At 35.6% G+C, this 125,227-nt stretch overlaps 2 protein-coding genes across 2 annotated transcripts; one reads left to right on the top strand and one right to left on the bottom strand.

The window, feature by feature from the left end:
• Window positions 1-30,658: 30,658 nt before the first annotated feature.
• LOC121729638 (putative lipoyltransferase 2, mitochondrial) lies at window positions 30,659-32,023 on the top strand. The gene is made up of 3 exons (XM_042118210.1): window positions 30,659-30,899; window positions 31,215-31,427; window positions 31,610-32,023. Exons 1-3 carry the CDS (start codon window positions 30,743-30,745, stop codon window positions 31,957-31,959), a joined length of 720 nt encoding a protein of 239 aa, XP_041974144.1. The 5' UTR covers window positions 30,659-30,742; the 3' UTR covers window positions 31,960-32,023.
• Window positions 32,024-33,381: 1,358 nt separating this feature from the next.
• On the bottom strand, window positions 33,382-120,908 carry LOC121729636. Its single transcript, XM_042118208.1, has 16 exons — window positions 120,802-120,908; window positions 85,828-85,908; window positions 84,095-84,227; window positions 73,295-73,385; window positions 68,034-68,201; window positions 65,721-65,849; window positions 62,132-62,260; window positions 60,747-60,972; window positions 46,092-46,220; window positions 44,385-44,560; window positions 43,295-43,428; window positions 39,290-39,429; window positions 38,318-38,399; window positions 36,705-36,849; window positions 34,753-34,960; window positions 33,382-33,663 (listed from the first exon to the last, which is right to left on the bottom strand). Exons 2-16 carry the CDS (start codon window positions 85,892-85,894, stop codon window positions 33,515-33,517), a joined length of 2,106 nt encoding a protein of 701 aa, XP_041974142.1. The 5' UTR covers window positions 85,895-85,908; window positions 120,802-120,908; the 3' UTR covers window positions 33,382-33,514.
• Between the last annotated feature and the right edge of the window lie 4,319 nt (window positions 120,909-125,227).

Here is a 125,227-nt window from a genome sequence, read left to right as displayed (position 1 = left end):
GTTAAAACAGATATTAAATAAAATAATAATGTATAACATTAGCAAATAATAATAATATTATCTATTCTTATTAATAATAATATTTATATAGGAATTATTTGATATATTATACAACTACGTCCGTTGCGCCAAAATATGTTTATCGCGCGGGAACCAAACATTTTTCCGGGATAAAAAGTATCCTATGTCCGTTCCCAGGACTCGAAGTATTTCCTTACCAAATTTCAGCAAAATCGGTTCAATGGTTTGGGCATGAAGAGGTAACAGAAAGATACACTTTCGGATTTATAATATTAAGTAAAGATATGACAAACGGGTATAGTATACGGGTATTTCTAAAATAAATATCGGAAAATGGAATCAATACTCTTATTTTGTATCGGTATGAAACCAATATGACACAAAGATATGAAATATATAAGAGGAAAGTGGCGGCGTACTCCAGGGGCCCATAAACACTCCGGACAATTTGTTTAATCAGAAAGGAAGCGCCTCGCACCCCTATCTCCCATTGTTTATACCTGATTATATTTTTATCTCCATGCCCTTGATACTAATGTTCTTAATGCATACTAATATAATCTATATATATGTCGTAGGATGATTTGATAAATCCGTGTTTTCGCGAAATCCCTAGAATTTTCGCGATAATTCGATTTATCAAATCATCCTACGATGTCGTAGGATGATTTGATAAATCGAATTTTCGCGAAAATTCTAGCGATTTCGCGAAAACACGGATTTATCAAATCATCCTACGACATATATAAAACTCAAAGGTGACTGACTGACATGGTGATCTATCAACGCACAGCCCAAACCACTGGACCGATCGGGCTGAAATTTGGCATGCAGGTAGATATTATGACGTAAGCATCCGCTAAGAAAGGATTTTGATCAATTCTTCCTCCAAGGGGTTAAAATAGGGGATGAAAGTTTGTACATAATAATACTTCTTAACACGAGCGAAAGTAGGTATGTCTGTCTGTTACCTCTTGAACAACCGAAACAATTTTAGTGAAATTTAGTATGGATATCGATACTTAAGCCATAGGGTAGTTTTATCCCAAAAAATTCCATTGAGTTTTTTCTCGTTTTGGTGTGAACTGACCCTTACGCTCTCAATAAGAACGGGGTCAAATGAAGAGTAAACTAATATAGCTCGTTCACACACAATGGACGTCAAAAATGTTCCTTTTGTCGCGAGGGGACGTCCGCCGTGTGATGGCTTCACAATAGGTTACCTTACTGGATTAGTAAGGTGGAAAAAGACATATTTTCTAGCTATTTTTAGTTAATAAGTAAGTGTAGTATATTAAATGTGAAAAATTTCTATTTATAGTAAAGTAGTTGAACTACTGAGTAAATAAATAACGTTCTATTATAAGTGAGCTATTTTTAAGGACATTAAAATTATGGAATTATTAAAAACATATACATTAGATATTACATATTTATCATGGTATGTCGTCGACGTGGTAGTAGTTTTTGGGAATTTAGACATTTAAGGTAATAAAAATAAAATACTGCGTTAATTCCTAAAGTATTTTCTTAACAATAAAATATTTGTTTCATTCAAATACATATATTCTATCAACAAGCAAAGTTTCTAAATCTTTGTATAAAATGACATAGGTTCGTGCTACGAAATTGGTTACGACGTAGACTCGTAGCGGATGGCTACGCGGCCCGTAGAGGCGTCTTCAGACATAGCCGATAGCTTTGTCCACACTGTTCCTTTTTCTGTTCGTCAAGGGCATGCGTTATAGCGCAGTCAACAGCGAACGTGAGGCATGCCCGCGACGCATGCCCTCTGACCGTATCCAAAACTTCAAAAATGACAATATTGGCGTTGCGTTCCTTGATGCATTCAATTATTGAATGCGCCAATATGATAGTTGATGACGAAAATTGAAGATGAAAGTGTACAGTGTGGAAATATTAACACATATTAACATAACTAAAGTACTATTAGGACATATTAACATAACTAAAGTACTAATTTCTTTTCAATTTTGAAGATATTTTACTAGAATTTGCATTCGTTTTTTTAGTTACCCTTTTTAATAAAATATCAGCGCAATCGAACTAAATTCTGAAATTTTAATTACATTATGTGTGTCGGTTCGTAAACCCTGACAAGCTCGTACATACAAATAGGGGAAATTGGCAAATGAATCGTAATTGCCGGTTCGTTTTGATCGACGTTCGGTCGAACACAATCGTACTGAACCCGATACAATCAGCGCCCGTCAGCTGTTACACTGTCAATTACTGGTAACGAAAAAGAGCAATGTATTGGCGAAACAGGCTTGTACAGTCCAAACGGTGAATGGAGCCATAAAACATTTAAATATGTAATATAATAACTACATCAAAATTGATGTGTATGGCAGTCTGTGCCACATTATTTAGATCATGATATTTAGTCTGGTTGCAAGTGTTAATTTCGATCGAAAGTTAAGTTAGGAATTAGAACTGTTTGGGATTGGAGAATCAGACGACAGAAAATCAGCCTGCATTATCCTAAACAATTTTAATACGGGAATTGAACCCACGAACTCATTTTTACAGAACTACAGGTGTTATGAGATTTTTTTATATGTGGATGGACGAATGGATTTCATTAGTTATTCACTTCAACGAATATTGTTAATAATTATTATATTTGGATTCAAAATATAAACATTTTCTTGAACATTGAATATTCGTAAAATACCAACCAGGAAAACCCATCATTCTCTATGCACACGTTGTATGACAGAGTTACCATCGAGGAAGTTGATTCCTATGCAATTGACAGACCAACTTTATTTGGTCGAATATGTCAATTCAATGTTAATTGTGATCTGTCAGCTGGGTTTGACGTAACGCAACCAAACTACTTAGGTCCCCGATTTGCATAGGAATCAACTTTTCTGATAGTTCATAGATAATAATATTATAATCCTTATTGACTAATGATTATTAATATTCAACAAGTATAGTATACAGTATAATCACTAATCCGCTGTCAAACACACAACAATGTAGCGGGGCTTATCTCGCCACAATTATCCCGCAGACATTAACACTACGGTCGATACAACGCTCAAACGATCCATTAATAGTCACATAATAGATAAAATCCATTTTAGGTAACCTAGGTTTTGCCTTTATTTAATTTTAGGTCTAACAAAAATTTAAAGATAGAGCACGGTCTTTGTTATTACTGGATCATCAAACGCTACATTTCGTTATATTTTTAGTGCAGTTAATAGCTAAGTTTTAGGTGAACCAGATTATATAGTTTTTCGTCTTGCAGCAGATTTTTAGTATAGTTTTTTTTATCCATTAAAGTAACTACCGTTTTCTTGAAATCCATTTCGTGACAATTTTTCTGACATAGATCTCTAAGGTTATCGGAAATGCTAATATGACCGTGCCGAAGATACTGTATAATATTTATCCCGTTGCTTAAATGGAGACATTAGGAAGTGTGCACACGTGCTAACATATCATGAAAATCTCGACGAGCAATTTTCTTCGAACAATTTTCAAAACTTAAGTGGGTGAAGACGTGACTGGGCGAGGCAGCGCCGCATTAAAGTATGAACTTAATGCGCCGAACTGTCAACATGTTTACTGGGATAAACTTTAATGTCATATTAGTTATTATATTAAGCCCAAACTAAGGGAGGAATAAGATTTTATCAACAAGTGTTATTAAATATTATTATAGTAGAGTTAAGTGTATTGAGTTGATTTTCAAGACATTCACGTTGACTGGTTTTGCTTAAAAAAATATTTAAAACCTACACTCGAACTAGGAATCACATATACATGGAATACTTAATATTATAAATGCGAAAGTGTGTCTGCCTGAATACGAATCTATTAAAGTAGGAGATCAATAGACAAGGACCAGTAGTGAACAGTTAGACTACTATATAAAAAACATGTTGAAAATAACAAGTATGCTGCCAAAAGCAATACTCATTTTTATTTTGCTGTAGTAGGGTATATAATTTTATCAAAAACCTGGCAGTTAATCCGTCTAATTAGTCGTTATGTGATAGACGTTACTTGTTATTCCGCGGCGGGATGAGCCCGAGTTATTGGCCACGTGGCCGCCGTGATCAGAATACTAACTCCGCCAGACGCGGCCAAAAAACGCTCCCATATTGATTTACTGGCTCCATCTCACCTGGTATACATTCACGTTTTATTCAAAGATGTGATACAACAAAGATATAATCTTAGGTTATCTAATCAGGGTGAGCGAAGCCCTATAAGTATATCCGACAACCTGTACATTTTGTCGTAAACTTTACGGAAAAACTGTCACGCCTATTGATTTGTGTGTTTATTTATTCGTGTGTTATCATCAGTCAGTCGAGGTTTTTTTATGTGTAGATGTGTTATTATCAGTCAGTCAACGTGTGACGACGCGAGCCCTCACAAAGCCGGATATTAGCTAGTATGTAATTGAATTATAGTCAGAGAGGTAGAGGTATCATACGCAACAAATATCTGTAAAGTGTAAACAATTTGATGACGTCATTAAGGCATCATTGTCTAGCCAAAAATACAAATGTAGGCTCATTATATCGCTTCGTCACGAAGAAATAAAACGGCCGCACTGGAGAATATAATAATTACTTAACTTTAATACAATGATTAAGTATAGAAAATGTATAGAACTTAATTTGTTAAAATCTTCATTAAGTTTAGTTAAATTAAACATTAAAAATTTGCAACCGTAAGAAATAGAAGTTAAGTATAAAAATATACAATGCCACATTTAATTATTGCAAAGATAAAATATTTTTACAGTATCTTGTGCTCTCTATCTTAAATATCTTTATCTTAAATTTTAAATGCAAATGTTCATTTAGTATCTGGAAACTGCAGCTCTACTTACCAAACAGTGTTTTCCGTAGATAACATCATTGGAAGTGTAATGAGAAAATCGGAAGTGGAACCTTAAAAGGAAAGAAAATAACTGGAAATCAGCTACGACTTCCTCCAACAAAGCTCAGCTTATCAGCACCTCGATCTTATTGTTAAGTACATAACAGAAGAATCCCCTACATTTTTTGTTTAGAATTTAGAGTTAAAATGGCGTCAGAGAGAATGTTGTGCTTATTAAGATGATAATTTCCGTATGCGTAGATGCATTATTACTTTTTACTTACTAAATGTGTTTTATGCGAAATTATGTTAAGGCTACTTAACTCGTTTACCTATTTTTGTATATTATTGATATTTTATATAAAAGTTTCATATATTATAGAGGCTTCATTTGTTATACAGGTACTAAACTTAGTCTAAATCTATATATTAACTAGCTGCTTAAAATTATCAAAATATTATTTAATATTTCATTGTATTACGTTGTTTGTTGACTCAAGATAATTAATTCATGCAAAAAGGTGCGGGGTTTTTAGATTTGGAATAGATAGCGTCTAATACTATGACTCTCTATGACTCACAATCGAAAGCCTTATCAATCATATTATGGCCGACAATTTGTATTTGTTTCGTAGTGGAAAAAAGTTTTTTAAGCAAATATAGGCTTTATGATTTAGTTACTTAAGAAAATAATTGTTACGTTAAAAAGCTAGTAGTATATTTAACAAATATTTTTTTTAAAGTTATTTATTCCGCCCAGAATATATTTTTAGGGTTCCGTAGTCAACAAGGAACCCTTACTTTAAGTTCATTCCTGAACACTTCCTAAAGTCTAGGAAAAATACACTGTATAATTATTTAAAAACAATTTACAATAGTAAATTCATATTTGCAGAAAATAAAGAATATAATCATTTTTCAAAAAAAAAAAACTGGATACCATGTAACTGTCACTCGTAATTAAAAATACCAAAAACAAACCATTACTCTATTCCATACGGCAATCCATAAATACTGCACTACACAACACTTTCCCGCGTCAATTAAGCCGAGTACACACGGTGTCACGGCGTGCGACGTGTCACGGCGCGCGTGGCGCACTGCCGTGCCGTTCAGCCTCCGCCCCTGCCGCGGATGCGCATTTGCACTTCCAGCCCCGAAGACTTTATTACCTGTGTACTATTACCCAGTTTATTCTTTTTTCACTTTAACTCGCTTCATTTATTCTTCGGAACTTTCGAGTTTTTTACTCTTTCTGGACTGTAGAGTGTAGACGCAATTTGAATGTATAATTGCATGCACTGTGCTCTGATAAAGTATTCTCTTGAAGGTTCTAATTCTATGTTCAAATTATTTTTATTTATTTAAAAACTCTTTTCAAGTCTCTTGAAATTTGGCAAACTTTAGTAGAATTGACATTCCTAGATGGGATTAGGGCATTTTTGGCAACGGACGCAAAATAAATAGACATGAAAACAAATACACTACAAAACGACGCAGTCTGGCGCTATACAGTAACTCAACTTGACAACTCGAAGCGGAAAGAAATAGCTTTTTGATCCCAAACCAAAACTTTCAACCTTCTTTTGCAGCATCATATATTATGTCCACAGAAGGGTTCAAAGGAATGTACAAAACGTAAAAACAAAATTACAGAAAAGGCAGCATCCCGTGTAATTTAATTTTGCACAATTCCATTATGCCAGAGGTTTGTATGAAATAGTTTCAATATTGTTTTCGTCTACAGCTTTTGTATTTTCTACAGGTTTTTGAATTATTTAACAAATAATACTTTTTTTCTACAATTTCATAGAAACAATGTATTAACGCTTGAAAAGCACTTTTTAGTTTTAAGGTGGACTATTATAAATTTTATTAGTAACACAAATTATAAAGTGGATTATCTACTTGGAAGCCTGTTAAATAAGCTACTTAACTTTTAATTTTTGCTTACTCAATAGTGATATAATGTTCCTAATTGTGTACTTGAAACAGGGACTGTTTATATAGCCTTCCCCTTAAGCCTAATTGGGTTTTCTAGATAAATGGCGGGGCTATTCCAGTGAATTGATTTGATACATTCATCCATTATACGCATCGGCGCTTGTATAAATTGCTGCGGGCCCCCGCCGATGACTTGCAGTCGATGCACATTTTAATGCTCTCGTCTCGACGGACTGTAAGTGCTTTTTGCACTTTCAGTGAAATTGCACACTTGTGCCCTGTAATTAAATTTGACGTGGAAATTGTTGAATATTTCTGGCGCTTTTTGTAATGTTCGTCACGTTGTTATATTAGTAGCATGTCACGCTATAATTTTGATGTGCACTAAGCTTAAATTATAAAACTATAAAGTATAACAATGTATTTTAATATAACATCGAGTACGTATCATCCTAATACTGTCTTACTAAAAGAGAACTAATAAATTGCCTATTAACTATAAGGAAGTAAATGAAATGCATTTTTCGCGTAAACCTAATACGTCCATTCAGAGTAACTTTACCGGACGGTATTGTCCCTTATGACGTTGGCATACAGGGTGTGTCAGAGGTAAAATAATCCTAAACTGTCTTGTAGTTAAGGAAGTAGGCACGTCTCAGCAGGACAGATGTTCCCACTGCCCTACTGCTATAATCGAATCATCCCGAAAGTTACACGTTATTGCCTTTATATTGGCTATGAAGACGTTGGCTGCTGTTGTTCCATTTTCTTAAAAGGCGAGTAAAATAATATTTTCTATTTCTTAGTAATAAAGCATTACTAAGAAATAGAAAATAAAATAATTTGAGATAAAAAGTCCTAAGGGCCAGCGCAGACAGAACGGAGCGCAGCGGAGAGGATTTTATTAACGCACTTGAAAATAAACTTTAAAATTATTATACTAAAGTTCGATAAGGGATACCCGCGTATCCTCGAGGACGCGCGAGCATTTCTTGTAAGGTTCAAGCGTTTATGCACCTTAGTGTAATAATTTTAAAGTTTATTTTCAAGTGTGTTAATAAAATCCTCTCCGCTGCGCTCCTTTCTGTCTGCGCTGACCCTAATGCGTTATTGACCTGGGATTTATTTTCCGTGATTCAAAGTATTGATAAAGGACTAAAGGCGTTATAACTATATAGTTATTTTCAACGGCTTTGGAATCGTACATTACTCATTAGTATGACATCACCAATAACAATTCCATTAAAGAAACAAACAAACAACCCCAAATTGGATCTATCCACGCACTTTGCCTCGACATATCTATTATACATCTAATGATAGACATGAACACAGGATCTTACTAGGAAATACATTTAGGATTTAGTATATCCCATTGATTATTATCTAACAAAGCCTTACGTATTCAGCTCACGACTAATGAACTAGAACCCATGGGATGTCTAGACTTCACGCGTCTAGATAAAGTTACCGCCTAGTGCCTACCAAACTCCACCTATCACCTGACTTGAATCTCAAGTAGAAGTAAACAACGCTGTAGTTAATAGGATGCATTATTATTTAAAATAGAGGTTTGAAGGTGTACTAGATAATTCATTTATCACGTGAAAACCGTTTTTTTTTTAATTCTAATATTATGTCCTTAATCCCGGGACTCGAAGTATGAGGTGACAGACTACCTGTCTGTCTATAAGTGCCTCTGTCTGTCTACTGACAGACAGAGGCACTTATAGACAGACAGGTAGTCTGTCATTTATAATTTTAATATGGATAATATTTTGTAATTTTTATCTCATAACAACGTATAGACTAGAACTACAATAACAATTTTGATAGAACATGACATAAACTACGGTAAAGAACGTAGGCTACGTTTTATTATATAAAAGTGTAGCTACGGTACATTTTGTGCCTTCAAAATCGTAGGAAACTTGTAGTCTAAAAATATATCAAAAGCAAACCAGCAAAAGTTGTAAGTATTAAGAATTTTGTGCGCTTGCATTAAAGTGATATCTTCCGTCAAACTTGTATTGTGATTGTACTGTTTCGTAAATTAGAGAATTTAATAAGAATTCATAAAACCTATTTTTTGCGATTGTCAGGATTTCATAAATGATGTGTAAAAAGATTTGTTTTTTCACGCCGCATTAATCAAATCCTATACCTATATAATATATACCTATCCTATATCTAGAAGTTATTAAGTATCTTCTTTTTAAAAGTAGCTAAGTAACAAAACAATCTTGTAAATACTTTACATTGAAGAGTGAAGTTTGGCGTTGAACGGAATAGTTAGCAGCTTGTTTATAGCTGCACCTGTCTTATTTAAGTACTCAAACTAATATGGTATAGTTCGTACTGCTGCTTAGTGTTTACTTAAACTTACAGTTTGTAGTAGATTTACAGCTACGGTAATTAGTTTGTGTACTTTATTGTCTAGATTGTAGCTGTTGTTATAATGTTTAGACGTGGGAGAGCCATGCTTCGGCACGAATGGGCCGGCTCGACCAGAGAAATACCACGTTCTCACAGAAAACCGGCTCTACCCTCCCCTATTACCCTATTCCCCCTTAAAAGGCCGGCAACGCACCTGCAGCTCTTCTGATGCTGCGAGTGTCCATGGGCGACGGAAGTTGCTTTCCATCAGGTGACCCGTTTGCTCGTTTGCCCCCTTATTTCATAAAAAAAGGAGTTTGCGGGCGTCGTCTAGTTGATAATAATTTAATCTTTTAATGTAATAATAATTTATTTTTTTCGGTCAATAAAAATATTCTAGACTTCTTTACTATTTACATATTATGTATATACGTAAAATATTTCTGCGTAACCCATAATTTTTAGGAATTTTGTAATAATTTATTTTTTTTAAGCGCAGGTAAAGTGTGTTGAATACAACTTAAAGTCTGAATTTAACGTTTATTAAGAGTCATTTAACGATTTTACTCAATAATTTGATAATAGAATGTCTATAGAATAGCAGACATAGCAGAAAGTCTGAATATCGATTGTATAGTTTCAAATTATCCGGAGTCGTAGGAAGACGCGTAAGTTGTAATGTGCAGGGCCAGCTGCCCTCGCTAACTCAAGATATTGCACCCTTGCCAGTTGGAGGGCACAGTACAGCCACAATATAAATATTATACAGTAGACCGTATTCATACGAGACAAAAATCGGATGTAAATGTGTGATTTTATATAAGAGCAAAAAATGTAATTGCGCGTGTATAACTTGTTTATGTATGTGCATGTGTAGCGCGAATTTAATTTCAAGCAAACAAAAAACATAAAAGTAAGTTAGAATATTATTATTACTAAGATTAATATAGTGATCTTAAAAAGTCACTCGTATTTATTTTTAATCGACTTCCAAAAAGTAGGAGGTAATACGTTCGGCTGTATATATTTTTATTTTTGTTGTAGAAACACTATACAAAACGAAACCCCATTTTTTGTGCCCCAGTAATTTTAACATACTGTACTGTATGATAAAATTACTGTGGCACAACTTCTTTACATCTGAGAGGACCCTATGCTAAAGTAATAATGGTCACTTTGACATAAACCCTGTACAAAATAACTTTGTACGATAGTAACGAGTTACGAGACAGTTTACGCGCTTTTAGCGAATTATAGTTTCAAACTTTATTAAAATAAATACGATATATTATTATGACTAGCTATTTGACCGAGCTTTGCTCGGTATTCGATAAAACACGAATAAAATGACATTTTCTAAAAATGATTCCTAGCTAGATCGATTTATCGCCCTCGAAACCCCCTATATACTGAATTTCATGAAAATCGTTGGAGCCGATTCCGAGATTCCAAATATATATATATTAATATATATATATATATATATATATATATATATACAAGAATTGCTCGTTTAAAGATATAAGATAAAAGTAGGTAAAGAGAAAAAGGTTGTATGTTTTTTCTAAAAACTAACGTAACAACAACATTGTACATAATTTAATTAAATGGAAAATGTTTGTTTACAATTAAAACAATTACCTACTTTTCTTGAATCATATTATATATAATAACAATATAAAACGTCATATGAAAATAAGATTTCTTTTAAAATATCATCACACTACAATATAAAAGACGAGTCGTATTTCTACGAGACTTTTCGTATGAGATCTAAACTTCTAGATATAAAAGTTAAGATCTAATAAAGAGCGGGGAGTTCTAATAAAGAACGTTTAAGAGTAAAGTTGTATAAAACTTGAAAGAGCTGCGTGTAGCTGGGTGGTAAGGGTCAATTCAGACCGATACGCTACGCCAGGCCTGTCCCACTCGCGCGTTTAGGTTTCGAACTGTAAGTACCCCTTTAAAGGGGCAGATCACAAGGGACTCACAAGCGAGCGGTGACGTGCGCGCAAGATTTTTGCGTCGCATATATTTATGTACTGATTTAACCGCTGTGACAGAATCGTTATTAATCAGTAATTTCAATAAAGTAATTTAAGATTTTAAAATACAAAAAAAGGTAAAAAAATACACAAACATAGCAAATAAACCAATTTGTTACAAATAAACCGCATGCTACACATAATTCATAAATAAACACAAGTTACTGTGTTTAAGTTGTAAAAAATTCCTGACCAACTCTTACACTATAATCGAATATAAAACTATTATAAAATATACGTTGGGTTACTAAAATTTGATTATTACTATAAAAAAGTTTGCTATTAGTAGCTATAGTAATTAAAAGATTATTTTCTAAAAGGTGACAATCTTGATTTCGTTAGAAAGGGTACCTCTTACGCGATAGAAAGAGAGCGCACAATATGTAGACAAATATAATAATTGTAGGCATCTAGCACTGCGCGGTCGGAATTTGAACTTTATATTATCGTAGTATGAGTTGTTATTTTTTTAAACGGGTTTTAAAATATATTCTGTGGCGACGCGTAGATGCATTTCTAAAGTACTGAATTGACAGACTTCAATTGCGTGAGACGTCGTACAAATCTGTCAAGTCCATACAATATTAGAAACTAGCTAAAATCCGAGCTTGGTGAGGGCTCGCGTCAATGATATTCTATGTTACTAACGTAACTCGCGTCGTCACACCTTCACTGACTGATGATAACTAGATATGATAACTAATCTACATATAAATAAAAATTACTATGCTATAGCTCAAATCAATAGGCATGGTAGATTTTCCGTATAGTGTACTTACCACAAAATGTAAATATTGTGGGATATCATATAATTTTTTTTTTCTTTTTACTTTTAGTGGTTCTTACTTTATTGTTACTGTTATATTTTATTTTGTAACTAGTTATTAATGTAGTGCTAGCGATGTCTGGTGCATGATTAGTAGCCATCTTAGCCTTTGTTATGTAAAATGTAATATAAGAAATCTGTGGACAGTGCTGTGGGCTACACTATTATTATTATTGTACTTTGTATAAGCTGTAAATCTATGTACATAGTGTAGCTGTTTACTGTTCCTTTTCTAATAAAATAAAATAAAATATACTAGGGCTCGCTTCGCTTGCCCTGATTCGCTCATCTACGCGTCGCGTTGCGGTCTGAATTGACCCTAAGAGTAAAGTTGTATGAAACTGGAAAGAAATGCGTGTTGGGCGGCGAGGACGGGGTAGGGCGGGCGGGGGCGGTGTAGAGCGGCGAGGGCGGGCGGGGTGCGATCATAAATTGTCCGGGTTTGATTAAGGCGCTTGCACTGGGCTTTATTCCCCCAGTGCATAGGTGCATCGCTGTGTACAGGGTGATTCAAAAATATTGTTGCAATTGCACCGAAAACGTACGTACTGATAATTATTGAACCTCTAAGTTAAATTCAATTCTTTGTAGGCCCTCCAGCACCAAGATAATTATTAATTATGAAAATATAATTAATTAGGTGCTTGAGTAATTAATGCTTGTGACATTAATTTATCTTACAAAAGTACCTACTGACGCTCAAAATTTTGCGCTTAAGCTTACAGATCATTAAGTTCTGCAAACAAGCAATCAATTATATAATACAAATCAAAAGCTCTCCGAGTAGTTTTAAATATAACTAGCTGTTGCCCGCAACTTCGTCCACGTGAGTGTATGTTATTAACCCCTTTTACTGCTGCTTAATTACTTGCTAATGTTATACACACAAATGGGAAAAAGTTGCTTAACATACAAGGAGAAAACATTGCTCAATTATAACTTCTGTAACATTACATAGCATGAATACTTTTATTAGCAAAATAGTAAGTATAAGCCAACAAATAATAATATTCAAAACTGTTACACTTCATATTTATTGAAATAAAAAAAAATGTTTCATCATAATATTTGTTAGTATTTCTAGAACAGCCTGTACATTCATATCGCCACATTGCCATCTACTTTCGGGATTACTATTGTAAGAAGGGGATCGTTTATTTCCTTTCCATCTATAGAAAAACTTTCTCAAACTTTCACATTTCAAACCGTGGAAATTAAGATAATATTTTCTGATAATGCCTCGTATCCGACAGAAATAGTCTTGGTTAGCATACAAAGTGGTTTTATGAAAGTTTTAGTTTCAACTAATTCTAGTTTTTGTTTTAAGCTGTTGTACGCTTTTATTATTTAAATATTTATGATTATAATACCTCAATAGGTATTTATGAAAAATATTTACACAAAAAACTAAGTCGAACAAACTTGTAAGAAAATATTTTGTTACTACGTTTTTATAAAAAAAGTAACAGAAGAAATATCAAATTTAAATCAAGCTACAAGCATTCATGGGCGAAATAACAAGGAGAGCTCAATGACAGGGACAGCACGATACTTTAACTTATAATGTTTTTTGTATTCTTCTTTTTATCTATATTTGAGTAGCACTGACCGATCGTGTGAATAATCGCAATAAGCAAACTAAGATTCGGTGAGTGTTCGGGCGTGGGGTAGTGACGTCATCAATCTTGCCGCGTCTTGAACTGCGCCAATGCGTCTGCTGAGGTTTCCTATCATTCTTATAAGTGTTTTGTGAGTTGACAGTTTATTTTTCACATTGTAGATTGGTTATTTTGATCTTAGCCAATTAAAAGCGCTATATATCAAAATATTAGATCCATTCTTTCAGTCTCTATTTTTTAAATATAGTTCTAATTTTTAAATTGGCAAATTCCCATACGTATTAACTTGTCACTGCGAATCTGCTGCGAATAATGAAAACTAAGGAAAAGTAACTCCGTCAAAAAACATGCTTCACAATACTTGTTTTATTATTCGCAGACTTGTCATTAAAATTCTGCATATGAAATCGATAGGTAATATTTTAAATCTTGTGACGTTAAAAATTTTATATTAATGGTAGGCTTATTATTATAATACTCATCTTCTTAGCACAGTAGCAGGTGTTACTGTACAAAATATTACGTCCCCGGAGGTCGGACGCATTACTTAGTAGGCACAACTCACAGAGCAATAACTGTATTGTTATTTTGTTGATTATTACTAGTTTTCCACTGCTTCGCTCAAATTAAATCTAAAAATACACTTATAAGGTTTTCGTAGACACCTACACTGTTTTTGTAGACATCTACAAGGTTTTCGTAGACACCTTCAAGGTTCTCGTAGACACGTATACAATTTTCATAGACACCTGTACGGTTTCCGTAGACACCTACAAGGTTTTCGTAGAATCTTATTCGGCTTTCATAGACACCTACGCGGTTTTTGTAGTCACATATTCGGTTTTCGTAGACAACTACACGGTTTTCGTAGACAATCGTATGGCTTTCGTAGACACCTATAAGTACAGTTTTTGTTGACACCTACACGGTTTTCGTAGACACCTGCACGGTTTTATAGACACATCCGCACATTTTTCGTAGACACCCGCACGGTTCTCGTAGAAACCTGCACGGTTTTCGTAGACGCCTAAACGGTTTCCGTAGACACCGATACGGTTTTCGTAGACACCTACACCGTTTTCGTAGACTCTTGTACGGTTTTCGTAGACGCAAGAGTTTTCGTAGACAACTACAAAGGTTTCGTAGACAGCTGTTTGGTTTTCTAGTGTAAAAGATAACAAAAATATTTTTGTTAGGTTGCAACATGCCGTTATCTATACAATATTATACGATACTAGATGACGCCCGCAACTTGCGCCAAAATTCGTTAATCACGCGGGAACCGTACATTTTCCAGGATAAAAAGTATCCTATGTCCTTTCCCGGGACTCAATATCTCAAAACCAAATTTCAGCAAAATCGGTTCAGCGGATTGGCCGTGAAGAGGTAACAGATAGTAAGACAGACAGACAGACACACTTTCGCATTTATTATATTAGTATGGATATGGAAGTATGGATCTACATAATGTTATAATATCGTTTTGGGAACAATTATTATTTTATTTATAGATTTTGCTATCAAATATTTACGCGCAAAAATTCTTGAGTATTTATCTTAAGTATATCTATTTAAGTATTAGTCCGGGTTCCGTAGAACAATTTTTTTTATTACTATCAAGCTCATTTTTTGTGAGTATCTTCATTTTGATAAGACGAACAACAATTTTATTTATGAAAAATCTTGAAAGTGGTAGCTAACAGAGATAGAAAGGATTTAATAGTTTGATTTGATGATCCTAAAATTATATAGATTGTTTTATTTGTAGAACAATGTCACTCTTAAATAATCTTATATCTTTAAACGAGCAATTCTATATATATATATATATATATATATATATATATATATATATATATATATATATATATATATATATATATATATTCGCGGGATTCGCGTTCGCTGGCGGCTCTAGAAATGTAATGTTAAATTAGAAAATTTAAAAACAACCCTCGATTCAAAAGTCTAATATCAGAATCAGAATGCTAAAATTGAGGCCATTGAGTCACTGAAAGTTGCTTACAACTTTAAAGTAAATAAACCCACGTCTTCAGCACTAAGCGGGCTAATGACTCTAAAATAATGCTAAGAACACTCCCGATCATAACACCCTTCAAACAATAATCTTATATCTTTAAACGAGCAAATGGAATCGGCTCCAACGATTTTCATGAAACTTAGTATATAGGGGGTTTCGGGGGCGATAAATCGATCTAGCTAGGAATCATTTTTAGAAAATGTCATTTAATTCGTGTTTTTTCGAATACCGAGCAAAGTATTCGGTCAAACAGCTAGTGTAACTATTAACCTACCAATATACAAAAAATCTGCTGGTTAGGGTTCCGTAGCTAACCAAGTTTTGTTGATTCATAATTCATAATAAATAATTTTTTTCATCATAGGCCGCTGAACTGTATGCAGTACAAGTTTTTAAGTTTTCCTAGGACTTAACAGTTCAGCGGCCTAAGCTTGTAGTAAAAGAGACACACAAAAGTATGGAAGTCCTGACGCAATGCGACTATGCAACAAACGCACTGTCACACTGCAGCCTGTTGTGATTTAGGGCGTCGCGCCGCCCTAGCCGCCCTGGCCGCCCGCCGGATTAACTTTCGCCCGGTTAATTACAAGTTACTGCCCATTGATGATTCGTTACGTCTTTATTGACTGGATTTATTTTACCAATTTTAAATAGCGAAGGGTGAAACTGTGAAAATAAAACACCAGACTGTTTGACGTGTTTTCTAATTAAATTCTACTGGTGCGTAATTTCTAGGGTTATTTTAATTTTTTTAGTCTCTAGTTTAGCCTAGTCTCACATTTGGTTATAACCATAAAGTTAATATACCTAGCGGAATAGAGCAACAATCTGTCTGTCAAACGAAATGTAAATTGGTTTCATCTGTGTTTAAAAATATGTGTACGTTATACTTACACAAGCATGATTGAACACGAATTCTATGAGATTAAATTGTTAACGTGCGGCATGTACCGACTGGACGTCAAAAAAAGAGTGCTGCTGTCACGTATCACATGTCTCTTTTTACCACTCAGTATTACTGATAGTGACATCTCTCTTGCTCAGGCCTTTGTTTCTCTATTCCGCTAGGTATATTAACTTTATGGCTATAACATAAAGTTAGTGAAAGTATTCAGTCTACTACATGTAGAGTCTGTAATGAAGCTGATACTATTCGCCGCATGCTCGTTTCATCGTTGTTATATCTTTGCTTGACGACCTCTGTGGCTCAGTTGGTTGAGTGTGTGGCAGCTCAAGCCGGGAGTCGCGGGTTCGAATCCCGCCGACGCGCGACGGAACAAAAAGTTTTCAATGTTCCCGGGTCTGGATGTGTATTAAATATGTGTATGATTAGATATAAGTAATAATAAATAATCCTTCAGGTACTTAGCACGGGCCCAGACTGGCGTGGTGTGAAGCGTCCATAGATATTATTATAGATATTATATTATTATTATATTATCTCTCTTACACATTCCTGACCGTATTTAGTTGGATAAGGAACCCTCTATCCATTTCTCTATGTTTAAAGTTTCAACCATAAAGTTAATATACCTAGCGGAATAGAGCAACAATCTCGAGCTGTCAAGCGAAACCGAAATTGGTTTCGTTTGAGAAAACCAATTTCTGTGAAAAAAATCTGTGTGTAAAAATATGTGTACGTATACACTTACACAAGTATGATTGAACATGATTTCTATGAGATTAAATTGTCAACGTGCGGCATGCCGCATGTGCCGACTGGACGTCAAAAAAAGAGTGTTGCTGTCATGTATCACACGTCTCTTTTTACCACGCAGTCTTACTGATAATGACATCTCTCTTGCTCAGGCCCTTGTTTCTTTATTCCGCTAGGTTTATTAACTTTATGGTTTCAAGTTCAACACTGTTTGGCACACCACGTCACGGGCGAGCCCTCTAGTTGATTAGTTTACAATCAATTGAACCCTAATGCCGCTACTCGATACTAGATGGCAGATATGCGATTTAATCTTAAATTATTTAATTGTAATTCCATATTAATGTAATTATTATCCAATAAAAAGTTTTCGTCATAATTGATAATAAAGAAAATACTGAGTTCCTTTATTCATGCTTAAAATAATTACATGTTATCTATACATCTACATAAATGTAACATTAAAATAAAATTAGAGTGTCTGTTTGTAATATTGAAAAAACCGTTTTTTACTACATGCATATGAATATTTAGACGGTACAAACACCAAATTATCAATTTTTTGAATTTTTGTCTGTCTGTATGTCTGTCTGTTTGTTCCGGCTAATCTCCGAAATGGCTGGACCGATTTTGACAGGACTTTTATTGTCAGATAGCTGAGGAGCTAATAAGAAGTAACTTAGGCTACTTTTTAACCGACTTCCAAAAAGGAGTAGGATATTTTTTACTTTTTTATGTTTTACCTATGTATTTTACTCCGCCGTTTGTGGACCGATTTTCAAAATTATTTTGTTGTTGTATAAGATAATATGGTCCAAATTAGATAGGTACCATGTTCATAATGTTCATTCTTTGTTATCAACTTATCACATTTTTTGACGCGGTCGAAGTCGCGGGTAACAGCTAGTTTTTAAATAAAAATCCATACCAATACCTGATAATATAATAGTGCGAAAATGTTTGTTTGTCTGAAACGATTCTGCTGAAATTTTGTATGGAGATACTTTGAGTCGTTATATAATTACGGTTCCCGTGCGATAAACAAAATATTTTGGCGCAACAAATTGGTCGTGCTTGTTCTACAACTGTCGAATATTCCGTGTCAGCTGCAGGAAGTGGACACGTGTTTTCGTAACTATAGAACACGCGGTAATTTCCAGCTGCACGCTACATAGTTAACTTGTTGGAATGCGCAACTGCTATCATCTGCGTCCTTTCTAACTTACTAGATGACACCCGCAACTCCGTTAAGCCAAAATTCGTTTATCGCGCGGGAACCGTACATTTTTCCGGGATAAAAACTATCCTATGTCCTTTCTCGGGACTCACAGTTTTTCCATGCCAAATTTCAGCAAAATCGGTTCAGCGGTTCGCGCGTGAAGAGGTAACAGACAGACAGACAGACAGACACACTTTCGCATTTATAATATATAAGTATGGATATCTAGAGAGATAGAGAGACGGACAGGTATAGAGATAATATCTTTCCGTCTATGGTAAGATATAAGTAGTGAATAGAGAGAAACTTTCAGTCCCTGTCGGTGTCTTCTGATCCACTTAAGATGATTTATTATTATTCAATCGAAATAAAATCACAATCTTTCATATTATAATTTCTCAGATATTTTTTTTTCATACTTGGTGGCAATCCGTGTTGCAAGACTTAAGCGGCCATATTATACAAACTTTACCTACCACACGAGATCATTTTTATTGTTAAAAATTATCTCTTGCATCTCTGGTAAAGTATGGCACTGATTCCACAGTATAAAGATTTTGTTTTACTTGAGTATAACAATTATTTTTTGCCTAAACGTCTATACATATGACGTAGTAGAGCATATTCGAAAAATATCTGCAATTTACCACACATAATACACAAAGAAGATAGCTAAGGCGCAAGGAACTTAGGTGCCAAATGAGCCGTGTAGTACAGGAAAATGGATTCCTAACGAGAAACTAATTAAACCCCGATCCACGATCAATGTGTTCTTTATTTCCAAATTAAAACGGATCCCGTGACGCAAACGAAAATTTATCTTTTGGAAAATTTAAGCGCGGATTATGGACCCTCTGCAATGTGATGCGAAGAAATTGTACCGTCCTTTCGTGTTTATTTACAAAATAACTTAAAATGTACGTTTTCATGTAAATTTAAATTTATTTTGTTTTGACGTGGAAGGGAGATATTTAAATTATAAGATAATAGCAATTAGCAAAAGCTCTATTTATGTTGTTAATGTATCTGCTAAAATAGAATTAGTGATGAGTTTAAGAAAGTATAACCTGACTAAAAAAAATGTTTTATTTCTGAGTAAATTTGAATCAAATTTTTTCAGAATGTCTACCTGATACCTACCACCGGTGCGGGAACTATACCCCGGCGAGAAGAACTGGCGTAAGAAACTCGCACGGGTCCCACTTTTTACCAAAAAAGTGAGAGAAAAATTGTTCTTTTAAAATAAAGTTCACAATTTTGTAACTTAATAATATTATATACAATGTCAACATAAATAATTGTAAGTCATAATATATGTAGAAGTAGCCTTGCAAGAAGCCATCCTACTCCCAAGATGTGCCATGTTCTATGAAATCATTGACCTTATAATAAGCTTTGGCACACAAACGCTTTTTGACTACTTTTTTAAATTTATTAATGGAAAGATTTTGAACGTTTTCTGGGATTTTATTGTAAAGGCGTATACATTGACCTTTAAAAGATTTACTGGCTTTACTCAGCCTGATCACTGGCATATCTAGCTTGTGCTTATTTCTAGTATTTCTACAGTGAATGTCACTTTTAACTTTAAATTTATTTACATTTTTTCTAACATAATATATTACATTATCCAAAATGTATTGAGAAGCAACAGTTAGAATACTTTCTGTAAGTTCTTTAAATTTATCTCTCAGTCTAAGTAAAAATACAAAATAAAATATAAAGTAGTCTATAACATCCGCGGCCTAGTGCCTACGATGTAAGGTGATCCGTGATAGTGCCTACATTCATAGACTACAAAAATCATTAGTCATTTCATTCATCATTACCTTAAGGTAAATATTTTTCGCTTCGCCGTAATCGGGCAATATAATATGTATGTAGGTATGTATAATAATGCTCTGTGTAAAAACCTTGCTTGGATTTGTGGAATAATGTAAGTAATTGTGTTCCTACCATAAAGTTAATATACCTAGCGGAATAGAGCAACAATCTCGAGCTGTCAAACGAAACCTAAATTGATTTACGTCTGTGTGTAAAAATTTGTTTACGTTTACACTTACACAAGCATCTTTCTAAGAGATTAAATTGTCAACGTGCCAATAAGTGCCGATTGGACGTCAAACAGATGAAAAAATTGGTTCTGCTGTCATGTATCACACGTCTCTTTTTACCACACAGTGTTACTGATAGTAACATCTCTCTTGCTCAGGCCTTTGTTTCTCTATTCCGCTACGTATATTAACTTTATGGTTCCTAAATACTGAAATAATAGCGACACGGCACTTCTCAACATTGTTTATAGCTCATTAGTTCATTACAATATGTTTCAAGGGACCGGGTGCCATCGAAATTCTCATACATACGTAATAGCAAAATATTTTGTAAAAAAAATTGTGTAGGAACCTAGGTAATTACTATTTTAAGCTGAAAAATAACTCAAACGTGTTAAATATTTTCGTACGAGAAAATGATTTTGGTATTACGTAAGTATGAGAATTTCGATGGCACCCGGCCTCTTAAGATAAAAACCCAAACTTTAAACGAGCAGTGACGTCACAAACTACCCTCATTTCCTCCAGAAGTCATTACATGTAGGTAATGTTGGGACACGCTCTGAAAAACCCAACAAAAGCCTCCGCGAGGCATAGAGCGGAAAATTCGATTTTCTGGCCCGCGCCTTCCTAATGTGGGCCACACTCGGCCCCAAATGCGGGCCACATTCGGCCCCCAATGTGCCACATTAGGCCCAACCCTTACAGAAATAGTTCGTTAATCAAATTCACTAAGCCAATTTCCTAGTATAGACAAAATCACAATAAATTGGCCAGCCGATAACGTGCACGAAATATCGGGATTCGCCAAGTCTATTTATTTGTAGAAAAGGGTTTATATAATATATTAAGGTTGGTCGTTTTCAGTTTTCTATATAAGTGATTGGGATATCTTTAGATGCTTTAGCTACGTTTCGAAAAATAATGCTAATTTAATACTGCTCTTAAAGAAATTATAAAAAGTTTTATAATTTCTTTACGAGAAAACTTGTAATTTTCACTACCTACATAAGTACCTACCTACCGAGCTGTTTTTACTTTTTACTATATTGTTTGTGAATGTTAAATAATCTTATTGCAGCGTAATTATTACACTTCAAAACACAAATAACTTCTTCACATCTTAGTATAAACCATGCCAAAAGAAGACAAACATAATAAACAAAATTTTTATGAAACTCCGCTACTTTCAGGGGCGTAGTTACACTTAGTTATGTAGGGAGTAGGGCTGTAGGGGCGGCAGATGTCAGGCCAATGTGGGTCGCGCCTGATAAATGGTCCAGGCCCGAGGGATCTCGCCAGATAAGGACAGGGCTACCATAGTATGTGTATTGTGTATACTCCATAATATGCATATTGCATACCCATATTATGGAATATGGATCAAGGACAGAACACGTGTATTATTCTTATACGCAACATTACGCATAGTCAATCGACAGCATTTAAGATATTGATATTCTGAGAAACACATGCAGAATTGAGAAAAAGTCGTAGACAGAAATAATTATGTAGTTTATTTTAAATTATTATTTTAATTCCAGCTCAGAAAAGAGACTACTTGCAGGTAAATCTGATTAAACGAAAATATATAGATGAAATCTTAATGTAATTTTCAGTTTCCCGAAAGAACAAATGCAAATATGTAACAAAACACCCTAAAATAAAGCTTATTTTCGAATGAACTTCTGATTGGAAAGTGGAAACCGTTGAATCTGCCGACAATACTACCGCGTATTATAATCTCGATCAGCCAGACGAATACTTATTTTAAATTCTATCTCTTTAGCTGTAAGGGCTATTATCGTAGCGCAATATATTATGACATGGGGTGGAAAGTTTTTTCAGTCTGGCCATAAAAACACATTAACCCTGCGGTGCACCTTTATTAATACGCCTCTGATTTTTGCTGAGAGATAATGAAGTTAGCTGAACTCAAACGTTTTCTTAGTTAATATTAAAAAAGTTTATTTTTACCTTAGAATCATGCATGTAAACAATCACACTTACCTATAAAAGAAAAAATGTAACATATTGGACAAAATATACACGTGTAAAAACAAAAAATAAATATATTTTTAGTTCAGCCCTTTTTAAGCGTAAAGAGGTTAGTTAAAGAGGACAGACAGACAAACAGACACACTGTTTTGGTTTATGAAAACCACGCTCTTCTTTACTTTCCTCTGTGGCTCTTTATGTATCTATTTTCAAATTCATTCTCAATAATTCTCGTTAAGGCTCCTTCACATTGTAGTGTATAAATATTATCGAACCAACCTGTATAGTTTCATCGTATGTGTATGTGGTGGCCGCGCTCATCTCACTGGACGCACGCTTGCGGCGACCGCGTCTGGAACAGATTAAAATTAATTAAACAGACAGACAATAATTATAATATTACAGCTGCAATATTCATATCAAATTATTATAATATTCTAGTACTACTGATGTTATTGCTTCTGATTCTTCTAATTGATCAAAAAGAAAAGTTTTATAGAGGAAAAGAAACTACGGGGATATTTACATTTTTACACAGCTTTTCAGGGCTCCGTACCCAAAGGGTGAAAACGGGACCCAATTCATGAGACTTCGATGTCTGTCTGTTCGTCTCTCTGTCCGTCTGTCTATCTCCAGGCTGTATCTCAAGAACCGCTTTAGCTAGAGTTCTGAAATGTTCACAGATTGTGTATATTTGTTGCCGCTATAACAACAAATACTAAAAATAAAATAAAATTAATATTTAACTATTAAAATTAAACTAGAACTACCCATTTTGTAGCAATTTCCTGGTCCTCATGTAACATCAAATTTAAAATTAATATCATAGTAATAAGTAGTGTATGTCTATGTGATTTTGAGCCCGAATTTTTGTCTGTATTCCTATCGTGTATGCAATGTTGGATAGTGTAAAAACATCTTAAAATTTTTCTTCCTTCCCACTATAGCCCAAATATAAATACAGAAATCTAAATATTTCGCCTCATCATTGACAACACAACATTATCGAATCCTTTGAGAGAAATTACACAACAGACGAAACTAATAACATCTAAAACAGAAACTACATTCTACTTTAGGTTTTCATCCCGCATAATATGGCCCTTGAGTCGTTGACATAAAGTCCTATTAGGGATAAAATAATTCCGAACGATCTACACTAGTGCGGAAGCGAGTTAACGGTTAGCGTTTGATGTTTAGAACACAAATAAATCTTACAATTAGAGCAGATCTTTTATGGACTTTTCTTAGACGGAAATAGTTAATTTCGATGAATTTTGGCTTGTGACTTGTTATCTTGTTATGGTAGATAGGTAGGTAGACTTTAAGGAACTTGGCTTTTAAAATTTAATATTCTCCGCCACACTCAGAGAGAGAAATGTTTAATTAACTTTAATTTAATGAAGATTTAGACAAACATTATCTGGCTTCTGCCAAACCCAATATCAGTCGCTTCCGTAGATAATTTTACAGTTAACTTTAGTAACCGGATTATAAAGTGAAGGAAGTGCGATTATGCACATAATTACCAATTAGTCAAATGCTTACCAAATAAGCGATTAGTTTCGAGGCTAAATAGACTATTGTTAGCAAATTCAAACAACATAAAATTAACTATCAATAATTATTGTTAGCGAATTCAAACATCATTTTATTATTTAATTATTCAAGCCCCATAAGAGCACCGGTGATCGTGACAACAATAGAATACAATAGCATTTCCTGGAATCCGCGATCGAAGTATAGTATTTCTTGAAGAAATATAAACAACCGCCTGCTACCTGCCTAACTTCAATTATTTTTGTTTCCTCATACTTAAATATATTTAGCGAGATATCGCAGCCTTGATGAAACTTGGTGCTTGCCATGCTCAAGCCAGGTTTCTTCGAGTCCTTGATATAATTCCACTGTTTTTACATTTGTACGTGGGAGAGCCATGCTTCGGCACGAATGGGCCGGCTCGACCGGAGAAATACCACGTCCTCACAGAAAACCGGCGTGAAACAGCGCTTGCGCTGTGTTTCGCCGAGTGAGTGAGTTTACCGGATGCCCAATCCCCTACCCTATTCCCTTCCATACCCTCCCCTATTCCCTTCCCTTCTCTTTCCTACCCTCTCATATTTCCCTATTCCCTATTAAAAGGCCGACAACGCACCTGCAGCTCTTCTGATGCTGCGAGTGTCTGGGGGCGACGGAAGTTGCTTTCCATCAGGTGACCCGTTTGCTCGTTTGCCCCCTTATATCATTAAAAAAAAAAACTGTATTGTAACAGAAAGTACAAAGTCTAAAGGAATGACGAAGTCCCAAAAGATGCGTATCTTCTGGGATTTCGTGTGACTCATCGAAGGCTTTAAGATCAGGCTCACACGAAAAAACCTCATCGATCCGCGCGTTGTCATTCCCGTCACGGCTGCAGCCTACTGCGCCGTCGTTATGGCAACCGACCTTAAGATAAAACCGACATCATTTACGGGAACACCGAGTTAAAGTTTAACCTCGTTTGGGGGTTTAACTAGACAAGTTTATCCGATTTTAGAGTTAGGATTCTCGTCGAGTTTTGAGTCTTATGTTGATTAGAAGTTTATTACTGATTAGCTTTGTCCACACTGTGCCTTTTTTATATTCGTCAAGGGCATGCGTTATAGCGCAGTCAACAGCGAACGTGAGGCATGCCCGCGACGCATCTGATCGTATCCAAATCTTCAAAAATGACAATATTGGCGTTGCGTTCCTTGGCGCATTCAATTATTGAATGCGTCAAAATGAAAGTGCACAGTGTGGACATAGCTATTATGCTATTAATCTCGATAATGATAAGTCATACTCGTATTTACAGCAGGGCAAACGGGCCAGTTGCCTAGGGGGCAGACAGTCCTAAAAAAGAGGCGTAGCTCATTTCCTTCCCCTTGAGATTAAAAAAAAGCGTGTGCGAATTATAATTATTGCATAAAAACTAGGCCTTTTCATCCCTTATGGATTACTTATGCAATTATTTAATTATTATAAATCATTCATAAATAATTGCATATTGATAAAAATGCTATGCAATAGCTTTACCGCGGCAGTGCCCGAGTGCCACACGTATTTTGGTTTACCTTCCAAAATTTTTCTGCTAAAAGCCGAGCTTTGTGCGGGCTCGCGTCATCACACCTTGACTGACTGATGATAACACGTCTACATGTAATAAATAATAATCGGCCAAGTGCGAGTTGGACTCGCGCACGAAGGATTCCGTACTATTACAGAGCAATACAGGTAAAAAATGTGTTTTTTGTATGGGAGCCCCCCTTAATTATTTATTTTATAAAAATGTTATTATTTATTAATAAATTACAAATATAATTAAGAATATTGTGAGTATTTCAAGTGCCTACCTGCTACCATTATTGATTACAAGCAAAAAAGGCAAAAAAAAAATACGTTTGTTGTATGAGAGACCCACTTAATTATTTATTTTATTTTGTTTTTGGTATTTGTTGTTATAGCGGCAACAGGTATACACAATCTGTGAGATTTTCAGAAGTCTAGCTATAGCGGTTCTTGAGATACAGCCTGAAGACAGACAGAGGGACAGACAGACATCGAAGTCTTAGTAATAGGGTCCTGTCCCTTTGGGTACGGAACCCTAAAAATTACAACATACATCTGATTTTTACAGTTGATTGACACCCGCAACTGCGATGCCCCAAAATTCGTTTCAATGGTTTTCCTCTGCGCAAACTAAGTCCGAGACCTGTATTATTTGTAGAGATAGGGTATCATGTCGAGTGCCAACATCTACACTCTACCACAGAATAGATAATAGTTGACTCTACGTACATTACCTATATTATCATGCTCTATTATTAGGTCTTTTGGCGAAGTTTATAACGGCTGGACTATCACCTAAGTCAATCTGATTTTTTGAGAAAAAATAAACTTATACTGTATATTATAATTATACAGTGTGTAACAAAAATAAGTTTTTTTGACGTGGGAGAGCCATGCTTCGGCACGAATGGGCCGGCTCGACCGGAGAAATACCACGTCCTCACAGAAAACCGGCGTGAAACAGCGCTTGCGCTGTGTTTCGCCGAGTGAGTGAGTTTACCGGAGGCCCAATCCCCTACCCTATTCCCTTCCCTATCCTCCCTTATTCCGTTCCCTTTCCATCCCTACCTTCCCCTATTACCCTATTCCCTCTTAAAAGGCTGGCAACGGACCTGCAGCTCTTCTGATGCTGCGAGTGTCCATGGGCGACGGAAGTTGCTTTCCATCAGGTGACCCATTTGCTCGTTTGCCTCCTTATTTTATAATAAAAAAAAGTGATAATACTTTAGGGTGTGTACGTGTTCCTTGTAGAAAGTTCACTGTGAATGTAGCAGCGCTGAAAGACGATTTTTTTCTCGCTTTTGTATGGGCAAGGGCCCGAGCGTCACGAGTTTCCCCATACAAAAGTAAAAAAAAAATTTGGTCTTTCAGCGCTGCTACTTTCACAGTTAACTCTTTACAAGGAACACGTACACACCCTAAAGTATTATCACTTATTTTTGTTACACCCTGTATATACTATGCCAAGGGTCACCAAATGGCGGACCACGGTCCGCATCCGGACCGCCGACCCATTGTGTGCGGACCAAGCATGTTCGAAGATCATCTTCGTTCATATTAGTACTTCAACATCTCTAGGAGTTAATGTCAATATCTATAGATTGCACCAATATTTCACTCCAAACTTCAGAGAGATAATTAGCTACAAAAATGATTACTTTTCTCTTTGATATCTAAAAATTACCTTTGTAATTTACGTAATTACCTATATTTAATCTTATATCTTTAAACGAACAATTCTTGTATATCTATACTAATATTATAAATGCGAAAGTATCTCTGTCTGTCTGTCTGTCTGTCTGTCTCGCTTTCACGCCAAAACTACCGAACCGATTGTAATGAAATGTTGTAGACAGATAGTCTAAAGCCCGAGAAAGGACATAGGCTACTTTTTTACTGGAAAAAAGGGTTGTAAGGGGGTGAAATGCGTAAATTTTTTCAAATTAAGTTAGTTCACACTGCACAGCTGTTTTGATTTAAGGGGTACCAGGGTTTTTTTATAAAAGCTTTTGACACAAATTTTGTTGACATCGCGCGCTATATACTGAAGTCCACGCGGACGAAGTCGCGGGCAACAGCTAGTAAATATATAATTGGAATATCGGAATCGGTTTCAACGAATTTCATGAAATTTAGTATATAGGGGGTTTCGGGGGCGATAAATCGATCTAGCTAGGAATCATTTTTAGAAAATGTCATTTTATTCGTGTTTTAACGAATACCGAGCAAAGCTCGGTCAAATAGCTAGTAATTTTTTATATGAAATGTGTGGACCGCGAAGGTCATTTCATGTCTTAAAACGGACCCCGAGCGAAACTAATTGGTGAGCCCTGTACTATACCATAGTATAAAATATCTACTCTATTTCATGTACAATATATCTAACTTTTGTCTGAAAGTTTAACTAACATACTTTGCATTTTTATAGATGGGACTTTTTAATTTTAATATCGTAAATTTTTCACAGCTATTGAAGTATAAAATGAGTCGGGGTGACCTGCGCGTGAGCACCCCTGACTCCGACACAAAAGTACAATCAGCAAAAATGTCAACTATCCACATTTCAAAGTTATTATTTTTTGTTTATTTTTTGTTTATATTGTTAAGTTATTATTTCAAAAGTCATTGTAACAAAATTAATGCAATAATAACTTTATGTTGTTATTGCATTAATTTTGTTACAATGTTACGTTTACGTACGTTTGAACTCTATATTAAATTAGCTCACAATTAATTATAATAATTATTATTATTCAAACTATACATTCGCGCAGGAACAGTATTTTTATCGCAATAAAATTTTTATTACCTTACGTCCTAAAATCTATTTAAGGATTTAAAGTACCATCTCCATGATTGTCATGAAAATGGTTAAGAGACAGACTGACAGATACATTACCAGGTTATTAATATTAGTATGACTTTGAATATTTTGCTATCCGTACTTATAGCCCCATCCCCAGCCTATAAATAGCCCGGAAGTATTGTTCCTGGCATGTCCCCGACGCGGACGCCTCCGTTTAAAAAACAATAAAGTTTTAACTTCGTATGGTTTGGGAAAGGGTTGTGAATTACCCAATACTAATTAATTGGTGGATTTTAATAATTAACGATACTGATGAGAGACAGTAAGTATGCCTGTAGTGATGTGGAGTACTATTATATTTTATACTGGTATATATTCATTATTCGCAGATAGAGACGTACTTATTAAAAAACCAATGATCGGAATAATTAAACTAACATAATATTAGCATAATGTGGTGTTACTCCTTGTTCGTAATTTGGAGCCATTCTTTCTGATGAATTTTGACCAATGACCATTGACCATGCTTTTCGGCTTGACATGCCATGTCTAAAAACCTCTATGGCTATCTGTTTGTGTTTAGGCTACCCCATAATCTCAAAAGCTATACCACTTCCCATTAAATTATATGAGCATTTATAGTTTCTGGTCGATACAAGGTAACGTTAGCATCAACATCAACTCTCATAAATATTTACGAAGCGCACTTTGCATCAGGAAAACTGCATGCTCCTTTGTATCGTTTACACTTATGCAATTTTTTACTTTATTTCTAGGTAATAACGTTGAAAACTGCTAAACCTGTCTTCGACTGTACGGCTACTGCTACAGCTACTTGCATGGATCTGGGTTAAAGTTAACCATGGACTTAATGGTTACCACTGTTGATCCTGGCGACACAGGAGTTGCAGTGGTGGGAATGTGTGGTGGGCCTTTTGCCCGTAAAAAAAAAAAAAATGGACTTAATATTATAGTATATCCTTCATAGATCCCGATGACAAAACATTATAATATTTTGATCGGAGTTAACATAGTAGATCAGCCTGTGGATAAGCTTGAGAAAGCTTTCAATAGTTGTCCTTTCCCGCCATCTGATAGGTATATAGGAAATAGCTCAGGTAGTAACTTAGTAAGTAATATGAATAATAAATACAAAACTTTATTAAGAATTATCAAAATTTAGAGAAATATCAATAGCAGTTTACGAGAAAACAGCCGTGCAAAATTTTTATCTAACTACCTCACTCACGTGTATAAACAAGATGTAGATTAACTTACAAAAGTTTAAAATGAAATACACTCACCCCAGTTGTCATCGTTTTATGGAAGTCCACATCTCTGTCCCCAAGAAAACCTTTTCTAAACACGACATAAAAGTATTGCGGCACTGTGAGCATAAGACTTATTACATAAAAGTAAGCCCGGCTTAACAAAACATGTTACTAGATTATGTCACTCGAATTATGGAGATACTTAAAATAAAAATCTTTGCTAAGATATAACTAGACTACTAGATCCTAAATAATTCAGTTTTATTTGCGTTTACATTAAGAATTCAGTGTTTATGTTAACATCGCCGGCATACGGCGCAAGCGAAACACCGCTCTACGGACAGAACACGAGGGAAACTGAAGCCTGAAAGATGTAAATAGGCAGCGAAAATATATTTGAGCGTAAACTCAAATATGTACTAAAGTGACATCTGTCGGCGAGTAGCCATAAATTTGAACACATTCACAGTGGCTTACGACCGAGTACGGAAGACGATGTACTCACTAATAAGTTTCAAACATCTCCGAAAGATGGCAGGAATCGGGCTAAAATCTTCGAGACATAACATTTTGAGCAATACCTCCTTTTGCAGTAATTTTTAGATTATTATGTAGTGAAATACGATTACAATTTACAACACAGTAAAAATAACAATGAGATCAAAGAAAATTTTAAGCATATTATTATAATGGCAATGCTTTAAAGTCATGTCGCCGTAATAAAAAAATCAATCATATGTTTTTGACATTGACACATAACCTATAAAAATAGTCAAAATTAATGCAAAATTATTTATATAAAAACCAAAAAAAGTTTTATTGATTTTGCAAATTAATCTAAATATTAAAAGAAATTATGTATAATAGGTAGTGCTCTCAAAATAATATTCTGTTGAAGTAAAAATGATGAAGATATGGAATTTAGGTCTAATAAGTTACGACACCGCTTTAAGTGTACAAAAATGTATCGCTAGGAAACATTTAGATGCTCTGAAGAAGGGTATTAATGCAAATTATGATACCCTTCTGCTAGTCGAACACAAACCAGTGTACACAGTCGGTTAGTGTTAGTTTTCTACTACTTGAGGTTCACCTATATATATACCATCGAGGAAATTGATTCCTAGGCAGTTGACCTGCCTAAGCTACGTCATGTGGTCGGCTTATGTCAATTCAATGTTAGCTGTGATCGGTTGGATGGGTTTGACTTAACACGACTTACTTAGGTCTGCAATCTGCCTAGGTATCAATCTCTGATATTACATTAACTTAAGAAAGAAGTAAGGATGTGCTATACATTCATTTGACTAAACAAAAATCTATAACGTAGCTCTAAGCTGTAGGAGTATTAAAGTGAGTTTCTTGTATGATTTAGGCATCAGAGAAGCTACATCCAAAGAAGAAATATTAAGACTTCGCAGTCTTGGTGCTGAATTCCGTAACACGAATCGAGGTGGCCTTATAACATTTCATGGGCCAGGCCAGCTTGTTGCATACCCTGTGATAAACCTGAAACGATTTAAGCCAAGTGTAAAATGGTACGTGGACAGTTTAGAAGAAACTGTTATCAGAATGTGTGCAGAATTAGGTATGTTAATCTATTAAAATTATTTATAAAAGGAAGAGGAAACTAATCATAATAATTTAAAACTTTGGTTAATTATGACTAGTTATAATTATTTTAAAATTGTGGCTTTCTTTTTTTTCTATCTTTATATTTATCTTAACATTAATGTTTATAATATGACATCAGCAAATTTGTCATTTCAGGTATTGAAGCTCAAAGATCTCCGCATACTGGTGTATGGGTAGGGGATAACAAATTAGCCGCAATTGGAGTTCACGCCTCTCGGTACATAACTACACACGGGATTGCTTTAAACTGTGATATAGATTTGAACTGGTTCAAACATATAGACCCATGTGGTATAAAAGATAAGGGTGTGACCTCGCTTACCCAAGAAATCGGAAAATTATGTACCATAGTTGACATGACCCCAAAGTTTCTACAAAATTTTGAAAAAGTATTTGACTGTTCCTGTGAAGAACTAGATAGTAGTCAACAAAAAGAAATTCTTAAGGGTGTTTATGATAACTTATTAGTGGAGGAAAATTTATAGCCAACTCCTGTGTTAGATAGATCCAAGACATCCCTCCATATACGGCTGAAGGCAAACCGCAGCTGGTTTTAGTGGGTAAGAGTCCCACATACCCCCGGGGTGCTTCAGCTAACTGAGGCACATCCCCAACCCGGGGCACCCATGAACATGATGGGTTTCGCCTGCGCATAAAAAAAAGCTAAATATAATATAAGGCTAAAAACTTACCAGGATAAATGAAGTTTGCCTTGAGGCAAAATATGTAAGTACTTAATAAATTGTGATATTGAATGTACTTTCACTTCTTGATAGAAATTCATGCTTCACAATATACTATTCCTCTTTGCTATAAATTTTTACAATTTCAATGTTTTTCATGACCAGTGAAGGTAGATTTAAATTATTAAAATGTTTGTACCTATACAATGTTAAGATTGTCAGATGGTATCATTAAACTTTCCACAATATGGTACAAGTTTTGACTTTTGTACCAAAACTAAACAGTTTTTTTATCATAACATATCACAAAGTAATGTTTAGGTTTATTAAAATCCTTATATTATAACTAAACTTTGTCTCGAGGAAACACCAGGATTTATAAATTGTAGTTAGTCCAATATAGAAATTAAATAATAAAGAACAATATAATTTGTACAAAATATTTTATTTATGAAATAGCAGTATAAAATAAATAGAATAAAATTAGCTACAAAATCTAAATAAATAAGATCGAAGTCTCAAGTTGAGTTAAGAGAAAACTTTAACCGATAGATGGCGCTAGTAACTAGCTAGTGTGACGCAGTTTCCTCAGAACCCAACTGAAAGTTCTATAAAAATAGAGCTAAGAACTGTCGTGCCGATGAGACATAAAACAGTATATTTACAAGTGATGTTTGCAGTTCGACATACAAATCAGACTTCAAATACATTTAGGCAGAAAACTGATAGAACTTAACTAGTACAAAATACTGTTCAGAATAACCCCGTCAAATCGGTTGCCTATTCAAGGGGACTATTCCAAAAGAAATTATTTTTTTTTTTATCGTAAGTTATTACCTAGAATTGACTTAACTATTTTATTTTATAAATGCAATTTCTGTATTACACTAGCAGTTAAAATTATGAGCAGCTATGAAAATCGTATAAACGCGTGTATATAATATACGCGGTTTGTCTGTCTGACAAGTTGTACATCTATTTTATACCTACTTACAGCTAGTAAATGCTTTCAAATGCGCTGGATTATAGCCAGATACGGTGGATATACACAAAATATCTGTTCAGTCATTATCCCTTATCTAAAATTGAATAAAAAGATATGACACTTCATCACTCCTCGTCAGTTCTGTTAAAGAAGAAAGGCATTTAAAAAAACATTTTGTTTCTTTCTAGGCGAATGACAGAATATTTTTAGAGCGCCCATTTTGTCAGGTAGTCAAAATATTTTTGAGGCGCCCTCTATTGGAATTATTTAAACTATGAAATGTCAAATCTGTTTACCTGCTTACAAATCTCATTGCTAAGCTATCGGACGGAATGTTACCTAGTTTTATCACATATGAATATTCTCATAAAGTTATATGTGCTTGGGCGGAGTAAGCCACTTGCGCATGTAGTAACAGAAGATTGTCGCAATGTAAAGAAGAACCAGCATCGCGCAGGCTACTCCGAGAAGCAACACGGACGCTTTGCTTGGACATGGCTCTACGATGGTCACCGTTTTTTCTGAAAAAAAAAAGATAAGTCATCTTTAGTTTACTAAATAGTACCATGGATTTAACCTTTATAATTTAACTTAGGTAGGTAAAATGTTTTTAGATTTGAAATCTTTGAAACATGACACAGGCAAATTGTCCATTGTTCATATGTTCGAAGTTACCTTTACTCAGCCTCAATATATTATAGGCTCAATATAATGATTAATAATTGCAAGAATTAATCATTTGTCAAAATATAGTGCCTTTTCTTTCCATAATATAGAGAGCGAAAGAGACAAGCGGCCTTCATCTTAAGCAGACTGATAAAATTGGCACTAAAGCTAAACGATGAGTAATTCGTCTTACCGCGAGGTGTAATAAGACATAATTTTGTTTTGGTCCGGTTTTTAGGACCGTTTGGTCACAATGTTTGGTTGAATGACCTAACAATGCCTTTGTCGAAAAAAACTCATGTTTATGGCTTTTATTGAACGTGTTTATAAATAATCATTAGCAATATTAAATTATCGCTAATCACTACTTTAGTAGATAGGTACATAAAGATAATTTTCCATTTCAAAAGGTAATTGGTGTTCAGCCTTATTTCTATTTTCTGTTTTATAGGTACCTAGTAACAAATATTTTAGATTCCGAGGCGAATCCGGAATCGTGTGAAAAAGCGAAAAAGCTTTTTTCGAAACATAGTTTTCGTCTTACTAGCACAAGGTTTCGGAGGATTTTTGACAAAAGTTTATCTTTTCAATTACGTTCTTCAATAGGTATTGGATATCGTTTTGATATAAGTGAATCAAAAGCGATAGTGAAAAACTCCTGTGCAACAGGACTAGAGAACCTCCCGAGAAACCGCTCGCATTAGCTACAATAGCATCAGAATTCAGAATCTAATACAACCTTGATCCTCTAATGGCACTTTGATTAGTTGTAACATAAGAGCGCTGTGAGCGGTAAAACAACTTAAAACGTGTCATAAAGCAGATATAAAGCATAAAATAAGGCAGGAACTCGACAAATATTCCATTATTATAATGAAATATTAGTCGAGTTCTGATCAACTCCAAACGTATGATAAAGCAGGTATAAATAAATAAAAACTCACCTCCAAAGTTAGCCTCGGAAGCCGTACCACCCGGTTTGTCGGACCTCAGAAAGTCGGTGCTCTGTCGCTCATCGCCGAAGTCCAACACCAGAATCTCCTGGGAGATGTTCATGTCCTCCTCCTGGTGAGCTTCGGTCTCGTTGTGAGGCAGCGAACGACGCTTCCTGCCCCACGACTCGATGGACTCTCTACCCCATTCACAGACGGCCTGCAATATCATAATTAATAAGTAATTAAAAATGTGCAATAATATAGAACCTTTTTCGAAGTCGGTCAAAATTCAAGAGACAGTTAATGTACTATCAGAGAAGTTTATTCATAGGCAGATGGGGGACCTACGTAATATTTTGATTGCGTTATGTCAAATCCAGCCAACAGATCTCGACAAACATTAAATTAAATTGACCAAATGACGAAGGTCCGCCATCTGGCTATAAATCAAATTCCCTGATAGTACCTACAATTTTTAGGTAGGTATCTCTGCTAATCGTGAGAACAATAAAGAAATTGCATCGAATTATATAGGTAGTTACTTTTTTATGCGACTATTTTAAAGTTTATTTGATAACTAGATGACGCCCGCAACTCTGTTGCGCCAAAATTAGTTTATCGCGCGGGAACCGTACATTTTCCGGGATTAAAAGTATCCTATGTCCTTTCCCGGGACTCAAAGTATCTCCATGCCAAATTTCAGCAAAATCGGTTTAGCGGTTTGGGCGTGAAGAGGTAACAGACAGACAGACAGAAAGACGGACAGACAGACAGACACACTTTCGCATTTATAATATTAGTATGGATTCTTTCGATGAAAAGTGATAAACTAAAGAAATTGAGGAGTTCTCGTTTATAATAATGTAAAAACATGGCCATTTTGTGGCCAACGCTACCTGCTATTATAAATTTTATGTGAACAGCGCTCTACATGTACTTTGGCTGGCACTAAGGTGATTTATTTGCATTTCGTACTATATACCCGCCTTTTTGTTGTAGGTTTATAATTGGTCTATGTTGATTATTATTTTAATGAAGTAGGCGGATTAGTATAGCTGAATAATTATACACATAACCTCCACACCTGGCGAGATTTGGACCAATTAGAAGGAGAACAGGACAGTATTTGTTTGCCCTACTACCTGATCATTTTCTAGACAGACAATAATAAGCAAAGTCCAAACTCCAAACCACTCTTTTGAAAACACAATTTTTTTCAAAAAGCCAAGATCTAAGCGACTTCAACACCGCGACGTCAAATAAAGCATCTAAACCAGGGGTTCCCAAAGTTATTTTGTCTACTGCCCACTTTGAGAGCAAATTATGTTTTAGCGCCCCCTTTGTTTCAATTTAAAATGCATCCCGATGAAAAACAACAAACCACAAGCCTCTACACAATACCCCCATTTTTTTCTGGGTCCCACAACGCCCCCTTTAGACCTTCAGCGCCCACAGGGGAGCGTTATCGCCTACTTTGGGAAATACTGATCTAAACTAATGGCCTGATTACACCTAGCGATTAGAGTGGCGACACAGTGCTCTCGACCAATCAAATTAACCGACAGCACTATCTAGTCTCGCCACTCTACTCGGTAGGTGCGATCATGGCGTAATCCAGTGTTTCCCAATCTTTTCCAATCACGGACCCTTAGGAAGTCAAGCACAGTTTTCACGGACCCCCTTTATAAAATAAACAGCAAAAAAATTGGATTATGACGTGGGGGTATGGACGTGGGGCTGCTGGAAGAGATTTCTATTAGAAATAAGTAGTCCCTTTGTGTCGCCTTACTGTGCTTATATTAAGCACAGTAAGGCGACACAAAGGGTATTTGTAAATGTTTCTTGTGCACAATAAATGATTAAATAAAAAAAAATTAAGTATGGTCCAGAGCTGACACCGCGGGCCCCCAGGGGTCCGCGGTCCACAGGTTGGGGAACACTGGGCCATAAGCAATACTCACCGGCTCGCATGGTCCAAGGCAGTACTTGACGTTGCACTGGAAGATGACGCCGTAGGACTCGGTGAAGCGGAACGCCTCGTACACTGACTGCAGCGCGTTGCCGTCCGGTGTGAACGACGGGAAGATGGACGGGTCCACCGGACAACTGGAACGGAGATTTCAATTTTAAGTTCCTCATCATAACATAGCCATATCCATAATCCCTATATCAATGTGGGTTTTAAGGTCTTACCTACCTATGGGCTATGCCATACATATTACATAGACATACCCATTACTTCTTTCACCAAAGATTGCTCGTTTAATTAACTTGACAGAACAATACTATTGCCCAGTTTATAAGGGATTTACAGGACTTTGTCTATAGGATAGGTATATAAACGCCTTTCATTGGCTAACGTCAAACAGTTAACAAATCAAATTAGCCATTGAAAAGATAAACTCCTGTCAAACAACCTTAGAAACTATCCATAGGTATATTGTTACGTCATAATATGTACCATCGTGGAAATCCTAGGCAGTTGAGTGTTGACAGACCAACGTCATGCCAAACAACTGTCTAGGAATCAATTTCCTCGATGGTACATACGCGTACGGTACCAAGCAACCTGTGCATTTTTTCGTAATTTACAGAAAAACAACTAACTTGCTTTCCGATTAATCTCACCAAATATAGAGAATAGATCTATAGCTATGTCACAGTATTACAATATGCTATGTCCACACTATGCGCTTTCGTCTTCAATTTTCGTCATCTTCTTTCATTCAACTTTCGTTTTGGCGCATTTAATTGAATTTAATTGAACGAACGCAACGCCAACTGTCATTTTTAATAACAAAGCGAAATTTTTGGATACGGTCAGAGGGCATGTGTCGCGGGCATGCCTCACTTTCGCTGTTTACTGCACTACGAGTATAACGCATGCCCTCTACGAACAGAAAAAGGCACAGTGTGGACAAAGCTAATGGAATTATAGACCTCCTGCCAGCAACTATATCACGCGCTTCGTAATTTTGACCGCTACTTCAATTTTACCTATCTTTTATATCTATGAGTAAATTCTTTAAGTTCAATAGACTATAAATAGCATCATAATAATAAAATAAATTGAATGTCAGTGGAGAGGTGAGCAAACCCATTATTTAAGTGTTATCAAACGCCCAACAATCGCGTTTCGCGATCTCAAAACTATGAAGTAGCTGAGCGATTTTTATTAAACAAATTTTATCGCACCGAAAACTTTATTCATATTTATTTTATTTATTCCAAAGCTCTTTTTCTAGAGATGTCTTAAAATTGTAAATAAGACCAATGACCATGGAGTAAAGTAAAACACACGGAATGGTCTCTTTCGACTACTATACTTAGTACCTGTACACGTACAATATAATCATAGGCAGAAAGCGGACCTACATTATCCGGTCGGTTAATGTTAAGTCAACCTTAGTCATGAACTCGTGAATTGTCGGCTGGACTTGACATCTAAGCTAACTTGGCCTTTCAATATAGATCTGCTACATGCCTCCGAATAAATTCATCTGATAGCATAGAACATAAAATTGTTCTATAAACTTAAAAAAACTATCTAGTTTAAAATAAGGTCCAAACTTACCCTTCATCATCAATAATCTGGAAGGTGCTCTTCGAATCCTTGGCCATGGCAACACAGCTGCGAGCAAAGATGCCGTAAGGAGCTGAAAATTAAAACATAACATTAATAAACAATGGTGTAACAAAACGTGGCTCTACGGTATTCAGATAATTTAACCCATCGATCGTGGAATAACGAGACACAATAGCTTATCTATTGTTATCGCGGCCGGATGCGGCCGCTTAGGGCTTCAATGGCCAACAAAGAATAAAAAGTTACAAACTACCATTATAGCACGACTTTCAAACGCTTGGGAACGTTTCGTTAAGAGGCGTAACGATTTTTATAATTTAATGTTTATAGGTAAACATTAAATTATAAATTATTGTATTTTAGTACAGTGTAATTATTGTTTTTAATTTAACAGTTAAAATCGTTGCAAACATAAAATATCCTAGGGCTCCAACGCATAACTGCGAATTCGCATCACATCGCAATTATATTTGCGGCAAAACTCATAAAAAAGTAATAAAAAATGCGATGCGAAGCGAATTTTGAGCTGGCCCTATTAACTTTTACAATTTATAGACCCATTCATGAAGTACTAGGTACTTGTCTTCTTAAATTACCATTCATTTTCATTGGGTATGTTTGACTCCAGTAGGGACTCCAATAATCCCATGGTGCCCCGCTATCCGCTTAAGGCAGAGTTGCGGGTAAGATTGATCCTACAGCAGGCTTAGCACGGCCACAATAGAAATGCGAAAGAAAAGCTGACAGTCCTATCTATGGTTGCCATGCTAAGGTCCAATTTTATCAACGACTGTTAAAGTTAATGCCTGAATTAGTATTACGTTACCTTTTTCGTTTTTCATAATGAATGAAAGAGAAGCCATGACATTTTAATAAGCTGTTAACAGTAACAGACGTTGGTGAAACTGGGCATAAGCCTGCTGCAACAAGCCACCCTAGTAGTGACGTCACAATACTCACTGTCCTCCGGGATCTCGATGCGGAAGGTGAGCCTGTCTCCGATGCGCACGGTCTCCACCTCGCGCTGCCGGCCGTCCAGGATGCGGATGCGCGGCGGCGGGGCCTCGGGCGCCGCAGTGATCGATATCATCTCCGGATCTCTGTTGTAGATAATGGTAATGAGGCTGGGGTATAGCTAGTAGCTACCTTATAGATGAGGTCGGACAAGCTTTTGCGGGCTCGTCTATACTCTATACGATCTAAGGGGGAGCGAGCCGGTCATTTGCCCAGAGCGGCAAAAATGGGGGGGGGGGGCAAAATTGGCTTACTCATATCTTCCTACCTAGACATAAATATTCCCCTCATCCCCTAACAAAGCTCATGGCTTATATCGACGGTCCCTACGTATAAAGCGACATGACAAAAGTAGTGGTTTTCAGGAGAGCGTTTTTAAGATTCAAACTGTTACTGTAGATTACCATTAAACATAAACACAATTATTTTTATTGATCTGTAAAGCTTAATGTAGGCCGTTTGTCATTATATAACACAATTTTAAATATTTACAATATTTTCGCCAAAATTGCAAGGTGACCGTTTTTACGGTAACAATTCAAGACTGCCCATAACGGTTAAGTCGTACATGTCCGTTTTTACTTTGGAAGAATTAAAATATTATATTAGGTCCTAAATTCATTAAGCACTATATAAAATGGTTCGTATTTTCATAATTTATAAGTTTATCATGTATAAGTAATACAAATTCTGCTTCTTCAGTAAGAAAAACTAAAAAACACAGACATATTATCTTTTTATACGCTGCTAATTTAAGAAATTTTTTCTATGTTATAATGAACGAATAAAAGGACATGTCATCAATAACTATAGGTCCATAATGAAAAATTCTAATAAAATGTCATTATTTGATAATTTAAACTGTTTAATTTTCCAAAGTCTACAAATTTAAGTATAAATATATTAACTTATTCTGTTTTCACTAAACAAAAGCATTATAATGTTGAAGATGATGAGAATGATGAACTGATTTTATTTACAAAATGCATCGGTGCTATGATTTAGATTTTTTATATAATATGTTACATTATTTATTAACTGTGTTATCTAAAATAAATAGCAGCTCATTAAATACATAGCCAATTTAACGCCTTATGTTCGCAAAACAAATATGTAGTCGAAACTCATACTCAATGTTCTTGCAAAGCCGCAAACATAAAAATATTTTATTTTCTTTCTTTAAATAAAATAATATAATAGTATATTTTCAAGCATTTAGGTTTCCGTGCTTAATAATTGAAAACGGGAACCTATCAGATTTCGCTTTCTATATGTCGTCCGCCCGTCTATCACCAAGCTTCATTTCAAGAACCGCAATAGTAGAAATTTACACAAATTACGTTTTTTTGTTGGCACTATAAGAAATTAATTAAAATAAAAATAAAATTTATTGAGTATTGTGGACCTTAAACAACAAACGCGATTTTTTTGCTCTTTATCCATAACAGTAAGGCACTGATGGTTGTTCATGATGAAAAGAGCCTCAGCCTCCGTTGCAGCAATTATTTCACATCGTTGATTATTTATAACACTAATTAAATACTCATATTGGTTTGAATTTAATTGAATGTGTGGCACTAGACCCAATAAAAACAAACAAAAATCTCATAATAGCTGAACGTAAATGATAACAAGTCTAAAAATAATTCGCTAACTTAGAGGTAGAAACGGACATGTACGACATGACGCGGGACAGCGCGTAATTTTCAACGCGGTACAAGACGGTAAGTATAGATGTTCGCATTTACCACACTAAAATCTAGTACAACCTCCGACTTGTCGTCATTTACGTCTTTTTATCTTTGGAATTACTTGTGATAGAAAAATAATAATAATGTAGGAAAATGCGTCTCATTATATGGAAGGGCATGATGCAATAAAAAAAATTGCTATTTTGGACATGACCGTACCATTTTATACGTAGGGACCGTCGAATTATGGTTTTCTGCATGTAAGGGCGGCTAAATAGCTAGATCGGGCCCTGACTCTAGCTGCTAACGATTATCAGAAGTTGATTCATAGGCAGAATGCGGATCTACCGTCTACGTAATTTGGTCGCTTTTATGTCTAACCCAGTCGACACATGACGACTTACATTAACGGCCATTCCCAATATTTGATATATCTCTGGTTTTGCCCTACTCCCCCCTCCCCTAGGAATAGCTCACATTAGACATTAGAGACATATATTTTATGTCAATTGTGAGTTATTCCTATCTCTAGTAGGGCAAAACCAGAGATAGATCAAATATTGGGAACGGCCGTAAGTTGACATAATCCGACCAATGAGGTAGTCCGTCAACTGCCTAAAAATCAATTTCTTCAATGATACATTACAAGTCCCGATCGAACGAAAAACATACGTTCAATGAAATTAAATAAAAGATTAATTAAATTAATATGATTTGCCAAAATTTAAAGTCTCAAGTTATAGAGCTATTGCTCGTGAAAGGCGTAATAAAAACAACTCCAATTACAATATCTGATACCGTACCCAAAACATTAAAATACAATTTATAAATTGAATTCGTGTGATAACCGTTATACTTTAGTTTAGACCTTAACTGCAAATTGGACAACAGTACATGTGCGATCGTGACCAATTAGTGACGGGGGAGACCAGACGGCGCGCTTGGAATTTAAGGAACATAGAACCATAGACAATTGCTTATTGCATCATCTCTTTTTTTTACAATGTTGCAATGGCATGGGAATCGGTCGAACGTTTTAAAACACTTTTTTTTCAGAAGCTCCGAGATATTTCAAGATGCGAAGAGCAAAATCAGATCAGCAATTACATAAATATTTAACTGAAAATCAAATTCAATAAATACCTACATGCAAATACAGATAAAATTCCGCATAATCCTTAAATAAATACGAAATCAATCCAGTTTCTCCTGATATGACAGGTTTGAGTTTGGGGGCACTCGGTTAATTAAACAGAGTGACTCAAATGGGGCCCCACATTTTGCATATGCACATTTAGCGCGATGTCGTGAACGCTGACCAAACTAACCCAGTGAACCGCCTAACTGGAGCAGTCGACATTAATATGTTGACATACTACTGGCATCCTGTTAGGACAAGAGTTTCATTTTCCATTTTTTTTAATAAATTCTTTATTTGCATAATATAAACAATATAACATTAATAACACAAGGTAAGGAATATAGCAAATAGGCGGCCTTACCGCTTTCAGCGGTTTTATCGAATGCGAATCACATAAACGACCTTCAAGAGGTAAAATATCTTTGAACAGACTAATATCTAGCTTTAAAAACATTTAAAGGCGGTTTTAACTATTGTATAAGAGAATAAGTAGTCAAAAGAATATGTATTTAGAACACAACGGCAGGTGATTAAAGTCGACTCTCATTCTAATACTAACAACCAATTTAGAAGACCTAAGCAGACCGTCAAAATTAAAAAATGCTGAACATAATATTTTAAACTCTACATTTCCTAAAAGTAATTTGAAATAAGTACATTAAAGTTATAGCACGTAACTCGCCGATTCTTATAACGCCATAACACGGTACGCGCGACGCTTAGAGCTAGGTACTCAAAATGCAGGATCGATAACAACGATTTGCTATCAGGAATCGATACAAGGTATTTCGCATTCTGGGTCACTGACGTGCTAACGTTACTAACATCGTAGGTAAGTTTTACTTGCGTATACCCAGATTCACCTGTTTTAATCGTCAATTTAGCCTCAATATACTCCGTATACTACAAAGTGACCGAGAGCAAATGACTGACAGTAGGAGTTTTGACCAATATTTTTGACGTTGGTATAACGTTTCACACACTATTTTGTAGTAAATATTATTATACTGGGACTGCATCATTACCATATTGGAACCGTATTGGATTGTTATGTTGGATTGAACTAGCAGAATTAGGGTACTATAGATAGTTACCGGATCATCACAAATGCTTACTAACCTGATGGGCACCATGCCAAATGTGATGTTCTTTGAGCTCATGTCGTATGTACACTTCACCTTGTAGATCTTGTCTGCCTTCGTCATCACTACGCTGTGGTGTTGAAGAACAACTGTGTTCGAGTACACGCCAGTCTGAAATAAAAAAAAGTTAATTTTTGAATTTGGAATGCCCATCTTTTTTGTCAGGAAAATTTTGTCTATGGCTTACAGCTCGCCAGCATTTCGCCAATAAGGAAATGAACGCTTTAATTAAAAATTGGAACACTATTTACCTGCTTACTGGTTTAGTACAGAAAAAAGTAAAAAGTAATAAATGAATTCTTAATTTAATTAAGTCATAAACGTTGCGTTAAAATTTAACAACATTTTAAAATTTCATATCGCTTACAAAATGCTGGCAATTTACGAAATAAACGCATCGCACATTGCTCCTAAATTGTTTAATTTGTTTACTTTCTCCGAGAATTTTAATAACTCGGTGTAACGGTGCATTTATTTTAGTGCTCTCTAAAGACTTGTCACACCTGAATGAAATGCCGGTGCCTCACATGTGCCCGTTTCCGGTTACTGAGCAAAGTATACACAGTTAATAGTATGGAAAACCCGCTGGCTTTGCATGTGTCACTTTATTTAAAACTTGTTGCTTGCAACTTCTTTGGCGTGATGAAAGTTATATCTATTTTAGCCTTTCTCGGAATTCAAAGCCTTAACACGGATAAAGATTTTTTTTCTTTTAGCGAACGAAAATAGTGAAAGCCTAGTGATATTTACAATTTTCATTCTTTCTTCGGAAAATCACCGCGCGATTATTGGTCTACTTGACTCGGGACTGCGATAACAAATAACCACGCGATAAGTAGGTGCTATAGTAGCGGGAATTGCTACCAAGCGCAATGTCACAACTTAGTAGGTATATTCTACAATCTACAGTATGTTACATTCATACTTAAAATAAGCAACGGTAATTGCTTACCACCTGATTCACACCACACTCTGGGTGTTACAACAAACAGCGGTTATAGCTTACCAGCTAATCCAGTGCGTGTTTCAACAAACGATGATTGCTTACCACCAGCTGATCCACTTACCACACTCTGCGTGTTACAGTCCTGGCCGGCCATGGTGAGGTCGAGGCGGAAGAGGTCACTGTTGACGACGTCGATGTTGCACGTCTCGGAGCGGCCGAGCGCGTAGATGCGGCCGTTGAACGGCTTGTTGGTGCGGACTTGCACCGCGATGCGCGTGTCCTTGCAGTGGACGGATACTAGGAGAACAGAGTACGTTAGGAGGTGAAGATAAATAGATTTCTACTACAGTTCAAGACACTTTAGTTTTTACAAAGGACTGTCATCAAATGATAGTAGAAATCCGATGTGAATACCAGTGGTGTCCAGAAGTGAAGCCCAAAGGCTTTACTCGCATCCTAAATTTTAAATCGTCATCGAAATCTCTATTCATTATCTACAGACTATATGGCTTCCTTTTGATAAAGAACCTGCCTTCACCATGATAGGTAAATATGACCGTCATCTCTAGCAACTAAGAAAATTCATAAATATTAAATAATAATAATGTTGCTACAAGATAAATACAAGACAAAACGAATTACGAATTTTCTCCTATCATACTATTACAGTAGCTAGTAAAGTTTTAAAGACCATTTTTATCTGATGTTTAGAAATCGAACTAGGTAACTTGAAATAGAACTATCACAGAAATAAATCAAGATAGAACGGCGACGCGCGTGCGTTGCTAAAGATTCGATAGTGTAAATTTTTGCTTTGCATTTAGTTGGAACAAATACTTACCCGTGGAAAGAAATACCTCCTTTTGACCGATTCACTTTTGTATATCTCTTTTTACAATTAAACACTGCACAATGAGGCATTTTTGCACAACCGCTCTGGTGTAATCAAGTCGAGATGTGCGCGCTGACTAACGGCCGTTCCCAATATTTGATCTATCTCTGGTTTTGCCCTACAAGAGATAGGAATAGCTCACATTAGACATTAAAGACATATATTTTATGTCAATTGTGAGCTATTCCTATCTCTAGTAGGGCAAAACCAGAGATAGATCAAATATTGGGAACGGCCGTAAATGAACGTTCAACAAATCTTGCTCACTTGTGCAAGATTGAAACACGCGTACTCCACCCGCTTAGCCGTTCTATCTTGATTTATTTCTGTGAGAACTATAAACTTCATCTCTATATTTCATTCAAAACAATCGCTACTAGCTTATTTGATACGTCAGTGATAATATTATAGAACTCTACCAAATGCAGCAGCAATAGTAAAGCTAGCAATTACAAGATAGGCTTTATTATCTTAGAACCAGTTACCAGAATGAGCAAAAATTCCTTCAAGGATTACTGTTCTTGGTTTTTAGATGCATCAAACCAGTTGTGATAATGATGATGATAAAGCAAGGAAGAAAATGATAAATCTCGCTGTTTACACTTCTGCGAGCCTAGTAGATACCATCTGTTGTGATTCACCTTAGAAAGTCCGGATTAGGTTAGAAAATAAAGTTGCATAGCTGCATATTATGTGTCTAACTGATTTTGATCAAAAACTAGAATTTGATGCGCTACGATAAGGCGCTAAAATGTAATAGAGAAGATTAACATACTAAGAAGATTAACATAAAACAATGTAGATGTAGAGGCGCGAAAGTGACCGCGCGTCGAGCAAAAAAAATACTCCTGAACATAGAACCTCCTCCTTCTTGAAAGTCGGTGAAAAGGGCATCCGTGATATCCTTTCTCGAATAAGCTACTAACTAATACATACCGTCATAACAAGTGCCAGTCTTATCGCAGTTGGCATCAGTTCTGGTCAGGTTGCTGTTGACGGTGGTGTCTTGTTGATGGTCAATCGTCACTGGCAGCTCTCCACTGGGATTCGCGTTCGCTGGCGGCTCTAGAAATGTAATGTTAAATTAGAAATTTTTAAAACAACCCTCGATTCAAAACTCTAATATCAGAATCAGAATGCTAAAATTGAGGCCATTGAGTCACTGAAAGTTGCTTACAACCTTTAAAGTAAATAAACCCACGTCTTCAGCACTAAGCGGGCTAATGACTCTAAAATAATGCTAAGAACACTCCCGATCATAACACCCTACAAACAATAATCTTATATCTTTAAACGAGCAAATGGAATCGGCTCCAACGATTTTCATGAAATTTTGTATAAAGGGGGTTTCGGGGGCGATAAATCGATCGAGCTAAGAATCATTTTTAGAAAATGTCATTTTATTCATGTTTTATCGAATACCGAGCAAAGCTCGGTCAAATAGCTAGTAGTATTTTAAAAAGATAAAACCGACTTCAAAATTGTACGTAAATGAGAATTAAAATTCCGTATATCAAAAACTACTACACCGATTTTGATGAAACTTGCACTATTCCCTAAGTTAAACAGTACCTAGTACAATAAAAAAAGAATTACTTAAATCGGACTTGTAGTTCCAGATATATGCGAACTCAAACATATAAACATACATACATACACTTTTGAAATTTAGCACATTTGCTCAGATCCTCATATAGATTAACATATACGAAAACTGGGCAGTTCTGAAAATACATACGCGTCGAATTAATAACCTCCTTTTTTTGAAGTCGGTTAAAAATAAAGTAGTTCTAAATCGGTTCACCCGTTTGGATGTTACGATGATACCCAAAAACAAATAGCTACACGTCAAACTACGATGATACGCAAAAACAAACAGGCACGTCAAACTAAAACACCCTTCTTTTTGTCGGGGTTAAAACAGTTTTATGATTCGACAAGCCGTATTAATCATTCTAACTAGCGGGCATAATCAAAGGACTATAAATAGTTCGACGTGTTCGAGCGGCATAATAATATGATTGCAGTGCACTTCTAAGCGTGGATCTCGCAATTATAGAGCGTCTTGGAAATGCATTTTTATTGAATTCCGAAGTTTGCGCCATAAAAAAGGTGTTTTACGGTTTATTTCGCACTATAGTGTTCTTATACTTTGAGTTATACGCAATATACATGTTTCGCAGTTAAAACTTCTTGTAGAAGAGGATAATAAATGTTAAGTCTTAACAGCTTATGGAAGTAGTAAAGTTATTATTCCAAACACCCACTAATAATGGTAGAGTGGTAGAGTTAAAAGAATCGGCCAAGTGCGAGTTTCACTCGCGCACGAAGGGTTCCGTACGACAATAGAAAAAAAAATAGGTTGAAAATTGTGTTTTTTTTTTGTATAGGATTTATTTAATAATTTCATTTATTTAAATTTTAGTATAAATTATTGTTAAAGTACAAATAAAATAAAATGTTAACTTGATATAGTTTAGATTTACGCTACGTTGTAACTAGTAGCTGATTCTGTGATATAATTAATTGGTTTGATGCTGTTGCAAAGTGTTATATTTAGGCTATTGATGAATTATAGTTTAGGTTTTATACGTGGGAGAGCCATGCTTCGGCACGAATGGGCCGGCTCGACCGGAGAAATACCACGTTCTCACAGAAAACCGGCGTGAAACAGCGCTTGCACTGTGTTTCGCCGAGTGAGTGAGTTTACCGGAGGCCCAATCCCTACCCTCTCCTACTATCTTATTCCCTCTTAAAAGGCCGGCAACGCACCTTCAGCTCTTCTGATGCTGCGAGTGTCCATGGGCGACGGATGTTGCTTTCCATCAGGTGACCCGTTTGCTCGTTTGCCCCCTTATTTCATAAAAAAAAAAGTATTATTTTGCTTGAGACGTCTCATACAGTGCTTGAGGTACGCACAGACAGATGAATTAAAACCTATCTTCTTAACCTATGATCCAAAATTTGTATACTCAATTTGTCAATTTGTTGTAGGCTCTCTTTATGGTGTAGTATAGTCCTAGGTAGGTAGGAGGAGTCCGAGCAATATTATGTAACCTAACTTTACCGTATAACTTTTGAATGTTCTTTATAAAGAATATAGTCCAGAAGCTGCGCGTAAAACTAGTACAAAATATGATACAAGTACCACTAGACCATTATAACGCAATATTACCGCTGAACCGTCACGAATCAATCGTCAGACCGACGTCAGCGTCAACTACCACGGCCACTGACCGGTCACCAAATTCGTCACATTGGCCACACTTTATGGCCAAAATGGCCAACGTCGTTAGCTTATATTCAGTGACATATTCCGTGGTCATAAAAATGATTTTACGCTTCATAATGTTTGGCAAGTATTTGCATGGTGCAAGCAAAAAGTAGGGTTTGAAGGAATAAACGTAATATACGAGTAACAATAGATTAAGCATTGGTCTCGCTTCGCTTCGACCGCCAACGATAGACCAATTAATAATCTATGCATATAGCCTTATGTTAGAAGTAAAAGAAATGCTCAATAAATCAAAAGGCTATATTTAATTACAATACGTAGCGATGCAAAATAACTTTTTCATTCGCATGGATAATATCAGACAATTGCATCCTGAGCTTGAATCACAAATCAATTTCACCATTCACACGGGAAATGCTACTCGATAAGTCAAAAGACGGCATTAATTAATCTGATAGACCAGGAGATGGCTGGATACCGCGGGCCTTATCAAGATAATTATGCAGAATTATCATACCGCAGTCTAATACGTCGGGAAGGCTTCATTTTCTTTCGCGAAGGCTAATAATGTGTACAAAATAAGCTAGCATTACACGGTGCCAATGACTCGCTTCTGTCAGCGATCGCGACTGGCATCAAAAATAATAAAGTTAATCTCCGATCCTTATTCAGATAAAACAGAATAGGCGCATATTACACTCGTCTATTCTATCTGATCTCATTAACAGAATATGCAAGAAAGTAATTACTGATTACTGACGTGAAAATATTATCATGTATTTACTATATTTTCTAGTTTCATGTCTACATCAAATTTAATTTTTCCCCCGCGCATATTTAAAATTAGGCTGGAACGAGTCCTAGGCTTATTCTAAATATAAGCATTAGACCTCCGATAATAGCTCTAAATTAGGCACCGACTAGAAACGAATACCTAAAAAATTCGTAAATAAAACGGATTTAAAGTAAGCCAACGACACACCAAGCACCTAGGATGACTGGCACTTAAAACATCCGACTCATTGCAACTTGCCAGCTACATCGCGAAACACTTGACTAGTGTAAATCTGCTTTAAATGTCGATGACACCACATCGTTTTACTTTTGCCACGCTTCAGCGGCTGAAGTGAATTTTTCTCACGCTTCATTTTATACCGCGTTATGTTCTATGTAATTTATTAGTATAGACGATTATCGTCTTTTATAGATAATATTTTAAGACGTTTTATTCTCGTTAGAAGGCTTTTTATCGTCAATAAAGAGGAAAATACCTTAACAATATAAGATCAAACTTAGTTAATTAGGTGAGTCTTTTAAGCATCAGATTTTTTTACCTTTTCTAGGCATTAAGTACTATAATGTTTTTAAGAGTATAATATTATAGTAGCAGAGGAGGGGAGGGTGCTATTTTTGTAGTCACTCGAGCGTCATGGAGACTTAGTAGGTTTTGTACATTAGATAAAACTATTTAAAAAATTATAAAAGTGTTTTTTATTTTAGTGGTGGGTTCAGAAACTGCAGCCATTTTAAAGTTTTTAAAAAGAAAATATATTCAGAAAATTGCTTATTTAAGCCAGTTATAAATATATTTCAGACAGCAAGGACTAAATCATTTAGTTTAGTGCAAAATAAAATATCTGCGAAGTTTAGTTAGGAAAATATGAAGCTTTACTTTTTTATATTTTAAAATGTACCTACAGGCTTACCAAACCTTTGAATCGTCAGTGCTTTAAACATCCAGTATCTTAATCTGACAGATCCGATAACATTTCAAGGTAAAAAAAAAATTAACCCACCACATGAGAAATCTGATTTCTATACCATGTTAACTAGACACATGTCTGAAGCCTACACAAGCTTCATCTGTCACACTGGAGCTACTCCCGAAATCCCCTCTTCCCCTCCCCAACTATAGGAGTTTATGCTAGCTAAAACAAGATGTTGCTTACAATTTCAATTCCATTCATATAACATTCAGACAGTCAGATAGCCAAAACTTAGCGCTTATAATATTAGTATTGATAAAGATCTTATTGCGATTCGAAACTATCAACAACAATATTTAAACACTATTAACAATACATAAAGTTATTTATCTTAAATCTGGAAAGTTTCATGACTCATGATGAGCTAGGTGAAAATATTTGTGTTCTAACAATAAAATTTCCTATTTTGTTCTTTTTGTGGGCTCGAGTTGCTTTTCTATGACCCGTATTGCGAGTGTACCACTTTCCAATGTTCGCGTTTCGTGCAATATCAGCGTCTTGCTTTGGATTCGTATATTTACATTATAGGTTTAGTAAAATAAATGATTGAAACCAGTTATTAAAATCACTAGATGACGCCCGCAACTCTGTTGCGCCAAAATTTTTATCGCGCGGGAACCGTACATTTATCCGGGATAAAAACTATCATATGTCCTTTTCCGGGACTCAAAGTATATTCATGCCAAATTTCAGCAAAATCGGATCAGCGGTTTGAGCGTGACGAGGTAACAGACAGACAGAAACAGTTTCGCATTTTTATATTAGTATGGAAGTATGGATAGTGCATGGAGAATGGGGATTTCGAGGCCCGGGACATAGTATAGTTTTATTGCAGAAAAATAGACGATTCCTGCACGAGAAACAAATTTATGCACTAGCAAAGTTGTGCGTATAAATTATTCTGTACTAGCAACCCGCCCCGGCGTCGCACTGGTATAAAATATATAGCCACTAAAAAAATGATTAAAATCGATAGCCCTATGATCCTTCACGCGTGGTCTACTTCTTATCTGTGCCAAATAACATAAAAATTGCTCCAGTTGTTCGCGAGATAAGCCCTCCTAAAGTTTTCTCCTAAAGTTTTAGCGTGATAAAATATAGCCTATATAACCTTCCTCAATAAATGGGCTATCTAACACTGAAATAATTTTTCAAATCGGAACAGTAGTTCCTGAGATTAGCGCTTTCAAGTTAGCCCTTTCAAATAGTTTTCCCCGTTTTTTCCACATGTTCCTCTATTTCTTCGCTCCTTTTAGTCTAAGCGTGATAAAATATAGCCAATAGCCTTCCTCGAGAAGAGCACATCTATATCTATACATATTATAAAAGCCCATTTACTTTTATAATATGTATAGATATAGATGTGCTCTTGATATTGTAGACAACAACTTGTACACAAATGAAGACGTAAGTCGAAGAAGTAACAATTTATTTTCGTTTTTTTAGCATTTAAATTGATACTTTATAAGGACCGGGAAATTTGCATTGAAATATTATCGATATTATGTTGCTAAAGTATACATAAAATACATTTTTTTCCTTCCGATCCGAATTAATGTACTTATTTTACAAAACAGGGTTTCACTTTTCAAACTAACACCTTAGGCTTCACAACCGTAGATATAATTAGAATAGATCTTTAAATAGATCTAGATGAAGCGGTTTGCAATTACGCGACAAGTTTGATCAACACGGCATTCGCTAATTGAAAGGACATTCAACGACAGGTGACTCTACATTTATACTTTTTAACCGTCATATTATTTTTCTTTAGAAGATTAGAGGAGTTGTTGATATTGTAGAAGCTTAAATATTTATTAAGTTAAGCCTCTGCAGATGAAATCGTGTATATAAAATTCTTGTGTTAGTTACCGTACTCCTCCGAAACAGCTTTACTGATTTTTACCAAATTTTATATGCATATTCAGTAGGTCTGATAATCGGCTACTGGCCACTTTTTATATTGATAAGTGCATTCGTTGAATAAATAATAGTAAATTATTACAACTCGAGACTGACGGCGACCGTTGTTTGTGCGACGGGATAGCGATGGACGTTGCCATGGTGCCATACTTATTTATTCACTTCAGTAAAAAAATATGGGCGAAATATTTTAAATGGCAAAGCAACGTTTGCTACTGAGGTTTGATACTACTACAGCAGCTAGTTACTATATAAGCTTACTTTGCTGTATTAAAACTAAGTTAATATAGTTACTACTTATTGCCAGTAACTTTGTTCGCATAGGTATCATGTGGTGACCACACATTTTGCCGCCATCAAGCTATGCCTGTACAGCTTTTCGGATAAAAGATTTCCAGCTGTTTCATCCGAATCGATACAGATTATTGAGATAGACTTTGTGGCAAAATATTCCTGTGTACCTTCGTAATTAATAATTATAATATTACTATAGATTTTACTTTTTTTCGTTTCGCCGAGTGAGTGAGTTTACCGGAGGCCCAATCCCCTACCCTATTCCCTTCCCTACCCTCCCCTATTCCCTTCCCTTCCCATCCCTACCCTCCCCTATCGCCCTATTCCCTCTTAAAAGGCCGGCAACGCACCTGCAGCTCTTCTGAAGCTGCAAGTGTCCATTAGCGACGGAAGTTGCTTTCCATCAGGTGACCCGTTTGCTCGTTTGCCCCCTTATATCATATATTAAAAAAAAATAGTGCATTAGGAAGATTATATTATAAGAGTTCCAAAAAGTGCACATCAATATCCAACCATACGTTTAACGGGTAAGACATTAATTATTGTTTGCCTTAATTAAAACCGGCCAAGTGCGAGTCGGACTCGCGCACCGAGGGTTCCGTACAAACCTGCAAGGTTTACAAAGTTCGTTCATTACGACAATCGAGTCATAACTATGGTATTTTTATTGCAAAATGAAATTCATAACATTACAATGGGGAAAGATGGAGGAGCATAAATTTAAGACAAAGATCTCTTTATCGTTTAAGTAATAGCTCTACGCGTTCATGAGGAAAAAAGTAATAAGTTTATATTTATTAAAAAATATATATTTTGTAATGTAACTAAAAATTTAAGGTTTTCGGAATTTTTCCTTTATGTGTGCTATAAAACGTTGCTTCATGCCAAATTTCAAGATTCTAGGTCGACTGGAAGTACCCTTTAGGTTTTGATTCCCTTGTGAGTACTTGCGAGTTTCAAAATATGCAGCTTAAATTGCTGTTTCTTTTGATTGCGTTGACATAGAAGTTTGATTTTGTTACAGCTTAAAGGTATTATAGACCTGAGTATTTGGTATGAATTTCAATTTAATACCTCTACGCGTTTATGAGGAAATGGGTAGTAAGTTTAAAATTATTAAAAAAAAATATATTATGTGATGTAACTAAAAATTTATGGTTTTCGTAATTTTTCCTTTATCTATGCTATAAGACGTTGCTTCGTACCAAATTTCAAGATTCTGAGTTCACGGGAAGCACCCTGTAGGTTTTGATTCCCTTGCAAGTGTCGAAAATTTGCGGCATAAACGGCTGTATCTTTTGATTGCGTTGGCTTAGAAGTTTGATTTTTTCACAGCTTCAAGGGACAGTAGACCTGAGTAATTGATATAAATTTCAGCTTCATACCTCCACGCGTTCCTGAGAAAAAGGGTCTTGACAGACGGACGGACGGACAGACGGACAACAAAGTGATCCTATAAGGGTTCCGTTTTTTCCTTTTGAGGTACGGAACCCTAAAAACTAATATTGGTTTAATATAGAGTTTCACGGAATCTGAAATAACCGCGGTAGGGTAACGGGACTCGCATTGTGGTGGTTCCAAACGAGTTATAACTAATAGCTCGTTTATATACATTGCGTAGGTACTACCTACTACCTAGTGCCTACATCCGCTAGGTATTTCACTAGAAACGGTACAAAACTTGTCCCTTGGTGACTCTACTGCTCTACAAAATGCACAGGCCTCCTAAGAATATCACTACACTGCGCCTAAGTTTAAATATTTAAAAGACTTCTACTTCATTGGTAGCATTTTTAACCGACTTCCAAAAAGAAGGAGGTTATTATGTTCGTCTGTATATATTTTTTGTATGTTCAACCATAACTTCGCCATTTGTGGACTGATTTTCATGATTCTTTTGTTATTGTACAGGGTTGAATCAAAATTCGGTACCATAGGCATATTCACAAAAGTGGTGATCTGTGTTAGCCAGTACAGACTTCAAAGGAATGAAAATTGAATACAGAATTCGTTGAGATTAGTCGAATTTTGAAAAAGGCACTAATGAAGAATAAGAATTATTCATACTTTTTAGGTCATTTTAAGAATAGTGTTTTTTTATTGGAAGTCGGGTTCAATTTTTTTGTTAAAAATAATAATTAAACTCGTGTAGCTTACAAAACATTTGTATGGCTCTATCTATTTTATGTACTTGTTTTGAAAAAAAAAAGAGAATATAGAGAAGTATTTCGGAGAACGTGAATATATTATATGACCAAAGAGGGCTTTCGTTACTCTTAATGGTTTGTTATTTCATCATGTAAACCATTTTTAAGAACCAAAATTTAAATGGCCCAGAAAATTGTCTATAACGTATGATTTATGGAGGTTACTGTCCAAAATAAATAATCTCAACACTTTCTCTATCCTTTCGGTAAAACAGGTTTGGTGTGTGCAAAAAATGTTATATAACGTCGGATAAGTTGAATTACGTATTAGCTGACTGGACATGGTCTAGGGGGCACTGACCTGTGTTACTGGTTAAGACAAGGCCGCCCAAGGCCGTCGGACCCGCGTTACCGCTTGTAACTTATAACATACGTATTATAAATTGCAAAAAGAATGTTTACAGAGGTTTACAGCGATAAAAAATACTTCGAATGTGATTAACGGATGTTACGATTGTGGAGATGAGGCAAAAGACAAATTAAAAATGAAATATTATGCATTTAGAGTACAGAAAATCGTAGAGCTTTTTCGTAGCAGTTTCAGCGTTATAGAGACAGCTATTTACAACGCCTAGTACAAAAAAAATCTACTTACAGTTATTACACTATTTGATGTAAAATAATTTAATTTTTACCCAGTAAAATGGGAAACGAAGAAAAGGAGAAAAGATTTTCAAACTGTGATCATAATAATTTCAAGAAAAAAATATTCCGCTCAAACTTAATCAAGTTATTGCCTACTCATCAAGAATCAAGATTAAAGGTAGGCCTAATCACATTTACTACGGCATTAAAGCCAAATAAAAAAATATATTAAAATTACATACAGAACACGCCCATTGTGCTCCTAATATATTAATCTCGATTCAATTGAAGTTGAATTAAAGAGGCAAGACGAAATCGAGTGAACAAAAACCTCTATTGATTTCCTAAAGTTGCCCGTTAGAGAGCACGCACGAGCGAACTCGATTTTTTTGCATCTAATGCAACCTGCGCGATGATTCAGCGATATCGATATTGTAAACATAACGAAATTATGTCGACACACAATAGGGATGTGCCATCGCTTACTCGATCAATTTGCTGCCATTGAACTTTATTCGATTAGAGCGAGTTTCACGTTTTTGCTATTAGTCGTTTAGTCGTTTGCGAAATTCGATGTCATGCATATAATTCCGAGGAATGAGCATTTATCTTAGTGTAACGAATTATCCTACTTATCGTAGTGCTAGCCGTTTATTTGAATGTACAAAATCATCGACTCAGACAAATCAAAATATGCCTACACCCTACACTAATCCTTACTTCCATTCCAATAATATTATCATGAATGCAAAATGTATCTGTCCTTCTACTTTTTGCTACCTTGTGACGTTTTTGACACTGAGATTGGTATATTTATAATACTTTGAGACTCAGGAACAGCAAAGCCATCCTACGTCATACATATTCTAGCAAATTTTATCGTGGAAACTTCATACAACTATGAATCATAGTTAATATCTACATCAACTTATTAAAGTCAACCTGCAAGTATCCATTATGGTTATAACAGCGCGAGTTTTAGTACCTAATACCTATAAACCTAACCTATATGTTAGACATTTCCAATCTAAGTTATAATCAGTTTTACATGGTTATGTATAAATTAATGAAACCATTATATAACAGTATCCAGTCTCCGGCCTACTGGAACTAGCGGAACCTAACTGTCTTCTCAATCATTACAATATTTACATTACAACTTGATCCCTTAACCGTTACTGTTAGTTATAAGAGGAGTTTTATGATACAAGAATGTAAGTTGAATGTATTAATAATAAAAATGCCAAGTGTGCCTGTATATCTGATACCTTTACACGCTTAAACCATTGTCCAAAAAAGGTTGAATACTCGTAGCATTAATTCTGCTCGCAAAGGAATATCCTATTTTTAAAACGTTTAAATAGGTGCCACATACTTGCATCTTCCAACACAAAAATAATTAAATGAATGTAGAATACATCTCTCATCCGTCACTCAGGAATCAGGATGGAGAGAACAAGAAAAAAGAATTAATAGTTTTCATTTTGATAGTCAGGGCTAGTCAACATTTCAGAATTAATAAACTGACCTTATAGAGTACAGTCGTGATGTGTTACGCCTCAAGCAAACGATTACTATGCATTTCTTATGATCATGTTTTAAAATAAGTAGTATTCCTACAACTGGAGGGTAAGGACTTGCAACGGAAAGTATTGTAATAATTATTCCAATTGTCGTAAAGGACAGCATATTTTTAAATCTAATTCTCGCCAAAATGTCCTTTACGACAATTGAAATTTCCGGTATCGATATTATGTCGATATTACATAATATTGTTAATAAATATTTAATTGCATAAATAGATTTGGGATGAAAATTGATACAGAAATTAAGATCGAAGACAGGAAAGCGCAAATTCGCGAAAAACGTTTATAATAGAAAGGCGATTTGCATATTTTATATCATTTTATATCAGTTTATAACTTATTTGTGTCACACTATAATAAACAAACTATTATTTAAATATTTAAATAGACGTATAACATTAACCTAATTTCATGGGAAATTAATTAAAAGTCGGGTCGAAAAAACCTGCTTTTCGAGTACCCACCATATTAAGTGATTATACATAATTTATTTATTTTATTCCGGAACTCTTATGTTCCGTTTTCTTTAGAGTTCTAGTTAGTTAGAGTTTCTTTAGAGTTTTATAGCTGTACCACACACGTCGCTTGTAGTGTTCGATAAACCAACGTGAAAATTCCGCATTTAACACGATATAACCCGACGAAATAAGGTATGTCCACCAAGTGTCTTTCAATCAATTTCGACAGACCTACCTTATTCCGTCGGCTATGTCAAGCCCGGCCGACCAACATTGACTTGATATAGCCCGACCAATTAAGGTATTGTGCCATCTGACATAACCCGACAAAATAACGTATGTCCGCGATCTGCGTATGAATCAATTCCTCTGATTGTATATTCTCACGCGTGGTTAATGAGAACTGGTAATTGTTGTTTTTGCCAACTTCCTCGCGTTGCGGTGCTTTAATACGGTTAATACGTTCACATGCTTCTTACGGCTCACCTCCAACGTGAATACAATGTCAATAACGTATTTACGTGAACGTATGTAAAAGTCGGCTTAGGAAAATTCACTAATACTTCAATGTTTTCACGCGAAAAGCAGCACCAGCAGAGACAGTAAACAACAAGTTTCGTGCGACGTTTGGCAACGATTCTGTCATTTTGATGTGACGGATTTTGGAAGGATTGTTTACTGTATGTGCTAGTAGTGTCCTCTGCACCGACCTTTTCGTAAAAATCCATATTTAACCGACTTCTTTGAATAAATTTTACTGATACAGATTACAAATATTATATACTACTTTTGCTTCTACTACACCTTTTGCTTTTAAATAGGAAAAGCTGCTCTTTCGGATAACTTCTTGTAAGCTTAGCCCATTTAAAGTGATAGCGCACGTACATACATTCATTGAGAACACATAAACTTTCTAACATTTGAATATGAGATCGACTTTCAGCCGGTTTTAAGATTAGGTGTGACAATTTTTCGATCTACATTTAATTCTGAAAAGGAAAATTCAAAATTTATAAGCTTAATATCTATCTACTAAACAAAAAATAACATGGCACTTGTTTTTTACCATAGATATTTCTTCAAACGAGGTGCTTAGTTAACATTTGGGTGCTATGATTTAAAAAGTACTGTACCTATGCGTTATGCACATTTTTATTTGCTGCGAGGTTTCGTAGCAAATAATAATAATAATAAACAATCACCCTTCATTATTGAAGCAACTAGCAACACTACGTACATTACGCAACTCAGTACTTAGACAGTTTGGGCGTACTTTTTATTAAATTTCCTTCACAAAGTGCCGTTAGGACCACCGCGCCGGCGCGCGGTTACAAAACACTATGATATCAATTATAGCGATGTGCCTGTAACAAATTTGTCTACGTGTTAACATTTTGTACTCATTACTTTTTGTGGACCGCCCGTCGGTGTGCCGAGTATCATAATCAATAATTTATAACGCCAGTAGGAGCCATTAGAGAGTTTAGTAGCAAATGACTCATGTTCAGCAGGAGGAAAATGGTCGCTGACAAGTGATTTTTGCACCAACGATTTTTATAAGATACGTCCGAATAAAGTTTCAAAAATGGTGTCACGATTCATTGACAAAAATATTATACTATCTTACATATTATTAATAAGAAAATAATTTTACTACACTCGCATACAGCTTCTTCAATAAGGCAAGCTGTAAAGAATTTAAGTATTATAGAACTCTACGAAACCTTAACACATACCCATAATTATAAAATCTTACCGTGCATGTTCTATGACTAAACTAATGTAAACTTTGATTAAAAACCTAAATTAAATTCAATGTTGAGCTATGATTTGATGTTCAATTACAAGCTTGGGCTTGACTAATTGAGATGTAAACAGAAAAATGAATTTTATCGTACACATCTATGGAGAAAAAATTATTACCTTCTTGCTTATTCCTACTTATATTTAGATGTTCAAGATCAGATAAAGACTGTTAGTTAATTACTTACTAAATGCTACTGTAATATATTGCGTATAAATTACGGGATAAAAAAGAACTTTGCAGGATTTTTTGTGATTTGCCACAAGTTTTCATGACGATTTCAACGACCCCTTTTACAATTTACATTTTTTATTAAACTATTTTATCTATTTAAGCAGACTAATTAAAATCTAGAAGGCATTTAAATGCGGTTAGGAATTTTTATATCCTTCAATATATTGGCGTTAATTGCAAGCAAAAACCAATCGCACATATCTTGAGCACATAAATTGTTGGCGCAATTCTTTTCACGTAGAGGATGCGTCTACTCCACGAAGAGACATCCGGGATTTGCGTGCTAAAAATACTAACCTGGCATATCTATATTATTTTTATCTTTGTAATTTTGATAATTTTTGTAAGTAAATGAGAGATGTAATATGATTTTAATCTGTTGTCTGTAAACGTAAGGCTCATATTTTCGAAAAAAAGTAGAGTAGACAAGCTCTTGATAAATCTATAAGTTATTTCAATTATTGTTTTAGTGAGTATGAGAAATATAATATAACTTAATTGAATTATTTTAGTGGCTGCAGCTGCACATAATAAACTGCGGAAAGTTGTAACACTGAAAGTCTGAAACGCCCGGTTTTTTTTTAAATCTTTAATGACTTGGTCTAAATGAATCTTTGACGACCGCCTAAACGTAACACAATAAGGCACAATTTAAAAGGTAAGTGAAATTATTCTATTAAAGTCGTCGATTTCATTCTCGGAGGTGTGATTAAGTTTCTCATGTGCTTTATATGCATGATATGTAATTTGTGAGTGCAAGCTGTTCTCTAGCCATAAGTAGTCTGAGAGCGGTAATTGTATGAAACTATTATTACATGTGACTATACTGTGTAATTTGCTGCAGCTACTACCTTTTATAACTTCGGTTTCTATTTATGTACTTTATGTTTTAATAAGTCAAGATATAAGCTTGAAAATTAACTCTACGTTTGTTTTGTAAGAATTTTCTTGGCATAGGATCAAAAGAAGACACTCGTGTGTATTTCATAATTGACTATTGTTAAAGTTTAAAATGTTAATTGACATTTTAAATTAGCTCTACCACTCTACCATGTACATCTTTAATACTCTTTAAAGCTCGGAAGATTTATTGAAACTACATAATAATTTACATAGGATTGAAAAAGAGACCTGCGGGGCTAAAATGGTCACATTTAGCAATTCCTCTCAATCAATTCAGCAAATGAATTGTCAAAACTAACAAACTGACAAGTGTCAAATCAGTACAAAAATACAGAAATGAATTGCAAGCAGAGTTGCATTTTGCGATTTTAGAAAAATGAATCATATTATGATTCATATCATGATTCTTCAAAGCGACCATTTTAGCCCCGCTGCATGTTTCTTAGGTGAATAAGTAAAAAGTTTTAGAATTTTCAAGAGTCTAACTCCTCTAGTCTGCCAGTGTGTTTCCTATATCTGCATTATCTTCAAGAAGATTCTAATTAACTAATACAGGTAGCTAACAAAACCTTCAACAAAAAATAAATGGTACTCACTCTCACAGAAGTTCTCGAAGTATTTGCCAATGGGTTCGCCGTCGTCGATCAGCGGTCTCTCAGCGTTCAGGTAGGCTGATGGTCCATCAGGCAGGGTGTGGTGGTCGAGGTGGTACAACCGGCAGTTGTAGGCGGCGGAGTGAGGAGCACCCAGGTATAGAAAAGAGCGGCAGAGGAACTCCGATTCGATCTCACAGGCCAGACGACAGGCCGCTTCGGACGTCACCTGCGCAAAGTGTTGTAAATCAAAAATTTGGAAGATTGAGTTTTATTTTTTCCGTTTTCATTTTTGTCACAGGATACTTACAGTATTATTGTTGATACTATTGTCTTTATGATCGTAAAATAAAAATATTGAAAAATAAATTTATTTGAAATAAACACGCTGTAATAACAATTTTGTATTAGGAATTAAACTTTAAAGTATACGTGCAGCCGTTGTAGGAGCCACATTAAATACAATTTGGCCAATTGAAAGAGAGTAAGCAACCGTAAAAATATAAAATTGTAACGGCATATTTTTAACAGTACTTGTAACCTATATATTTACTCTATTGGAAACAATTCTTACAATTTAAAAAAAATAACCAAACTGAAAATAAAAGCAACAAATGTCTAAATAGATTTAATAATTTTAACAATAAGTGCGAAAAAGCTAACGTACCTATATCAAAGTAAGTGGGCCAATAAAAATGCACCTCAATAAACATAAAAACATACCGTTACGGGTAAAAAAAGCAACGTATGAAATAATTTAGCAGCACAATTAATTTTTCTCATTATAATTCATGTTATAATGTGTTTAATTCGGTTGTAATTTATTAATAAATGACCATAAATATAAATAATTTAAGAATGTTTGACAAACATTTAATACTAATTACTTTAGAAGTTGTATTTATCATATTGTCAAGCCAATAACTTCTGACAATTTATCGTACGCACAGTAAACGTAATATAATATCTTAAGTCTTAACTGTGCCGTAAAAATTAATGAACATTGCTAAATTAACTTTAATTGATATTAACAAATGTAGTTTTAACTTCTTTATTGTCAAAGGTCTTTGACTGATAAGATTTTTATATTGGTTAACTGTTAAATAAAGTTAGCCTTTATAGCTCATTCAAATTAAACCACCCACGACCAGTCTTGATAACACAGTGTTACACAATAAAGCAATGTAATAATCCGATTTGTAAAAGAATTAAAAATATAAATGGAAAAAAAATATGTGCTATGTATATTGTAGAGTCCGTCCGTACACTACAGTCCAAACCACAATTTCATAACAAAGGGAAAAATTTCTATAAAATTTCGGACTATGTTTGGCCTCTAAACACTAAAAGAAATCGTCAATAAAAAAACCAATTTGTTGGTTACATACCTGCAGCTCCTTATCGGTGTAGTAGTGTAATCCGGCGTACTGCGCCACTTTGTCCTCCGCCACGCCGACCCTCGGCGCCGTGAACACTCTCGGGCCCTTACAAGCCTGCGACGCCTTCAGGCACAGGTTCTGCACGACCACACAACGTGTTATAATAACAATCCTGGCGCAATCGGATAATGATGGAAAAACACTTATGTTTTATGATTTAATGCGAAAATTGAGCCCTCGCGGTGCTGAGTTCGACGAAAACCTTGTAGCTACGTGTCGTTTTAAGTAGGTTGACAGGTGTAGATGCGTGTTATTATCTTTCTGTAGGGTCTACGCTTTGATTTTGCAGCGTAAGGGTGTTCACACACTGAATCCACTCCAAAGAACGTAAGTAAGCTTTATGTGGAGTTTTTAGTACTTAATTTGACTTGCACTTAATATTTGCCTTTCATTTGGACGATGAGTTGGCAACGTACCTTTTATAGCTAATTTTATTCTTGAGCATCACAACACAAAGCTTACATTTCAATGCCTTTTACTAGTCGAGTCAATGTAAAGTGTCCATAAAAATGCAACGTGCTTCATTGCATTTAGCAATTGCATGTTATCGCTGTTTTCACACATGAAAGAACATCGTGTTATTAATAAACACCATATGAAATTAATAGTTATTGCTAATTAAACTATCTTATCGTACGCACTTATCACGCAAATATGAGCAGACATAGTCTAATTATTATTATTGTAATAATTACAATAATAATAATTAGACTATGTCTGCTCATATTTGCGTGATAAGTGCGTACGATAAGTGAAAATTATTCATCCTTGTTATAATGTGTTGATGTGAACGAAGTCGCGGACAGCAGCTTTTTGTTAAATAATAATTATTATTATTTAACAAAAAGCTGCTGTCCGCGACTTCGTTCACATCAACACATTATAACAAGGATGAATAATTTTCACTTTTTTGCCACTTTTTCACATTGGTCACATAGTGATTTTATAAAGCCTTTCAAGCCTTCCTCGATTAATATATCTTTTCAATTCGAACCAGAGACTTTAGCCAAGACAAAACATGAGTCTAATGTTGACTTTATTTTACCGAAAGCTTATGCCAACTTCATACATTTTGATTGGCGATTTTATCATGAAGCGATAAAGAAAACGTAATTTCAAATCAAACAACTTTTCAGCATTAGTATAGATAAGAGGTTTTCCACTTCGTGACTCATAAGTCTTTTAAGCTTAGGGACAATTCCATTTCGCGACGTCCGTTCAAACGCTGATTTATTATGAGTTAAGTCCGGAAGTCTCTTATGTGCATATAAAACGATTTTACGACGCAATAAATGTTTTGATTTTGAACTAAACATCTATTAAAATTGAAGTTTCCATCAAAAGGAAATTGCTTCTGGCTATATGACGCTTTAATTGCCATACCTATTATTGAGTTTACTGAACTATAACCTTAGAATAATAGCTTTAACGGAATAGACAATTCGACTACGACCTCAACGTCTATCAGCAATCGTTTTAATATTTGATCTGTCGATTCCATGGAACAACTAAATAATATGTTTCCAGAGCTAATAATATAATATAAAATATTAAGAGGATACACCAGGGGCGAGAGAAATTGAAAATAGGTATTTGAAAATGTATTGCTGTCTCACCAATCTCAAGTCTCCCACCGCAGAGCGCGATAGAGACAACACGACAAAAGTTCTAATAAAAGAACAGAAAATCATCGATTCGTTGTCTGCTGATTCCTTCTCCAAAACTTAACCGATTTAAGTACTTTTTTCATTAAGAATTAAAGCAAGGCTTGAGCTGTGTTCGTATGTTTTAGTTTTTTTGTATATATTAGCCAGTTTTATTTTCTGGGTATTTAAACACAGAGGAAAATCTTGCCATTTTTTTGGGTTTTTGGATGTTCTTATCTTTTTTCATAATAAAATTATGAAAAAAAAGAAAACATAGGGACATGCTAATAGTGGCCATAGGTATTCAGGAAAAAAATCATAACTCTACCGGCATTATCCAGGGAGGAAACAGGGGACAGCGTTTGTATGGAAAAACGGCGATGTGGACTCCTCTTAATAACTCGATCGTGGGAATCGCAGATATAATAGATTTTCAATTGGTATGCGACAGCCGAGTGCCGCTTGGGGATTGATGGGTTAATTGTCAACATTTTTTTCATTTATCTAAATTTTTGGGTTACAACCTTTTTGCAACTCCAAGCGCTAAAGTACAAGGTTTGAATAGAAATAGTATTGGGCCCGCTGGGCTTGACACGTTACAATGTAACGAGGAAAGCATGGAGTAAACATCTCCAGCCTGGGGGTACGCAGCTATCGTTGTTGTCGATGTAATTCTGTAGCCATTGTATTATTGGCTTCGGCGAGAAGCGGCTAAGGAAAAGGGAATAACGAATTTGTTAAGAGACAATAGAGATTCTGTATTAATGCCTTAAGAGATCACTTCAAGTATATCCATAATCTAATCTATTTATATGGTTGCTTTTGTTTTGAAATCTAAAATAGACGTTTCTTAAGATGTGATTGCTGCTTAAGCGTACTTACACAAACGTATGTGTTAAACTTAAGTGTGTAACAAGTTTTATTTTTTTAATGAAATAAGGGGGCAACTTCCGTCGCCCATGGACACTCGCAGCATCAGAAGAGCTGCAGGAGCGTTGCCGGCCTTTTAAGAGGGAATAGGGTAATAGGGGAGGGTAGAGATGGGAAGGGCAGGGAAGGGAATAGGGGAGGGTAGGGAAGGGAATAGGGTAGGGGATCGGGCCTCCGGTAAACTCACTCACTCGGCGAAACACAGCGTAAGCGCTGTTTCACGCCGATTTTCTGTGAGAACGTGGTATTTCTCCGGTCGAGCCGGCCCATTCGTGCCGAAGCATGGCTCTCCCACGTATATAATAATAATCTAAGCATGGTGAGTTTTTTCCCACACGAGAATCTAGGATTTTATTATACAAATACATCTTATAGGGTGAAGCCAAACGAGCGTAATTTTGTGAGTCGTAAGTCACAGAATTTCGGTTGGCAGAAATTCTGCTACATTCAGTTTTATAGAAAATTCCTCATTCACACGAGCGTAATTTTGTAAGTCATAATTAGTATGAAACATAATTTACGCTACCAAAATTCTGCGACTCACGAGTCACGACTCACAAAATTACGCTCGTTTGGCCCCTTTGAGTGAATGAAAACCCTAATGCCCACTAGAGACGGCAGAATATAACCGAACAATTCGACCACAGATGACACATTAATTTTCAAAGACACCGGAATCGGCGCACTTTCACAAAAGCGTCATTTACATTTATATCTATTTTGGCTGAACCATTCAGTGTCATAGTGGAACAGGCCATTTAGCCGAAACTTTTTCGTTTTCGCTTCGTTATAGAATCGCGGATCAAAATGTATGGAATTGACAATAGACGTCATATTAACGAACGCTTATGTCAATTCCATACATTTTCATCGGCGATTCTATAACGAAGCGAAAACGAAAAGATTTTGGCTCACCCCCATGTATTAATAAAAGTAGATTTTAAGTAAATGATCCCACTAACCTCAAAGTAGTCAGTTCCAGGTGTGTCGACGAGCTGCACGAAGTGCTGCGCGGTGCGGCGGTCGGAGTCGCTGAGGGCACACCGCATGCTGCCGTACTCGTACTCCGCCGAACGACACGGGAACCGTTTCTGTAGAGGAAAAGATTAAGTAAGTCAAGTAAGTAACGAGAACTGTCTAAAGGAGTGATCCGCAAAAGGTGTGCTGCGACACTCTGTTCAGGGCCCCCGTAAGGGCTACTGGCGCCTGTGTGCAAAAAAATGATTTTGGCGGCCCTTTAGGCAAATTTTTTGGGTCCTTGGTTTTGGCGCCCCTAAAGATGTCGATTTGGCGCCCCTAGAGGATGGTGCCTATGTGCATTGCACACATTGCACGTATGGTAGCGGGGGCCCTGACTCTGTTGTATAGTTAGTATGCCTTACACGCTGATTAACTTCTGGTATACCCCCAAAAATTGTAATTTTACTAAACGTAAGTTTCGGAGACATTGATTCCTAGGCAGTTGACGGACCTACACCATTTGGTCGGGATATAGTCAATTCAATGTTTAGTCGTGATCTGACGGCTAGGTTTGACGTAACGCGACCAACTTATGTAGGTCCGCCATCTGCCTAGGAATCAACTTCTCTGAATATACCTTGAACACAAAAAGTTTGCGGAACACTGGTCTAAAGAGTGGCGGCATTTTCCACGAGTCGGACGGACGAAGAATGAAAATATGCCAAGGTTTCTAAAAACAAACTAAAAGCTCGTTTTGTCAAATGCGGCCTCTTCAAGGTAGCTTAGAATAAACCAACACTGAATGTGTAGAGACTAGAGAGGCATATTCGTCTATACTCTATACCTTTCCCAACCTGTGGTCCGCGGACCCCTGCGGGTCCGCGAGTATATGTTTGGGGGTCCGCGGTGTCATCTCTGGACCATACGTAATCGGTTGTTTTTTTTTTTTATGGATGCTTCACACCACGTCAGTCTGGCCCCGTGCTAAGTACCTAAAGGACTTGTGTTACAGGTACCAGACAACGGAAATATATTTAATAATTTTATACTATACATATATTTAAGACTTTTATTATTTCATACACATATTTAATACACATCCAGACCCGGGAACATTGAAAACTTTTGTTCCGTCGGCGGGATTCGAACCCGCGACCCCCGGCTTGAGCTACCAAGGCGCTTACCACTGAGCCACAGAGGTCGTCAAATTTTATTAAGAATACTGAAACCGTGAAAACTGTGCCTTACTTCCTGGGGGTCCGTGGCTGAAAAAGGTTGGGAAACACTGCTCTATACTACAATTCACTAACTTTGATTGTGCATCTACGATTAATAAAAACTAGTTTTTATTATTCGTAGTTGTGCATGCTATAGCCAGCTATAGCCCTCTTCGCTGTCATGGTGACATGGTTAATTATAGCCCAACGTGAACGTCGACTTTAGGAGAACAAGTCATGAAATTACTTTCTTTAAACAAGTAAGTTTTCATCATCGTCATCAAAAATCATATTTAAAGGAGACTTTTCCGGACCTAAGACAAAATGTAAGCTGACCAGTGTAAGAGAGAGTTGCAAAATTGTTTATAGCCGAGGACAGCTATAAATTTTAACTACGCGACTCTCTCCAACATATTATGCGTTGGTTGCACTCGGAATACCAATATCGATTTCCCATAAACATACAGTATATGGGGTCGCTTGCCATTAATATCCCCTATCCTTGACTTATCGAAGTGGGACAAGGCATAAAACAGATAAATAACATAACAATGAGAGGGCGCTTAGAAGAGACAAATCGCCTTCGAAGTTTGAACACGACCGATATGCGCGGACGCAGACAACGCGCTTCGGCCTTACTACAAAAGCAATAAGGTTGAATAGTGAAAAACCGAGAATGTTGGCTAATGGGTAAGAAAATGATACTATAGGGCTCGCACACAAAACTGCAATCGTGTTGCGAATTCCAAACGCAGATGGGAATCGGATGGCAGTGTCAATTTCACGCGTCTCCTCCATGGTTTGATAAAACCTTTGTTCAGTAACTTTACTATCGGAGAAATTGAAACATAGCAGACCATTAACGTTATTTGATCAGCTATCAGTTTTTGTCAAATGTTGGGCATATTATGCTGATAATATTATAGTTTTCACCTGCCTAATAATCAATTTCTCTGATGATTTTGTAGAGAATAGTATAAGCAAACGAAGCGTTATCTCTGAAAAAAACAGGATTCATGTTGTTACCACAAACTTTCGCGGCATCGCAGTTCAGTATGCAAACCCTTATCACCAATTTGAGTAAAGTGGATACATTACCTCATTGAGGCAGGCAGAGAGGCAGGCCTCTTTGGTTGAAGTGTAGATTATGGTATTGTCTAGTCCCCGCAGAGCCTTGCCCGGCACTCGCTCGAACGCCCACGGCCTGAGGCAGACATGCTCCGACCGCACCGTCAGCTTGACCATGTAATACGTGTTTACAGATCGCTAGAAAAAAAAACATTATGTTAACAATGAGGCCTAGATAATCTATGGTTAATAGGGAAGAAAGGTTTATAGAACTGAAAAAAAAAAAACAATTAAGAAGAGGCAAGGTTTATAGACCGATCACTAGAACTAGAACTATATTTAAATTGGTAATAATATCGACTATAATAATATAGAGTAAGAGCCAGCGACTGTTAGACTTTCGTTACTTGTAAATAGATGAAACTTTTGGCCTTCAGAATTGGATACCTCCTGAAGTAACCGCGACTAAAACTCCATAGCTGCTAGAAGTTCTTACCGTGATTATAGAGGTCATCTATAAAATCTTTCAGCTTTTATAAATTAACGTAAGTCTTGCTGCCGCTGGCTCTTGGGCTAATAGACATATAATATAATATTAGGTGTAACAATTCAAAGCGTGTTACAGCAAACATTCGGTTAATATTCTTATGGAATCTGTCAATTTGGCAACATTTTAATATAGAATCGCTACAATATTGTAGAGATGCATAGTACTAAACTTTATATTATTATACCTGATGTCGGAATTGTTTTTAAAAATAAGCCTATCATCAATTTTACATTAATATCATGCAACCTAGTTGCAACTATTCTTATGACTTTGTAGTCCAATAATATTGCTGGCATTAAAACTATAAATAGCAACACGTTTCTATAAATATCAGATGAGAGAAAACAGACGATCTGATGAAGACATAATTTAGCTCAGTGCTTTTCAACCTTTTTTATGATGCGACCCCCTGGAACGAAAAAATGATTCGCGACACCTTACTCTTTACTTTTTTATCATAATATTGTATATTATGTTTACGAAAGTATGCTTTGTTAAAATACTTCTACTTAATATTATCTCAATGTATTAATCTTCATTGTTTTCTACTTAAATAGTTCTCTCAACCTCTGGTAACCCCAGAAGCTTCTCGGCCACTCAGGGGGAACCGACCACCGCGACCCACAGGTTGAAAAACACTGATTTAGCTGTTAGAATGTCGCCTGCGCATATTATTATCATTGAGTCTTTCACAGACAGAACAAAAAGAGAATCGCAGATAGCATTCTTATTTATACATCATAAAGTAAAAAGTTATGCAGATTAAAGAAATATCTCAGACATACGCAATTATTGAAAACTCGATATCGAAAAAGTAAAGTACGTTTTTGTAACTAGCGTTGGTAATTATGAAGTAATTTATCGATGGAGCCTTTTTGCCTATTTATTTTTATAGCAACAATTGATTTGCTAATAATTATGGTTCAGTGAAAAGACGGTGTGATCAAGTTTTATAGTTCCGACTTTCCAGTTCCGACATAGTACATACTACGAGTACATACTTACATTGTGTTGCCGGTATTGTGATTAGGGAATGCAATCCCGCAAGATAATTTCAATCCCGGTATTTGCGGGATTGAACCATCACAATCCCGCTGGATCCCGGTATTTGCGGGATCCCGCAGGTTGATTTTAAACTTTTATGCTCAGAAAGTCAAAGAAAACAAACTTTGTGGAACACTTTTTTACAGGGGTTTATCAATAAAAATAAAAATAAACTATTTTTATATGTCTAGTGTCTAATCGTTATAATAATAATTAAAAAAAAACTAAAAATCTCACTTATTTATTTTCATTTTATAATTAAGTTTTTTTTTTTCGAAATATAGATATAATAAAATTGAACTCCAAGAGTCCGCTACATACATACAGCCGAAACTTATAAAAGTATGTTAAAAAAGTTAAAGCATCAATTTTGTGTCGTCTGCCAAACGGCTCCTGATATTCCACACTAGGTAGCCAGCAGCTGAAAAAGTTAGCTCAGCTTCCACGCTGGTTCGTACAATTGTCATTAAAAGTGAATTTAAGGTAAATAATTGTTTAGTGGGCTGCTAGTAGCCAGTTCACGCACCTCCGCCTGCAGAGTTACACGTATGAATCACGATTCTTTGTAATCCCGCCAGTTCCGCGGGATCCCGCTAAACTTTCGACCGGGATTAGTCCCGCAAAATGCATCCGGGATCCCGGTATTTCGGGATCCCGGTATTGCATTCCCTAATTGTGATAATATTATATTGTGATTTAACATTCCCAAACCTAATATGGTTTCAGAACCAATTAACGAAATTGGTCCAGTCGTTCTCTAGTTATAACAAGACATTCAAATTGCAATCTATTTTTGAAAAGTATAAAAGATACGATAACTTGAAAACATAACGAAGATACATTTAATTGTCTGGTGTAGTAAAGCGCGATTATTAAAACTGAATGTAAAGTTTTTAATTTGCACATTATTTATTATTTACACATAAATTTGATGCAATGGCTGCATTTTCTTCACAAAAGTAATAAAAGTTACCGTAATTTCATCAAGACTATTTATTCACTTTTATCATAATATCAAACAATCTTTCTTCAGCTATCTTGAAGGTTTTGACTTTTAATAGCTTTTTAACCGACTTCCAAAAAATGAGGACGTTATATGTTCGGCTGTAGATATTTATAACATTATTTGCATTCAACAAAACAGCTTTAAGTATTAGAAATTATTATGTATTGCTTGTTTTCCTGTAATTAACGTCATATTAACGAAGTCTTAACACATACTACAAAATAATACATGTCAGAAGAGAGAGAGAGAAAGAGAATTGCTATAGTACTACATAAAATATTGTAATCTAGATATTATGTGTAATGTAACTATATACTTACTACTGTTAAGTAGTCACGTCATCAAAATACCATCGGTGTCCACTTTGCATATAAAGTACAAGTATCTATGTTAGTGAATCAGCATCCTTTTATTTTCGTTTGCCTCAGTGGCTATCTTGGAATCGCTCATTAGGCTCGAAAGCGAACTAACGGTATTATTCGAGCTAACTGCCTATTTACATATCCGAGAGCAACTTTATGAACAGTATCCATGCAATTAAACTGCTTGTAATATGATTAATCAATAGTGGTATTTTCTAATTAACTGAACAACCTTTTCTAATTAACTGGCAATGTTACAGCTACATTTAAACTGATTTTAATGTTTTCATTTGTTTTAATACTACATAGACGTTCCGTGCGCCTCCGCTTGCGAACTAGGAATTCGGGAACCGTGCATTTTCCCGGAAAAATAGCCTATTTTCCTAACTCTGGAAGTAGTCGACCAATTTGAAAAGACAATAACTTTTACCTTCCCTTCGACATTAAGGTCATGAGAAGCAAAAAGAAGAAAGTCAAATAAACTAACTCTCGTTCTCGTTTACTGTCTAGTTTATTGCTCTTCTGTAATAAAATCAAGGCGAAACCCTAAAATATTTGCATTGTTCAGAATGTTATTTTCCTATATATAAAATTCTCGTGTCACAATGTTAGGCCTCGTACTCCTCCGAAACGGCTTTACTGATTTTAACCAAATTTTATATAATGCATATTCAATGGGTCTGAGAATCGGCTACTGGGTACTTTTTATATTGATAAGTGCATTTGTTGAATAAATAATAGTAAATTATTACAACTCGAGACTGACGGTGACCATTGTTTGTGCGACGGGATAGCGATGGACGTTGCCATGGTGACATACTTATTTAGTCACATTGGTGAAACACTTTATACGGCAGAGAAACGTTTGCCGGGACAGCTAAATATAAAATTTATAAAAAGCTGGGCATGGAGATACTTTGAGTGCCGGGAAAGTACATAAGATACTTTTATTCCGGAAAAATGTACGGTTCCCACGAGATAAACGAGTTTTGGCGCAACGGAGTTGCGGGCGTCATACATTACGACAGTTAATATTGTTATCATAAACTCTAAAGCACATGAGAGTGAAAGTAAATAACACGTAATAAAGTTTGAGAATTATAGAGCTGGTTTTTGTGCTCATTACTCAGTAGCCAAATAGATGAAATATCAATCAAGTTTTTTACTACAGGTTCTTTAATAAACGTAGTAATACTTAATCGAAGCAACAATATTAATTATCTACTTCAAATTACGATAACGTTATAAAGTTGTTAAATACTTGTTATTAAGTTAAAGTTGAGACTTGTGGTCGTAACAAGTTTTCGCCTTTTATTCTTGGAAAGTGATAGAGGTATGATACTCATACTGACTTTTTACAATTAGAGGGCAAACGAGCAAACGGGTGACCTGATTGAAAGCAACTGCCGTCTCCAATAGATACTCGCAACATCAGAAGAGTGTCAGGTGCGTTACCGTAGTGCACTTTAAGAGAAAACTTATAATAATAATTTTCATACCTGATACATCTGATTCATCTTTGTAAAACCACATAATGAACTAACAGTAGTTGGAATACTTTTTCCTGGAATCATTTGACTTTTGACTTATGAGTCATGTGGTCAGTGACAGGTAATAAACCCACTTACACCGCACAGTAAAAGTGTGGTCAACCGCTAAAATCCCATGAAAATTCACACGTACTAGATTTGACATACGGAAATGTGCGGTCGGTACCGATATTATACTGGTACACTAACGAGTAGGTTATGTATGACGGTACCAGCGAAGAAAGTAATTCATAGTCCGATTGCTGACCTACGTTATTTGACCGGGTTATGCCAACTTTATATTAATTGTGATCTGCCAGCTGGGTTTGACATAAGACGACCAAATATGAAATAACGTACTCGTCGGTCCGCCATCTGTTTATGAATTAATTTCTCTGATGGTACATGAATTGACGGAAATCATCGAAATCGCTTAACAGCTCCGGAAAATCATGTACGTAAGTGGTTGGAAATTCGTACTCTCATGTGATTATGTATTTACATAATATGACTAATATTATGTACGTTTTCAGTCACTTTCGTTGTGTTTTCATTAGGCGTTTAGTGTAAAGTTTTAAAATTAGATTCGCTCATAAACTTTTTCGTGATTATTAATAGTTAACTAAGTCTAATGGCCTGTTTCACCACTTTCTGTAAAGTGCCTAATAGGCTATTCACAACTTTTTTGACAGATTCTCCATACTTGATCTGTCCAGTTAATAATTGGTGTATAGGTAAATCAGGAAGTAGTGAAACAGGTCCTTAAGCTTATTTAGAGTACAAATGAAATGTATAATTACCGTTGGAGTAGCCATAGGATTGTTTGCTTGGGTATCGTTTTGTAGCAAACATCTGGTCTCTTGCACTGGAGTCAGGGGGTTGAGGACAAAACTGAAACAATACAAAAACACAATCAAAATAAAACACCTACAAATTTATCTGAAAGTTAACTAGACACCTCGTTCTAAGAAATCTCTACGGATGCAGCTGCCTAGTTAATTTGAGCGAGTTATAATATGCATCTTTAATAATAATTACTAACATTATAATTGCTCGCCAAGCCTATGAAATACAGAAGGCAAAAATATTCCTAGAGATGTTAACATGTCGATAAAATCTGATTTATCGATGTCGATAAAACATAGAATACATTAATAAAAATCACTCAGCAGCTTTAGAATCTCGAGAGGGCCTACTGCATTTATCATAAGTGAGTTCGACACAGGCATGACATGTTATGCCAAAGTCAATACGACCAGTGCAAACAACTTGTCAAGAGCGTGCGAGCTGTATGAATCATTCTTATTTGTTATTTCATCGCATTCGTTTGTTTTGTGAATAGTTGAATACTAAAATATGTAACATTGCACGTAGTTTTGAGACTATGAAAAGTTTTTATCTTAATAAGGCTTTTGAAAAGCTAAACACTTTCATTATCACCTTATGATATACAAAGGCGGATGCAGTAATCGGATTATAATAAAATATACCGGGAAATATAAAGTGCGACTTGTAAGTACGGGACAGCGGAAATTATGCGAGAAAAACAACAGGAATAAAACTAAAGCTATCTCCTGCAGCGACAATGCCTATGGTCGATATCCGCTTGTCATGAAGTAAGTGTATAGTATATCGATATTTCATCATAAAAATTTCCATCCCTAGCTTGCGTGTAGGGTTCTTAGTTTTTATTATTCATAGGTTCTTACTTATAAAAGCAAAGAAACTTTGACTTTGTAATTTTATTTTTGAAACTACTTGTAAGTTGTAGAATCTACAGTATGGATTTTTGTACTGAAAGATTGCATCTTGAATAAGATAATTTTTTTCTAATAAAGTAGCACTTTACTTCATATACATTCGACCTTAACTCTAGAGCGTAAACGCATACATTACTTATGCGAGGCCAATCAGCATTGATCGCGCGCATCCACGCGAATTCGCGCGGATGCGCGCGCCTTTTTAAATTCTCAGAAGTAATAAAGTACCTTACCGCTTTGGAGTTAAGGTTGAATTTGTTATGTTCAGTTTTAATAATTCGCTTCGATGCGCTCCGACTCTGCGTTAGTATAAATTGACCCTAAGTGTGGACAGCTTTATTTTCTCCTAATCACTAATCACCTGCATTAACACTAATCATAAAGTAAATACAGGCCCTTAGAAAAGCCATACTTTTTATCTTCATACATTAATTTACGAAACTATACTGATTTGTTTCAATTCAATAAATAGGCTGAATTCTTTAATTTGTGAGCCAGCCATAATATGTATACGATAATTTCCGAAGCCTTTCTCTGTCATTAAGTCGGACTAATTGAATATCAGCTGCTTGATGACTAGAAATTTATACTCTGCGATGCATTTTCTAATTATGTTATGCGATATAAATGTCTAAGTCATCTACAAAAAACTTTAGGATTACTATTACTATTACTATAAGTAAACTAAAAGTGTACTGTATAGGGTTACTCTTGTAAGTCAAAGATTTCAAATAATTTACAACGTATTTTCAACATGAAAACTTTTACGCAACAAAATGGCACCAAACAGCACCAAAGGGGGCGTTTAAGTTAAACTGCCGCACTCAGATACGAGTATTAATAATCTATATGTCGCAGCCGACTGGTCTAAATAGCCGTTCAATCAAACAGCTAGCCCTTTGACTGAACAACGCCATTCAATCACACGGCTATACGTCGTTTAGCCGACTTGTTGACAACGTTGACGTACAACGTTCAACACTACAGCTAGACGACGCTTAGCCAACTGGTTTGTTTTTGTTTTGGCGGGGGGCTGCACCTCCCGATCCCCCCTTTTATTTGACGGCGGTCGCCGGCTGCTGCCGCAGCACGCTCGCTGCGCTCGCTCGGCTTCCTCTGTGTTGTGGTCTAAATTCTAACTTAACCTAACCAACTTTTGGACTTTCTGGATTATGTTTGTTTTTGTTTTGACGGGTGGCTATGTCCCCCGAACCCCCCTTTCGGGGGAGGCTGCGTCCATCCATTTCATAATCCCGTAATTTCTCCTCGAATATTTGTTGAAATTTTAATTCACTCGTATGTGCCTCCACAATTTTTGTCTCTTTAATAACACTTGTAACTTTTATTAACTACTTTCTTTCCGAAAAACAACCACAAACACCAGCAAATACCCGCTAGTTGACGCCATATTGTAAATAAAACGCACCTAGCGCCGCAGCGGTGCGCGGCGCGCTGAACTACTTCAATTAGACGGCGGCTTTTGAATTAGCTGTAGTGTTAAACGTTTTGAGCGACTAAAATATTCAATATAAAAGCTAGACGTGTGATTGAATGGCGTTGTTCAGTCAAAGGGCTAGCTGTTTGATTGAACGGCTATTTAAACCAGTCGGCTGCGACATATACATATAAATAAAATTGGAGTGTCTGTTTGTAATATTGAAAGAACCGTTTTGTACTACATGCATATGAATGTACATACGGTACATATACCAAAATAGCACTTTTTACAAATTTTGTCTGTCTGTATGTCTGTCTGTTTGTTCCGGCTAATTTCTGAAACGGCTGGGGCAATTTTAACGGGACTTTTTTTGGCAGTTAGCGTATATAATAAGGAGTAACTTAGGCTACCTTTTAACCGACTTTCAACAAAGGAGGAGGATATATTTTAAATTTTTATATTTGTTCATACGTATTTTGTAGATATATCAGCCTGCAGACATACTACTATAATATTATTGCCGCGGACGAAGTCGCGGGCAACAGCTAGTATGACATAAGTCCCCTACATTCTGCGAAACTCTTAAAATCTGATTGACTCTGAATTCAAATTAAATGTCTCTGCTGTACGGCCGTAAGCATTTTAATTACATACATTATTTTCTCTAGGCTTTATAATATTTTTGTATTAAAATCTAAACGGAAATATCAAATTCAAATCATATTCAAAGAGGGATGCAGACGTTTTATCTACATAACGCATCAATAATTTTACATGGGGAATGTCATTACTTGGTAGTGGCTTTATTTATTAAAGTGTAATTTAATATTGTATTAAGGCGCGAAGAAATGTTAGGATGCATATTATTTACTTTTTCTTAGACACTCTATCAGTATAGAGTTAACTCTTAAAAGGCCATAATTGGCTGATGCAAGCGTGGCGCAGGGGGGGGGGCAGCTACCCCCCCTGGATCATGTTGACGTCCCTACTAAGTATATTATCTAGTACTTTTATCTATAAAAATTAAAAATTAAGAAAATGAATTTTGCCATTTGTTTGCAATACATTATTTTTACAACTAAAAATTATTAATTTTTTATTCTTTATAAACACCTAGCTTATGAAAAATCTGATTGCCCCCCCCTGGCCCAGAACCTGGGTAATTTGCCCCCCCCCCCCTCCCCCTGGCCCAGAACCTGTAGGCCTACTACGAAATTGTTTTGAGACTCAAACAATCGCACGAGAATGCCGCGTCCTGCCCTAACGACATCATTTCACGTCTGTTAGAGTGGGACGCAGCATTCTCGTACGATTGTTTGAGTCTCAAAACGGTTTCGTGGTACGGCCCCTGGGTACGCCCATGTGCAAGCGATTACGAATGTGTAGAGTATATATTCGTTGATGCTTGCCAAGGACAGCTAAGGGGCTTACCGCTTATTCCACCTGACTAAATCTAGACTTCCTAATTAGGACCCTAAAAAGAAGACTAATTAGAAGCTTCTGATTCCAACAATCAGAAGCCACACGTCTTCTGATTACGATCCTTACTTTCTAAATGCTATTTCACTTGACTAAATTTAGTTGAATCAATTTAGACGTATAAATTTAGTAAGCCCTTAAGCAAGCGTGGTAGCACTGATGGTTTATTCATTAGTTTACACAACGTTAAAAAAAGCTCGAATAAATATTAACATATTTTATTTAACAGCAGACATATCTCTTCGAATACATCAATAGTCATATATTCAAACGCGTGTTAAAAAGTAAATCACTGTGCCAATGATGTTGATATTCCGCGTGCGTAGATGCGCCGGGTTTGTGGCTTCTTAATGACAGATCGCCGCGTTACACTTACTGGCTAACGGACGGTTTACCGTTCCACCTCGACATCTACTTACGGTGGCTTAACATAATTATACAAATAAATTACATTTTAATCCAAACTATTTATAGAAATAGTATAATTTGTTTTATATTTACGTGATGCATCACGGATTCTGCCCACATAATATCGTTTGCGTGTCTCGACTTTCGAAATGGAATCCAAAAACATTAAAATATTTTTGTGTTTCAAATCTCGCACCTTTTTGCATTATTTAGTAATAGAACATTAGGCTTTATGACCGGCACTGAACTGCAATTCAGTGTCCAGTGTCCGTCTATATTATTCCAGTTGCAATTTAGCGCTGGACTCGATCACTGGATTCTAACCCGCAAAAATACAATTTACAACATTTTATCCATCTGTTTCTTTTGATATTTTCCGCTGCCATTTAAAAATTAAAAATTTAAGTAGTTCCGTTTCGAGACTTTTTACTATTACAGTGATACTAGTAATAGTAAAATGTCTCGAAACCTACGAATAATAAAAACTATATTCGTAGCTCGAAACTGAATAAAAATATTCCAGTATAAAATTTATTTATAATACATCATTCACAAACTTCTTATGCCATTACATAACGGTTACTTAATATTAAATCAATGTCATCGAATCAGTCATCGCAATTCTTGGTCAAGGTCACTGGGTAATTAACATTATAAATACGTGTTACTTAACACCAGCTCAGAGTTCTTTAGGATCAATTTCACTAATGCTTGTTAAAGTTAATCATTTACAAGATATTATGTTATCTGATACCTTCCGCCTTCTTCGTATGAATAGAGACGACATGTTTTTTTAGAAATTAATGCAAACGGGCTTAGCATAATAAATAGGTCCAAGATTATTATTAGCCACACAATAATTAATAAAGAAATCTGTATTAATACAATACAATTTTAATATTAATAGGTCGGTTATTTATTATTTAGGCTATCTACGAGCAAAATTCGTTCTTTATTTGATTTTGCAAATAAGCATTAAGTATATTACAAAATTTCATCTGAGGTTTATATGCCTAAGAATTGATGTTATGTACAGAAATGTTTTAACCTAACAGTAATATAGGAGCCTCGGTTAATTAGTTTTCCGCAAATTCATTTCCTAATGTTAATAAAATTTATGAACAGCTTATCATACTTGCAAAGATTCAGCCGTAACTTATTTATGCTTATAACCAATAAATCTAAAGATACTCCGAGTGAAATAACATTAATTCTACTTGTAAATTATAGGTTAAGAGTCGACTGTAAGAATTATTACAAATCGTTACACCTTTAGTATGTTATTAATGTAATACGTAGCCCTAATGGTATACGTTTTGGTATCGTGATGATGTAATTAATCTTTGATAGACCTCTAAACTAACGGTCAAAAGGTTGGGTTTAAAATAAATAATATTAATTATTTTCCACTTGCTAATGAAGTGTTTGAGTAAAAATAAATAATCATAAATCATATAATTTATGATTATTTATTTTTACTCAACACCTATTTTGGCTCTATTTAAGACCTTGCACATTAAAGTTTATAAAAAAGTAGCACAAAAATGTATCCTCTAATCTAACCTCTCATAAACCTAACTAATGCAACACAGGTCGAAGTTTTCGTACAAATTAGTAAATTATAATCGTACTAGCGACCCGCCCCGGCTTCGCACGGGTATAAAATATATAACCAGTGTCCACTGAAAAAGTGATTAAAATCGATTCAGCAGTTTTGATTTATATTCATTATTACTACCAGTGGCCCGCATTGGTCGGTACCGCCGCAAAAGTTCTTAAATATGAAGTCTCGCAATTTTTAAATATGTAATATCTTCGAAAATATTCATTTAAATCATATCAAAGTCAAAATCAAAGGTTTTTTTCAAACACTTTCCGAACGTAGATGCTACTGGGGCCTACCGCCGGTTCGGGAACTAACCCGGCGAGAAGAACCGGCGTAAGAAACTCGCACGGGGCGATCTTTTACCAAAAAGATGGAAAATTACAATGTCATTATGATTAAATAAAAAAAACTAAATACAACGAGTGTACAATATTACAATAAAATAATATGCTGTAAAGGGCCATATAGATCTATATTAAATCAACAATATTGTATTTAAAGTGTTTAATTGAATAAGGATTAATGCCGTATTGGTTAAAATCGCTTCGAAAATTTGCCATTATTTGTCGTTAAAAGTAAACGACAAAAAACTGTTATTGTGGGATATCCATAAGAGATAGACATAATATAGACCTTTTCAATGTGTACAATATACATATAGACCTTTTCAATGTGTACAATACTTGGTACATTATTTTCATAAATCTTGTAGGGTTCAGCCTGCGTTTGCAATGTAAGCGGAAAAAATGTAATTATTTACGACATCACATTAGAAACCCCAACAATAACAGTATTTCTCCACTATTTAATGTTATTATATATAAACCTTCCTCTTGAATCACTCTATCTATTGAAGAAAAACGCATCAAAATCCGTTGCATAGTTTTAAAGATTAAAGGGAACAAAGAGACATGAGGGAAAAAAGCGACTTTGTTTTATAATATGTAGTGATACGGTACTTGATACATTAAGGGGGCGACTAACCCTAAAGTGTCGATTTTATAATTCATTTTTATAATTGAAAATAAGCCCCGAATTCTTTCATTTTCTAAAATTAGATACTACATTATATTTCCGAGAATTCGATCTGACCAAAAACACGATATCTTAAAATTTTCTCGATAGAAAAAAATCACAAAGGTGCATCAAATTTTCACGAATTTTTCATTTATTGCCATAACCGTGCATTGAGCTAAGTTAATATTTTAACACATTGTATAAAATTCTATCATTGAGAGATCGACCTAGCGGATTTTTAAAATGTTGTATATTTATCGAGTTATTGAGAAAAACCTAATTTGGCGATGAATCCGCGTCGTTCTTTTTCACCTGGCATATGAAAAACGGGCGTGAGTGTGAAGAGAGAAGGACGATGTTTGATTTTTGGGGTTAGTCGCCCTCTTAACAAATCGGTCTCTAACATTTTTGCCAGATTGACATGCACGATCCGAAAAGCCGTAAACCTCAGACATACATATAATTAAAAAAAGTGAACAAATGATTGTGTATGTAAAATGGCGGCTATCATTACCGGAGCGGCGCCTGCGCAGTGGCGCAGCTCATCAATCAACGCTGTTGAAATCTGAAGAAGCCATCGCATCATCTCTCACCACATCTCCATCATCCATGTATTTTGATCCGTAGATAAATTAATTTTTATAAACTATCTAACCATCTCTTGTATTAGTCTGTGACAATGCGATAAAATGATGCTGTTTAAAAAAAACATGTTTTTTGTAGTGAATACGTGGAATACGTGATATGACTATATACTACTTTAGTAATTTACATCGAAACAAAAATAGCAATACAAAGTCTACTACGGAGTGCTACGCGCCCTCTACGAATTTATGACTCAACATTAGCTTATTTTTGTCGATCTTTTGTACGTCGCAAACTTAATTTTATTCAAAAACTATCTTACAAAAACGACCAATGGAACAACTTCAAACTTCTACGAATACCAAAGAAAAAACAAATGCACCATTTGTCTCATATATCGAAACAGTTACCGATTGTTACGATATTCTTCGTCCGTATTTCCCAGTAGATTGACTTGCACATACAATACTGTGCGCGGGAACCTTATCTCATCTAATTGAATACCTACCGAATTGGTTCTGATACCGTTGGAATCGGTTTCGAAGAATTTAATTGAATTTGTGGTTAAAAAACTAGTGCTATGATTAAAATTGTTTGTGACTGGATGTCTGTGTTTTTAAGGTTAAAAAAGTTTGATTGGATTAAAAAAATGTAAAGGGGAATATTCGTCTGTGATTGAGGTCGATTGTGCCTGCTATATCTTTGGAATCATAGTATTTTATCATGCCATCACGTGAAAAGGTACTTACTTAAGAATTATCTAGGTAAGCAGTGGATGATTTTTTAATTACAAGTAGAGCTATTATAAAAAGACTATTTCAATATTGGATTTCATATTGATTTTATTAGTTATCTATCCTGAATCCTAACGGCATTGATTCTTAGATTACATTTTTAAATTACATACCAGCGAGAATTTCATTAACACTACAAAAGCGATAAACTCATTTTATGTTGCGGCGAAACAAAAGGTCTATTTTCAATCGCAGTTTAATATAAATTGAATATGGGCAAACCGCCAATTGTCATGAGATCCACAAAGACGTATGATCACTTTTACTGTTATCCAATTTGGAGCGAACCTTTCCGCTTTTACACGGTCTGTGGCAGCGCGAATTTCATTGTTACAGCGGGGACGTGTGTCTGACTGACACACATACCCCGACCTTTGGCAGTCAGTCAGTCGATTTCCCGATCGATTAGTGGATCCACGTCAATCTGATCCGATCTCAGACATTTGGGTTAGATGCGTCGTGATCGCAGATACGTTCGATACGAGAATGACGAGTCATGTTTTTGATTAGACGAAATCGGTATCATTAGTGAGTTATGCTTCTCGACTTTAACAGTTACCTGCATTCCATTGCCGTTTGATTTTTATTAGGTTAGGCCCGTTTACCAGTTATAATTGTAGACTGATATTCAATTGATCTGATGTGATGAGTTTCATTAGATCGTATATCGTCTGAAGTACCGACATTAATGCAAATATAAACTTGAATATTTTTACTTTAATTGCAATCAAAGTTCCGTAACCCACGTGACGGATGAACGGAGGATGTCTTGGCAACTTCATGGAGTTAAAAAATGTATGCTACACGCTACACGACTTATTTGACGACATTTTGTTACGAAATATACGGTTTTCTAGGGATAAGATGGTCTTGTAGCCAGTTCGTAAATTTTAATAAGCCTATTTAATTAAAATTTATAAACAACGTGTCCCATCACCGGTGTCCGATCCTTTAATTTATGATGTTAGTAATGGGAATTAATGCTATTTTCTATTAATTTCATTAACATGCTAATTTTGATGTCACAGCATGCTAAGTATTATTGCTTTGCTATTCTAAAAACGAGGCATCGTGAATTATCTGTTCGCGTCGCACCGCTCGCGTCGAGTGTTATTTCCCATCGAGTGAAAAATAACAATTATTAGCACCGCGGTGCGAAACAGCGCGCATGTGATTATTATCATGAACGCAGAATATTGCTACGCACGATAATATTATCAATCGTATTTTTTAGCAAGTACGATTAATTTAATTATTGCTAATGGGCATTTAGCAATTAATTATTATTGCTAATGCTATTATTAACCAACACTAATGTATGGCATATATTAAAGACAAATCCGCTATCTTTTTTTTTTCTCTGGCCCTCATAGGTACTAATCTGACCAATATTTCACAACAAAATCGTTCTTCTAAACTATGACTTCAAACTTCAAATAAGATTTTCCTCAAAAACCCATTTATTACAAAATACACAATTTTGTCCTTAAAATTTGGTTTTTCTTTGTTTAATTCCTCGAAATTCATAATGTACTACCTGTGTGACCGTAGTTCACAAGTTTAGCTATCAAATGAGACCTTTTTTATCTTCATAGGATATTTACATGAGAAGTATTGGTCAGATTAGTATGAAAGCCCGAGAAAAGCTAAAATGGCTGCCATTATACAACCGTGAGAGAGAGAAAAAATTGTCGATAAAATATGCTATACATCATGACATTTAAGGATCGGACACCGGTGTCGGGACACATTGTATACTAAGGCCGGCCATAGACGGAACTCATCTTGCAGTTGAAAGCGACTGCAAAATGCGGTTGCCGCACGGCTATCTGCAGTTTTCATACGAAATTCATTTTATATAGACCGCTCGAGCAGTTCTTGAGCGGTCGGTGCCAACGCGACCGCTTTAGAGCAGTCAATCCCAACTGCAGTTTGTCTATCTCTGCGGTCCGTCTACAGGGCCCGATCTAAGGGGGGGCGAGCCGGGCATTTGCCCAGAGCGGCAAAAATGAGGGGCGGCGAAATTGACTTATTCCTTTCTTTCAACCTTATTTTTTTGTTGGGGAAATGCGTTTACGCATCTCCGGCAGTCTGGGAAGGGCTATCGGGGTATGTGGGACTCCGGTATGTGGGTAGTAGGTAGGTAGGTAGTGTTCCTACTTCCTGCTCTTCCGCTTGAGGCAGAGCCACGGGATACGCGGAATACACAACCGCGACTCTGCCAGCGGATGCTCCTATCTTCCAACCTAGCCATCCACCACTTAAGTTTGAGAATTTTACCAGCTAACCTACCTTAAGTTTGCTAGTGGAAATATTTGAGTATTTTACTTAAATGTTCCTCCCATTTTCCCCCAACAAATATGTTTCCTGTATATGTAAAGGGCGGCGAAAATGATCTTTGCCTGGAGCGGCTAAATGGCTAGATCGGGTCCTGTCCGTCTATGGCCAGTCTTAAAGGTTTATTAAAACAGACGATTGTCGCTTTTACGCCTATAAGATAAATGGCACTCTACCTGAAGGCAGCCGCCTGGCAGTCGTTCTCCTCTCTGCACCAGCCCTGGCACTCGTAGAGCGACAGGTTCCGCACGGTGTAGTACGCGGTGCCGGGGAAGTCGACATCTGTGAGCTTCTCAAAGGCAATTCGACCTAAAAACGAGGAAATGTTAGTAGTTTCTTGCGCTGTCATCTATAATAATATTGTACATCTGTCTGTCCGTCTCTTACCAGTGTACGCTTAAACTTTTAAGCTGATTATGAAGAAATTTAGGTATAGAGGTTACTTTGAGTCCTAGGATAGGAATTAAGTCTTTTTTCTGTCCTGCCTGCCTAGCATACGCCAACGAGATATCTCACTCTGTTTTTTCGATGTTTGATGGTTTGTCTCTTCATCTCTATTGACCCTAGCATGATAAACATTTTTTCTCGCGTAGATCTATCATCGAAATAACACATTTTATAGAGTTTTGTCAAGATAATGTCGAGATTTTAACATTATGAGACGAGTAGTTTTAAATTATCTCAAGAATAAGATATCTCGTTGGCGTATGCTAGGCAGGCTGGTATAATGTACGTTTCCCGCACGTTAACGAATTTGACTCAACGAAGTAATAACCAAGTTCCACTTATAAATGTGTATTATAACTCTTCGTTCGCCAAGATCCAAATGTACAATACATTTGGATCTTCTGGTCTGATCTTCTGGTCAATACATGAGAAACGTAAACGCTTTATGATATATTTACTCTAAATATGGTTCCTGCTTTCTATCTCTGGCAGTTAAGGCCTCTTAAAGACGCGAAGAGGTTTCACTAACGCAATATTGACTTTAAAATGGTCCTCCCAGCTCGACCAACAATTCCTACAACTTATTTGCCCGTGTTTAAATAACCGCTACTTACGGAAGTATGGGAACAGGCAGCAGCGGTATAAACGCATACAATGGTACTAGAAACGTTCGAATTCCCAGGTATTGTTCAGTCTTTTTATTTATTAGCTAAGCTCGTAATTCGGAAAAAACCGATAACGGAGAATCGATAAACGAATAATCTATTGAAACGGTTCGTGATAGACAATTAAAATTAGAATAACTCTTATTATAACAAAAAAGTTAAATATGTAGCGAACTATATCGACGTTTTGTTGTTATCTGAAGTTACGCGACATTATAACTGAGATGACTAGAGTGGCAGTCGACTCATTTAAGCCATCGCTTGGAGATGGACCTAACCTCCAAATAAGCCAGATGCCCAAAGTGTCCAGGCATACTCCCATTTAAGTGAATGGATAAATAACAAACGCCCAATAACGCCCGGGCGTGCTACATGGGTGTAACAAAACTAAGTGATAATACTTTAGGGTGTGTCACTGTGAAAGTAGCAGTGCTAAAAAGCACCAATTTTTTTCACCTTTGTATAGGGAAACTCGTGACGCTAGGGCGCTTGCCCATACAAATCACAAAAAAATTGGTATTTCAGCGCTGCTACTTTCACAGTGAACTCTTTACAAGAAACATAACAATATGCTCCTTGTGGAGAGTTTACTGTGAAAGTAGCAGCGTTGAAAGACCAATTTTTAACAAGTACAAACTTGTTCCATGTAGAGAGTTCAATGTTAAAGTAGCAACGCTAAAAGACCAATTTTTTAAATAATTCCTTAAAGTATTATCACTTAATTTTGTGTCACCTTGTATACACTGAGCATAACATCCCGTTGGGTCTAAAGATTTAAGGGTATGGAAGGTACTCACTCAGCACGAATGATGCTTGGAGGAGCAGTAGCGCCAGTCGTGCCCAGTCGAACACGTTGCCCCTCATAATGCCACTTCCACCTGAAACAACAACGCAAGGAATTTAATATAACGACCTATCTATATGCATCACGAAAAACGGGATTGTTTTTTTAACCACAAACTCATAGAGCTACAGTAACTATACGGTATACTGTGCAATAGCACAAATTTATTAATAATTATATATATTATAATGTTATTATTACAGTCTATTTATTATCGTCAAATCATTGACAAATTATGCCTGGCTCACTGGATCGATTTTCAGAGGACGATGTATAATGTTATAAGTACTTAAGCTGCTTTTATTTCGTGGTCAAGAGTACATGTATGAATAAAATCTTATATATAAAATTCTCGTGTCACAATGTTAGGCCGCGTACTCCTCCGAAACTGATTTTAACCAAATTTTATATGCATATTCAGTGAGTCTGAGAATCGGCTACTGGGTACTTTTATATTTATAAGTGCATTTGTTGAATAAATAGTAAATTATCACAACTCGGGACTGACGGCGATTATTGTTTGTGCGACGGGATAGCGATGGACGTTGCTATGGTAACATACTTATTTAGTCTCATCAATAATATAATACGGGCGAAATACTTTATATGGCAAAGAAACGTTTGCCGGGACAGCTGGTAATAACATAAGAAGAGCACCATCAAATTATTATAAGTACGTGGAGAAATCTCACATAAGTAGCCCACCAGTCTACCATTTCGTGAAGGTAATTGCACTGATACCACCATTACCAGTAAGTAATCGATTTATTCATTTATCATTTCGCAGGCATATCGCTTTCACTCACCTTTTTACAAAACCGAAATGAAAGTAAGCCGATCGTATTCTTCACTGAAATCATGATGCATGTTTAATGAATCGAACAGCTTTCGATTTGAACTGTTCTGCTCGATTTAACGTATTGAATAAAAAATCAAATTAAGCACGTTTAACGAAAGTGTATCAGTTTCATCTACGCCTGAAGCGAGTGCCTTTCGTTTTTACAGTAGCTGTGTAACTATATACTGGTGTATCACGTTATAATAATGTACGTATTTGCAATTAAAATCTCAAGGCACGCGTAGCTTTGCCGCAAAGAAAAGTAAGAAAAGTTGTCCTTCTCCGCGATTGTCTATGTGCCGAATCTGGTCATGAGACATGAGTCATGACCGGCCTTGCAGTTTCGGGGCCTATTTGATGCATTATTTGAAGATTTTTCCTTGTAATGAATTAAGTATAAACAGGTATTTAGTACGAAGAGGTGCAACTTACACGTAGAACATAATATATTTTAAAAAGATCAATTTTTGGGCGTCCCTAAGCACACATCTGAAGCACCCAAGCACATTTCCGGAGACATTAAGAGGCGTGACGCTCAATCCTACTCTAACAGTTGTACAGTTATTAAATACAAACAAACACTCGTAAACACACAATTAACCCTCACATTTGTGGACCATGACATTGCGCCAAGTGAAATGAGCGATTATGGCATAATATGGCATACGGTTATACCCGTTACCGCCAAGCAGGGCGTGATGCTAAAACCTAATTAAGCGCGTGCGCATATGTCACGTGATGACAGTTATGTCATGGCCGGCTCGTGAGCCATGGCTAAGCGCGAGCGGCAGCCACCGTGGAGATGGTGGATTGCCTAATTTAACGGTGCATTCGATTTAGAAGGGTTTCCTAAGTCCTCAATCGCAGTGACAACTTTTTGTTACCTTTTTACTATTCGTAACGGTGCCGATTTAGGCTCATTGTTTCACGTAAGTTGGCCAACGGCCGTAGAATTAAGTTCTTTTTGTAAATTTAATTACACAAGCCACACACAATTTAGGTCGTACTCGACTTTCAGTGCAATCATTTTCTTTTTTTAAACAGTACATATTAGGTCTAGTCCAAACTAGTTTTCCTTCGTCATCAAACGTAAATTTTAAAAAAGTTTCAACACACACCACGAATTAAACCTGCCTCTCGAGTCAGCAGCATTAACGAGGACATTCATGACCTTGAATCCCGAACCGAAGGCTTCAATCCTAAGCGGTGTGACCCCACGAACCAATTACGGACCGTGACCGTCAGAGTTGGGTACCGCGGAACAAGCGCTACCGAGTTCACTGGGACGTTGAACTCTATATACAATGATTTCGTTCATATTCCACAAATCGATCTAAGATTCTTTGTGTGTATAGCGGATTGGTTAACACGATTGAGATTTTTGCGAGTTGCAAATACACGAAGAGAAGTTTTTTGGGTAAAAGTCTACAAACATAAAGAGAACCATTTTTTTCTAATCTGGGGGCAGAGCATAGGCACGGCCGTACCATACTTTTCTCTTAGCGGTTCGCGGTTATGTCTTAAAAAATATAACTTATAACGCAGTAATCATTCATTTTACCGCGTGTATATTTATGTCACAACTCAGATCATAGTCCGACTTCCACTAGGTCAGTTTTTTTTAAGTATCATTATAGAGAAACATAATGCGATCGGTACATACGTGACCCAGTAGTATTGGGTCAGGCGATCACCTGTCGCACGCATAACGCATTGTCTCGCGCGGTACCGTTACGGTCAAGTTCAACGACGAATCTCATCATTTACATATCAATCATATTACTCACTAGCGCTTGTGCTCGCGACTGTACATTGAATTGTATTTTTGTGTGTTCTGTAGACTGTAATTACTTATTGAACAAAGTGTTAATTATCTCAGTACTAGATGACGCCCGCAACTCCGTTGCGCCAAAATTCGTTTAACGCGCGGGAACCGTACCTTTTTGCAGGATAAAAAGTATCCTACGTCCTTCTCCGAGCCTCAAAGTATCTCCATATCAATCATATTACTCAATAGAACTTGTGTTCACGACTGCACAATTGAAATTTTGTGTGTTCTGTAGACTGTAACTTATAGAATATGTTATATATTATACATATAATAATATTATACAGAACAAATAAGTTCATTTGCATTGAACGGTCGCAGGTCGCAACGGCAACATGTACAGATATAAGTTACGACCCTTATGTATTTTTTTTATCTTATCAAACATTTTTTTTAAATCATCTAAAAACAACTCCTTAGGATTTCAATTTATCGAACAGGCCTCTTAGGATATAGTATCAGGCGGTATCAGTAACACTCTAAGTAACCGCAATAAATATCTATGAGCAAAGTGCGAATACCTTTTAACTAATTTATACGCCACTACAGTATTCACGGAGCTTTAGCGTAAAACAGTGCATTAAAAATAAGCCGGTGTTGCATTACAAAAAACGAGAAACAAAGACGGCGCACGCGGCATAAAATATGTGACACTCATTGTATGGGCTGCAGTCTTCTATTTGGACGAGATAGCACGAAACATTCTAGAGTCTAGAGTTCTAGACGTTCAAATTCAGTATTTGTTTTATTCAACAGTCCTGTTGCATGTTTATCTCGCCTGGAATGTCCGTCGCCGACACGCTAGGGCAGCTATATACTCAACCTGCGGCCCGCGGGGACTTTATCAGTGGCCCGCGTGAAGTTAATTTAACATCGATTGTTTCAAGATGAGTGGATTTTTTTGTGGCTAATAAAAACAGTGCCACTTGTTTGTTTTCCACTATCAAAATGATGATTTTGAACGTTATTTTTTTACTCGGAAATAATTTTAAGTTGCGGCCCGTGACAACAAGACTAAAGTGTATTTGTGGCCTGTTCAGAAAAAGGTTGAGTACCGCTGCGCTAGGGGCTGCGCTATTAAGACCGTGTTATACTACAGCAAATTATTTTAGGTATAGCGGTACCCTAAGATTGATACCTCAAGGTTTCTATTGAATTAAAGGTTGATTTACATTTAGGCAATGGACATTATGTACTGATAAGGATTGAATACTTTAATACTGATATATCTTATTTTTCTTCACATCCGTTTACGAGGAATGTAAAATATGTGTCCCTGTGTTTATACTTAGATTTTGTTGATAAAAATCGTACGCATTTACTTAGAAATCTCGTATAGAATTCAACAAAACATCTTTAGCGATTTACGGTCTTACTACAAAAGATTTAAACACCTGTTGAACAGTTTATTAGAGAAAAATTCAGTACAAAATGGTCGCAAAACAACTGTTCAATAGATGTTTAATCTTTTGTGGTAAAACCGATAGAGTTTAGGCGCAAATCTACAACATTAAATTTGTAAAAAGCGTAATCGCAACTTTAGTCCGATCTTATAAAATATCTCCACTTTTATTCTATCTGGGATAAACATTCTTTACATCAATACATCTATACATATTTTTTTTTTTTTTTATAAATAAAATTGGAGTGTCTGTTTGTAATATTGAAAGAACCGTTTTTTACTAAATGCATATAAATGTACAAAGGGTACAGACACCAAAACAACATTTTTTACAATTTTTGTCTGTATCTCTGCCTGTCTGTTTGTTCCGGTTAACCTCTGAAATGGCTGGAGCGATTTTGGCGGGACTTTTTTAGGCACATAGTTGATGTAGTAAGGAATAGCTTAGGCTACTTTTTAACCGACTTCCGAAAAGGAGGAGGATATATTTCACTTTTTTTATAAAAGAACCTTAAAAAGGGATTTTTTTTCCCTTTTTTATTATCTTTGTTATCACATTTTGCTGACGCGGACGAAGTCGCGGGCAATAGCTAGTAAGTCCGATAAATGGAGATAGCGATATAATATCGATAGAATCGGACCCTCGGGCCAGCGTGTCACACAACATAATGTGAACTTTGATTGTCGTAACCGTCCATTACGCGCGAGCACAGTAGTTGCCTGTACAATAGGGTTGTCAACTATCCTGTTTCCCCAGGACATGTCCTAGTTTTTATAGTGTCCTGGGACGTCCTGAATAATTTTAAAGCATCGTCCTATAAATTACCCAAATTGAAAATATTGTTACAAACAAACAGTTGCAACAATGTAAAATAAACAGTTTTATCAATAAAATGAAATAGTTTTAACTATTTCATTTTATTGATAACTTAAATTGTACCTTTTTTCTAGACATTAATTTCGCTATTGCAAGTTTTCCAGGCCCCTTAGACAAATAATCTATGGTTAAAAACGATGACGAAATTCGTTATCAAAATGTATGCGGTTTGACATAAACCATCGCTAAATGACATTTCGATTGCAAAGACTAATGTCAAATCCCATACATTTTGATAACGAATTTCGTCATCGTTTTCAGCGAAAGAGACTTTGGCTACGGCACCTGGTTTGTGTAACTACACACCTTGTTAAATTTGATATTGGCAACCCTACTACGAGTACATGGAAGCTGTGGAGATAGGAAACCCGTTTTCCTGGATCTAATGAAGCTATTTTTAACCTTTCACTTCATGTGTTCCTAGTATTCCAGTTTGACGTATTTAGATTTTATGAATTCTATGATTAATTAATTCATTTTAAATGCTTTTAACGCGTCATGTTATCTATACAAAGCTATCAGGGCTGGACCGGCTTCGATGAAAAAAATCGCAGATATAAACAACATGGAAGGATGAACATGGATCATGGGAGAAAATGCGCAGTCGCGGTCGCGGGAAAAAGCTAGTTATTATTAGTAAATATTTGTTATTCATAGTCGGTTTTATTATTTGACGAATGTATGTCACTTGTCGTTACTGTAGGTCCCATAATATTTTACTAGCCTATTGAAATATGCAGTTAACACAAATACGGTAATGACATAGAACTAAAATATCATGTTGTTTAATTATATTATTAAGAGTTTTAACGACCATTCAAAGTTGTTAAATTAAAAACTTAATTCTCTGCGATTGCAGGAAGTTTAATTTATAAATTTTATTGCAGTCTCGAATTTGTCATCTATTACAGACCTATGAAATAACATCTAAATTCCAAATACTTTTTATTTGAGTTACAAGAAAATTAGGTGACTTTGTTGAAAAAAAAAAATGCTTCATTTAATAATTAGAAGTAGATTTAGTGAACTTTTTTGATTGTGGTAGTTTAAAAATTTCTAATTTGAAAATGACTTAAACAAAAAATAATCAAAAACATTTACTGCACACATTCACATAAAAAATACGATAATTTCAATATTCGGAGCTTAGTGCGAGCTTAGAGTAGGTACTTGATTTTTTCACAAAGTCCTTAGTTTTAAATTTTAATATAATATTATGTTCTTTAATATTTAATAATAATTTCTGACCTAATTTTGCTCTACAATGGTACGGAAACTTACATGCGCGAGTCCGACTCGCACTTGGCCAAATTTTTAAATTTTCAAAATGTGACGGCCATAGGCCATAGCAGCAATTGGCTTGGAAGACGCATATGCCATTAAAAATACTTTATTTACTATTTAGTAGGTTCAGTTGAAAAAAAAACTAGCTATAAAACGCGCTCGTGTAATATAAACCACTCCTAATAAAGACGACTGTAAAACGTGTACGTAATCATAAATATAGAAGTTTATTTTATACAGAACAAATGCGCTTTAGACCTTTATAACTTACAAGTCACAACTGACAACACAAGCAGTTCCTATAGGATCCAAAAAAGGGCAATACTTTTAATAATAAATTAATTTATTGCAAACTCTACAAAGCTTAAATTGAAAAAGTTAAAAATGAATTATAATCGCTTTTATAGTTTTAAAATACCATTAGGTTGGGTTGCACCAGAGGCGTGGTTAAAGTTTATAGTTAAGGCAAATTTAACTTTAACTGTAACCTTAACTTTGACCGGAGAAATTGACAGATGACAGCTGGTCCAACAAGGTTATAAATGAACGTGGGCGGGGGCGCTGCTGGTAAAGGAGAACTGTCAAAAATGGCGTTTTTGTATGATGACAGCGTTAGTTCCTTTTTTCGCCACGCGCATTTAAAACCTTGTCGAGCTCTATGGTTATGGTTAAATATGGCGTCTTGATGGCGTCCAATTTTAACTTTAACCAAAGATTTGACACTTTGCATTGTACCTAGTTAAAGTTACAGTTATAGTTATAGTAAAAGTTAGTTGGTGCAACCCAACCTTAAACATTAGCCTGGATCACGGCAACTTCAAACAGCCAAGTAGTACTAAATTATTACAATAAGCGCGCAAAGGTCAAACAATCTCATAGCTTTCTTTATTTCAAATGTTATTTTGATTGTTACTTTCACTTATCATTTCCATAGCAATTTCGTTTCGATCAATTTATAACAATAGATTACGAGACAAGTGCAAAGTTAATAATAATAAATCATACGGATACATAGTCAATGGGAGCCCGTACCTCCCACGAAGCGCGACCATTTAAGCGGGGCCCGTGATAAATCGCCCGGTGTTCGAGTTCGTGATGGGTTCGCGAACAATGGGAGGTCAGATCACGTTGGTCCATGTCTACGACATTCTGCGAAAGGCGATCGACGGCGAAAAGGACCGAGGCCAGAGTTCAGGAACGCATTGTTTCAGCCGCAAAAGTTATGGTACGCCGCGGTCATTCGTTTATTTTTATTGACATTTGACTCGGCCATAAATAAAGACGTATACCCAACTGTTAGATACAGACATAGATATAAAGCATGGACTGATGTAGACGTTTGGTACTGACTACTATTACTGAACTATAACTCACTGGAGTTATAACTCTAAGTATCGTGAAGTTCATCGTCGTAAGTCGTAAAGGTCTGGTCGTACAAAACGCAATTCAATAAAAGACGAGTTAAGAATAAAAATATCTACAGCTATATATATGGCTAAGATTAGTGTGAAAACCTCGTATAATACGGCATGACCTACGATATAACATGGCTTATAAAAAATTAAATTAAGAAATTAAAAAAAACCCGCCAAATAACTTTAAAAAGTAATGAAATAATATATTTTACTGACTTTAAGTTTAAGTAATTCCTAAGTGTAAAGTGATATTTTAGTCCATAATTGTTGTCACGGTGTGTCGGGGGACCGCCAACAGTATCTCTTGCATTTTGTATCGCCATGTCACTGATTGTCTCGATTCTATTCGTATAGATTCTATTACTATAATTTTATGTGAAATCATACATCTATATTAGCGGTCCCCCGACACACCTTGACAACTATTATGGACTAAAATATCACTTTACACTTAGGAATTACTTAAACTTAAAGTCAGTAAAATATATTATTTCATTACTTTTTAAAGTTATTTGGCGGGGGTTTTTTTTAATTTCTTAGTTTTATTTTATTTCATGCTTTTCAAACTTGTGTTGGTTATAGTGCAGAATAATTCCTATCAACAGGATCATATTATATCCCAATGAATACGATCTAGGAATGTCCTTTTGGATGAGGCCGTCAATATGAGTCCAAACATGAAACCTCCACTTTGGGTTCATATGGAGCTCGGCTCCTATAGAATTCAGGTCCTACAGAATCCTGCTGTAACAGCAGCATGCAAAAATTTATTGCTTATTACGTCTTACTAGTTCTTGCAATTAAAATGAGCCCAAACACGAAATCATTGCTCTAAGTTGGTGAGGAGTTGGGTATCCTATTGATTACCAGGTGATGCTGCAGCACCAGGTCAACTTTCCATTAATGTGTAAATATTCATAAATGTCACGAACTAGAATGCAATAAAGCACACCAAACGACTGCAAGTTGCTAATCGGCCCTTCACGAACCAGATGAACCGCGATTTCTCAGCACGGAGCAGGCTGATGATGATGAACTATAGCTAAGAACACTGTCAATTAAGTCAGCTTTCAAACAAAAAAAACTATATTAAAATCGGTCCACCCGTTTGGATGCTACGATGCCACACACACAGACAGACAGACAGACAGACAGACAAACAGACAGACCGACAGACAGACACGTCAAACTTATAACACCCCTCTTTTTTGTCGGGGGTTAAAAATATATTATGTATGACGTTTGATCACAGAATATATATATAATTAGTACCTTTGATGAGATGATTTGAAAGTAAGTGTCTAATGAAATACATATTTCGTTCAATTTCACGGCTTTTCATTAAGTTTGATGATTTTCTGAAGCCGTCACTAAAGTCTTCATACAATCATGTAGGGTAAACTCGTAGTATTAAAACAATAAAATATATTGTGCGCTTATTATGGGATGGGTCGTTATTATTATTGGCTAGATTCACACAGGAACACAAAGAATCCATCAATTTGATATCTCACATAATTTTCTATCATTAAACTTCACTTTCTCACCATATTCCCTTTAAAAATTAAATTAAATAAAGATTGATAACATTAATAGCGTAATAATTTTCAAGAAGGAAGTGTATTTTAAACGGCCTTGCAATTCTTTTGTTTTTAGGGTTCCGTATCATTAATATTAATTAATTACAGTGACAAACGTCATTAACATTAGTTAATTAGATAATACGAGCTTTTGCCCGCGGCTTCGCTCGCGTTAAGAAGTATTATTATATACAAACTTTCATCCCATATTTTAACCCCTTTGAGGTGGAATTAATCAAAATCCTATCTTAGCGGAAGCCTACGTCATAATATCTACTGCATGCCAAATTTCAGCCCGATCGGTCCAGTGGTTTGGGCTGTGCGTTGATAGATCACCATGTCAGTCAGTCACCTTTGAGTTTTATATATATAGATATATTTTATGGCATTAATATTTCACATAATTGTGATTTTATTTCATTGCAATCTATACATATATAATAAAACTGTAGAAATGACAATTCTGTACATTAAAGATATTAAAAAATAATAAGCAGGGACTGTCACTACATCGCTATAGAAGCCAAAACTGTGGTTAGTTTTTTGTCTGTCTGTCTGTCTGTATGTTTTGGAACAAAACATCACACGAAAACTACTGATCCGATTTGAATGCAGTTTTCACAGATATATTTGTATTCTTCCAACTTAACATCTGGTGTATAAAAAATTTTCCCCCCACCTCTCTAAGGGGTCAAAAGAGGGGGTAAGATTTTGTACCAAACTTTTTTCTTTAACACTAAAACTACTGATCCGATTTGAATACGGTTTTCACAGATATATTTGTCTTCTAACAACTTAACATCAGGTGTATAAATTTCTCTCCCCCCACCCCTCTAAGGGGACTAAAGAAGGGGTCAGATTTTGTATCAAACTTTTTTCTTCAATGGACTTACTTTATATTATTAACTGTATATTCCAATTTAAAATCTGGTATTTAAAATTTTCCCTCACCCCTCTAAGGGGGCAAAAGAGGGGGTCAGATATTGCATCAAACTTTTTTCTTTAACATGAAAACTACTGATCCGATTTGAATATGGTTTTCGCAGATATATTTTTCTTCTTCCAACTTACTACTACTTCTTCTTTGTACATAATTGTCATTTGTACAGTTTTCTTATATGTATAGATGTGTAGATGCGAAAGTGTTTGTTTGTTTGTCCTTTCCTCACAGCCCAACGAAGCAACCAATCGACTTCATTTTTGGTATAGACTTATATATTGGACCGGCATGGACCAGCACTCTTTAACACCCCAGATACTCCACCCAGCTTTGGTGACCCCATTACACCCGAGCCAATGCCACAACATCGAAAGGCAAAGGGTGGACGCAAATCGAGAGGAACTGGAAAATGCCGGACTAACCCCCTGGGCTCCATCTGAGGCCCAAAGCAAGAAGATGACATCACCCCGGAAGGTCAAGACTTCGATGACAGCCCAGTCAAGAAGATGACTTCCGGGAAGATGACGGCAGCCACCAACCAGGTAGCCAACATAATACGACACTTAGAGCCCCTTCAGGGCAAAACACTTTTTGCGAATATAGAACAGATCATAACATCATACATGACAAAAATATATGAAATGTAATCCGACGCAATACGATATCATAAAAAATAAAAATGTATTTATATTAAAAAGAAATTAATCAGGGCACGAGCCATCTAGGCCTGTGGAGATAGGAAAAAAAAAACATATAGGCTACTTTTGGTCTTGGATAAACATCATGTTTCCAAAGGAGATTTGCAAGAATTATTCGTATTTTAGGCGATTTTAGAATTCCACGCGAGCGAAGCCGCGGGCAAAAGCTAGTTAAAGATAATAATCACAGTGCGATAATCTTCAGTTGAACATACAACCTCCTCTTTTTGGAGGCGGTTAAAAAGCTGTTCATAATAAGACATAAGTTTAGAGTTATTGCCTATTTTACTGTTTTTCATCAACGTAAACGTAACTTTTTGCTGTTGAAAATTCATAAGCATGGCGTCTGTGAGATTAAAATAATGTTATTGCCATTTCGCTATTCGCAATAAAAAGGCTAACTACCCTCAACTGCGACCGGCGCCAGTATATTTAAACCATTTTATTACGATTCTAACATCACCTTTATGCAAATGACATAAGGATTAATTAAAGAAACTTAGAGGTAAAATAATTCTGGACAGTACAAATAATGGCCGACATCGCCTGTTCACAACCCACACACTACGCACTTGTCATAGTATTATTCAAATATCTTGCATTATTTATAACTAACATTCGTACATTTGCATTATGATTAATCGCTCTAGATTCTCGAATACTATTCGTAAGAACAGTAAGTCACATTTTACAAAATACAAACCTAGATTCAGGGAAAGTATGAAAGGACCGGAATTAAAGAACGTTATGTCTAATAGCTCCACGTTGGCACACACCGGAATGCACAAAACGAGGCAGGTCGGCCTGCAATCACTTCGACCGGATTGATCGGTCTCTTCGCATATGGGGTCCTTAAATCCAACAAGATACAATCTCGTCTAAGTTAGCCTTTAACCTCCTAACCTAGGTTTATTCATGTCATCAAGCTTCATAAAACGTGCTTAACATTTAGTATTCACTTTTACTAAACTAACTACATTCTTGCTTTTAAAATTCTGGTTTCAAAGTAAACATAAACGTATCTTTAACGATATTTTCACTCTCTAAATGTTATAACAGATTTCCGGAAAGTGGGTTACGAGTAAGGATAACGCTTGTAGAATAGTTTATGCTGGTACCGTTATATTTTAGTGTACATTTCAATTTTCCTTCTAACAACTGCTATATTCTATTAACAAGCATATTTTACAATTAAATGAACAATCTCTAACCATCAGATAGGTTCATAAGTATTGTAAGCACTTACGCATTTTGTCACAGAGCGCTTTTCTTCGATAAAAATGGCTTTAAACCTATCATCCCTTTCTGTATTACGTCGCTGATAAATGACATTAGAATATGAAAACATAACCTTATGACCTTATCGAAAACCATCACATTGTGATTTGTCATAGGTAACACATAGACTATCAGCAAAGCTGATTACACGCATACCAACATGAGCAACATAATATATTGTCTTACAACAGTCCACACCTTATGTAACATCAATCGCCCCGTCTGACATGGTCTGACATGGTCGATAACGATGATTTGTGGCCCTAAGCTCAATTTGTAGGTGACAAAACAGTTGATAATATAATCATTAATCTCTTGTGAATATATTGGAGGTACTTAAAAATTTAAGGTACTTGTATTATTTGATATGGTAGATTATATAGGTAATATCTTAGAGCCTGTTTAACCACTTCCTGATAAGGCTATCCACCGATTAACTTGACAGATCAAGTATGGAGAATCTGTCAGAAAAGTTGTGAATAGCCTATTAGGCACTTTACAGAAAGTAGTGAATACCCTTAATATTTTTGGGATATCAAATACATGTTTAACAATAAAATATATAGTGTAGGTAATGCAGAAGATATCTACTTAATATAATTAAGCAAGTGTCACACGTTATGAAATAGTAGATAAATAGGATGTCCATAATTTATTTACCATCTGCGTACTCGACTACCTTTTAGCAATGAATAATGAAATTGAATTGAGGCATTATTACTTTTTTATCATTGTGCTTGTGACAGGCAGGATTGGTGAAGGCTATACCTAATACTTGAATTTAAAACAGACTTTGCAATACTTCCTTGTAAGAAAGACTTCGAAAATATTGTAATTAAATAGGACAGACTTAGCAATAACACTATGGACCTTATTAGAAAGACGTTGAACCTATACCTTCACGTCTCAGCATATTTCTTACTTCGCTCTATTACCGTCATTACACCGCCCTACAGAATCGGGAAGTCAATCGATACAATTCGAGTTATCTCGGAGCTAATACGCTGTTCCTGCTCCATTTATCTGCCCATCGCTAGACAATATGGTGCACGGGACGCCAGGGGGACGGGCGGTACTAGGGGGGAGGGGTGTGTGCATGACCGCACTGAGCTCAATGACCTTGGGCACATTCCGCGCTTCCGAAGGTACCGACTCTCCCGGTATCATAAACTTGGTACTCTTTTATCGGGAATTCGGGAGTGCGAATGTTTGATTTCTGTGCAAAAATTGTTACTGTTTGAGTACGATTTTAACAATTTATAAAATGCCTTATTTAAATTTGCTAGTATTCTTATTAGAGTACTTCTATTTATGTGTATTAAGGCATGTAAAAAGAATAACCCTAACATGAATACAGACGTTACTCTTACACATAGATGTCTTTGTAAATCTAGAGTGTATTTTTTAACGTATTAGACAAGGACCAAATTATGTATTTAGTAGATTTGTATAGCTGTCACATGAAAAGCTGAGATCAGTTTTAAGCTCAAAAAGCTTTCCAAATTTTCGACCTATCTAATTCCCATCGCCAATGCAGTCAATGCTTAAATGCTTACAAATTGTTAGTTATCTGCATACGAGCTCTATTAAAATCATTACATTTCATATCTATGATCTTTTCATTGTTTTCATTTGGTTATTATAAGCGTTCCCAGTAAAGCAATTACCCTGGGGCTCACATAGACAGCAAAGAAATAATGGCGGCAAACAGTGAGGAGCATGAATTGTTTTAATTTTAACTGACATGTGTTTTATGAGTTGCTATATTTAAATGAGTATACCTTAGCAGGGCCGTTGTATCGCTTGTAAGCACACAAGTGTGAATATTTAGTTCAACTTATTGTAACGTAAGCATGTCTGCGGGGCTAAAATGGTCGCTTTGAAGAATCATGATAATATGAATCATTTTTCTAAAATCGCAAAATGCAACTCTGTTTGCAATTCGTTTCTGTATTTTTGTACTGATTTGACATTTGTAGTTTGACAGTTTTGACAATTCATTTGCTGAATTGATTGAGAGGAATTGCTCAATGTGACCATTTTAGCCCCGCTGTAGATGGTGGGACATTTAATTATCCTTAAAATTGTATAAACTTTTGAAACTATTGATCAAAAACTTAGTCCCCATTTTTTTTAATTAATATAATATTTAAGTGTACCTTTCTTTAAAGATTATTCTTATCTCATTGTTTAAACTACTCCTATCATCTAAAAATAATATTAATTTGTCTGCTCGTTCAAATCGTCTATATTATATTATTTTTCTTATTAACTGCTATTATAAACTATAAACGTATAGCGATAGACTGAAGTCAACGACGAGTCTACTAACAACAATCATAATATAGTTTCTGAATAAGGCATAGTTTAATTCGTAATAAATGATTCAGGTTGTGAGAGGTCACACAGAACAGAGAACTGGTCTAGTCTGTACAATCTTGATAACCACGACTTATTGCCTTTATCTGTCTCATTACATACGTGTAAGATAAATCCATTGGTTGCATGTAAGAGCACAGATCTTGAAATGTAATCAGTATTATTACGAACATGCGCGCCGGCAGGAGGGTGCCAGGTGGTGCACTTGCACCCTTTGGGAATCTCGGGATCAACAGGAATTATTGAAATAAAAAGCCGTCTATTGGAAGCCGTACAAGATAATGTTTCGACTTTCGGCACTAAATGTATTCTGTTGACGTAAATAGTCACTGTTGTTCATAAAAAGTAAAAAGAAAAGAAAAGAAAGATAACTAGAATGTGCACCCTTTGGAAATTATTTCTGCCGGCGCCCATGATTACGAATATTTTATATCATGCTATAGTGTATCCACTTGTAAGCTGCTACGAGTAACGCTTTAATTGCTAAACCGATTTAGGTCATATTTGGTATGTTGATACTATGGGTATCGAGTAAGTGAAAAGCGTAGTTTACAATTTGACAAAATATATCAATAACTTTAATTTGCTAAGTTCACGAATATAATACTTAATTGACATATTAATAAGTAAAGTTCGAGAAAAATATTATAATTTTTAAGCCAAGTACTGTATAGTAATAATTTCAAAAAAATATAAAAGGGAAAAGCTTTCATTCTTCATAGTATAGGCTCATCTACATCAAATTTAATAAGTGTGTAGCCCAAGTGATAGAGCTAAATTTAATTTTAAAAAAATTGAGTACTTATAAATAAAACATTTCATCACGTTATACACTCAGAAAACTCCACTGTTGATAAAGACACTTCCCGTCCGGTCTCCCAGAAACATTAAAAAGGTGAATTTCATAACACATTATGCAAACATAGTCGAATAAAAACCGTGTGGAACAATTCATGAGAAAGGAAAACTGGGTCATTAACCTGCGTACAGTCAATAGGAAAAACGTCGCACGGCCCTGGGGTTCCCGAGAAAAGATTATAGACAGACAGCCAGCGTGTGTCACTTACATATAATTGTATGTGGGTCAGACAGCGTTAACGTTAAATCTCGTTAATTTGACCATAACCTGACACTAATGTTTTTAATGGTGTGTGAGTGACGGTGACTTCCAAAGCTTTCAATTGTGGGAAAATATTAAGGGATTTTCATAGAACTCTTCCATAGTAATAATATTATAAATGCGAAAGTGTATCTGTCTGTCCATCTGATTGTCTGTCTGTCTGTCTGTTACCTCTTCACGCCCAAACCGCTGAACCGATTTTGATGAAATTTGGTATGGGAATACTTTGAGACCCGAGAAAGGACATAGGATACTTTTTATCCCGGAAAAGTGTACGGTTCCGCCGCGATAAATGAATTTTGGCGCAACAGAGTTGCGGGCGTCATCTAGTATATTAATCTTCACTTGAAGATATTATATTATCGTAAATATTATAAGGTATGGAATATATGATTTACTGTCTTTATAAGAAACGCTTCGGCAGAAGAACTACTCGAAAAAAAATTAGTAAAACATAAAATTACTTTTATTATTATTTAAATAAAAAGCTTATTCTGCCTACTACTGTCTATACTAAACTACCTTGTAGGAAAAGCCTAAAACATGCTCATTAATAATAATAATATCTATAGACGCTTCACACCACGTCAGTCTGGGCTTGTGCTAAGTGCCTAAAGGAATTGTTTTATAGGCACCAGACAACGGAAATATATTTAATACTTTTATACTATACATATATTTAAGATTTTTATTATATGATACACATATTTAATACACATCCAGAACCGAGAACATTGAAAACTTTTTGTTCCGTCGGCGGGATTCGAACCCGCGACCCCCGGCTTGAGCTACCAACAGCCCACCAACTGATCCACAGAAGTCGTCATTACTTAAACATTAGATGGTTATAATATTATACATCCGATATTTGATCACAAAAAAAACAACCCGAATATAATATGCCAAAGTCAAAGTCTCAACAAATCCATATAAAGTGCCACCCGTGCCCAGGCACAGGGCGTAGACTCTGGGGGGCGCAAGAATGGCCAGACCAGACAGATCCTTATTTTTCGAATTGCTCCCGATGAGTTCCTACTGCGCCCCAGAGATGTTTCCCAATGTAATAAAAAAATATCCACAGCCGAACATAATAACCTCCTCCTTTTAGGTGCCGCCTCCAAAGGTGCAGTTATATAGAAGCTCGCACAGGGCGCAAAAAAAGCTAAAAGTAAGAAGTTAAAAATATTACTGCAAGTTTATATAATTTGATTACTGCCGGTACCTGCATGTTCTAGCAAATTTCTCGGTAAGAGTTAGAAGTTAACAAGTGTGAAGTTGTGAACTTAAAAACCCATAACTCCTCCTTTATCCGGCGTAGGAGGTTTTAACCTGCACACATAAGTACGTGATGCTAAGCTCGGAACAAAATGAAAGTCTAGAATTGAAATTATCTTTCTTTTGTAATAAAATACATGGTATTGCCATTACACCTATCTACTTTAGACCGCTGTTCTTTTTCGTTAATAACGAATTTGATAACAAACATTTTTACTAATAAAAAATATGCACATTTTATGCATATATGTATACAGACGTTAAAGTTATACAATTTTTATCCTTATCTTATGCTTGAGAAAAGTGGCTTGGCATCTAGGGCTAAACATTTTATAACTATAACAATATATTAATTATAAGATGTTGTTAGGTACTAAGTGCAAATGTTTTTATTATCTAGTTTTAATACTTTTAGTACCTAGTACCATAAACCTGAGTAATTGCTGTATCTAAGGCCGGTATAAATAGTCAGTACTCAAGATGCACCTCGGTCTCAAGACACGGTTCAGGCTCTGTGATTGGTTGGCTGTCAAAATTTGGACCAATCACAGAGCCGAACCGCGTCTTGAGACCGGTCGCATCTTGAGTACTGACTATTTATACCGGCCTTAGTATCTTAAACCATAATGCAATTAACAAAACTATCTAGCACAGATTAATTAGCCGAACAGACAGGACACTACAAGCGTGGGCAGTAACAGCGTTTTACATATTTTACATATTTTCGTAATCATCAACGTGATGCGATTTTTGTGTCGAATCGCGAATGTGATGTACGCCTTTTTTATGTAAATTTGTAACTGGTTTTTAATTACGACAAGATTTTAAATATTTGGATGCAGATGGACGTCATTTATATATTTCCTGTTACTTAAAATAACCGACTTCCTGAGATAAACTGGACGCGCTGGTCGAATAAGTGTTATATATTTGATTTGCGCCACTTATGGTGCGAACACAGGAAATAATGATCTAGTAAAATAGATGAATATTTGTGTTACTTAACAGTATCTGTATTTAAAAATATTAATTACATAATTTAGAAACATATTGTTAACTTGCCATCTAATAATAACACAAAGTTTTTTTGAAAGTAATAATTCGTTCTATATTTTTTCCTTTTCAAAGGTTTTCCTACTTCTTTGTTGGACGACCTATTTAGCTACTCGTTCGTAACACTATTTATTTCCGTCTAAATTCACCTACTTCAGGGAATAACGGGGAGCAAATTACAAAACCACAGACGAGTTTTAGTCATAAACCCACGCCTTACTATTTTTCACGAAGCGTGACGATCCGACCACAATATTTGTAAATATGGTCAGTGTGACCTCCTCAATCTAATTTACATTTAAATAGAAGAACCGTAGGGAAAGGAAAGTATTATTGAGCGCGTCTGCCCTCATTTACTCTTTGATCGCCGTTTCCTACATAAAGGCGGTGGGCGCCAAGAGACGTCCGGTGCGGTTCTCTTATAAATTTCAAACTTTTTATTGCCAATCATAACGAGAGTAAAATGTACGTACTAATTAAGCTGAGAATTTATGATGAATTACGAGGTAGCTAGATGGTATTCAGATAGGAAAGGATGTTAGTTATAAGTTAATTGAAAATTACTATACTAAATATAATACTAACTTTATCATTTCCATACTTTATTTCGGCAAAGTTGTAACAGTAAAAGGAATACCTTAAGCTTACAGAATGTTCGGTGGAATTTTAGAACATTTTTATGCCAACTCTCAAACCAATAAAATGTAGCAGATTACAAAAGTGATTTGGTGCAAGTTTCGGTAAATTCGTACTTTTTGTGTGTATATAGCGGATTGCGCTACTTTCTAAATTAACCAACGGTATTTAATATAAAAGTGACATAATTAAAATATGCATAAAGTTTAATGAGTTTACACGCAAAAAAATGTTTTAGAAAACTATAGGATTAAAAAAATCACATGCTCAATTCTATATACATTATACATTTTCTCATAAACTTAGGAATTTAACAATAAACAGCTGTACACCTACTGACTTTTACCTTATATATAAAAACTGCGGCCTCTCAGGAAACCAGCGTGATTCACAGATTAGGTTAATTTGACCGACGACCATTCATCCAACACACATTCTCATTTTCTTTGGCGAAAAACGCGTAAGTATTTAGAAAGTAAAACCCATACATGGTCCTGACCTACAAAGTATGAACACTGAACAGGTCGAAAACGACGTCGTCATTGCGTTTAAAATTCGCACTCTCTATAATTAGACTGAACCATTTGACCCAGTTGTCTTTTTTGGAACTTGTAGGATTAACTGGACCTTTAACTTGCTCTTGTCGACAGGTAATTGCAGCACGCTTTTTTAAGTATTATAAAAAAACACTAATGTTTGGTTTGCTGTGACTTATAAAAAAGTTTATGTTGCTCGATACTTCGTAAGCTGCGTACAAATTCGTAAACTGAGTACATTTTTCCTGGATAAAGACTATCCTATGTTTTCTCCAGAACTCAATCTCCGTACCTTTCATCTGAGTCGGATTAAGGGTAAGAGGTAACAGACTTACACATAATCGCATTTATAACATTAGTGTAAATAACAATCTTCAAATATGTCGGATATTTATTATGAAGACTTATTATCTGCTTATGGTGAAACAGGTCCTAATAATAATAAATCTATCGCTGAACGTGATTCTGCAAACATTTTGGGTATTTTTGCGTATAACCCAAAAAAGAATGACAATATAATATGTATGACGAATGTAAAAAGCTTGAGTTATGTTGGTAATAAGAATTACAAACATAACTGAAGTTCTGTACATTCGTCAACACAAATGTTATGCGCGTATTAAATAATGGCGTATCTCCAGCTGTGAGTGATGCACTCGGCGAACCAGTTTGCGTTACATCAATTACACCAACTAGTAGAGCCGGCTCGCCATCAGATAAAATAAAAACACTATTAAATAACCATAAAATATTTTGACGGCTCAAATTAGTCGGTAGATCTCAATAGATCCGATTAAGTTAGCTTGTATGTCACGTCAGTTACTCAACTCAGATGAGATCACTCAAGCTAATCAGATTTGAATGTTACTTAATTTTTATTGACTGATACATACTAAGGTGGATAAATAACATCGAACCACTTTTACAGAAGTTGATCCATTGGCTGATAGTGGACTTACGCAATTTAGGTCGTGTCGACATAAATGACAAATATCATTGGTGGACGTAATTTTTCTGTATAAGTAAAGTGAAGATTATCTTCATTTAATCCATATTTTTTATAGGTACATGTATTTTATACAATTACATTGTTTTGGCTTTCGCATCAATTGTTCATAATATTCAATTGAAAAGATGCATATAAAGAAATTTAACCTAAACTTGAAAAAAAAAAGTTAATTTTTCGTAGCAAATGTTAGTGCTGACAATAAAATGTGTAGACATACCTATTCTTAGGTATTAAATGATAACATAAGACAATTAACATCATTAGCAACCCTTTGAGTAATTACTAGACGTGTCAATTCTAATTCTAGTCATAGATGACAAAAAGCGGACACTGGAGGTGGATCATTGACTTATATATTGTTTATACTACTGCCGTAAAGATAGGCCGTATAATGCGCATCTGTGCCATAGACTTGTTCTTTTTTAGAGGCAAGCGATAGGTTGTATAATAGATAAAGATTGGGAAAGCGATCTTTAAAATTTTAGGAGGAATGAATACGATAGAAATAATCTACGAAATATGAAAAATCTAGTCTACCAATATGACTTTCATAATTCAGCACTATTTGATGTAAACGCGATCACTGAGGCTCAAAAAATGCTATATCAATTTGTTGTCCAAAGTCCAAACCCAGAGTAGAGTTACAAATCTTCCAACAAAACGTCAAAAGTAAACATTTTTTCAAGTCGTCTCGGGTAGTACAGAGAAGTTTTTGACAAATATCATTGCAATTTCAAAGTTTGTACTAGCTTTTCCTTATCTTTGAAATCATTACGGTGTATATCGCCGTAAGTTGAACATTCCCACAATTACGTAGTCTTTGTTGTTGATAAAAGTACCGTATATGAAATAGATAAAAGAATAATAAAATAATTATTCAACATTCATTTATGCATTTACACGTGTTATTAGAGCCTTAATAGCTAGGTAATAACAGTTTATATAGATTATATAATTATAGCTTATATTATGTTAAATCTTTTTCAAGTCCAGCCTGACTTGATAATGCTTGATATCCCCTGAAACACAGCCAACTTTTCGTTAGGTCTTAAGTAAAAGTACCTCTTAAACTTTTACTGTTTGTAACGAAAATTTAATTTAAAACAACCTTGTTTTATCGAGTCCTGGACGCTTAGTTTTGACGACCTCTGTGGCTCAGTTGGTGGGCAGCTGTTGGTAGCTCAAGCCGGGGGTCGCGGGTTCGAATCCCGCCGACGGAATAAAAAGTTTTTCAAAAGTTCCTGGGTCTTGGATGTGTATTATGTTATATCCATACATGCCCGGTGGCCCTGCCGCCGGCTAACCACACATGCCGCCGGCTACGATGGCAAGGTAGTCTGAAAGCCGGCGACAAACCCGGCGGTATAAGCCAGCGGCATGTGTGGATGCGCCATTAAATATCATATAATAAAAAATCTTAAATATATGTATATAGTATAAAAGTATTAAATATATTGCCTTTGTCTGGTACCTTTAACACAAGTCCTTCAGGTACTTAGCACGGAGCCAGACTGACGTGGTATGAAGCGTCCATAGATATTATTATTATTAACATTATTATTGTCCCTAAAGTAACATGTAAATATTAGTTTTCCTTATCCGGTAGCGAATACCAAAGTTATATCTATTTGTATTTTCTTGTCATTGTATATTGTTGCAAACTAATTCGATGTCAGACGCCTACAGTTCACCGTTAGTGGTTTTTGCGCGTCACGGTCTGTCATCGATTTGACGCTGCTAATTACAAATTAGTGGACACTCCTAATAAAACGGAAACGGGAAAAAATATGTTAAACCGTTGTCATAGACAAGTTTTGGGTGCACGGATTGATAATAAATAATAATAATATAATGAAAGTATTCGAAAATTAAATTAAATTAGCATTTTGTAAATTACGTTATTCTAGTTCTGGAATAGCGTGTATAAACTTCATAATAAATTAGAAAAATATTGACACAGTTCCGGCTAAATTTTTATCTGAGGTCTGATTAAATATAATATAATAAAATTGAATTTGGAACTTAATTACAGAATAAAATTAGATCCCCTTGGATTAATTAGCAAATGAACATAATGTGATTATGTAAAGATGTATACAGTATGTAGTGTGTAAGATAAATATCGACAAAATATCAAAAGCTACTAATTTAAGGGCTTAGAAATTACTACTTACTTAACTCTTAACAAAACTACTTTTTGACATTAATCAACATGTATAACAAACAGCAATAAATACAAATGTCAAATATTATAAACAAGGCTGCAAGGCTATAAGTAGTCTACGATAAGTTATAATTGTTTGGTAATTTATTTAAATCGTGTGAACGGGCTCATAGCGCGTTGATGTCTTTTATACCGAGCGACGCGGCGTAGGAGCTACGTTCACAATCGTTCTATCTGAATAATTACTTTTTTAACTGGAAAAGGGTTACATTATTGCTTTAAGCTGTATTTTAAGTCATAGAAATCACGCAGCTAATATATCTTCTATCTCTATCTATACAGTGTGTAACAAAAATAAGTGATAATACTTTAGGGTGTGTACGTGTTCCTTGTAGAGAGTTCACTGTGAAAGTAGCAGCGCTGAAAGACGAAAAAATTTTTTTACTTTTGTATGGGGAAGGGCCCGAGCGTCACGAGTTTCCCCATACAAAAGTGAAAAAAAAATTTGGTCTTTCAGCGCTGCTACTTTCACAGTGAACTCTCTAAGAGGAAGACGTACACACCCTAAAGTATTATCACTTATTTTTGTTACACCCTGTATATATAAAACTCAAATCTATCGACGCACAACCCAAACCACTGGATGGATCGAGCTGAAATTTGGCATGCAGGTAGATGTTATGACGTAGGCATCCGCTAAGAAAGGATTTTGATAAATTCTAATCCCAAGAGGTTCAAATAGGGGATGAAAGTTTGTATATAATAATACTTCTTAACGCGAGCGAAGCCGCGGGCAAAAGCTCGTGTTATATAAAAGTGTTTATGTTGGACTTTTGTTCTAGTTGAAATGTCGGAAACGTTTGAAAAATTGACACACAAATTACTTATTTACAGTATATATTATTGCAAAAGTAACGGCTCCAATTATGACTAGGATATAACATATTCTAGTCATTAATATAGAGGCGTCGGCCTAAAAAACAGATGTCCTTTTGCGCGTACTTTACTACTAGATCACTTTGCTTAAAAACTATGCAAATACAAATTAAAAAGTATCACGTACATCATTAGTTAATGGTGTAATAAATAATACTATTTTGATGGTGTTGCGCTGACAGCGTAGACGCAGGAGCGGGAACGGCGTCCTGCAGGGCAACGACCTCGCGCCGCTGTTATATAACTAGTATTATGTCACTACTAGTTACTCCTTATAGTAATTGAGCGCGTCAATTATAAGCTTATTTATAGCTTGAGAAGTGTTCGAGGGGCACGAAACTTCATAGAATATGTAAACAATTATATGAAACTAGATAATGTAGTAACGGAGTACCTTTGCGCCAAAATTCGTTTATCGCACGGGATCCGTACATTTTTCCGGGATAAAAGTATCCTATGTCCTTTCCCGGGACTGAAAGTATCCCCATACTAAACAGCAAAATCGGTTCAGTGGTTTGGGCATGAAGAGGTAACAGACAGACAAAAAGACATATTCTATCGGAAACAAAAATTGTACAGAATGAAAACGTTATCGCATATCCTTTTTTGGTACTCCGGCTATTTCTATAATAAATTTTATCAAATTCAAATATTGACATCATAAGAAAAATATATTACGTACATTGAATATTCCCCTCGCTTATAATTCTTTCTAAGATATGTTTTTATTTAGGAAACCATAATAATTGTAAGATAAAAAAACATATCCAATTCAAAAGGTGTTAAATTATAGCGTTAATCAAAGCAGACTCTAATATGCATAGGAATATCAGTTATTTAGTTTTATTTTATGCGAGTTAGATTAGATATTATGCGTAATATGCCTCGTAAAACTGCCTCGAACTGTAAGAGATTATGAAACGTGAATATAGAGTTACCATGTGTAATATGTTTAGGTATGTGTGATTTTGGGGAAAATCTTTAAGTTTAAGATTTATTATTTATCTTTTTTGCAGACCGTTATGTATTACTTATTCACCGTGGCCAACTCTATGTGAGGGCGCATTTTCATAACTCGTACGGTATACAGCATACGGGGAGTCTATAACAACTAATGGCGCATTTTCATTGCCTTTCAGAAATCTCCCGCACCCCGCATGCGGCATATCGACCAGTGAAAATGCGCCATAAGATAGATTTCATCAAAATCGGAGCAGTATATTTTGAGCATATTTAAATAAACTTTTACCAAAATATACTTTTCCTCGTTATAATATTAGTATACAAAACCTTACCTTTTTTAAGAAAAAACCCGTATGCTTTGATGTACCCGGTGTCACTCTCACGACTAAGATGAATCTAAAGATATCTCTCAAGTTCAAATTCGACGCTTAGAGCGTGCCAAACACATACACACATTTAAAAAAAATCTAGCGAAGTCGGATAAAAAACTGAAATACCAATGAACCAAACCGCACTTTCTATCTCATATTACAAGGAAGAAATGTTTTGAGGTTAAAGAAAAAGTATTTTTATCATACTCGATGTCAAGATGCCCACACTATCATGTTACTTACTAGATCTCTTCCGCTCAAGACCATGTACAGGTTGTATTGAACAAGTCTTTATTACGTTAATTGAAACTTATTTTGAGGGTTATGTAGTCGAAGAAAAAAACTAATCCTTTAAGACAAATAATAAATACTTAAAGAAAATAAAAGAGACTTATGGGGAAGGAGGCTTTAATTCTTGATTTTAGCTTTTAGACGGGACTGATTTTGCGCGAGTCTGAATTGCACGATTCGTAACTTTTATAATTTTCATAAAATAGTAGGGACGACTTCTGGTATTCTACCTATCTTATATCTTTAAACGAGCAATTCTTGTATATATATAATTGGAATCTTGGAATCGGCTCCAACGATTTTCATGGAATTTAGTATATAGGGGGTTTCGGGGGCGAAAAATCGATCTAGCTAGGAATCGTTGCTAGAAAATGTCATTTTCATCGGATACCGAGCAAAGCTCGGTCAAATAGCTAGGTCAATAGGTGGTATTATAATATATTGACCTGTGTTTTTTTAATATCGAATTTCTAAAAAGTTTATATTATGTATCATGTAATCAACCTTCCATTAAAACTTTTAAGTTAAAGACTTTGTTTACAATATTATTATAAGCATAACATAAGATATGATTCTATGAATAGTAATTCGTACTTACATATTTAAATCGGTGTAGTCGGTGCATAATTCAGAAGCATCGTTGTGCCGAAAGTCATTATTATTCCACAACAATAATTTTCATGCAATAAAAAATTAAACGCCTCTTACATAATGCAGTATAATCGTCACAAGTCAACAACCTCGGTATGACTAATGGATTTCAGCAGATTTTAAAGTAAATTTGTTTTACGCAGAATCGATTTTTTTTAAATTGATATTATCGATGGAATTAAATTGAACTATATTATAATTTACAATCTTAAGAGGGTAAAGGGTCCTGTGCGAGTTTCTCACTTAATTTTCTCAGGTTATTTCCTGATAGGATGCGCATTATACTTGACGATTACAAAAGATTTGGTTCTAACCGATTTGGAAATAATACCTGTATTTTAAGCTACATACATTTAAGTAACTAGTCGATATATAAGTTTGTTTCAAGGCTTTCTTAATAAGTTTTGGCGAATGAGGTTGTCACAATATCGATGGACTAGATGCTCATATGAATAACGCTTTATTTGATAGACAAGTTGATAATTGGCTGCAGCTTGTGTTGTCATGCTCTACCTGCATCGCTAGTTATACGTAGAGTAAAGGTGCGTCCATACGTGACTATGACCGTGACATTTCAGAAGTGTTAGTACTCTAGAGTGTTCATGGACATTCACACGAATTTTCGAGCGATCTTTACCTATTTTTTTTTTATTTTCATGCAATATTAATACAGATTTCAGGTAGCGTAAAATTGCTATAATATAAACGCTGTGACCATGTTTCTTAAGATGCGCTTACACGAGCAATAATTGCCCGGCGACACGAATGGACCGATCTCAAGCAATTAGTGGAGCAATATAGAGCAATTTCAATAAATTGGGGCAATTACTTCGGCGATATTGCTTCTAATTGCTCCAGATATTTCATATCGCTCAATGTCGCAGATAGGAATTGACGTATATCCGATGGGCTTGGAAATTCCAGGCAATTGTATTGTGCAATATTGCTGTTTTGCTGCTTGTTGCCGCAAATTGCTTGATGTAGTCTTGACGTCATAGATGACGAGAATTGACTGGAATTGAGCAATTTCAATTGCCCGTATAAGCGTACATTTACAGCTGCACGTTGATCCAGTCAGTTAAACCACAAAATGGTATTTTCATGAAAATCTGTCAAACTAACGACATTGAATAGGGTTTGATAGTTTGATATAAAACGGACTAGATCAAATAAGGAGACAGGCTGCATCAATATTGCATTAGAATCGTAGTAGATTATTTCATGAGTATACGCTAAAAGTGTGCTTGGACGGTACTTAACTAAATGGCTAGTAAACAGTCTAAAAACGTATGTAAAAATACAGTACATTCATTTAGATGGTAGCCGGACTTGTTTTTATTTAATTACGCTGGGAAGTCTTCTAAACGGCCTTTCCGTCAACGCATGCCATATGAAGTTGTACTCAGTTATAAAGAATTTATGAATAAGTTAAAACTTTAACTTCAAGTCTTAGTTAGAGTTTATACTGTAACTATAAGTTATAACCGGCGTCCGGCACCATTCTCAGGCCCGGCCATGCGTCGCTGCGTATGCAATTGTATCTGCATCTATGTGTGCGGCAGTCTATTTGATAAGTGTGCTGTGAAGTTTCTAATTAGATATCGATTGACCTTGTCTTAGTGACCTTCGCACATATAAACATCCATGAATAAAGAACCCCGTATACATTGTTTATTATAAACTTTGCAAAAGAAAGGAACGGAAAAATACGTCGATTTTACGCTTATGAAAAACATAGTTTAGTGTGTTTTTCGAAAAGGTTTCTGTATGCAGTGCTACGCGCACTTTACTCTGTAAAATTAAACATCAAATACCAAAATTAAAGAGCTAGCTGTTAAAGGAAAGTACTACTTTGGTACTTTTAACTACTTTCAAAGTACTCAAAAGAGCAAAGAAAAAGAAAAATTAAGAGTCCACTTAAACTCTCAGTTCCTCATCGCTAATAAATACATTGCGAGTAACAGTGAACACATCCTGTAAAAAGCATCGATATCGATATTCATTGTATCCAACAAAAAGGCGTGTGAGCCGTCGAAGAATCCTCAGTATGAACAATCGCTGGACAAAACAAGGAAACCATATCGCGGTTTTTTACGACTGCCCATAACGGGACAACGGACATGTCATACATCGGGAAAACTACAGACTTACAAGGCAGTGTTGCCGCATGGCCAAAATCAGAACTAAGTTATATTCTAAAATGTTACTTGAGAGTCCCCCTTTTCGCATAATCTACACCCTTCCATTAATGTCACGAATTTTTTTTCAAGACTCCAAAATTAAAATGGACGCTGGCGTTTTTAATGACAGCTGCTTCGCGACATTGACATTGACGTGCTAAAGCATCCTTAAATTCCTTACCATGGTAAAAATGTGCTGTAGATCCTACAAATATTAAAAACTAAGGAAAAGTCAAAAAACATGGTCTACAATTATACTTGTCAAAAATGTGTACCTACGGTACACATTTCAATACATTTGCAATGTTTACGTGGCCTTGAGCGGTATCAGGCTGACTGAGGTTACATGACAGTTCGAAAGGAACCAAATTTAAAACGGCAATAGTATGGGAGTTACGTTTCCTTAGTTGGTATTATTCATAGTTAAGATATTTACAATTACTATCAATTACCACACATAACTATTTATCTTGGGGTTGTTTAATGGTTACATTTATATAATATTGTATACTGAATACTATTATTACAATACCTATTTTAATACACCTAGCCCTGCACCTGAAATATTTTCACAAACACGTATAATGTACATCCTAATCTAACAAGTAATGGAATAAAACTAAATCCACGGTAGCACGGAATAATTACTCCATAACCTCCACCGCGTTTCAGACGGCGTGGGCTACTTGGGCTCAATTGTTTTAATGCTAATTCTGATTTAATTGTGAAATTACGGGTACAGTAACTTACGCCGTTACCGTTATGTCGGAATCCGGCTCCGTGCAGTTTCATTAGGGTATAAATCCGGATTTATACCTTTATATATTTATAACTTTTACCCGCTTTATACTAGAGGTAGAATAAATCAGTAGCTACGTTGGAACAAGTAGTAATTTGCTTACAATATTTTTAATTTGTCTAATAAACAATAAAAAAATGTATCTCATTTTTAGACTTTTTAGTATGTCGAATACGCAAACAAATATTGTAAGACATAATATGAACACTATGAAAAAAGTGAGATGGCAAACAATATTAACTAACTAGTATTTGAAATAACTTGTTTGAATAATCTTATCATCCAAACAAGTTAAAAAGATAGTAAAGTACGCAGAAAGGAGGTAAGGTCTATAAATCTTGTTCTTAGTTTTCGCGCTTCACTTTATCAAACCATCACACTGAATATTAAGATAGTAACACCAACATAATAATTTTACTGACCTCTCACTCTCAAACATCTTAATCATACATTTGACACCTTATTTACATACAGAATTTACGATTCTATTTTTAGACTGTAATTTCTCATCTTTTTACAGATTTCTTACTGTGTCTGATAGTGTCTGATTATTGATTAAAAGAATATTCTCAAAAATTACATTTTTATTGTTAAAACATTTTCAAACTAAGTTTGAAAATGTTTCAGATTTCAATTCTTGTACCACTTCAAATTATAAAAAACCTCGTAAACACATCGCTTCCTTTTCTAGCGCGTAACAGTACATTGCATCTTGCACCGTGTCATTGGAAGAGCGGCCTTAATCTGATGTTAAACATAATATACATGTAATTGTGGTATGCACCGTACAGGCCCACTACTTTCCCCCGACCCAGTGCCCTCTCTGCTTGACCCACAACACAATTCTGTAATGCGTCTCTAGTCTCCACAATTCCGTATTCGTGTCTATTCTCCACAATGCGTCTCGTAATTCCGCAATGCTTCTCCAGCCTTCAAAATTCCGTAGTCGTCTCCAATGTCCGCAATTCCATACTGCGTCTCTAGTCTGCACAAATCTGTATTGCGTCTCTAGTCTCCACGATTCCGTAATGCGTCTCCACTCTTCGCAATTCCGTAATTCGTCTCTACGATTCTGTATTTGAAATCCGCCGGGGCTCATTACTAACGGGTATCTAGTATCTGATACAATCGATATGATACAAAGCCGGCTGAGACGTGACAATGTTCGTACCTTCATGGTTATTCCATGGTTATAATAGTCAAGAAAACACGTTTTTGCAATTTTTGTAGCAGTTTCAAGTATTTGATGACAGAATTTAGTATGTAGGTCTATTTCAAAATTAATAAACTAAAAACTTGATTTAAAGCTATCTCAAGTTGCATTTATTATTATTATTATTATTACTATATTTAAGACATAAAACACATTTCCATTCATATATTATACGCTAAATACTCCGTTTCTTAGCCCGTGACCGGACGTCTAATAGAGAAAGAACAGTTAGACGATTTTTGTGGAATTCCATTCTTTTTGTTCGTAGCGTGGCCCGTAGTCGTGAGGTAAGGCACGGTCACCAATATCGACGAATAGCAATTCATGTTTATCGAATAGCGATTCAGGTTTACCGAATAGCAATTCATGTTTATTATATCGATACCCTAATTGGAAGAAATTGTAGTAATCTATGCATCGAATAAATTGAATACCGGCATTAGTTTTATCGGTCACGATCGTAACTTTTCGGTTTTTTACAAATTAAATGGACTTATTAACATGATATGATAGTTTTGCTTTTTATCGGTCACAGTAAGAACTATCAAATGTTATACGCGTTAAATTAACATATGAATGTAATGTTTAGAATCAGTATTATCTGCTTCATAAATAAAGCGTTATTTTTGTTTGTTTTGAAATTGAGTTTTTGTGAAAAAATAGTTTAATAGCAAGTACAAAAAACCTCAAACTAAGCCCTTAAAGCATTTGGGTTACTGTTAAGCTATTGCAGCTTAACAGTTACCTAAACGCTTCAACTAAAAGCCTTTTTCTTTAAATTCCACACTTTTTAATGGCTCAATCATTCTATCTTCGCGACGACGCTAAATGTAGACCAATCTAAAAAAAAAAGTCTAGCTCAAATTAAGGTAAAAAGTGCTTTATTGCACGTAGACGATTTTCTAAGTTGACAAAAACGATGAAACTTTCACTGGATGTTTGGATCACGTAGTACATGAGTATTCGGTATTGTAGTGGGTAATGCATTTGCCACAGCACTACACCCCGACCTAGTAATGCGACCGCGAGAAAGTATGCGATTCGTCTTCACAATGGCATGCCAAAGTTTATATGTTGACGACTATGTTTGTTGCTACTTGTTAATTCAAAGTTTGGTTAAACGACATAATCTAAAGCTTCAAATCTTGAGCAAAAGAAAACATTATTTAGCTAAAGATATTAATTGTTTTATGAAATAATTTTGCGGATACGGATACAAAGAATAAAAACTTTTGTAAATGCAATTCATAAGTATAGTAGATTTTTTGGGGAATTAGATCAAACTGTTAATAATAGTTTACATTCAGTTTTGCAAAATAATTCTCATGCAGATTTTCAGAGAGGCAATAGTAATAAACAACGCAACTCTACCAGAAAATCATCGTGCAAGCTCCAATGCTTTGTACGTTGTAACGAACGAGCCTATTTTCTTTGATTTATGAACTGTTACACGAATAATATAGTTCCTTTTCAAATGTATATTTTGTGCGTTCACAAACGGCGAATTCGCTCAAAGAACGTAAAAACGCAAACGTGTCAATTACTGTATGGCACTCTAGTTCGTGCGTATCGAAAATAACCTTACAAGGATTTTTGGCACTGGAACATTATAAAGGGAGAAATGTGTCCTAGCTTTGTTACCACTATACAGATACACTTTACAAGGCGGCGGTATTATATCCCAAAAGTCTCCACGTGCCAAAAGACTTTTATCTTTAAATTCTAAGAACTCGCGCATAGGCAGTACACGAGTAAATAAACACTTTCTGAACGAGGTCTTATACCGCAGTACGCACAATATTGTGGACATTTTCTAAGTATGCTAAAACTATTACCCTCAAAACTGAATTATGCTTGCATTACTCTATAACCGTAGTCAACGTGTGTACGTTTTTACTGCATATTTTCTTTATCCTACTTTATAATTAACGTGGAAAGCTATTTTATTCACACAAACATTACTTTCCCAGAGTTAAATTGTTAAATATTTTTATGGCATCACTCCAAGAATTTCACACTTTCAACAAAATATTTCAAATTTTCTTGTTTCAAAGTATGGAGTAATATAATGTATCGGCTTACATGAAATAAAAAGTCCTATGTGCAGGATAGATGATTTTCTTATATTGACTTATAACTTAGAAGCCGTGTGCCTATTTGTTGTAACAACATACCGAAAATCTAATTGTCAAGTCAACAACTTCAAAACTTAAGTAAAAAACTTGCAGATAGGACCTTATTATACGGATGAGTCGGTATATCATATCCTTGATGTTCAATTTGAACTCTCAAAGTCAGTGGGTCGATTTTCGGCGGCGGTCAAGGCCGCGTGTGAGCACCTGACGCAAAAACTCAACAGGTTATGGGCCCGCGCCGGTACAGTTATGTTATACGTGTGTGAGTGTGTCAAGAACGTAATGATCCTTTATGCAAAAAACTGATCGATTTTTGCCGAAATGAGAAATCGCATACCGACCACACCTTAGATAAAATACCTGCACGATGATAAAATGCCGACTGTTTTTAAAGTTACCATAACCTAAATTTCTCTACTGAGTGCAAGCTGCGTACTGGTATGCGAAAATCTGTCTGTCTCTGAATCTACTGCCTCTTCGCTCCTAACCTCAGAATCGTTTTCTCTTTTAAGTATGGAGTTACATTGAGTCCAGGGAAAGGACATAGGATAGTTTTTATCGCCAAAGAATGTACGCGGTTTTCACGCGGGAAATAAATTTCTGCCCAACGAAGACGCGGGCAACATCTAGTAGGATATGAATATTAAGGTTTCCGATAAAGTGCCGAATAGGCTATTCACAGCTTTTTTTGACAGATTCTCCATCTGTCAAGTTAGGTGGTGGATAGTCTATTCGGCACTTTATCAGAAAGTGGTGAAACAGGCCCTTAATGTTGGAAAGCTTAGTGACCGCTATGGATGAATTATAAATCAAAGAGGATAAAGAATGAGAATTAAAGAATACTTAAACCCACATCAACATATACCCGTGTTGCTTAAACCGTTTTAACAATTTAAGTCACATGGTAAACTACCATAACTCGAAGATAATATCTAAACATGGTCCATAGCGAAGTTTATCTAGTTTATGTCCTCAGACTGAGGCGGGGCAGATAATGTCCTGGTATTTTATAGAACGAGTGTAAGGGCAGAGAAATTCAGCACATACCTGAGCTATTGTGATAGACGTTTGATAAATTGGATGTCCTTTTGTCTAGCATCAATAGAAGCTTTCTTTACTTTGTTTATTGTGTTGTAACTTACAACTCTTACTTCGATAACATAAATGGTTTTAGTGATTTTAATATTAAAGATTGAGGAATAAATAGCTGTTTTAAATAATAATCGTTTTAGAAGTCTAAAAGTGTGTCTTTGTTTTAGAACGAGTTTTTGACAACCCTGTCGAATGTAATTTCGGAGATGCACTTTGTGCATCACTGCGTAACAGATTTTACTTTTGTCTTTGAAAACTTGTAATCTAGAATCCATTTACTATTATTACAAGAAAAAAAGTTTTAATCAACAAAGCGGCGACCCACACAGACTCATGTAATAGCTGGAGACGGCTCGTAATGACAGCAATCATTTCACCATCTTCGTCCAGGGTTGTCACAAGATGGTTTTAGATAGTAGCTAAATAGCTAAAATAATCAAAATAATCTTACTTGAAATGTTAGCAGGTAATTATAATATATACTAGCTGACCCGGCAAACGTGGTTTTGCCATATTAATTATTTCTAGTAACTATCAATATAAAAATTAGATAAAAATCTACTCTAAGTCCAATAGGACCGAGAATAGGTTTTTATCGAATGTACAAACAAAATTTAATTAAAATCGGTTAAGCCGTTTTGGAGGAGTTAGCGCACAAATGCTTCATGACATGAGAATTTTATGTAGATGCTAATAATATAAGGATATTAAAACAAGAGTCACAAATTATGATTAAGTTAAGCATAACAAATAACAATGTATTATCTAAAGCTGCATTAGGTCATAAAATTTTTTGGTTTATAATTTTATTTCGCTGACAACCCTATCCATACCAATATAGTTCGTTCTGTACTGAGCCTACATTATACTCCATAGCTACAATTTCAAATGCAGTTTTTTATAATTGAATTATTTTTTTGCGTTGAAAGAAAATTACTTTTGCACAAAATTGCTTCTAGTCATTTCCTTGTTTCGATAAAATTGTACTCGTCAACAGTGACGAATAGGAAAAGAAAATCATTTCCTTCCCACATAGATGTATTTTTTCTTTTTTACTGATTCAGTGTGACATTCTTTGAAAGCACCTTTTCTTGGGTTTTTGCTTCGGTTCTAATAGATGAAAAAGAAGACAACTTTTTCATTAGATTAGAGCGTCTTATAAGAACGTGTAGCTAAGACGCGATTTATTTTTTCAGTCTTTCTAATTTCAAGGTATCTCGAGTATTTCAAAGCGTGAGTAGAATTTTCACGCCAATAAATATCCGATAGGATGACCAACAATTACTTATTGCCATTTCCTTTTGGAAACAGTTACACATTTGTAAAACAGTGTGGGAAATGAAACATATTATATTGATCTTTAAATTATCTTCCAATATGTGTGCTTAAATAGATCAAAAGGTAGATTATGGATGGCATAGAAATTAAATCTTATTTACGAGGTGCATAATATTAGGTAAAATATGATATAAACAGGTGTATACAAACTTTTTATTTAACAAAAATTATGATTAGAATAATTCACTAAAATGAAGATAAACACTTGCACTAAAAGTAACTAAAGTACTTAACCCTTTACACTTGAATTGTAAAGGCCTTAATAAGAGCAATTACATTCAGGTCATTAGCTTGTAGCTAGTAAGGAAACGTACTAGAATTACTTGCAGTAGTCACTTATTAGAACAAATTTCACTTATTGGAATAAATTTTGAATTTTGACTAGATTCTGAGTTCTGACAATTGACTTAAAGTTTATAGATATTAAACTTTTTTTCCTGTTCCGAGATATTAAATTTAAAAACAGACAGTTTAAAAAATTACCCAAAATTACCTATTAAGGTCAAATGCGCTTATCAATAAACTAAACTGTCCTGTTTAAGACAAATAACGCATATAAACTTGTGTTTTAAAATCACCTAACAGTTCAAAGTTTTAGGTCAAACCCGCAATCAATAAACTTAGCTGTAAATAAAGTGTAACATACCGGTGTCTCCTGTGTAACGCCACCAATTTCACGTGATCACGTACAGTTTGTACACGTATAACTACACTACGAGCAACAACGAACGAGCGTGGACAGTGCACGCAACGGGAACGTCTCACACGGAATGAAATTGTGAAGAAGACGCCACTCTCTTTTATAGACGTCGCCGTAACCTGACGCTGGATAACGGACTCTGAGCCGCGGGAATACCACTTAAAACTAAACTTTAAAATAGCCCCCTAAAGTTCAATTTGGAACGGGCGATATTATTGTAACAGATAGAACGAATTTTCAATAAAGCGCCCGGAGCCGAACAGCAATTTGCTAATGCTAACGCTTGCAAGCTACGTCTGGATAGAGACAGGACAACGGAACGCTAAACAACGAGAATTCCAAACTACATAGATATCGATGTCGTATTATTCTAAGTAGCCCGGCTGAGGTAAACAGTTTTGTACTGCGGAAAATTCTGAACTAAACATTCAGGTAGTTACAGAAAATATTTCTCATTATGCTCTAAATGAAAGTTTGGAACTTTGAAAACTTTTTGTTCCGTCGGCGGGATTCGAACCCGTGACCTCCGGCTTGAGCTACCAACAGCCCACCAACTGAGCCACAGAGGTCGTCAAAGTCAAAGAAATATAAAATAATCGTCCGATAACGACAACGTTTTAACGACTAATACATCCATGACCCAGGAACCTTGAAAACTTTTTGTTCCGTCGGCGGGATTCGAACCCGCGACCCCCGGCTTGAGCCAACCAACAGCCCACCAACTGAGCCACAGAGGTCATCAAAGTCAAAGAAATATAAAATAATCGTCCGATAACGACAACGTTTCAACAATCATAGAAATTGACGAGGCAGACGACGGACCTATGTAAAATTACATGGTCACCACGACCATGTAATTTTACACACCAAATGGTCGCATTGTGTCAAACCCAGTCGACAGATCACGACTAATATTGATATAATTCAACCAAATGATGGTCCATCAACTGCTGAATCAATTTCATCGATAGCACATTTCTTTGAACATTGCAATTATGGAAAGCTTCTGCTTCAGAGACTTGCCTCTGGTAATTATAAGTACGATTACTAACAATAACCTAACCCTACTGGGGCTTCAAATAAAAAAAAAAGCAAACGAGAAAAAGACAAGTTTTCAGATATAAAAGTTAACAATAAATTACAAGGGCCTCAAACGTTGAGCTAAAATTTTTATTATCACCATAAAATACGGTCCTAGTTGCGGACCCATGAATCTTTGGCTAACAGGCTTGAGACAAAAATAAAAAGCCATCCAACATTTATACAAGTGTATGATAAATGTACGTTTGCACCATTTGCTGAGCGATAAAATTCATCGGACATAAGGCGATGAGTAATGATAGAAGTCCATTATTTGCGCGCTCAAAAAGAAATATTTAACTCGCGAACTAGTAAACATTTTAAGGTGTTACGCCAATATTTAATGGATATTGGTCATATTTTATACTAAGATTGCAGGCTACAAGATACTACCATTTATCCAATCTGGCTGAACATTCGCAGCATTATCTCTATAACGAACTATTTTTTCTTCATATTAATGTTGTTTTGATATTATATTTATAATGTTACCGTTAATGTGCGTAAACCAGTTAGACTGCAGATTAACAAGATATTGTGCAGATTATCTGGGTGAGTCAGTTAAAGTGCAAAATTACATACATTCTCATTAAATTACATAAATCAGGTTCTTTTTTTAACCCTCGGTTGGTCGCGCTTTTAGAATAACGCCGTTGGTCACAAAATGGCATACATTTTTATATTTCCTAACTTTTTTCTGCAAATTATTGTTATTTATTTAAATATTAATCAGAGTAAATGAATTTTGAATACTTCTAACCAAAACTCACAATTTAAAAATAGAAGTCAAAGAGTTTCAAGTGGAAACCGTAAGATAGGAAAATTAAAAAAAAATTAACGTAGTTTTAAAATTGTGGTAAAACGTGTAGATAACTGAAATAATAGTTAAATTTCCTTTATCTTAAATTGAAATTTAACCCATCAAGCCCCGTAAGGTCATCGGTGAGCGAGACACAATAGAATAACAATAGATTTCCAAGAATCCACGATCGAATGATTAAAAAGCTAAGTCCAAATAACATATAAACTATTGAATAATAAACATTGACAAATTTTTAGCACCAAAACCTTGTATATTTTATACATTTTCCTGTTCTAATACTTTAAACGTATGGTAAATATACCGACGATTAGTTTCTAATCATCACCAAAAAATAATCATCATCATTTTGGTCTACATAGCAAAATATGCATTTCTGTAAAAGTGCGTCTAAAACTTCTTGTAAGCGATATAAAACAATAACAACCAACACACGTACATTTTAATTGATTTATTATTAAAATACAAGGAAAATCACAAAAGACATCCATTTCGGTGTGAAAACTGTATGAAAATATCAAATTAAATTTAGTTACGTGGTTGGTCACCTGGGGTCTTTAAAGACCCCAGCGTGAATAAACACATCTGTAACACACAATACATGTACGCGAGCTCAGATGAGTGGCAATTATATCGAAATATAATTCCTTTTAGGAAGCTACCTAAAGAGCGGAGTTGCTGCGATTAATTTAAATATAGTTTTTTTTTTCGTTTTCGCAAACTCCGGGCTTTTAAAGACCCCACGCGACCAACCGAGGGTTAATAAAACATGGTATTTAGTTGTAGAGAATGATTGAATTTAATTTTTTGGACATAAACAAAGGAATAAATTATTAAATTTAAAGCAAAATGTTACTTCACTAATAAAATAACACATCGTATAAACTAGAAAAACCCAATCAAAACAACAACAGTCTTGACAACAGGTTGAGAAGCTTAAGTCAAACCACAGGATGAGAAGCTTAAGTCAAAGTTTTTAGGACTTTTACGATTTACGAAGGAAGAGAATGAAAACTAACTAGGTAAATTGCAAATATAAGCTTTTTTTTTACTCAAAAATTTCATACTTTAACGGATGGTATCTGCAGATTACCTAGGTAATGTGCACATTAACGTATTCTGCATTCTAACGGTAACATATACAGTGTGTAACAAAAATAGATGTTGTTTAGATGTTTACATCTAAATGCTTGTATTTCTGAAATCTTTGGTAAAGTACAAAAGAAAAACCAATACTGGTTTGACGCGTCAGATGATGACATCAAGATGCTTCTAGATCAATATCGGCTACAACTTAATTCAAAATCTCCGAATACACAAGCTAAAAAAGAAACTCAAAAGCTGCTAAGATCTAGGATTTGCGAACTGAAAGACAAATAGTGGAGGGAGAAGGCTATTGAGCTTCAACAATTAGCTAATACTCACCAAACTGGTAAATTTTTCGAGTCGATATAAACAATTTTTGGGCCGAAAGTCAAGAAAATAGCTCCCATTTACTCTAAGGATAGGCAATGCAAATTTACAGATAAAGCAAGAATACTAAAGCGATGGGCAGAACATTTCAACGACGTCCTAAATCCTGATACATTTAGAGTATAGCTATCTTATTTGAATGAGCTCGAGGAAGTACCAGCCTACCAGCACTTAGATGACACACCAACTTTTGAAGAGTTTTTAAAATCGGTACAACGTCTTAAAAACTCGAAGACACCAGAATTAGACCATCTCCCGGCAGAAGTTTATAAATACAGCGGCCAAAATATTGTTAATACTCTCTACCACCTTGTTATAAGAGCTTGGGAAAGTGAAACGGTCCCACAGGGCTGGAAGGATGCGGTAATATGTAAGCTGTACAAAGGGAAAAGAGGTGTCTCCGATTGCAGCTGTTATCGAGGTATATCGCTCCTACCCAGTGCCGGCAAGATCCTTGCTCATATTATTAACACCCGCCTTAGTGAAATAGCTGAACACTACCTCCCAGAAAGCCAATGTGGCTTCCGACCCAGCAGGGGAACGGTTGATGCCATTTTTGTATTACGTCAACTCCAAGAGAAAAGCCTTGAACATCAACGACCTCTCTTTATGTGCTTCGTGGACTTAGAGAAGGCATTTGATCGAGTTCCGCGAGAGGCCCTTTGGTTTGTTCTACAAAAATCTGGATATCCTAGGAAGTTTGTAACCTGATTCGCCAATTTCATATTGGCATGAAAGCACAGGTTCAACATGAAAACAACCTTTCCGAGGAGGTCCATGTAACTAGTGGGGTTAAACAGGGATGTGTCATGGCTCCTACACTCTTTGCTATTTACTTTGCCGCTGTATTGAGAGAAGCATTAAAACACTGCAAGGACCAAATCCAATTGAATGTTCGGACTGATAGAGGTGTATTTGATATCTCAAGATTTAGGGCCAAAACCAAAACTCGGAGAATCTCTGTATTGGAAATCCTTTATGCTGATGACATATGTCTTA

Source organism: Aricia agestis, chromosome 8 (genome assembly GCF_905147365.1).
Source record: "Aricia agestis chromosome 8, ilAriAges1.1, whole genome shotgun sequence".
NCBI lineage: Eukaryota > Metazoa > Arthropoda > Insecta > Lepidoptera > Lycaenidae > Aricia > Aricia agestis.
Note: the sequence above shows the minus strand (reverse complement) of the source record. Positions and strands in the feature narration are given on the sequence as shown.

Excerpts from the sequence above, each read along its gene's own strand:
- LOC121729636 (XM_042118208.1), bottom strand. The coding sequence starts at position 85,894 with ATGAGGGGCAACGTGTTCGACTGGGCACGACTGGCGCTACTGCTCCTC. Across the intron at positions 62,261-65,720 it reads CTGGAACTGACTACTTTGAG|AACCTGTGCCTGAAGGCGTC; the intron begins GTTAGTGGGATC and ends GTGGTCGTGCAG. Across the intron at positions 34,961-36,704 it reads GCCTTGGACCATGCGAGCCG|GCCGTCTGTGAATGGGGTAG; the intron begins GTGAGTATTGCT and ends ATGATATTGCAG.
- LOC121729638 (XM_042118210.1), top strand. The coding sequence starts at position 30,743 with ATGATGAAGATATGGAATTTAGGTCTAATAAGTTACGACACCGCTTTA. Across the intron at positions 30,900-31,214 it reads CAAACCAGTGTACACAGTCG|GCATCAGAGAAGCTACATCC; the intron begins GTTAGTGTTAGT and ends TGTATGATTTAG. Across the intron at positions 31,428-31,609 it reads CAGAATGTGTGCAGAATTAG|GTATTGAAGCTCAAAGATCT; the intron begins GTATGTTAATCT and ends TTGTCATTTCAG.